The sequence below is a fragment of the Mytilus galloprovincialis genome, chromosome 5 (genome assembly GCF_965363235.1).
Source record: "Mytilus galloprovincialis chromosome 5, xbMytGall1.hap1.1, whole genome shotgun sequence".
Classification (NCBI taxonomy): Eukaryota; Metazoa; Mollusca; class Bivalvia; order Mytilida; family Mytilidae; genus Mytilus; species Mytilus galloprovincialis.
This window is the reverse complement of record NC_134842.1, coordinates 32,769,272-32,895,151: the sequence shown is the minus strand read 5'-3', so window position 1 is coordinate 32,895,151 and position 125,880 is coordinate 32,769,272. Positions and strand designations below refer to the sequence as shown.

General features: G+C 32.0%; 3 protein-coding genes and 1 long non-coding RNA gene across 9 annotated transcripts; 2 read left to right on the top strand and 2 right to left on the bottom strand.

The window, feature by feature from the left end:
• Positions 1-5,037: 5,037 nt before the first annotated feature.
• Positions 5,038-36,630, bottom strand: LOC143075634 (protein phosphatase PTC7 homolog). Its single transcript, XM_076251123.1, has 6 exons — positions 36,264-36,630; positions 28,639-28,818; positions 15,020-15,218; positions 14,256-14,379; positions 12,947-13,076; positions 5,038-11,388 (listed from the first exon to the last, which is right to left on the bottom strand). Exons 1-6 carry the CDS (start codon positions 36,487-36,489, stop codon positions 11,324-11,326), a joined length of 924 nt encoding a protein of 307 aa, XP_076107238.1. The 5' UTR covers positions 36,490-36,630; the 3' UTR covers positions 5,038-11,323.
• Positions 36,631-43,113: 6,483 nt separating this feature from the next.
• LOC143075633 (uncharacterized) lies at positions 43,114-46,151 on the top strand. Of its 5 annotated transcripts, none has more exons than XR_012978376.1 (3): positions 43,114-43,234; positions 45,008-45,145; positions 46,012-46,151. It is a non-coding gene; the product is annotated as an uncharacterized LOC143075633 (long non-coding RNA). The 5 variants fall into 5 exon arrangements; XR_012978375.1 differs by lacking the exon at positions 43,114-43,234 and adding an exon at positions 43,793-43,880; XR_012978378.1 differs by lacking the exon at positions 43,114-43,234 and adding an exon at positions 43,985-44,051.
• A 14,178-nt stretch (positions 46,152-60,329) lies between these two features.
• On the top strand, positions 60,330-80,988 carry LOC143075632 (telomeric repeat-binding factor 1-like). 2 transcript variants are annotated; one of them, XM_076251121.1, is made up of 10 exons: positions 60,330-60,488; positions 62,196-62,425; positions 63,777-63,869; positions 71,320-71,469; positions 73,708-73,766; positions 74,127-74,235; positions 75,106-75,172; positions 77,030-77,060; positions 77,639-77,715; positions 78,445-80,988. In XM_076251121.1, exons 1-10 carry the CDS (start codon positions 60,362-60,364, stop codon positions 78,717-78,719), a joined length of 1,218 nt encoding a protein of 405 aa, XP_076107236.1. In that variant the 5' UTR covers positions 60,330-60,361; the 3' UTR covers positions 78,720-80,988. The 2 variants fall into 2 exon arrangements, with proteins under 2 accessions (XP_076107236.1, XP_076107235.1); XM_076251120.1 differs by having other exon boundaries at positions 63,777-63,902.
• Positions 80,989-84,658: 3,670 nt separating this feature from the next.
• Positions 84,659-125,525, bottom strand: LOC143075631 (transient receptor potential cation channel subfamily M member 8-like). Its single transcript, XM_076251119.1, has 26 exons — positions 125,421-125,525; positions 123,784-124,108; positions 122,924-123,033; positions 122,590-122,678; positions 121,287-121,453; positions 120,542-120,724; positions 119,816-120,019; positions 114,813-114,996; positions 114,115-114,277; positions 111,021-111,165; positions 110,172-110,238; positions 109,410-109,529; positions 108,333-108,463; positions 107,091-107,338; positions 106,498-106,641; positions 105,944-106,085; positions 104,697-104,774; positions 103,060-103,200; positions 102,337-102,468; positions 100,596-100,841; positions 99,034-99,208; positions 98,608-98,761; positions 97,487-97,662; positions 92,773-92,905; positions 91,074-91,248; positions 84,659-88,510 (listed from the first exon to the last, which is right to left on the bottom strand). Exons 2-26 carry the CDS (start codon positions 124,078-124,080, stop codon positions 87,950-87,952), a joined length of 4,365 nt encoding a protein of 1,454 aa, XP_076107234.1. The 5' UTR covers positions 124,081-124,108; positions 125,421-125,525; the 3' UTR covers positions 84,659-87,949.
• Positions 125,526-125,880: the final 355 nt, after the last annotated feature.

Below are 125,880 nucleotides of genomic sequence, written 5' to 3'. Positions count from 1 at the left end.
TGTCTTCGTGTTTTGTCGTGTTTCTTATGCGCCTGTCACAATCTCGGAATATAATGTTTAATGGCATTTAATTTTCTCTGTATATCACAAATGCACTCACCATTGATACCAGACTTAACATTATGTACGCAAGACGCGCGTGTCGTCTACGAAATACTCATAAGTGTACGAAGTAAAAGAGCCGTGAGGATCTGAAACTTTGAAATGCTTGCCAAATGCAGTTAAAGTAATCTATACCTGGAATAGAAAAGACGTTCACTAGCAGGGGTGTACAATTATATACAATAAATTATCGACTGCATGTTGGAACATCAGTCTACCAAACTCAAAACGAGCTGTCAACTAAAGAAAACAAATTTTCATAATTTTACTTCATGTATTTGGTACTGGAATAGGCTCTTATAAAACATTAGATATATTTTAGACGTAGTTTAGAAAAATCAAAATATGTTTCTATTCCGACCATTCTATAGATACTATATTTTTTTCCGATGAGATGAAGTCTTTAAATAGGGTATAATCACTATAGAGTGTAAAATGCTTTTTTTGTTGAGTATACTCAACACTCTTCTTTCAATCTACACAGGGAAGGAAAATACAATTTATGAATTCTATAGATTCTTCCTGTTTTACGATTTCGATAAAATAATAATTGCTTTATCAACAAAAGAGGGACGAAAGATATCAGAGGACAGTCAAACTCATAAATCTAAAATAAACTGACAACGCCATGGCTAATATTTAATGAAAAAGACAAAGACAAACAATAGTACACATGACACAACATAGAAAACTGAATAAAGAATAAGCAACATAAACCCCACAAAAAAACTAGGGGTGATCTCAGGTGATCCGGAAAGGTAATAACTCCAAAGTAGTTTAAGCATAGAAGGGTAAATGTTGCTTTGGTTTAGTATTGGAAGATTCAAATATAATAATAGACCAAGGAAGATAATTCGATATTAAATGTAACTTTTACAATGACAAAATTGATATCTTAAATATCACTGATAAGTTCATAATAATAAATCAACTCAGGGACTTTCTATATTAGTATAGACTAGTATAAAAAGTCCCTGATCAACTGTTGCCAAAACTTTGAATTTTCTAAATATTTACTTAAGTCTCTTCTACCTCAGGGATAGATTACCTTAACTGTATTTGGCAAAAAAAAAACATTTTTGGTCCTCAATGCTCTTCAACTTCATACTTTATTTGGCCTTTTAAACATTTGTTTATTCAAGCGTCAATGATGAGTCTTCTGTAGACGAAACGCGCGTCTGGCGTAAATATATAATTTCAATCCTGGTATCCATGACGAGTTTATTTACAACCACTTGGTTGATGCTACTGCTGGTGGAGTTTTAATTCATTGAGGGTATCACCAACCCAGTAGTCTGCACTTCTATGTTGACTTGAGTTATCATTGATATGTTCATAATAATAAATTAATTGTTGACAAAACTTTGAATTTTTTAAATACTCAGGCTTTCCTACCTGAGGAATAGATTACGTCAGCTGTATTAGGCAAAACTTTTTGGAATTTTTGGTCCTCAATGTTCTTCAACTTCATACTTTATTTGGCCTTTTTAGCATTTTTTTATTCGAGCTTCATTGATGAGTCTTCTGTCTGGCGTTAATATAAAATTTCAATCCTGGTATCTAGTTTATTCAGAACAGGGACTTGATTCATGCAACATGTCCAAATATATATTCTATTTGACAAGCACGGTTATTTATAATTGCTTAAGGTTTATGACCCCTTCTGTAGCCATGTAATTGTGAAATTTTAAAACTGCAATAGTATCAAAACAGCGAAAAAAATGAATAGTTGAGATGGGCCATTGTGTACATATACTAAGGGGGAAACTTAGTGCAAAGCATTATTATTCATTGTTTCATTGCGTTTAATAGAAAAAGGGGATTTTGTGGCAGATAAAACCAAATTTTTGAAGAAAATTCACAGACTTTAATACAGAGAATTTTGTTATAAAATTCAAAACATTGATGACTTACTAGGTTTTTTTTCTATGATGTGCTAGCGTTTATTCTTGACAAAACTTTCTAAACAACCTTCAATTTATAAAATACCTCATGCTCAGTTACGAAAGTCGAGCGCGAGGAGTACTTGAATTAGTCCATATTTATATTTGATTTCACCAATATCAAAATTGATAAACTTGTTTAAAGGAAATCATTGCTAGCACTGCATGCAATAATCCTCTATCTATCAAGCAACGAATTTTTAAATATGAGAGTTCAAATGGAAAGGCTGTGGATTTTCTATAAAATTTCCATGTTTTGCATTGAGTCAACAGAAGGGTACATAATCCTTAACTTGAATATCTGATTGTACATTGCATTGGTAAATTTCTTGAAATGTTCAGGGATATAGTGTTTAAAATGAAATGACCGACTCAATGCACTACTTTTTTATGATAAATTCTGGAAAATTGATAACAATCAAGTAACACACAGAAGTTAATGCAATATTTACTACAAAAACTGAAATCAGTTCCTGGCAATAAATTCATACGGAAAATATTTTAAATTCAGATTGATTAATTTATTAAGCTAAACAGTTTATAAAATAAATGTCCCTGTCTTATAAAAGAAATTGTGAGTTCTATAATTTGGCTAACAAAAATTTTAAAATAAGAATTCAAAATGCATCATTAAAGAAAAACACATCGCCGATTGCCTGGCTTGAGTTTATATTGCTAATATAAGTAAGGATGAATGAATAGGTTCTTGCAGTCTTTGATCTATAGGTTGCATTTCTGTAAATATTGACAATGCAATTTCCCATAAGAACTCCTTTTATGGCTAAAACTGTACCATTTTTACTATGAAGTTTTGTAAAAAATCTTATCCTAGAATTGAAAGTTCATATGCACCACAATTTCTTTCAAAGGTCAAAATATAGGACTGTGCGGCATATTTTCAACGTTTATATGCCCTGAACTTCTCACAGTTTAAACTAACACTATCTTTCTTAAGGATGTACACCTCTGAGGAGCCAAACATTTCTAGAATTAAACTTTTTTTCTTAACTTGATTTTTGGGTTTATAAGACTGTAACAAAATAATTTGTGAAGAAAAATTCATGTGGTGGTGCACTTCTTTTTTTGCTATGGCCCTTTGAAAATGCCCAATTTTGATGATTTTCCCATTTTTCATCAATTTTTACCTATTTTTGGGCTATTATCATGAAAAAAATCACAGTTCCACAATTAGACTTTTTCTCATACTTTCTATAAAGATGAAGTGGACCAATCTGAATAAATTTTACTTACAATAACTATAGGTAGGTGTAAATATAAGAAAGTTTTATCATATTTTGATGCTTTTTTGTGTAAAATTTACCATGCTGTCAATTTTGTATTTTTGTGATTTTTCTCAGTTTTAAGAACAAAATGCATATTATTTCAACTTTTTTGTTATAAATGAATGAAAAAAGACATATCTAAGAAATTTGAAAAGACCAAAATGATTTGGGATGTTCATGATTCTTGTAAAATCATTTTTTGTATCCCTCACCCATTTTCTCAAAAATTTGGCTAAAAATATTGACTTGATTGGTCGTAAAATTTGAAAACTAGATTACGCAAAAACCATTCATTGTAAATACACATTTTTTTCACAGATTTATGTTTGCTTATAATATTTTTAAAATTCATTGATAATTTCCACTTCTATCACATGTTTTGGAAATAATTCAAGAACGAGATTTCAACGAGACTGAACGAGACTGAAAAGTCAGAAGAATACATCCTTAACTACACCTACCTCGAATGAAAGGTACCACAGATTTCAATGTAAACAATATGCACATGTAAATTTACTGGTAACATTTACAAGATATGTCTCTGTGAGATGGAACACAGAGAGCATAACTGGGAACCAGTATGTAAACATAATTAATGTTCTATGAATATTCAAGATCTCCCCAAAAGAGGCGTGGTTTGAGAAACAGCTGTATTTACAAAGTGCAACCTTTAGATACTAGTACTAAATCGTATGATCTGTAATTTTATCGGTTGTGTTTTGTTCCCGGCTGTGACAGTCGCTGGGAGTGTTTTCTTATGCGGTTGGTGTATGCATACAGGAGATGCTTACACATCATTGGTATTCTTTTAGTTTATGCGATTCCTTCAATTAATTTTGTGTGTTAGCTTGATTTGTCATCTGACAGATTTATGTGTATTGAACATCAGTAAACTATTCCACGACTTGTTTTAGCATCCTCTTACATGGAAAACATGCATATTCAAGGTGAACATGTTATTTTGAGATGAATATAAGTTCTGTTTTGAAAATATTCAGATTAACATGCCAGATGGATTTGGAACAGGCCAAGCAAAAGTCCCCATGAAAAAACAACTCTCCCATTAGTTCGTATTTATTTAAATCAGACATTGCAAACAGTCAGGAAATTCAGAATTAAAATGCAGCCATTGAGAGAAAAAAATATATTGCTGCCAACAAGAACCTTTTACTTTAACAGTATTTTTACCAGAAAATCAAGAACAATTGCTCTTGAACATGAATATCTTAATCACCTGACTGGTTCATTATTGACATTATGCAGATTTGGAACCATGAAAAACCCCATAAAATAAGGGTAAATTTCCAAAACGTTTTTTTTCAATTCCTATGTAATGAATACTTAAATTAAAATGTACCAGTAGGTAAATTTCTCAAAAAACCTAATAAGCTAGAACTGAAGTAGCTTATAGTAGATTATTTTCGCAGGGTGTAAATTTTCAGGAATAGAACATAATTACCAAAATAAATTAAAAAAAAAAAATTAAAGTGCACAGACAAAGGTATTGATTAAAGTTTTGAATCCGCCAAAATATTTTGTATACCTTATTCAATGAAAATCATGAAATTTTACACCCTCAAAAATAACCTGCTATACAGTATCCTGTATTGCATGCAAGTATATTATTTAACATATATCATTTACTTAAAGTATTGGTTTCCATTTAACACGATAAAAACACATAAAAACATTGAAAACAACACAAGCAATTATTTATATTTTTTATTTACTTTTCAACAATCCATGTCTATGTTTTACAATATTGGTGTAACAATAACAATTTAACTAGAAACCTTCATTTATAAGTTAGATGTTACAAAACATGTGACATGTTCTATTATCTTGATGGCCACCTTTCTGAATGAAAAAAAAAAAAACATCAGATAAATATCTAAAGTAACTTTAAAATTATTTATATAAATGTCAACCATGATGAACGTCAGTTTGGTTAACCTGTTGTCACTATGGAAGATTGACACCAATCAATCTCCTGTTACTTTGAAACAGGTGCCCTACATGATAAATTTTTAATTTTGAATTAAAAAAAAACATCACAAAAGGATTTATTTTAGCTTATTCATATAAGCCATAAACACAAGTAACAGAGGAGTAAACTGGAGTTAATCTTGGCGATGTAATGGTAATGTGATGTAAAAAAACTAATTTTTTTTTCTAAAAATAGATCTAAATTTAAATGTAGGTTTATTTATTGACACTTGCTGTATCACAAGTCTCACTTTTTATCCAATTGATACAAATTTATTCATAAAATGGTAATGGCCTATGCAAAAGTAAATTATATTTTTAATCTTTTCACAAAGCACATACTTTATATTTTCATCAAACAAAGGTTCAATATTTTGTATCCAATTACCCTCAACATTGTGAGAAGGCTATTGTCAAACAGTCACTTTCGGTTTACTTGGTTTACTTTGGGTGGTCCATTTACTAAGGGAAAACTTGTTATAATTTCTTATTAAGAGCTGACAAATGCTACATGATTGCAGTATTCTTATAAAAAATGGCACAACAATATCTTTAATTATATATAACTAAAATATGGTATTTATAAGAATAACCAAGAGATCTTTCACCTACTCTTCACATATTCCATCCTTCTCGTTCAGTTTACATACACTGATTAAACATTGCATAATACTGTATACTTCATAAATAATGTGAACATGTTACCTTAACAATATATTTCCCAGATAATATACATATACATGTAACTGTTTGATGATATTGAAATCATAGTTTACCTCTAGCTACTGTTGTGTTCTAGATATTTCAGGATCCTCCCTATAGAATTTTGTACATAAAAGGTATTTTAGAAAACTAATATTAATTTCAAGCACTCATTATATTTTCAAAGGGCTGAAATTGTCCTGTAAAATGAAATTTTTAGTGATACCATACAAATCGATATCTGTCAAAATATAATGCCCATTTCTTTCTTATCATTTTTATGAATGAACTTTTAATTAAAAATCTGCCTGTCAGAATTGTTTTTAAATTATGCATGTGGGGATAAACTTTACAGTGATTTTTTTAAATTATTTTGGGGAAAATATTTTTGTATCTAGGAGATATTTTGTTCACAATTCGTACACACTTAAACTAGCTGTTATTAAATTGTATAAACAATATAATTAATATCAACTCACTTTAAAAAATACCTATGTTATTCTAACTATTTGCTTTCACATGAACCATATATCTAACATTCAATCAAAGTAGGATGTTTTGATACAATATTTGAATACAATGATTCATAAAATGCCAAATTTAAAAAAATCAAAAGGTTGTCTGCTACTGATATTCACAATTAACATCTTGTATCATTATACTTCATGTCAAAATGCCAGATTTTGATTGGCTAATACGAGGGTGTTTATTTACTCTATTACCCTTCATGGAGACGCTTGATCAAGTGTGCGCTTTATTAAATAGGACTCTATCCTATGGCAAATACTCAATTACCCTTCACGGAGACGCTTGATCAAGTGTGCGCTTTATTAAATACAGATGGTTATGTACAATATGTTATAGTTTATTACTTTGAATTTGAAATTTAATCGACAATAAAAACAGAAGGTCTCAGTTGACAATGTTTTCTCTGGGTAACAATCTGCTCTATCACCCTCTCAGCTATGTGTTATTATATAATGTTCCCTAAATTAAGAATGAAAGATTAAAATATCAAATTTTAGAAAATACATTGGTATACTACTTGGTTTTACATTCAAGCATTGTAAAAATTGACTTTTTAAACTGTATCTAAAATTTAAAAATAAACAATAACAATTAAATGTTTTTGGGTCATTAAACCATAAAACTGAATTTAACTACACTGCTGTTGTTATTCTCTTTTCTAATATTAATATACAGAAAAGTTCAAAATATAAAACAGATTGTATATATATTATTTAATACACACATATATTTGAGACAGAATATAGAGTCAATTGACATCATACAGAAAAAAATGTAATTTATTTAAACCAGTAATGAGTAACCTTATATATTAAATGTTAGATGATAAGAAATTTAATTGATACTTAGATGCAGGTAAGTGAATTTGTGATGAAATTTTATACAGGATGAATTCAAATGAAATGCTTCTAAATAACTTGTTAAGATCTACATTAAAAATAAACTGAATGATATTAACATCAACAAATTTTAATCAAGCTTATTCCACGAAGAAGTTTTTGTCTTTTTGAAACTTATAATATAAACTTCTGTTTTTCTCAATTAAAGGTTACAAATTTTAACAAAGCTGCTGATCATGATATTAAGGAATGTTCTCTTAGGGCTATTCCATTAAAATATATGTGGGTTGGTAGGAAAGGAAGTCTAATTATTGAATGTGGGTCCTGGGTCTTTTTTAGTACGCTTCTATTACCTTTAAGCAAAAATGTTCTTGGTTTGAGGTATACTTTGAAAGTCCTTTCCTACCCTCCCAAATACATTTTAATGGAAAAGCCTTTATATAAAACTTAACTGAAAAGTAAACAATAACATGCAACTTGACATAAAATTTGTATCTTACTTTTAAAGACATAGAGAAACTTTACAACCTAATTGAAAAAAATAATTCACTTGTTTTCAGAATTCTGTTTTACACATTGACTACAAACATTACACAAACATTTGGGATAATGGCACACACTTTCTAAGTACACAAAATTTCACACAACATTCAAGAAAACACAGGCAAACACACAAAGTGTATCCTATTTATAATACAAATTTATTTTCAACAGAACTTTTACAATGGTAGACTTAAAAAAAAATTCAAAGTCTTAAAAATTTGTATACAGATCTACATGTTCTAGTTTCATGCAAAAAGTAATTAAAACCAGTGAGATCACCCTTTAATATACCAGCTACCTGAAACACGCATTCACAAAAAATATGAAAAAAATGTGTACACTCTCTACAGAAATATCACACTTGAAATAAGAAATATTGTCTAGAAGAAAATAAAAATAAATTAACATATGAAAAAACTAACTTTAAAAATCAACACATTTCATACATTATTAGTTGATTTATAATATATTACCTTTATTTACAAAATGTGCAGTAATCAATACAAAATTTGCAACTAATTATTTTCTAGGCCACTCTTCTCAGATTAAATTAACTTCATCAAATTTTCTAAACTGAAATATGTACAGCTACTTAAAAATATTTACAATATAAGTTCATTGTGAAATGGATGTTAATGTATTCAAGAATAGAATTTGACATGCAGAATAAAAAAAAGAACACGAACAAGTGAAAACAATCTATACCCGAAGATTCTAAATTTATATACATTGTAAACGAATACATGAATGATAAACAAATAGTACAGAATATAACATAAATATTAGTTTTTTTCCCTTGGATACTAGTAAATTTATGTAAACTGTTTTTATTTTAATCAATGAATACAAGTTTAATACTTTCCATAAAAAATGACAAATTTGAACCTTCTATCTAAAACTATCTCTACATTTTAATTATAGATAAAACTTTAAGGTTAACCACAAGAATGTTTCAAAAAAATATTTATAAGTACAAAAACTATAACAGTTGTTAAATAATTTGGTTAACTACTACTTTCTGAATGTGAAACAAGAACTAATATTATTAAAGTTTTTTTTTAAACTGAATTTAACACTTGTGACATGAAATATATCAGAATTGATGCACATAAAACAATTGTAGATATAGTCTTTTATTTTTTTTGCTTTTTTCTCATATTTTCTTATTTTCTTTTTCATTATTATTCATTTGTTATTCTTTTTTGTTCAGAATATCATTGAATGTGAGACAAAAGCTATAAGTATTATAGTTTTTTAAAACTGGTGACCTAAAGTAAACACTGTGAACTGTAATATATTATCAGAATTGATGCACAAAAATTAAATGCACAAATAGTCTATTATTTTTTCTACTCTTTTTTATTATTTTTTCTCATATTTTCTTTTTTTTTCTTTTTCTCATATTTTCTTTTTTGTTCTGACATGTCTGAATGTGAGACAAAAGCTATAAGTATTATAATTTTTTATTTAAAACTGGTGACCTGAAGTAAACACTGTGAACTGTAATATATCAGAATTGATGCACAAAAATCAAATGCACAAATAGTCTTATTTTTTCTTCTTTTTTTTTTTTTTTACATTTTTTTTTCTTTTCTTTTTCTTCTCTATTTTATTTTTAGTATTTTGAGGTTTTAGAACACTACGAAAAAAAATGGTAAGAATCAGTGTTATCAGTTAACCACATTCTATACCCTGGTGAAGATATGATTACAACATGAATATTAAAACAAGATATAAACTGGAATTGTAAATTCCCTGAGATCACTATCTATCAATTAAAGCAAAGTTCTGGATTGTTTATACAAATAAAAGGGGGAGAGGGGTGAAGGTCAATGGGACAGCAACCCAATGGCACAAATAATCAAAAGACGTCTACAGCAACATAAAATCTTAAACAACATATATCTAAACAAAATATCAAGCTTTTAATTTTCCTGGGTCATAAAAAAAAATTTGAACAGAAACTATCAAAACATGTTAAATATTTTGTTACAAATAAAACTTGAGTTTTTAAAGACAAAGCAAAATTGATGCAACTGAGTACAAAGCAAACTCTTTATATCCCTGACAATAATTCCATCAAATAAGAAATTTTTGGAGCATTAGAAATAGTCAGTCCAGAGACTGTATATATCATTATCATGAGAAAAGCATGCTGCAATTCATATTGCCCTTTGGATTCATAGTGTATTGCTGCCTCAACTTTTTTAATCGTTAGTTGAATTATTCATTTGTTTCCGAGTATTTATACCGTGATTGTTGAATAAAAATTGAGGTAATCCTATGAAAAATTTAGTTTTGGTTTTAAGAGTTAAGTGCTGTTCCAATAACAACTTTAGAGTTCAAATACTTTAGTTCTTAAAGAAATATTTGTAATTACTAAGAAACTAAAATATCTAAATAATATCAGATCAGCAAGGGATACAATACCGTTCCCTTTAATTTAAACTGTACAACACTTTTTTAAGGCAAAGTTAGGATAGAACAAGTATTTGATATTTGTACACAAAAAGAAAATGTAATAAAATATGGTAACACAATATTTACAACAACTAAAGCAAAACCAAAATAACAGAGCAACAAAATATTACATAATTACTGGTACTAGTCTACAAAGATCGATATATATATATATATATATATTCTATTAATAAAGACGAGAAATATGAAAGACATGATTTATTGTATTAGCACCCACTCTCTACCAACTATCTACTATGCAACGATCCACGCATTAATAAATGCAATTAGATTGCCAATATACATTACAGAAAACTACAAATATCTGTTTCGGCTACTGCCACAATCTGAATCAATTGGCACTGTTCATTTTCAACAAACTCTCTGGTCTTAAAGACATAAAAACATGTAAGGAGTATCAGGGGTTTCATTATCTTTCATGTTGACTGGTACTTTCCACGTTTCTAGGTGGTACTTTTCAATTTATTTCATGAATATCTTATATAAAAATTTCTACATTTAGGCGGTACATGTCAATAGCATAGGAGGGTAAAAGTACCGGGTACCGCCTCCTAATGAATGGCCTGGAGTATGATCATTGTTCTAATAATACAATTTCCAGTCTTTGGCATTAGCCAATCAATTGTAAAAACTTAGAAATATTATCATCTAAAAAAATATCTTGAAGGTAAAAAAAATCTTTCTGCGCCAATCCTTTGGGAAACTGTTGCATATCATTGTTTCAGATGATGAATAGTTGGAACAGCTCTTTGAAAAAAAAATCTTTCTGTGAAATTTCCTTGGAAATTGTTGCATATTTTATTGATGATGAATGTTTACACAGCTCATAGAACAAAATCTTTCTGTGGCAATCCTTTGGGAAATTGTTGTATATTGTTTTGATGATGACAGATCTACACAGCTTCTAAGACAAGCATTATATACTGTCAGAGAAACTGGTAATTTTGGCTATAACTACAGTGATATCGTCTGGTTTCCCCCCTGTAATAAAAAATAATAGTATATATTATATAGGGAGATTGTAAATTGGGCTATTTTCCTATTTAAATGAATGTGAGAAGGTAGGTAGGAACTTCCAAACCTCTCTACATCATATATATTTTTTGTTGAGTTATTTTACATTCAGATATACAAATATAAATAAGTTTAACATTCTACATTCATCTGCTAGATTCAATTAAAATATCAGTAGATGTTCTTTAAAGGTAATATACATGTACCAATATCATACTTCATCTTACTTCTTACTAATAATTGCTAATATACCTATACAACATGAGCTAGTCTATACATTGTAATCATAGTTTTTTTTATAATATGTTTCCTCCATTGCTTATTTTTTGGACCATGGGCTACTGGGACACTGCAAAGTTTCATCCCTGATAACATACATGTGATTAAATATATGTTCCTCAGCTTCAAATTAATACAAGAGTGCACACGCTGAAATGTCTCGCCTTCTATACTAATCATTGATATTATGTTGATAGTCCTAAGTATAAAGCTAAGCTTTATTACAACTGTCACATAAACTTAAAATTAACAAAGATAACTAAACAAAGACTAATGAACCTTGAAAATGAGGTCAAGGTCAGATGAACCATGCCAGGCAGACATGTACAGCTAACAATGCTTCTATACAACATATATAGTTGACCCACTACTTATAGTTTAAGAAAAATAGACCAAACACAAAAACTTAACACTGCAATGAACCGTTAAAATGAGGTCACGGTCAAATAAAACCTGCGCGACTGACATAAAGATCATAAAATATTTCCATACACCAAATATAGTTGACCTATGGCATATAGTATTAGATAAAAAGACAAAAACTTAAAAACTTAACTTTGACCACTGAACCTAAAAATGAGGTCAAGGTCACATGACATCTACCCGCTAGACATGTACACCTTACAATCATTCCATACAACAAATATAGTAGACCTATTGCATATAGTATGAGAAAAACAGACCAAAACACAAAAATTAAACTATAACCACTGAACCATGAAAATGAGGTCAAGGTCAGATGACACCTGCCAGTTGGACATGTACACCTTACAGTCCTTCCATACACCAAATATACTAGCCCTATTGCTTATAGTATCTGAGATATGGACTTGACCACCAAAACTTAACCTTGTTCACTGATCCATGATATGAGGTCGAGGTCAAGTGAAAACTGTCTGACAGACATGAGGACCTTGCAAGGTACGCACATATCAAATATAGTTATCCTATTACTTATAATAAGAGAGAATTCAACATTACAAATAATTTGAACTTTTTTTTAAGTGGTCACTGAACCATGAAAATGAGGTCAAGGACATTGGACATGTGACTGACGAAAACTTTGTAACATGAAGCATCTATATACAAAGTATGAAGCATCCAGGTCTTCCGCCTTCTAAAATATAAAGCTTTTAAGAAGTGAGCTAATGCCACCGCCGCCGCCGGATCACTATCCCTATGTCAAGCTTTCTGCAACAAAAGTTGTAGGCTCGACAATAAAACCCTGCTTGTTGTTTAAACTTACCAATAAAGTCTATTCCCATGTCAATCGCTGATAAAGCAAATGGTGATAGATAGTTTTCATCAAAAGATAACAAATGTGCTTCTTCTGCTATACAGCTGGCAGTCTGTTGAACACTTTCTGGTTGAGGGTCCTGAAATAATATCATATGATTATGAAAATTAATGCAAGTTAATGTATTAAGCTTTTCTGTTAATAATTTTCTCCATAGAAAGGATGTATGCCAATTCCTTAAATGCATATATATATGCAAAATTTTTGACTTATAAGTGATCCCCCTTTAACTCCTATTACAAATTTTAACATGTAAATTATGCAAAAGTTTCAATGGCAGTAAACCATGACTAAGGAATTTGAGAGGGTAGAGCAAAATGATCTCCGTGTAAATGAGATATGTCAATGCTAATACAACTGTTGTAGTTCCCATTAAACTGACCTTATAACAAACTTCAACAAGTAACTACACAGAAGTCAAATTCAATATCTTATCTAAAATAGAGATTGACTGAGGTAGCCTAACTATATAATCTTCATAGTAATGAGATGTGCAAAAGCTTCCTCAGTCATAATAACCTTCCATCATTACCGAACTGAACAAAGAAATAACACGACGGGTGCCGTATATGGTGCAGGAAATGCTTACCCTTCCGGAGCACCTGATTTCACTCCCGGTTTTTAGTGGAGTTCGTGCTGTTTCTTAATTATTATTTATAACTGTTGATGTAAATGTCCTTTGGTTTTGTGAGTCTTTGTTTACTCCTTGGTTTTGATTGTTATTGTCTTACACAACTTCATACAAAAGTAACATTCACCCATCATAAGTGTTTCCAACAAATAATAATACAAATTGTTGATGCTGCTTCATACCTTACAAATGAAATCTAAGCTTTCCCTTCACTACTTCTTCATAGAAACACAAATTAAAGGGTTTTAAGTTAGGAATTTTGTTAATTTCATTGATATTTTCAGGCAACACTTAAAACTTTTTAAAACTGGTATATCATGAAATAAAACATATAGTCAAATTTATTTTGCTTTAAAAGCTCTGATAAGGGATAAATAAAATAACATGTTAGTACTTTAATTTTCATTCAAAACATGCAAAAACTTGGATTGAATTTCTGTGTTATATATATGATATGCCAAAATATATACATGTATAGTTTGTAAAGCTTTAGACTTCAAGCAATTGGATCAGCTTTATAAGGTTCTTTATTGCCATTTTTCTGATACCTTTTTGACATATTTGAGTTTGTTTTCATTGAGCATATTTTTGAAATAATACCTAAATAATACTTTTGTACAAACCAACCTGTAATTGTGAAATATGCCGTAACAACATATCTTCTGATAAATTGTCAAACAAGCCATCTGTTCCCAACATGATTACGTCCCCTTCTTCTACAGGAAATGATGAACTGTCTGCCATGCTTGGACTAAAAATATTGAATAAAATCTTTTTATCAAATATAAAATGTATGCAAATGTTGATAGTGATTAGTCTACTTGATGTTACATGTTCCAAAACTGCTGTGAAAATTACGTCAGAATAAAAGAAGATGACAGATCTAGATGTGTGTTCACCAATGAGGCAATAAGTTTAACCAAAATACACAATCCCACTTAAAAGAGACATTTACACTTCAACAAAATATCTTGAAACTATTGACATGTTCCTATACCATATATACATACCGGTAATTCTCATCGACAAGAACTGAAAGTCTATTCACAATAAACCAACTTATTCTTACACTTACTATATTTTCACTTAAATGTTATCCAGTCAATTTTCTGGGCAATTTATTTTCACTATCTTCTTTACATCTCCAGACAATAAATACATTTTAATAATTATTCACATAAGGGAAGATTCAAGTTTCACATATTCTTGAACATTTTGAATTTGCATTGTTTTTCTACTTGCCAAATTAATGCATTAATGGTTAACAGTACCAGACAACTAAGGATTTGACACAAACATCAAATTCCTTGTAGAAGGTAACAGATTAAAGCAATAATAACACAGATACTTCAGCTAAAATAATAAAAAAGAGTTCAATCTACACTACATACCTGTCACTTAAGACAAGACCTTGTTGACTGGGAGGGGCTACAGCCAGCTGGAATGGAGTATTAAAATAATGCTGCTGCTCCTCAGACCGATGGACTACTTCTCCATCACGTATAATAAGGAAGCCACTATCACCTAGGTTTGCTGAATATACCCGTCTCTCTTCACGATTTAAGGCAACTATACAGGCTGTACTGCTACCTGCAATTAGAAAGTTCAAACTAAACACAAGCTTGTTCAATCTTAGAGTACAGTAAGTACCTGTCCCAAGTGAAGATCCTGTAAATCAGTCATTTGGGTTGTTATTTGTAACTGTTTGTTTATAAGTTTATAAGTTTTCTTGTTTGACTTCTTTTTACATTTGTCATCTCAAGGCCTTTTTTAACTTGCTATGCTGTATAGGTTTAGCTCATTGCTGAAGGCTATGCATGTATGCTTGGTAACCAGTAGTTGCAAACTTCTAAACTATTTGTTTTTGTGGAAATATTTGGCATTCAAACAACATCTCAAACTTCTTATTTTTATATACTGGATGGTTCATAATTTTCTTCTGTAAAACATTACATCACAGAAGAATTGATACATGTATTACATTTACCAAACTACCATACTAACAACAACAAAGTGAAATGCACACCTGCTTTATATAATTAATTGACATTTTTTAACATTTAAAGATAATATATACATGGAATGTGCTTTTTCATGTGATTAGACTTAACTGCTTATAGATTAGGGAATCTGTACAAAATAAACTTGTGTAATTAATTATGGATACAAATCAAATTTTACATGTTTAATGTCCTACTGTAATGATAGTGTAATCTCAAAATTTATGAAATAAAGTCAATTTCATTCAATGCAATAAACACAACATGAAACATGTGGCCTTCTGCTGTTGTCTGTTCTATGGTCGGGTTGTTGTCTCTTTCACACATTCCCCATATCCATTCTTAATTTTCATTTTTTAAGCACAGTATTTCAACAGGGCCTTCATTGTAATTTTTGGGTCATATGAGAGTTCTAGACTTTATTGTTTCTCTTTTCACTAACTTGTGTACTATCCACTTAAAGAGTCCATACATGTCCAATGTTTTTTTTTAATAGGACAAGGTTAAAAATATGCACAAGAAGGAAAATTTCTAGTCATGAAAAGGTATTTTTTAAATTTTTATTGACGGTTTTAAAATCTTATGGAATAATGTAAAGACTATATCATTACAGTTACATTGAATGCAAAGAAATACAATGATTTTCCATGCTAAAAGAAAACAGACACTTTTACATGTGAAATTCGTCTGATAATATCATACCTCTGTAGTTATACAACAATGGGTGTTGCCAAGACATTGTTAATGAAGTTGAATAAACAAGAAATGCAAATGCTTAGAAAAATGCATAAGTATAATGCCTACACCCTGTAATTATTTTCAGGTTTTTTTTTAAGACAGTTTAGTATTTCCAAATAATATTTACTCCATTTAAAATCTTGTAAAATCAAAGAGCTGAAAGCTCTGAAGAAAAATGACGCCACTGTCTCTAATATTGGGATAGTTTTTATGCAAGTCTTGATTTTCACATACCGTAATTAGTTTAACAATGCAACATGTCTCGTAAGGCCAAAAAAAAATATATGTCTGTTTCCTGCTGCCAAGGCAAAAAAATCAGGGTCGGTAGGTCGGGATTTTTTTTTTTTTTTTTTTTTTTTTTTTATTATTTTTGCACTCCCTGTCAGATTTGCAGATGGTTAAATGTCATGTTTGGTTAGGGTCCTGTACTCTAAAATCATTTAATCTCTTTAAAGAAGCTTTAATTGAATAATCCTCCCAGTGCCGACATTTTTTAAACCTTAATTGTAGCACATTTGTGCTGGGAGCAGCCATTTTGATTGTTTGAGTATAGTAAAATACGGATCTGGATCGGACCGAAAACAAATTTTTTTTCCGGAATTGAATAAAAAGATCTAGGGTCGGGGGCTTTGAGTCAGGGTCGGTCGGGAAACAGGAAACAGACATATATTTTTTTTTGGCCTAAGCATATAATTGATATTCGTATATGTGTGTGTGTGTGAAGTGAAGGTGACAACTGGCTGTTTTCTAAGACAAATGAATAGGTCAAGACTACCTGAATTGTACAAATAAATACCGTAGAAAGGCTTGTATATTTCTCACTGGTACATAGTCTGAATCCGGGTCCGTTCGCTCCCACTCATGTTCGCCCCTTTCACTTTCACACCCTACATGTTCGCACCCAATCTTAATTGGTTTTGTGTTTAATAACTCTGTAAGCAAGTGTTTTCTTATAAGTATAATTGTTGTCATTGTCTTAAAATAAAGTGAGACAGCATTTTTGTTTGTGTTGAATAAATCTTAATCATGTTTTACTTAACATATTGTTGAAAATTATAATAATCCTTTCTAAATAAAGTGGTATTTTGTCAACGTTTTATTTTGTGTTGATCTATGAATAACTCTTAATCATTTTTTGGTTAGTGTATTACTATAACTTTGTTTCATTGACTTCTTTCAAAATGAAGTGAGATTCTGACTATGTTTTTTTCTGTGTGTTGAATAGATTTTAACATGTTTTGGTTATAATAGTGGATTGCTATATTTTGGTTCCTATATTTTATTGTTTCGTTGTTTCAGATCAAAGGGACCAAGCTGTTAAAAACAATTATCTTTTGTGTATTTCCTTTAAAATCTTCAATGTTTTACTCATACCAAGCTATAAATACATTCAGTATTTACACCAAAGCAATTTAAAACAACAATCATGATTTTCCAATTTTTCAACTTGAATTTGAATTAAAATTGGGCGAGAATGAGTAGAGTGCAAACGGACCTTGGGTGCGAACGTGCGAGGTGCGAACGTGTAGGGTGCGAAAGTGTATTGGGCGCGAACAGACCTGATACCACATAGTCTGAACCCCCTTCTCCCACAAAATATTAAGTAATTAATCTTTTTGTTACTGTTATTAAAGGTCTAATGAAACTCAGGTAATTTCAAACATTTGTCAAAGAATTCTAGTCAAACCGGCACCTGGACAAATCAGCACCTGGTTAAATCGACACCTGATATAGTCAATTTGTTACCCATGTTAAATATAAATTTTAACAGTATTTTAAGCAAGAAGAGTAAAAATAAGTAAGGGGTTGCCAGAATTTTTTTCAGTATTTAAGCAAAAAGAGTTAAATACTAACTTTTACATTTTTGGGTGTTCATGTACATTTTGTATATATTTATTTTTCTCAACTTAATGACTTTTTTGGTGTATTTTTAATGATATATATATGAGTAGTCAAAATAATTATTACGTCTGGCAAGGCTTTTTTAATTATATTCTGGGACACCTTTCTATGACTGCAAGGCTATGTTAATTTTTTTTCTGGGACGCCTTCCTACGAACTTCGTAGGAAGACATCACAGAAAAAAAATAAAATAGCCTTGCCAGACGTCATAATTATTAGGACTAATACATGAGATATTGGATATTTTTATGCATTATTTAAACCAGTTGAGCATTTTACAGGATTGTTTGTTTAATGCTTTTTAAACTTTACTGAAAAAAAAACCACCTTAAATTTGCTTATTATTTGGCATGAAAGTTTGATTTATTGAAAGGGACTCATAGTTTTCCATTTTATTTTAATAATTGTCTAATTGTTAAAACAACAGTTTGGGTTACAAGGGCTTCGTTGTTTACCTTTATACACAACAACATAATTTCACTTTGGTTTCGTTGTTTACCTAAATACACAACAACATATTCACTATGTACTTGGTAACAGTTATTAATTAATTGAATAGAAAATATTATAACAAATATTATTGGATGCCGAATTGACGTCAAATAGGTGCCGATTTGACTAGATGCCAATTTAACCAGGTGCCGACTTGACTTGTACGTTTCAATTCCTCTGCGATCGTTTGCGGTATTTTCTTGAGAAAAACCTATTTTCCATCATCAAAGAGAAGAAGGAACTGCTTCAAAATGATTCTGGAACGCTTCATGATTGTTAAAATAAGTTAAATTCACTCAAAAAACAATTTTAAAACTTGCGATGTTTAAACAGGAAGTTTCAAAAGCACGTGTAAAAGAAGAAACTAACCGGTGAGAGTGGAAATCCGTACATAACAGATATCACTATAGTTCGACTTTGAAAGCAAAACAGTTCCATCCTTTTGTAAAACAGTCTTTAATATACCTATCACATTAATGTTTGAAGGGTCTAAAGCTTATTCAAACCATAAAAGTCGGTATGAAACACCAAAACGGAATGAACAATAACCGATTACGTTTTGTAGTTTACAAATTATAAACTGGTTCCCGTCAAACTACAACACTTTGTTCGAGTGTAGTGGAATACAAGCAGAAACCAGTTTGTTTGTAAACTGGTTCCTGGCTGATTACTACACAATGACCTCTCATGCATAATGATAACACAAGCAAATTCCAGTTTGTATAGAAAATAGTAAATACGAAACCCAGCGCGGTAGGCAGAGAAATGTAATGAAGTTCAGGTCGCCAGTAATGGAACAATGACTGCGTCATTTTCCAAAAAACCTATACTATAGAAATAACATTATTTATATCTTCATTATATATATTTATGTTTAAATTATTTTAATATGAGGCGGGCATTACCTGTGAATGGGGACGAAGTCTGTATGATTTATTTTTTTTTGTAACTTTAATATTTGTTAAAAAAAAGAAATGGAAATACCGTAACGTTTCCGATTTTGGTTCTGTTGTTAGGGATTTTACTTGTGAATTTATTTAAGTTATGACGTCATGTTTAATGTAAACAAAGAAGCGCAATGCATCAGGTAACGTTAATTCATATCAAAGACAAAGAATTATTAAAAAAAAATGAAAAATTGGTATTGTGTTCCTTGAGTTCTTATATTTTACTAGACTACTCAAAGTCTCCCGACAACGAGACAGAAGAAGGAAGTAGATTTCTGCTTTCTGCGCAAATCCGAGAATTAAAAAAAAACGACAAAAAAAAAGTATGAACGATTTGAGTTCATTAGTACAATGAAAATTTTAGGAAATCTTCCCGAAATTTTATTTTTTTAATTTTTTTATTAATTTTTCTACCATTGTCTACTGTAATATTTTCTTTAACCAGCTTTAATCAAATTCTACCACCCCCCCTCCTATTCCCATATAATTAGGAAAATGTTTACCTATAATTACTTATGTATTCAATACACCATCATGTACTAGTGTTGATGTTAATTACAGACATAGTAGTAATGTATTACATTAAATTATATAGTATTGTATAAGATGGTATAAGGTCTCAGATGTGTTTCTCACTTCACCACACTAATAAATAGGATTACTTCATACAACCAGACGATGTTACATTGATTTTCAGACTACGGTCATAGCTTACGAAAGATATAAAGGGACACATATAGTCATCTCAATAGTCCAGTGTCTTCAGACTAATAATCAAGGTTTATTAAAAATTACTTTCTATCAAAACTATTAATGTGTTTCATATCAGTCCTTTAACTCTATTAAATATAATAGGGGGAGGGTATCTGAAAGCATTTGAAACACAGCAGTTTTCAAGTCTTGAACGTTGGTGGGTTTTTTTTATGTGAGCCACCTGTGCTAAGAACATCTGTTTTGTCTCTTTTTGTAATTTAAATTCTACCTTCTTGAGAAACAAACCCCTGAAAGATAGCAGTCTTCATTCTAACCACTCAACCTTACTCAAAGTGCCTTCACATACCATCTTCATTCTAACCACTTAACCGTACTCAAAGTGCCTTCACATACCATCTTCATTCTAACCACTTAGCCTTACTCAAAGTGCCTTCACATACCATCTTCATTCTAACCACTTAACCGTACTCAAAGTGCCTTCACATACCATCTTCATTCTAACCACTTAACCGTACTCAAAGTGCCTTCACATACCATCTTCATTCTAACCACTTAACCGTACTCAAAGTGCCTTCACATACCATCTTCATTCTAACCACTTAACCGTACTCAAAGTGCCTTCACATACCATCTTCATTCTAACCACTTAACCGTACTCGAAGTGCCTTCACATACCATCTTCATTCTAACCACTTAGCCTTACTCAAAGTGCCTTCACATACCATCTTCATTCTAACCACTTAGCCTTACTCAAAGTGCCTTCACATAATCAATCAACAGTAAATTACGTTCATTTCACATTTGATTAAATAAATGAGGACCTGACCACAAATTCATTACTTTTCTATTAAGTGTTGTATGTGGTTGAATGAAAACCAAAACAATTCTGTCATTCAAAAGTGATTTCCATTATAGATTGTGAAAACAAGGTTAAAATTTGTAACAGTGACATACAGTCAAGGAAAATGAAGAATTGAGAATCACAATGATTAGAACTCTCATTTCTATTTAAGGAATGACTGTATTATTTTTTCTGTCTATTCAAAATAACATAAAAAATGTGGTGCACACTTTAAAATAACCTGATACATGGATTATTCAGTGTGCACCACATTTTTATATGTTATTTCTTCATAGACACAAAAAATATTAGTCATTCCTTAAATAGAAATGAGAGTTCTAATCATTGTGATTCTCAACCAGTTGCAATATGCACAAAAAAATGTTATAAAAACATCGCAATAATTCATAAACAAGAGTGCACACGCTGAAATGTCTCGCCTTCTATACTAATCATTGATATTATGTTGATAGTCCTAAGTATAAAGCTAAGCTTTATTACAACTGTCACATAAACTTAACATTAACCAAGATAACTAAACAAAGACCAATCAATCTTGAAAATGAGGTCAAGGTCAGATGAACCATGCCAGGCAGACATGTACAGCTAACAATGCTTCTATACAACATATATAGTTGACCCATTACTTATAGTTTAAGAAAAATAGACCGAAACACAAAAACTTAACACTGTGCAATGAACCGTGAAAATAAGGTCATGGTCAAATAAAACCTGTGCGACTGACATAAAGATCATAAAATATTTCCATACACCAAATATAGTTGACCTATGGCATATAGTATTAGAAAAAAAGACCAAAACTCAAAAACTTAACTTTGACCACTGAACCATGAAAATGAGGTCAAGGTCACATGACATCTGCCCGCTAGACATGTACACCTTATAATCATTCCATACAACAAATATAGTAGACCTATTGCATATAGTATGAGAAAAACAGACCAAAACACAAAAATTTAACTATAACCACTGAACCATGAAAATGAGGTCAAGGTCACATGACACCTGCCAGTTGGACATGTACACCTTACAGTCCTTCCATACACCGAATATACTAGCCCTATTGCTTATAGTATCTGAGATATGGACTTGACCACCAAAACTTAACCTTGTTCACTGATCCATGAAATGAGGTCCAGGTCAAGTGAAAACTGTCTGACAGACATGAGGACCTTGCAAGGTACGCACATATCAAATATAGTTATCCTATTACTTATAATAAGAGAGAATTCAACATTACAAAAAATTTGAACTTTTTTTTCAAGTGGTCACTGAACCATGAAAATGAGGTCAAGGACATTGGACCTGTGACTGACGGAAACTTCGTAACATGAAGCATCTATATACAAAGTATGAAGCATCCAGCTCTTCCACCTTCTAAAATATAAAGCTTTTAAGAAGTGAGCTAACGCCGCCGCCGCCGCCGTAGCCGCCGGATCACTATCCCTATGTCGAGCTTTGTGCAACAAAAGTTGCAGGCTCGACAATTAACAGTACTCCTTTGTACAATTACACCTGTAAATTATTTGATAATATCTTACATAAAACATATATAATGAAGTAACTGTTTCATTCAAAATGTAAAAAAATACTGACATGTCTCACATGCTACATGTATTTACATGTTAGATGATGTAACTTTCTCATCAATTCAAAAACTTTCTCACATCTTATAATTACATTTTCATTTAAAAAATAAATGTATTCTGTATCAAAATGACTTAAAACCCATTTAAAACATGCAAAACAAGTTAAGTGAGGATAATTAAATATGTGAATTAATCTATCAAAATAAATAACATTCCAAAAAACTGTTGATAACCACGGAATGTTCACCTGCATTAGACCCATTCTGTAACTTTGTCTTAAATATTCTTTTTAACATACTATGACAGCTGTTGTCTAAGAACATTTATCTATAACATGAGGAAAATCACTTTTCAAGTTTTGGACAAAAAAGGACAATATATAGAGTATGTAGTAAAACATATATACTTTACCCAAGGGATGCAAATAACTTCATAATGCTTTGTAGGGATGAGATGCTGGAATTTGTAACTTTTTCATGATACATTTTATGTGATAAAGTCAAGAATCAAAAGTTACTAATCAAATGTCGATTTTTTCACAGATGCATTTTTATCTACAGTCTTAAATGCATCAGATATTTGTCAAATCTATCTATCTCTACATCATTTTGTACATGAAATATTGCAAGCATGATAGCTATAGATAGGGGATGTATTTTTAGTATATGAAAAGGGCAAATGAAGGGTGGGAACCTCAATAACTCACTTCTACCAAAAATGGTTGAAAGTGGTAGCCCATATCTGAAAGATGAACATCTCAATTTTAACATATAACCAGCACAAAATGAAGTATAATTTAACGTCTCTAAATAATTACATGCAGTACATGTAACATTGTACCATCTTTATATAAATTTGCCTCCTCTTGTTGAAGTCTAGACCTCTAGATATCTTTTGGTTATTTGTGTTGTTGGGTTGCTATTATAAAAAGGTTTGTGTGATCATGTATATCCCCAAAATGGAGCAGCTACATATATAATATATCGCATAATGCATATGAATATAAGATGTGGTACGAATGCCAATGTATATCTCGTGTATATCAACAATTGTTTTCATGTCCTTAATGCCTTAAATAAAAAATTAACATAAAAAGTAAACTGAGGATTCATTTAGCTCAAGGTTATATGAATGTTAGCTATTAGGTACAGTACATCCTATTTAACTACAATGTTATTAAAAGGTCCTTCAAACGTCCCTGAGATGCAAATAATCTTAAACTTCTTCTACAAGTTCAATAGCCAAAAGGTAACATTACCGATCATTGCCAACAATAACTTAACTATTAAATTTAAATCCTTACATCAGATCATGCAGATATTTATATTTCTTAAATTCTTATATCAACGTAAGCTTATCATATAATAGTTCATAACACATTTATTTTTATAAATATCTATATGATGCCAAAAGTTTATTTTGTAGAGCTGTATAGTTCACGGAACATGAACAAAATTAAAAGGTTGAAAATATAAATAAAACCCTGGTCATTAAATTTAAATCTACATCACTACACTTTTGGCAGCCTGACAGATACAGTAATGGAAATGTTGTAATGATATGTAAATTTGCCAAAAAAAGCATCTTTTTAAAATTTCCTGTCTTTTTCTATTTACAATCTATCAAATAATACCTTTTGTCAGTAATTTATAATTCAATACTTTAGATTTTAAATATGACAACATCATCACATTTCATAAATTCATCACGTGTGAAGTAAGAGGTAAACAGTTTAACTGTATGTAGTTGTAATACAAAAATACATGATATACATGTACATGTATGAATTAGGACTGTCTCAATGCAATAGACCACTTTCGAGTTTGTCCATCACGGGAGAAAACTCGTCAATTATGTGAGCCTTTATGACGTCATTTACCAGATCTGCAGATAGAGGGAATCGCCTGTTTCCTGCACTATTAACTTTCACCAAGCGTCTTTGTGATCATCAACATGCAGGATACACTAGAAATAATGGTTGTTCGGTAGGTACCTAATCACAATTCCCTAATGACAGCATTGCTGATGGTCAATTATGATTATTCAATTTGCTGAATAATTCATACAATATTGCATTATAATTTTCTAACCACTCGCTCAACATTGGAACGGAAGTGACGATGCCCCTAAACGCACAAATGACGTTCACTAAAACCAAATTTTTGACGGAAATGCATTGAACTCAAACATTGTCGAAAGTTGTCTATTAACCATTTTCTTAACCTACATGTACCAATTCATAAATTGTCCAATAAGTTTTTTGTATACAAATAGAATGAAACTGACCATTTATAAATTAGTGCTTTTTAGACTTGCATAGAAATTGACAAATTTACATTTTGTATATTAAACATCATTTGAACATTTAGGAAATAGCTATCTCACAAATAATATCTCCTATAAAATTCCTACAAGGTGAGTAAAAGTAGTCCACAATCATGGAATTCTATATGTAACTAAAGAATTTGGATAATCTTAGTTAGAACAAATATAACACATATTTGAGTAGCCAACTATAAAATGGATTACCATATTTTATCAAATACTTATCAAAAATTATGTCACATTGCACTAGTGACCTTACAGCCCGTTTTAGATTAATCAAATAAATATTCTCCATACATGTACGTATGTATGACATTAAAATGTGTGTACAGACACCAAAAGCATGAGGTTATCTTCGTGTTCTTTGATCTTATAAAAAAAATGTCTGATGTAATAAAGTCCACATTATAGGGCACATCAAGTTAAGACATGCATGTATTTTAGATTCTCAGTGTACATGTATCTAAAATTATCTACCATTTACAGGATTTATGAAAATTTTAAATGTATTTAAAAACACATTTACGACTTTTCAACACCATCATTTTCTATTAGTAAAATTTTCACCAATTCAAGTATAGAAACTTTTAAAGAAAAAAATCACATAAAATTTCAATTAGTTGAATGTCTTGAAAAAAAATTCCTTGATTTTAGCATACCAACTTACTCAGTGACTACAATCATGACAATGTTCTATATAAATGTATTTAGGCACCTTGAAATAAAGGCTTATTTGCAGGTTTTAGCAGAAAAAATGATGGAAAGCACATTTGAAGAATAAAATTGCTTTGACATTTCATTTCTCACCATTTAAATTTCGAAACTGGAAAACTCTAGATTCATTAAATTTTCTGTAAAGCGTACGTGTACCTTATTACCATGACAACTTTATTGTGAGAGCCATTTTAGAATTGTTTAATTCCTGTTTTGTTATACATGTACATGTCATGTACTAATGGTGTATTTTCCTTTTTTTAATTTAAGTACAATTTAACCTCTCTGTAACATAAGATATGTGTGCTGATGCATTATTAAAAAGCCATCAATCAATCAACTCGCACTAAATCTGACAGAATATACAGTCTAAACATGGCAGACCTAAAGGTATGTTTTTTGGTGAATTCAGCCATGTCTGTTATTATTTTTTGTTAATCATGTGTTAATTCATGTAATTGATTAGTCAGTGATTTTCCTGGTGTTTAGGGAAAGGGTCCTGGGGCCCATGCAATTGGGAAAAAAATTATGGTTTGGGAAAAATATGATTGGTCTTTACGACGGCGGGCACACGGCGTAAGCCGTGTGCGCCTCGCTAGGGGGGTTTGGGGGCATGCCCCCCTCCCCCCCCCCAAGAAAATTTTGAAAATTAGGTGCAAAATCCTGCATTCTGAGAAGGATTAACTGCATGAATTGCCTACAAAATAAGCTATCTTTTTAAGGAAAAGGATTAAAAATAAAAGTTGAATGTGTCTGAGGACACATTTGCATGCACTCAAGCTTTGTAACTTTACTCTTGAAAGGTAAAATTCAACCTATCCCTTCTGATTCTATTTATAATGATGAGAATCTATAGAAATTCTAAAAAGACACATTTGAAATCTGAAGCATTTATTTTTTAGTTTTATTTAAAATTCCAAGTTTTCCTTCATGTTTATTTTTAAACATGTCAACTAGTTGTTCCAGTTCTGTATCTGAGAGTCGGTCTTTTCCTTCTTTCACTTGTTTCATCAGAAGGAAGTAGAAACGACTTTTTGAATCCAAAAGCTTCCAGCTTCCGGCATTTACTACCGTCCGCCGCCTTTAGCTTCTTTGTGTAATATTTGGAATTATGAGACATGATCTACGTTTATTTTGCTTACATTATGTCTCATTTTTTTGCATTGTCATTGAATTATTCATTCGGATGTTTCAAGCGCAAACGTGACCAGAATATCGTAGATTGCAATGCAATCCAAAAAAGATTGCAAACCAATCATCGTCTTAAGTGAACGATAATGATAATGTGAGCCAAAATTTGTTCCTGTGAAAAAAGTTCCAGTGGAACTAATATCACAGGAAATATGTTCTGGGAGAACTTTTTTCATAGATAATTTCAATATAATTTGTTCCATCTCTGTGAAATAAGTTCCACACTTTACCTGGTGAAATAAGTACCGGGTTGGTGAAATTTGTTCTTTACCTAGTGAAATAGGTTCCAGATTTATGAGATTTGTTCCTTACCTGGTGAAATAAGTTCTGGGTTTGTGAAATTTGTTCCTCACCTGGTAAAATAAGTTCCTAGTCTGTGAAATATGTTCCACTGGTTAAACAGGTTATCTTATATACTGAACATTTGTCATCAATGAGTTTAAAGTTATCATTCAAGTGCATTATAAAATAAGTATAATATATTGATAATATAATAAATGAAAAATGTAAATCATCCAATAAGAATCTTAGTGTGGACTGAAGCAAATGTTTAATTATAAACGTAAAAAATATCAAAATGACAGTCCCACTTTGAGCCAGAAAAGAGTAGGATGAAAAAAAATCTTTCAGAAAAAATTAAAGCAAAAGATGAACATGAACATATGAACAAATTTGAGAAGGACAAAATAACTGATTAATGATTCCAAAAGACACGAAGAAACAAAAGACACACTCTTTTGAAACTGTTCCATGACGAGTACATGTATGACTAGAAACAGGGCCATGACATTTAACAGGAACCTAGGAGGAATACCACATAAAACATAGATAGAAATTATGATAAATTACTATCACTTTATCCTGTAGAACTTTAGTCATGCCTACAATTGCACATGTATCCCATGCCAGCACACTCAGTGCAGCATTTAGCTTGCTTTATAATTTAAGTGTAACAAGAAAATGTTTCGCTGTGCAATATGTTGCAAAGGACTTATTTCAGTGAAAATAGGTTTGAGAAGAGCTTATTCATTGATTTCTTTGAAATATGTACATATTGGTCTTAAACTAATATCACAGGAACTTATTTAAAACTTTTAATATTAACTGGAACAATATTCATGGAGCTATGATATTTGTTCCGGAACTTATTTCATATTTGGTCAAAAAATTAGTTCCGGAACAAATTTTACAATGCTGGAACATATTTTCTGTAATATAAGTTCCGGCGGAACATATTTCCTATGAAATTTGTTCCAGCGGAACAAATTTCACGCCGGAACATATTTTTTGTTACAATAACTCCCGAAATACCCCGAACGCTCAGAGATTTGTCAACAAAATAATACACGATACGGAGATACGACAATAACAAAATCTCGCGACGATGTCCAAATACGATTGGGAATTTTAGAGCTGAAAATTGGGAAAAAAAGAGCATATTTCTCTTTGGGAATGGGGCCGAAATTCGGCCCCAAAATGAGGGTTGGAAAATCACTGTTAGTATTATTCAAAGCAAGTGAAAGAAAGATAACAAACCAATTAATGGAGTCTTTTGTTCCAGTAATTCCTGGTAACTAGCTTCTATAACTTTGACGGGAGAGCTTAAATTTAAACGATCTTCTACCACAACACGTTCACATATATTCATTAATGTTCTAGGAAATGCTGCAGGATCTATCCCATAATTCCTCCAGCCACCAACACCGTCAGCAACACCTAGTAAAGAAAAAAGATAAAATTAGTGTTCTATAAATAGAATTGATAAAGGCAGGCCTGGCATGGTACTACACAGCTGAAAAAATTACAAAAAAATAATTGTAATTTTTCATGATTCAAAAATAGATAGTCAGCTGAAGTCCGTCTCTGGGTGTATGATTTTCTTGCTGTGTTGAAGATCCATTGGTGGCCTTCTGCTGTATTTTTACTCCCTGGTCCGATTGTTGTGTCTTTGACACATTCCCCATTTCCATTCTCAATTCTATTGAAGTCACCAGACATAGTTAATATATTTGCTTTAACAAATGTTTTATCCTACATGAACATGCATCTTTTACAGCAATGGTTTTTAACTGATTTATCAACCATTGTGTCAACATATCAATTAAATTGTAATTTGGGCTTCACCAGCGATACTAAGACTCATATTCCCTGTCAGTGCCCTTCACCCCTTATATTAATTAGCAGCTCAGGAGATTTAAACACTACAGGGAATATGAGTCTACAGGCCCACCGCCCACATACACTGTGAAGATCCAGAACACTTTAACAGCTTAAATTAGTAATAATAAATTTTTGGTACTTTTCTATATTTGTATAATTTAATATAAAGAAATATAAACATGATTAATATCATGAAATTTTTCTCCTCAGACCTGTATCATATTTCATTTACAGGATTTATTTATCAACAGTCATTGACCATTTTAACAAGATGATTTTTTTCCAGCTGTTTGTTTCAATGTGATTTTACATGTAATAACACAATGACCAATGGTTGATGACGTAGTTATAACCATGATAACTGGAAGAAAATGTTTGGTACTATCAATATGTGTCTTGAATCTAGTGATCTTGTTAATCATGTTAATAGGACAGATCTATGCCTCAGCCTAAAGGTGTCAGTTTTCAGAAAACCTTTTAACCCAAAATACATATTTTTTTCCCTTTATATTGATTGAATGCTGCTTATTTAATGCGCCATGACATCTATTTCATGTGCATGTTATGTATTATATATATATTCAGGTCAAAAACCAATTGAATTCCTGAAGTGAAATTGTAAAAATGACGTACATATCAAAAGTGTACACTTTAATATCTACTTAATTGGAATGATGTTATGAACTACGTAATGTACTATGAGTCGATGTCGCCGTTTTTGTGAAAATTGAATTCCTCCGTATTGAAACATTCACACGTTTTTTACCAATATTAAAAGATATGAAATGGGAGCTTTTTTATGTAATTTATGAAAATAAAATTATGTAAGGCCACGGTTTTTTAATTTGTTGGTTTACGGATTTTCTCCATGAAAAAGTCGGGTCGATTGGTCGAGGGAAAAAAAAAGAAAAAAATATCTTTCAAGACATAAAACAGATATGCAAAATAAATGTATATTTCACCTTTCTAATAATATGTTTGTTATGCTTTTTTGTCATATTTCTTAAATTTTAGTTCGATGAAATACTATTGCTCAGCTGTAATAAACATCGCATAACATTGTCTAATAATTTCCCGTAAAAATAAGGGGATGCACGGACAAAGACAAAATTAAATCATAATTTCACAAACAAGAAAAATAGATTCACATAGCTTTTAATCAATTCCAGAAAACTTGGTGAATAATGATCTTCAAGCACGAAAACTGATAAAGAACAAAAATAATGTAAAAACATCGTACGAAAATAAGTTACAACACACGTGTCAAAAACGTTATAGACTCGTCCACTGGAAAAACGAGAATACAATGTATCGGGTAGATCTGTTGTCATGCATTCCCGTTTTTTATCCAAATGGACGATATTTTTTTATTATCTATGAAATAAGAAAATTTCAAATGATTTGTTAATATTCAGTACTTTACTTGATGTCCTAGCTTAAACATTTGGACAAGTCTATTTCTATGAAAAGATGCATCTTACGGACTGGTGACAAATAAGGGAAACAAACTTATTGCGTAATTGGTTTGAATCACAGTTTTCGTTCCTCAAAATTATTTGTGCAAACGACATTTCAAGGTCATTAATAATTGATTTGTCTATTTTTAGAAACATAACCTGGAAGTTTTATTTTTTTTACAACAGAAAGTGTTATCAATTCTGTTAGTGATTAATGCATTTCATTTCATAAAAAAAGGATATTTCAATTATTTTTCAGGGATAATGCATTTGTTAGGGTCGGCAGAAATAACTAGAGGCTCTAAAGAGCCTGTGTCGCTCACCTTGGTCTTGTGCATATTAAATAATGGACACAGATAACATTCATGACAATTGTGTTTTGGTGATAGTGATGTGTTTGTAGATCTTACTTTACTGAACATTCTTGTTGCTACAAATATCTCTGGTCTATAATGAACTTGGCCCAGTAATTACAGTGGAAAATATTTTCTACAAATTTACAAAAATTTATGAAAAATGTTAAAAATTAACTATAAAGGGCAATAACTCCTTAAGGGGTCAATTGACTATTTTGGTCATGTAAACTTATTTGTAGATCTTATTTTGCTGAACGTTATTGCTGTATACAGTTTATCTCTATCTATAATAATATTCAAGATAATAACAAAAACCGGCAAAATTTCCTTAAAATTACCAATTAAGGACAGTAACCTAACAACAGGTTGTCCGATCCATGTGAAAACATCAGGGCAGATAGATCTTGACCTGATAAACAATTAAACCCTGTCAGATTTTCTCTTAATTGTTCGGTTTTTGAGTTATAAGCCAAAAACTGCATTTTACCCCTATGTTCTATTATTAGCCGTGGCAGCCATTTTGGTTGATTGGCCAGGTCACGCCACACATTTTTTAAACAAACTACCCCAATGATGATTGTGGCAAAGCTTAGTTTAATTTGGCCCAGTAGTTTCAGAGAAGAAGATTTTTGTAAAAGATTACTAAGATTTACGAAAAAATGGTTAAAAATTGACTATAAAGGGCAATAACTCCTTCAGGGGTCAACTGACCATTTTGGTCATGCTGACTTATTTGTAAATCTTACTTTGCTGAACATTAATGCTGTTTACCGTTTATCTCTATCTATAATAATATTCAAGATAATAACCAAAAACAGCAAAATTTCCTTAAAATTACCAATTCAGGGGCAGCAACCCAACAACAGGTTATCCGATTCATCTGAAAATTTCAGGACAGGTAGATCTTGACCTGATAAACACTTTTACCGCTGTCAGATTTGCTCAAAATGCTTTGGTTTTTGAGTTATAAGCCAAAAACTGCATTTTACCCCTATGTTCTATTTTTAGCCATGGCGGCCATCTTGGTTGGTTGGCCGGGTCACGCCACACATTTTTTAAACTAGATATCCCAAAGATGATTGTGGCCAAGTATGGATTAATTTGGCCCAGTAGTTTTAGAGGAGAAGATTTTTCTAAAAGATTACTAAGATTTACGAAAAATGGTTAAAAATTGACTATAAAGGTCAATAACTCCTAAAGGGGTCAACTGACCATTTTGGTCATGTTGACTTATTTGTAAATCTTACTTTGCTGAACATTATTGCTGTTTACAGTTTATCTCTATTTATAATAATATTCAAGATAATAGCCAAAAACAGCAAAAATTCCCTAAAATTACCAGTTCAGGGGCAGCAACCCAATAACGGGTTGTCAGATTCATCTGAAAATTTGAGGGCTGATAGATCTTGACCTGATAAACAATTTTACCCCATGTCAGATTTGCTCTAAATGCTTCGGTTTTTATGTTATAAGCCAAAAACTGCATTTTACCCCTATGTTCTATTTTTAGCCATGGCGGCCATCTTGGTTGGTTGGCCGGGTCACGCCACACATTTTTTAAACTAGATACCCCAATGATGATTGTGGCCAAGTTTGGTTTAATTTGGCCCAGTAGTTTCAGAGGAGAAGATTTTTGTAAAAGTTAACGACGACGGACGACGGACGACAGACGACGGACGACGACGGACGCCAAGTGATGGGAAAAGCTCACTTGGCCCTTCGGGCCAGGTGAGCTAAAAATGCATGAAAAGTCAATTTTATTTTTATTCTGGAAATCGGCAAAATCGGGTCAGCGGATCCGTAAACCAACAAATTAAAAAATCCTGGCCTATGGATGCCTTTATAAATATGAATAATATAATATCTAGAACTACATGTATAGAGTCTCAAATCCACTCGTTGTTCCCGACACTATTGCAGTAGGCCATTTAGTATATAACTTATATGTATTCTAGACTTACTTTCCTAAACTGGCTATAGATTTTAAGCGTTTACTTTGCAAAAATTGTAAGAATATAATACAATAAAATTGTACATACATAAAATATAGAAGATAAAAGTTATTCAAATACCTTTACCATGTTTACAAAGAATGGATTACAAACTATGAAAAAAGTGCATGACACATTAATGACGTATTTAATCTTATGACGTGATTCGTTGACCTATCCATCGGATTATGGCTATTCCTAATCTGTGATCCTCAAGTTTATCCTCCTGAGTGAGGGATCATATATAATTTAACCAGAATGTAGAACATGTCAAAGCATACGGCAGAGAAATTTCAAAACCATTGCCTATTTCATGCTGATTTTCACAATTCATTCGACAAAGAGAGTTATGCCCATGTTCCATTAAAATGACATCAGAGAATTTTAATGCATGGAATTAATTTCAATACTTTCTTTTTTTTGCCGCGTTTAATTTTTCTAGGCTTTATATGGCATACGTTTATACAAATTTCAAGGCAAAACAGTTAACATGAATAATAAATCAATCATTATGGGATGTATACAAGAGATACAAGGAAAAATATTTAATATGGCCTAAAAAAAAAAGATATGTGTTTCCGGTAACATCATTTTGAAAAATAGGGTCGGTAGGTCGGAATTCTTTTTTTTTTTTTTTTTTTTTTTTTTTTGACATCGTAAATGAAATCCGGAAAATTATCATGGTTTTTCCAAGTCCGGATCCGTAATTAGTTTCAAAAACCGGAAGTGTGCCATTTGCAATGTTTTTGAAGCACCTGCTGTGCAAATTTCTTGGATTTTAACCTATTTGGAATACCTTTTGACATTAATAAAATGTTTTACTGGCTTTCTATGCAAGTAGAAGCAAGAGAGAAAAAATATTATGTCATCTATCAGAAGCCTGTGTCAAAAACGGGGTCGGTTGATACAATTTTTTTTTTTTTTTGTTTGAAGATCCAATAAAAAAGTTAGGGTCGGGGCTAAAAAACAGGGTCGGTCGGGTTACCGGAAACATTGATCTTTTTTTTCTTGGCCTTAATTGTATCCCAGAGGAACCAGTAATGACGCACCTAAGGTTGTGTTTGTCTCTGCATTTAATCAACCATTTAAAAGAAATAGAAAAACGGAATGGAATAATAGATTGATTACTTGTTAATATATTTCAATCATTAAATAGTAGATATTTGAAATATTAAAAGCAATACAAATCATGTTTGCTAAGATTACAAACGGACTGTCAAAAAATGTTGGGTACCAGTAATGACGCACTGTAAACAAACCAGTAAAAAACACTTGTTCGTGCCTGATAATCGAAAAATTGCTTCAATCTGGATTCTTTAAAGTTAACACTGTTCAACAAATTCTATTTTATTTACAACTTTTTAAATTTTCATACACTTTAAGGCCAGGATTTTTTAATTTGTTGGTTTACGGATCCGCCGACCCGATTTTGCCGATTTCTAGAATAAAAATAAAATTGACTTTTCATGCTTTTTTATTCCCGCCGACCCTAACAAATACATTATCCCTGAAAAATAATTAAAATCTTCTTTTTTTTATGAAATAAAATGCATTAATCACTAACAAAATTGATAACACTTTCTGTTGTGAAAAAATAAAACTTCCAGTTTACGTTTCTAAAAATAGACAAATCAATTATAATTGACCTTGAAATGTCGTTTGCACAAGTAATTTTGCGGAACGAAATCTGTGTTTATAACCAGTTACACAGTAAGTTCGTTTCCCTTATTTGTCATCAGTCCGTAAGATGCATAATATCATAGAAATAGACTTGTCCAAATGTGGAAAGGTGGAAGGCACAAAGTTAAAGTTCTGAATATCAATAAATCATTTAGAATTTTCTTGTTTCATAGATAATAAAAAAATATATCGTCAATTTGGATAAAAAACGGGAATGCATGACACCAGATTAACCCGATATTCTCGTTTTTCCAGTGGACGAGTCTATTACGTTTTTGACACGTGTGTTGAAACTTATTTTTGTACGACGTTTTTTACATTTTTTTCTTTACTCACCAAGCTTTCTGGAATTGATTAAGAGCTACACGAATTTGTTTTTCTTGTTTGTGAAATGACGATTTAATTTCGTCTTTGTCCGTGCACACACCCCTTTTTTACGGGAAATTATTAGACAATGTCACATGCGATATTTATGACAGCTGAGCAAGAATATTTCATCGAACTAAAATTTAAGAAATGATGACAAAATAGCATAACAAACATATTATTAGAAAGGTGAAATATATATTTATTTTGCATATTTTTCTGTCTTGAAAAATATTTTTTTTTCTTTTTTTTTTTCCGACCGACCGACCCGACTTTTTCATGGGGAAAATCCGTAAACCAACAAAATAAAAAACCGTGGCCTAATGATCATGGGGCAAATAGAACAAAATTTTATAATTATTTTTTTTCTTTCAATTTTATCATAAAATTGTATAAAATTTATGAAATTGATATATATATTCCATATATTTGAAAATAAAAAGTAATTGCATTCATAAAACAACAATGACAATAATACATATATCGATGTTTACCTCATACATTGAATGAAAAAAAAATGATAAACCATATAAAATTATATAAGCGACAACCATTTGTTCTACTGTGATTCCCGCTTAAATGTAAAACCATGTCACATGACAGTCATGTGATTTCAAAAACACAAAATGGGGAAGCATGTGGTTACATATTTTTATTGGCCAAAGTGGATGTAGGACTGATAATCATCCAGGGAAGGGTAGAATGTTTTTGGCCTTAATAAAATGGCGGAATTTGCATCATCTTTAATATTTTAAGTAATAATAACATTTCTGGGCAGAGTTTAAGGCATCTTTGTTGTAGTCAGATGACCTTCACCAACATGTTATGTACGGTAAATGTTGATGACGTCACGGCTTTTGTTTAGAAATATAAAACCGAAAAATAAATCGGTGCGTCATTTCTGGTCCGCGTCAAAACAGGTACCAAGACGATATTAATCGTCTGAAATGTCCTGAAAGTCGTCTACACAATGATAGAGGACAAGTGATCAGATTTCCAAATAGGTATCAACATGATCAAGTTTGTTGAGAATTTTTTTTTTTATTTTACCTTGTCATGCTTGTCAGAATCAAATGTAAAAAAGAATTTTTTATGTGACCTTGTCAGGATCAAATGTAAACAATGAACTTGCTTTTCAGTGTAAAGCTTACCTATAACATCATAACTGGTATTTTTAGCTACGAAATATGCGTCGTCACCAAAAGACCAGTTTTTAAAATTTGGTGTTTTAGAAACTGACTTTGAAAAGCCAGAACACCCAGTCACAAATTGCACAGGTCCTTTCACTTTTGCACGAGGTTTGAGTTGAAACTCATTATGAATTCCGGAGACAATCGCACGGGACAGCAGTCGCCATCCCAGTGCAAGTGATTGCATGACACGATAGTCTTCACTTTTACAAAAGTTTTTGTCAAGAATATCACTCCGAGTTGGACTAAAATCACATGGCAAAGTTTAACTCCAGCTGACTCCTTTCATCTTTGTTTAGACCTTGACGTCACGTGTGACCTGTTTGACTTTGTAAAGAAGGGAGATAATTTGTAAACACAAATTCTATGGAACGCCCACTTACCAAACAGAAAATAGCAACAGTAAGGGTTACACTAATGACAGGACGATTGCCCGGATAGTACAAATACAAATACAAATACAAATACAAATACAAATACTTTATTGGCACAAACTCAATTACAATAATTGTCAACGGCCCATACAAATAGTATACGAATAGTAATGATGCAGCAATTAAACAATACTACATAGTATATCATTGGGCACATTCAGTCGAACAATGAAATGTGCAGTTATAAATATCAATATATATAGGTTAATTTGTAAGAATAGACTACTGACATCAGTATATTGTATGTTATAGCTTCAAATTGTTCATATTACTAATTTATAAGGACATTTTTCCTTAATTCAAATGATTGATTAATAAAAGATGATATTAATCTAAGTTTTTTTCTACACTTTTTATTAAGTAGTACATTGTAGTAGTTTGATATATTCATCCTCAGTTTTGGATTGTTTGTCATAATTTTTAAAATAGGACAATTTTGATATAAGAACATTTCTTTGTGATTCATATTTTGTGCAGTGCAAGATAAAATGTTTTTCGTCTTCTATATTTTTATAATGACATAATTTGCACAACCTTTCTTCTTTGTTAACTTGCATGTATCTACCTCTTTCAATTTCAAGATTGTGTGCACTTAGCCTGACATGCATATGCCAGCTAGGACGGTTGATCGGATGAGATATAAATAGTCAGACCTTTTTTGTTATTCGGTAGATTTTTATAATGTTTTGAACTATATTTTATGAAAATCAAACATAAAAGATGAACAAAAAATATTGTTGGGAACAATAAAGACCGGACGGATTTCACGCTCGCCAAAATAAGCTATACATATATGCAATTGTGTTAATATCTCTTTTGTTTTATAACAAAAATGTAAAAAAAAGTTAATCTCTTTTTTTATTATTATTCCTGATGTATTTTATCATTCTGTCACTATTTGCGGGGGATACATTTGAAGGCCCCTTGAAGGTTTTGTAGGGCTGTAAGAGACACCTTGCACGTAAAACCACCATGGGCATTTTGAAAAATTGACAGGTACTGTTTTATTGTAAGTTTTTTTTTTTTTTATCTCAATTTTTTTCTGATTTTCATAAAAAAAAAAAGAAAATTACACTTAAAGTTTCAGAAAAAATTGCAGTATGTTTTTCGAAATTTTTTAATAATGGATTATTAGATATATCCTGTATAATATAAAGGGCAGGTCTATTTTAAAACAGGACAGATATAATCAGGACAGTTATTTTTGATACGTTTTCGTCTGTAAAATCTGCCAGGACAGTTAATTTTTATAAGAAAAAGGCTGACTGAAATTCCGAAAAAAAATACTTATAATTGATTGAATTATTTCCCCAAACCGACCATGAACTGTCTGGCATAATATTTAAGTCGATTATAAAGTCTAAAGAATAATCATTCCAAAAGTCTACAATTCAATATTTATTTCATCTTTCAGAGGTAAAAAAAAACCTGCCAGGACAGTATAGTCTAATTTACAATAGAAAATTTGTGGAAATGCAGATTAGCTCAAAATCAAAATATAATGTTAATTGTTCCGTATTGATAAAACTTTAGTAGGTTTTTCTATATGAATGGGATTTTGAATAAATAAGCATATTCACCTGCAGAAAAAAAAACGTCGTGTGCTTTTATGTCAGTGTAAATGATAACAATAAAATGTTTGACGTTTAGCTTGTTTTGGTAAATAACTGTTTTTAAAATAATTTATAAATACATATTTTTCTCTCTCAGAAAATTGAATTAAACAATTGCTTTCTTTTGTTTCGGTAAATATGTGGTTCAATTGACTTCAAAAAAACTATTGACATCTGGGACTATTATACTAACATATAGTATAAATTGAGGTGACATTCACTTTGGCCGTTGGCCTCAGTCAAGATCAGTTTTTCAAAAGTCAATAAAACTACACATTTACCTCATCAAAAGACAGTCATTGTATAATATCTTCTTCAATAAATGTCTGGTAAGCAAATTTTGGTTCATTAGAAAGTTTATAAAAATACAAGCTTGAAGAAAATGTAAAAAATATATAAGTTTTTATTTCATTATCCCAAATACACAAGCCTGGACGGTAGCCTTTTGCGTCAGATTTTATTTTGAAATTCGCTCAAATTCAATGGATAAATTTGAATACTATCTTCAAAATCCATATATGGCAAGCAAATTTGTGTTCGTTGGAAAGTTTTAATTGTCATACCATTATAGAATTATGAAATATTATGAACTTTTATTCTGTAAACATAAAGAAAATCTGCCGCAGGGCAGTAGCGAACTATATTATTTTTTTTGCATATCTGGCGGAATTCAACATAAAATTGTAATTATGTAGAAGTAGTATCTTTATTGCAATGGTCTTTCATCCTTTTTTTAAAATTATTATTACTGAATCAAATCAATGAAAATCTAAAGCCTCGGTCACACCTTAACGGATAGCTCGAACGGATGGCTAACGGATAACTTTTTTTTCAATCTGTTTATGTCCGTTAGACGTCCGTTCTTATCCGTTAGACGTCCGTCCATATCCGTTGCATGTCCGTTAAGCGTACGTTTTATCTGTCGATGTCCGTTCTCATATGGTCCGGTGGAAATTTTTGAGCATCAGGTTCAAAACTTTGAACGGACGTCCAACGGATGAAATGTTCGTTGAACGTCCGGTAGGCGTCCGTTTTGTACGGTACTCGTCCGTTTCGTTTCCGTTTTATATCCGTTACGTGTCCGTTATACATCCGTTGGAGGTCTGGAAGATAAATACACCAACGGACTTCTACCAGACGGATGTTGAACGAATGAGAAACAGACTTCTACCGGACGTATAACGGATAAAACGGATGATGAACGGATCTGAAACGGATAAATGCCAATTTTAAATTTCGCGTCAGAAATGCCAATTATTGGTACGCCAGATTTCCTAACGTTCATGAATTCTTATTATTCATAATCGATCTAAGAGTAAGGGCACGTCAACACAATCAAGCAGCTCTTACCAAGGTTAGACACTGCCCTTTGGCGGAATTTTGAAGAACAAACCAAAACCAGTTACACAGAAACATTTTGAATATTTATGCGATTTACATGTATTATTATTGTCGCCTTTAATTTTCCCGTATATCTTGTTCATCCGTTTTATCCGGAACGCTTCAGTTAGGTGTCCGTTTTATTCGGGCAGTATATCAACGGACTCCCAACGGATAACAGAGGGGGGGGGGGGGCAAGGGGTTTAACTGTTATGCTGTTATGGGGTTATTTAATTCTTTGTTATCTGTTATTCTGAAAATTTATTTGCTGTTAGCTGTTATTGTCATATTCCTTGTTAGCTGTTATGGGACTATTATATTTTTATTGTTATCTGTTATTGTGAGATTGTATTTATTGTTAACTGTTATTGAAAATTGGAATGTTAGGATTTTGACAGCCAATCTTAAGTTGAAATTGAAGATAATTGAACATTGTGACTTGGTTTGAGAGTTGTCTCATTGGCACTTATACCACATCTTCTTATATCTATTGTGGTCTTTCCACTGATGATATGGAAGTCACGTATTTGCAGGATTCCAGTAACATACACCCCATCATATGTATTTTGACTTTGTACACATTTATTGTACAAATTATAACTAATGTACAAATAACCATAACCATCATTCAAATTGTCAATTTCAGCCCATTTCTATTAAGGAGCTACCATTTGATTTATAGGTAGGGGAGGGGGTGAGTAAAAAAAGGCAGGATGAGACACTTTATGTAAAAAAATGAGGATATTAAACTAAAAAAAATTGCAGGACCAAAAAGAGTGAAAAATAAATAAGCAGGACAGAGATTACAAAAAAAAAAAAAAAAAAAAAAAATGCAGGACACAATTTTTCATCCTAGCCTCCCCCCAAAAATATTTGTTTTTATTAAATATTTTTTTTAACAAACACAGAAATGAGTAATTTTGTTAAGATTTTATGTCGAAAATTATAATTTGTATAATTGTATATTTTTGGTACAAATCATAATAAACTTGTGAACAATATATAAAAGGTGATTCCGTTAAGGTCATATGGACCTAGGCCTATCCTCATCAGGTATCCATAGCCATATGATTTCTTTTTTGTGATATTGTTCGAATTTGAGTTTTATGTATATATGGCCGGGGATAATGTTCTTTGTACTCCCAAGTGTACATGTATATCAAATTCAAATCAATAATTAAAATAACAAAAAGGAAAACATGTGGCCAAGGATACCTGATAAGGATTATATTTAAAATGTATATATATGTCTCTGTTAAAGCCTATAGCTAGGTCCATACAGCCAGTTATATAATAAGATCTACTGTATTGGTCCTAGACCGGTCTGATTTTAAGATTTCATTTACTGTTATCTGTTATTATCCCTTTTCAATTCCTTGTTATCTGTTTTAAGTTAAATCAATTTACTGTTTTGCAGTTATTGGGACCCCCTTGCCCCTCCATATATATATAATTCATGTCTCTGCCGTAATTTACAGAAACTTAAAGTCGAAAAAACAACCATTGGAGGAATATATACCACCCAAGAAAGAAGAAAAACTAAAAAGGATGGAGGGCGGAAATCGATCTTATTCTAAACAAAGTATACAAATCTTTGGGACACATTTTCAGTGGCGGCTCCAGCCATTTTCAAAAAGCGGTTCCAAACCCAGGAGATATTTTGGAGGGTTCCAACAATATGTCCCCATTCAATTGTATTGATCGTCTCAACTTGGAAAAGGGTTCCAATCCCGGGACCCCCCCGGATGGATAGCCACAAACCCCCGGATCCCCCCGAAATCCGCCACTGAATTGTTGTATTTTTGTATTTAAAGAACATAAATCATTCAAGTAATTAAGATTACTATACAAATCCTTGATTTGGACAAGAAAAATCTTCAATAGATTTTTTCATGATTAAAACTATGTTTTTATATGAAATATAACAATGGAATTTTAAGAAGGAAAACACTTAAATTTTGACCTTAGACTGGTTAACCTCGACTATTTTCATTTTTTTTTTCAAATCTAATTTAAAAATGAGTAAGTTACTTAAGTTTCATTTGGGCAATCACTAATGATATATATCATCATTATTATGTCATTTCCATGTATGTTACAAAATCATATGATTAAAGTATACTGAATCAACACGCTAAAGGAATTAACACTCAAATATCAAGCAGGTAATTATAGTAATTGAAATATATTAAAATCTCCAAAATATATAACACCCAAGAACACCCTACAACACGAGGATACGAGGTAGGTCGGAAAATCGAGTTATTCTAAACAATGTATAGTGAAACTGTCTGCGTCGATATGGTAAATCTCCTACTATACATGCATTATCCACTATATATATGCAACTTTATGGTGAGATGCATGGTCTGTGAAATACAAACAATTTACCCAGAGGAACTTACTTTAAAGAAGCTAACATAAACAACAGTAGTTGTCCTTATCATATCAATTTCTAAATGGAAATTTCGTACTAAATTTTACGACAAAAGAGACGACGAGTGTTCATTCCCTATTGTTAATTTTCCCTTTTTTAGACGGCGATGCTCCTTTGGATCCATCATGTGGTGTTTATATATCACGACTCGTTCGTTATGCCTGTCTGCGAGGAGATGTCGTAGCTTTTAACGAACGGTATACATGCTTCATTGGTAATTTACTATATTCTATCATAGGTACAAAGATTTGATTAGTGTTTTTTTTTTTGCTTTATTAATTAAAAACGGCATTTCACCTCCTAAATTTTACTGTAATATTGTACTAAAAGCGCGGAAAACCGATAAGTATGGGTTATCTAACCAATGTTGTAATTAGATCTTTTAATATAGCTAGTTTTCATTGGCACATATATCGATTTTGTCATCAGCAAATTATAACATAGATAAATGTGTACTCTTTCAAACGTTTTTTTTTTTTTTACATTTTTAAATAAACATCCACGTTCATTTTCTATATACTTATTTATTTAAAAAGGTTAATCCTTAAGTGTCCTACTGCCTGTCAATATTTTAGAATTGCACGGCCATGTTTTCTTTGACTTCTATGACGTAATAACCCTAAATCTCTTGGATGTGTTTTGGTTGATTTTATAATTATAGTCTCTGGTCCATGCCAAAATTGTTTTTCAGTGGCCTTTAACTAACTTCCAGTAACAGCGAGTACTCTCAAATCGTACATTTGTGTTAATTTGACCTGTTGATACTATATGTAATGCATTTTGGATTTTGTAGAAAATGAGGAAAAGTTGGTTTACTTTTTTATATATCTTGTCTCACTTTTTTTTCTTTTTTTTTTTTCCACATTTGATAAGTGTTTGGTATAACGATGAGTTTTTACTTCTGTTCTTTCACTATATGAACAACAATATTATTTATTTTATAATATATATTTCAGAACTCCATTGTATACCTTACTACATGAAATTATTGAATTCCGTTCCATCGTTTGCCTCCACGTTTTAGCAACACCCTGTGTACTAATAAATTTTTATAAATACTTCAGCCAGGTAAGTTTAATAATTATAACATAAATAAGATATCGCGTTTCACATATGTGTTGCTTATTGCAGATACAATGGGCAGGATTCTACAATTCCCGTTTTGCGATCCATGCAGCTGAAGTTAAGTCAAGTTACGTTTTCGACTCGGTCTCGGTCATGCATGCAGCACAGGGCCAGCACAGTGTTATAAAAAAGAACTATAGTCTTTATAATTAAAATTATATACTATATGACTTAATTTATTTCCAGTAGGATACATTTTAATCAATTAGATCTTAGTTTGGACCACGAATGAACATTAGTCTTTTTAATGTTTATGTTTTGTTTAGTATAGATCTCAGTTTAGGATAAATGACCATAAATGCAAGGTATGGTAGCCAATACGTGTCATTCTTGACTATAACAATCTTAGTTTTCATACAAGATGTGGTCTGTTCTACTGTCCAATAGTTTTTATAATGTTAACGAAACACACAAAATCATTAAGAACACGAAATTTGAAACTGTTAATAAATCTAGGTAAACTATAGTCACAGTATATAACCGATGACATATTCATATTACCTTGATAATTATTTGTTCGTTCGTTCAACATGTTCTAATATAGACTGTATAACTGAGGAACCCTCAAAGTACAAAAGCATAGGAACAGGTAATGATCGAACACCATAAAAACCGTCAATACAAACAATAAAAAAACACGCAATTAAAATGACTAAAACTAGATATAAATAATTTTTAAAAAAATGTTTACGATAGAATGATCAAGAATGGCATGAATGGGGAAGTAAATTAACAATCAGTGTTAAGCTAAATTAATAGAGTAGGAACATATATTAGTATTCAAATAATGGAATTTTAGAATCAGCGGATGATTAAAATATCGTCTTATTGTACTTGTATGCTTGCAGATCGGAGCTGAAACCGACTCTACTCTTCGTTTTGAGGATATGTAAAAAATTGTCTAAAAAAGTGTACATTGATCGGAATTGAAGCTGCATGCCGGGAGTTTAACCCATACTATTTGTTTCTGTCAGTGGTCGGCACGGCATGGGTCGTTTTAATACGTACACCCATTCTTATATAATTATTAGTCGAACAAATATTCTGTATCATCTCTGCCGAAAGGAACGAGGAACAAGCCTATAAGAACAAGCATTCCAGTGTAAATAATATCACTAAATACATGATTTTGCACTTGGATTTTACATAACGAAAGAACTTCTATTTCATAACAACCAAATAAACCTTCCCATGAGCGGGGTTTTACCTCTCAATCTCCGTGTTGACAGACTCGTAATAACTGTAGTCACACTACTTAAAATTTAGAATGGAAATGGGGAATGTGCCAAAGAGACAACAACCCGACCATAGAGCAGACAACAGCAGAAGGTCACCAACAGGTCTTCAATGCAACGAGAAATTCTCGCACCCGGAGGCGTCCTTCAGCTGGCCCCTAAACAAATATATACTGGTTCAGTGATAATGAACCCCATACTAAACTCCAAATTGTACACAAGAAACTAAAGTTAAAATAATACAAGACTTACAAAGGCCAGAGGCTCCTTATCTTTATATTTCTCATCAAGTATTAAAGAAAGGAGGAACGGGTACCTATATTATGATATTGCCTTCTTGTACACCAAATGATTGATTCTTATACTCTTTACTGAATTACAAATTATGTTTTGTGTCTTAAGAAAAGTATTTTACCTCGAATGATCTAGTACATGGATATAAGTAGTGTGTAATGTAATGAAACTTTAAAAATGTTTGCAGCCTTGAAGAAATACAGCTATGGGTGTTGTGGCCATTCTGGAGAAGGCTGTATTGGTAGGATTGATATCTCTATTTATGATGGCATCACTTTGCAAACTTTTCCCATCAAAGTTTCCACAAGAAGTAGGAGCTGACATGGTAAGATTAAATATCAGTTGTGAAGAAAACTGGAAATTTTTTTAAACAAATATTGGTTCCGGAATATTTAACTTTAGCTGCCAAAGCTCGCACAAGTCAATATGACGATGATGTGAACTGGAAATTAAGAACATGTTTGCATTCACTATATATCGCATCAAAAATACCACTTTTGTATAAAATGGGTCTCATTGGGGTCTAAGCGTAACGATGGATTGACGATTTTTTGTAAACGTGATAAATGAAAGTCAAATTATGCATGTATTCTTCCAAACATAGGCTATTCAAGTTCAGATTTGGGAATAAAATTGGGAATGGAAATGGGGAATGTGTCAAAGAGACAACAGCCCTACTATAGAGCAGACAACACCCGAAGGCCCCAGTACCAATGGTCTCCCGCACCCGAAGGAGTCCTTGACATAACCCCTAAACAAATATGTATACTAGTTCAGTGATAATTGACGTCATACTAAACTCTGAATTAAACACAAGAAACTAAAATTAAAAATCAAACAAGACTTACAAAGGTCAGAGGCTCCTGACTTTGGACAATCGCAAATCTATTACAAAAAGATTCAGATAGAATTATATAACTTCGTAATAGAATTATACTAGTTAATATGTGAATGTTATATTTCTGTTCTATCAAACTGTCATAGTTCGAACAAGTCAGTAAGTTAGCGATCAGTCAACTTTATTTGTGTGGAAGCTTTTTAAAAGTCTTTCCTGATGAGAACAGACGACAATGACGATGTTGATGATAACGACGACGATGATGACGATGCCAATGACGAACCTGACGGCAACGATGCTGACGATGATGAATTTATTTTTTATGTCACATTTTATATTTTATTTCATTTTAGAATCGGAAGTTCCAACAGTATTGTCATGTTTGTGTAACCATTTTGTTTGGATATCAGCCAAATCCAATGACATACAAATTGGTGACAGGAATAATAGAATTAGCTGGAGCCCTTGCCCTAATCCTCAAGGATACTAGAAAGGTCGGATGTGTTCTGCTTATCATTACAATGGCGGGAGCAGTTCAAACACTCATTTGTTTAAAAGAATACAAAGAAAGTATATTCCCAAGTTGTGTGTTTTTCGCATTGTGCTTTCTGTATCATATTTCTGGCAGGACAGTGTCCCTTGAAAAGTCAAAAACAGAATAGCAGTGTAGACTGGATAATATTGAAGAGTGTGTACGAATACAAAATATATTGTTATTGTATCATGGCATGATTGGTTTAAGGTTGTACATATATGTTGTATAGATTGTAGAACACATGTTTTCGTGGATACATGTTCTATGTACAGTACGGCAAGATTAAGGACATGGACACGATCCCCTTGAGAAAGGTCATTGATTGGATTTTTTAAGGGCCACCTCTGGTTCAATCGTATAACAGTGTATACATTTTGATATTGAGATTGTTTTATTTATCCTGACGGAATGAGTTAGTTTTACAAGAAAAGATGTTTTGTTTAATTGCAATTTAAATTTTCCGATTGTTCTTTTCCAGAAGCTCCATATTGCTTTTATCATGTCTCCCCTTTTTTGTTCCTATACCCAACATATATTTTTTTCAATATCAGTCAAAATATATGCTAGCCATGCTTTCAGTTATGAATTAAGAACTTTCAAAAATAGTAATGAAGTATTTGCCATTGAACATTAAGCCAACGAAATCAAATTTAACATTTTTATCCAATGTGTAACTTTTTTTATATCATATAGATACTTAAAATATATGCTCTAGCTTTTGATTTTGTATAACCTCATGCAGAGGATAATTATTGAAAACATTGCGTTACTCATAACATTCCGTTCGAGGACAGAATCAAAGACTTTAATAAAATACTCTCTATGTGAAAAAGGTTGTGTTTGTATATGATTTTTATTTTTTTATGAGGTTTTAATTACCTCTGCTTCTGGTTAATTTTACGATTTAATCTGATTTGAATAATAAATATTTATCAAAAGTGTTGTCTGTTTATATTACCTGATTGTGTTACGACTTCCTGTAAAAAAATGTCAGGATCGTAATGGTTCTACAATACCTGTACCTCCAGGCCAAACTGTTTCGTGTTTTTTTACAGAATTTATTTCATCTCATCGGACAGTTGTCAACAGGGCCGTAACTACATTGAGGCAAATGAGGCAAATGCTTCATGTTGGAAATTTCATAAACAAAAACTGAAACAAAAGATTGTCTTCATATCAAATTGTTTTCACGGAAAGTGTCTTGCAAGAAGCAAGTTCTCTCCACTCTCTGGTGTCGCCCCTGCATGTTTTTCTTAATTCATATTTCTATTTTATTATTTGTTTTCAGAGTTGATCTGGGTTTGTCTTTTGGTGTGTCTTTTGTTAATTTATTGTCCTACTTTATGACTATAGTCTGATCATTGATTTTCATTTGTAAAAATATAGTTTTGCACTGATGCATGTCCACCGATGTCCAGACATTGTGCGAGAAAATATTTTAAGAATATACGATGCTACTGGACACAGAAAAAAATGATCGTTTCTACATGGAGAAATGAACTTGATATCAAATAATACAAAACTGGTTCTGTTTCTGTAGATAAAACTATAGTGCGTAACAAGATTTTGTGAGGAAGACGAAATTGACCTTAAAACGATCGTTTTGACTTTTTTTGCTCCAAAAATAGGTAGATCGGACATATTTTGACTTTATTTAATGACTACCTTAGTTTGAAATTAATTGTAATTAGCATGTTCCTATGAGCTAGATTGAAAAATGTTGTTTTTTTGTAAGATAAATAATAGTTTTACCTGGCGTAGCCGTGTGTAAAGTGTATTTTGGCATTTCTCTCCGAAAAATGACTTGTTTATTGGAATAAAACGTCCTATTTGTAAACTTTTTCTGTTTTTCTCTGCAATTGACTATTAAAAATAATCTATCTACTGCATTGTACTGTGTATTTGGAAAATTTTGTGAAAATAGGAGAATTAGCAATTCTTACCTTTCATACCTATACTTTCATTGATAAAACATAACACGGACTCATCCAGTGTCTAGTTTGAAGGTCATTTTAGTTACTGTCACATTCATGCACGTTCTGATTTAATAAATAGTCATGTATGTAAAGCATTAACAGTTTGAAGGTAAACTAACTTAACCCAATCAAATTGCGTAATATTCAATAACAATGACTGGTCCACATTATAATAAGTAATAGGGGTAAACAATCTAATTAAAAACCGATCTCTCATCGCTCCTGTTTCTGATATGTCGCGTGGAACGGGAGCGATGAGAGATCGGTTTTTAATTAGATTGCGACATATCAGAAAACGGGAGCGATGAGAGATCGGTTTTTAATTAGATTGAGGGGTAAACTGGGTAGGGAGAAAATGTAACATATTCAAAATTTATTTTTTTTACAATAACGAATAAAAATTTGTCAACCAAGTTTTGCCATAATTTCATAAACATGTCGTTCTGTATTAGTAAAGTTTTTGGATCTTTCTAGGGCCGTAACTACATTGAGGCAAATGAGGCAAATGCCTCATGCTGGAAATTTAAAAAAAAAAAAAAAAAAAAAAAAAAAAAAAAAATAAAAAAAAAAAGATTGTTTTTATATCAAATTGTTTTCACGGAAAGTGTCTTGCAAGAAGCAAGACTAGTTCTCTTCACTCCCTGATGTCGCCCCTGCAATTTTTTCGTGATCTATGTTTCTATTTTACTTTTGGTTTATTGTTTGTACTTCTGTGTCTAGGGGTTGTCTTTTGTTCTTTTATTGTCCTACTTTATGACTATAGTCTGAGTGTTGTTTTTCATTTGTAAACGTGTATACTGTTGCATGTCCACCGATGTCCAGATATTGTGTGGGAAAATATTTTAAGAATATGCTCTCGTTTTTTATATAGATTAGACCGTTGGTTTTCCCGTTTGAATGGTTTTACACTAGTAATTTTGGGGCCCTTTATAGCTTTTTGTTCGGTGTGAGCCAAGGCTCCGTGTTGAAGGCCGTACATTGACTTATAATGGTTTACTTTTATAAATTGTTATTTGGATGGAGAGTTGTCTCACTGGCACTCACACCACATCTTCCTATAAATATCTACGATGCTATACTGGACACAGAAAAAATTGTCGTTTCTGCATGGATAATTGAACTTGATATCAAAGGGGGGGGGGGCAAGGAGGGTCCCAATAACTGCAAAACAGTAAATTGATTTGGCTTAAAACAGATAACAAGGAATTGAAAAGGGATAATAACAGATAACAGTAAACGAAATCTTAAAATCAGACCGGTCTAGGACCAATACAGTAGATCTTATTATATAACAGGCTGTATGGACCTAGCTATAGGCTTTAACAGAGACATATATATACATCTTAAATATAATCCTTATCAGGTATCCTTGGCCACATGTTTTCCTTTTTGTTATTTTAATTATTGATTTGAATTTGATATACATGTACACTTGGGAGTACAAAGAACATTATCCCCGGCCATATATACATAAAACTCAAATTCGAATAATATCACAAAAAAGAAATCATATGGCTATGGATACCTGATGAGGATAGGCCTAGGTCCATATGACCTTAACAGAATCACCTTTTATATATTGTTCACAAGTTTATTATGATTTGTACCAAAAATATACAATTATACAAATTATAATTTTCGACATAAAATCTTAACAAAATTACTCATTTCTGTGTTTGTTAAAGAAATATTTAATAAAAACAAATATTTTTGGGGGGAGGCTAGGATGAAAAATTGTGTCCTGCATTTTTTTTTTTTTTTTTTTTTGTAATCTCTGTCCTGCTTATTTATTTTTCACTCTTTTTGGTCCTGCAATTTGTTTTAGTTTAATATCCTCATTTTTTTTACATAAAGTGTCTCATCCTGCCTTTTTTTACTCCCCCCCTCCCCTACCTATAAATCAAATGGTAGCTCCTTAATAGAAATGGGCTGAAATTGACAATTTGAATGATGGTTATGGTTATTTGTACATTAGTTATAATTTGTACAATAAATGTGTACAAAGTCAAAATACATATGATGGGGTGTATGTTACTGGAATCCTGCAAATACGTGACTTCCATATCACCAGTGGAAATACCACAATAGATATAAGAAGATGTGGTATAAGTGCCAATGAGACAACTCTCAAACCAAGTCACAATGTTCAATTATCTTCAATTTCAACTTAAGATTGGCTGTCAAAATCCTAACATTCCAATTTTCAATAACAGTTAACAATAAATACAATCTCACAATAACCTGAGATAACAATAAAAATAATAGTCCCATAACAGCTAACAAGGAATATGACAATAACAGCTAACAGCAAATAAATTTTCAGAATAACAGATAACAAAGAATTAAATAACCCCATAACAGCATAACAGTTAAACCCCTTGCCCCCCTCATATATATATATATATATATATATATCGGATGCATGTGTATGTTGGTTTTTTTAAATTTTTGGATACAAAATTATTTTTTTAGTAATGGTTCGTCATCATCCACAGAGACATATAGTATTATGTGTCTCTGTCATCCCTGAACATATTTTACAATAGCCGTACAAAAAAAAAAACAACAACATGCACTTACATTTGTGAGTTTAGAATTAAACTACTATGATGGAGCACGTGTTGTTGGACAAGAAGGACGCACCTTGAGAAGCTCTCGAGAAATTCACAGATTTTTCACAGACAGATATTTTATCTATCTAAGTGTATAGCACCCCTCACTTAATTCATTCACCAAAGTTTTAGTCCTTCTTTTTCCACTGTTAATTCAATCCCAGTTGTACATTATCCCATTTTATTTGAAATTTTTCTGCCACTACCCAGTAGCCGTGCTCCCGCCATTGGCCGCCATTGTGGTTTGTGTGTGTTTTTTTGTTTTGTTTGGGACTTTTGACAATCCAATTGTGTCTTATTGTATTAAACTATTGTGTATATATAATAACTAATTTCCATATAAATTAATTATTTAAATTTTCCGCATATTTTTTTTTTTTTTTTCATAAATTTGTTGTTCATGTCGTTGAGTAAAATTATCAAATTATGCAACAAGAGCCTAGAATCACCTCAAGGTCGGAGAACACACAGACCCGTTATTTTAGCAGATAGCAAAGGTACCAAACTTCAGAGCCAGTTTGTACACTCACAACAAAGCAACATAACTTGGTGGTGTCAAAGAGGCAGGACCATACAACAATCCATAGCCTGGCTCAAAGCAAACCTTGATACAGAGATTCAACTTATCGGTGACATTTGGCTTTTCGTCTGGATTGGTACATGCAACCTTACCTCCATTGACAAAAACACCAGATATATTTCACTCTCCTTTTTCAACAACGCAGAAATTATTCAGCAAATAATTCAAGGTTACAAAGAAATCATCAATCTCCTGGCAAAATACCCAAACTGTAGAGTAACCTTCCTAGAAACACCATTTTATTCTATCATCAATTGGAACACCAAACAACACCACAAAGATTCATCTGTATTCTCTGAACAAGAGCACACTTTAGAACAACAAGTGATCGCTCTCAACAAAGAAATAAAAGCAATCAACACCTCTCTTCATTCACATTCTCCAGACTTCAATTACGATCTATACAGAACTTCAAAATACAAATCCTCAAAGCATAAAGGCTCAACAAAACAAAGAAAATTCTTTAATATTGCTCTGTACCCGAACGGCATCCATCCAGATCCAGCACTAGCAAAAGCCTGGCTGCGAAAAATTCTGCAACAAATTTTCATTAACTGCTGGTCGTCTCAGTGATTTATATTTACACTCATAGCCTACTTCTCGAGATTACAATTTAATTGAACATTAAAAAATGTTTCACTACTGTAGTTCAAATTTATATTTAGTTGTGTTGATCTTTGATTATTATATATTTTCTTTTTTGTGTCTCTCAGATTTAGTTAAGAAACATATTTTGGGGTACTACATACATTTTGGGGTACTACATACATTTTGAGTATCTACTAGTTAGTTAAATCTCTGATTATTTAAATAAACACTGAAGGCATTATTTTTTTTTTAATTCTGAGGTGTTTGAATTAAATATATTTTGTTGAATACTTTTATTATCTGTCGTATTTCATTTAAACACTTTTCATATATTAATCTTCAGTCTTAGATCAAAGCCCCAAGCCTAGCAACCAACATTTATCATTTTATATTTTAAATTAGTTTGTGTACATTTTCATATCTTTATACTGTTCTGTTATTCAGGCTTACCATTATTTCCACATTGTAATATCTTTTATTGCTGTATTAGTATCACATTTTCTTAGAAATTGTATAACCCTCTTTTTTTTTACAGTAGGTCGAGACGCATTTTTACTGACTAATTTTCTTTTTAAATTTCTTTTTTTATTATATTTATTTTTATTATATAACCACTACAACTTATAATTCTTATTTAGTTTTATCTATTTGGACAAAGCTTATCAGGTTCATTTGTTTCATGGTTTAAAATAAAAGGGTGCTCTTTGGCACTTCCACATTGTCCTTACTATCATTTCTTAAACCAGAAATAATTCAAATAGTTAAATAGATAAATTTTTGTGACTATCTTATTTTATTTTTTATTATTTTTTTTGTTTTTTTTGTTTTTTTTGTTTTTTTTTTGTTTACTTTTAATCGATCGGTTATACATTCTATATTTTCATAATCTGACGGGTTAACTGTTTTTACAAGCGAGAACAATTACTAGAGTGTTCTTGTTATTTTGTTTTTCATTGTATCTTTTTGCTTATTTTTTTAGGTTTTTGGGTTTTTTTTTCAGTAGCTGTTCACTTTCCAGTGTGGTTGTGTAATCTCTCCTCAAACTCGCATACAGTTTAATTGGGTCAGTGTGGTTTTTCCGCGCTATACCTTACCGTTTTTATTATAAGCAAAAACCTCTGTCTTGGTCAGTGTGGTTTTCCCGCGCTATACCGAAACAGGGGTTTCAAGTTCCGTCCATCTAGGATTGGTAAGTGTGGTTTTTCCGCGCTAGACCGACCTAGTGGACATTCATATTTCATCTCACCTCCTCGGCTGAAATCCCTCTTCTGGTTTGGTTGCACGATCACATTGGAGAGTTTGGTACAGTGCTGAATTATACCTGTTTTCCTCTCTGTCCTCACTACAGTCACGGCAGCATGTTGCGAAAGATGGAAACCAGAACGTCTAAGAAATCTCAATCTACAGGAAACCTTCTTTCTAAAGAAATCTTAACTGCACATGTAAACAATAGAAACTACACGTTGAACAGACCAAAGGCCTTAGAAACCAAAACTTTAAAATGTAAACAGAAACATTTACACTATGAAATGAAAGCTGGAAAAAATTTTGTTATTGAATTCAGCACTGGGGCCTATGAGCTTATTAAAGCAAAAATTCTGCAATTAATTAAATCTCCAGAGTTCAACCTTAGTTTTGTAGTAGTCGAACAGCATGGAGTAGAACTTTCTAACCTGAACATTGACTCTTGCTACAAAATTTTCAACCGCAAGGCAAATAATCAACCAGGAAATCTTCTCAAATTTACAATGAATATTTATCATATAACAAAGAAGATGACCGTTAATGGCGGCAGGGTTGATATCTTCATCAACGACATCTTTGACAAAATCTGTGCAGAGATTCAGAATCACTATACAGAATTGAACATCTGCAACAAAACCATACACTCGCAATTAAGTATCATCAAAGACTCTTTATCTAACATCATACAGAAGGACTTAAAAAGAAACCAGATGAAAGCATTAAAAACAACAGAAGATCAACTCTCTACAGTAGACCTGAATACTAGCGGACTACAACTAGCCGAAAAGGAGGATGGTGAAATATGCCCAAACTGTGAACAAGCTGTCCAGACGGAAGGAATCGCCTGTGACTCTTGCAATAACTGGTTCCACTACAAATGCGTTGGCCTAACAGAGGACCACATCAACTCCTTTCAACAACTAGAATATCACTGTGACCAATGTAATGACGATCTGCTCTATGTAGGAGCTACATTTATTCCACAAACTGATGAAAACAATCAAGAGTTACTAATTAATACCTCCAGTTCTGAACCTGCTATAAGCTCTCACGAAACACAGGATCATCCCAAGGACATATGTATGGACTCGCCAGCTCAGAAATCATCTCTGGAATCCCCCACAGGTACTTACTTAAATCCCTGTATTACTAGCTGCCACAATCAGTCGGCAAACAACTCAGAAAAAGAAGATACCATGGTAAAGTCTGTTCTGACTCTTACTTCTGGCGACTCAACTTCCTCAAATAGAAACCCCATTACAGATAGGGGCAAATCAGCAAAGAGAAACATCTCACCTACTTCTAGGTCATCAAACAATCAACGAAAATCAAAGGTTAAATCTTCTGATTTAGAGCATGACCAAACACTGATAACACAGAGAACAAGAATTCTTGATCTAGAAAACGAAGTAAATCAACTCCTCACCGTTCTTCAGACATTTAAAGATCACATTAAACACCAACGTGATCTGGCTGAAACTTGTCCCTCACATCAAAACTCCAACCACAGTTTTAGGATTGATGCTAATCCTCATTTCAACCCAAGGCACAGGAACGATACAAATTCTCCATGGTCACCTCAGCACTTAGATACCTATTACAAGCAAGAGCTACTGGAAAACAGATTGCGCATTTTGGAGAATCAAACTGCTCAAAATATGAGCATCAACACTGCTCTAATTACTCAGCTATCTCTTCAGAATAGACCTATGGGCCACTATCATCCTTCTTTTCAGCACAATCTGCACCAATCGCATTATCCTCCTCAGCAACCAGTACCTCTCTTACCTCAGTGGAACATGCATCCAGCCTACAGCCAAACTCAGTTCTCCAACCATCCAGGCTTTATGCGATATCAACCTCAACCTCAATTTCAGACCAACTCGCATCTAGCAACAGGATACCCAGGTATCCCTCAACAAAATCCGTTGCCACCAACTTATGCCTTCTCATCCCAGCAAGTACCGGACTTTCACGGGAACAGGGCACCTCACATGCCAACACCTTTTATTCCTCTGCCACATATATACCACACTAATGCATTTAGAACTGATCCAGGCTCTCAACATCAAGTTTCTCATCTTCAACAAAGCTCAGGTCGGCACAACCTCAATCACAAGGTTTTCAACCAGAATTCAACGAGACCTGCTCCTATCTCAAACCTACAGGCAAGAATGGCTAAAAACATACCACAGGCGGTATCAATGGAAACTGGTCAAAGAGGCTGGACAAACAGGAGATACCAACAAAAGAACCAGCAACCCTTTCAACCTTCTTCAAACACAAACATAGGAAGAATGTCAAAGCCACAAAATGAGTCTATCACTACTAGCTTTTCTTCAACTCCAATTGATTCAGAAATAGTCAACTATTTAAATCTAGAAATACACAAAGAACATGCTGACATCATTTTGGATCCTCCTCATAGCAACCAATTCATTACCACAGCTGAAACTCATCATCAGCCAATAGAACATTCGCAAAAATCTCAGGTGTCTAACCATCAAACAACTTACCAAATATCTGCCACAGACAATATTCAATCCCCAAATAGAACAGGGATCATCAAGTCAAATTCCCCTTTTCGGAACAACTGCCTCCAGGAGAAACCTCCAGAACAAAAGGAAAGTCTGGAATTACTAGTAGAACCGAGAACATCAGACTAACTACATGTAATATTGAAGGGATAAAATCCAATACATCCTTTCTGCACTCACTTCTCGACAACTCCCATATCATATGCCTCCAAGAACACTTCCTCTGGGATTGTCAGTCTAACTTCCTTAATAATCTCTTACCTGAATGGGAAAACCATACCAGATGTCATGACTCCAACGAACCACTAGATGGATTCAAACTTCCTAGAGGTCAAGCAGGAGTTTCCATTCTCTGGCCAAAAATTTGGAACAATCAGATTAAAAAACTTCCAGATGGAAACGAAAGAATTGTCGCTATTGGAATATCTGCTTAATTAATACTTACATGCCAACAAGGGAAACCGATTCACAGTATGAATATGGAGACTGTTTGGATATAATCCACTCAATTATAGAGAAATATCAATCAACTCACCAAGTAATTGTCTGCGGAGGTCTAAATGGTACTCTTTCTACTAGTAGGAATAACAAACATGACCAGCTTTTGAAACAATCTGGAAATGAACTTATCTACTGTCGGAAATTATGGTGAACAAAAAACATTCTTCCACCATTCAGGGCAATCTTCTTCTCAAATTGACTACATACTGACCAACAACAGGGATATTTATTGTAATCATGAGATCTGGGAAAATACATCATCTAATGTCTCCTCTCATGTACCTGTCTCAATGATCACCAATATTGCTGTCCCTCTGCTTGAAAAATTCTCTGATCAAAATAAAAAGACTGTTCAAAGACTGAAATGGAATGAGATTGATGAACAACTGTACCGCGGGATACTATCTCAGAAAAACTAACTGACATAAGGGGAGACAAAACAACCTCAGAGAACATTAAAACTCTGACATCTACATGTATTCTGTTAAAAGCTTCGCATCTGGCAGTCCCAACAAAAATAACCAAGCTAAAAGGTCCAAAATGGAAAGCCTTACCGAAAGTCAGGAAACATCTCAAAACCTGCAAACAACTATATTCTAAATGGAAAGCTCTGGGCAAACCAGAAAATCATCAAAGCAAACAAGATCTCAAAATTGAAAACAAGAAAGTCCGCAGTCAACAGAGACAAGAACATGCAACTGACAGGAGAAAGCTATACGAGCAAATTATGGACAATCCTTCATCTGAACTCTTCTTCAAACTCATTAATAGAAATAAATCAAAGTCTAAAACAAAAACATCTGGCTTGGAAATTGACGGTAAATTTGACTTCTCTTCCCAAAATCAAAGCCGAGCTTTCGCAAACTACTACGAAGATCTCAGCCTTCCAAAAGAGAACTCATATGACAATGCATATCTGGAACTCTGCCAAATAAGACAGAAAATAGTTGAGGAAACTTTCAGTCAGAATTTGCCATCAATTGAACCATACACAGAAAAGGAAGTAAAACAAGCAATTGAGTACTTAAACACGGGAAAATCAGCGGACGAACATGGAATCTGTGCAGAACATCTTAAATATGCTCAACATACCGTGTAACCAGTGCTGACAAAAATTTTCAATAAAATCTTGCAGGAAAGAAAAGTCCCAGTAGACTTCAAATCAGGAATCTTGACGCCAGTCTTAAAGAAGGAAAAAAATCCATCTCTGGTTAATAGTTACCGTGGCATCACTGTGACTCCAGTACTTTCTAAAATACACGAATTCTGCATTCTTGGCAAACTCTTTATCAACTCCAGTACTGACTTACAATTTGGATTTACTGCAGGTCTTTGGCCACTCTTCGCAAGTCGAATAAACTCCGAGTGTAAATGTGAAATAAGCAGTGCATTATCCTTATATCTAGCAACTGTTGACGTCCAATCAGCTTTTGATGTCGTCCAACATACCATTCTTCTTGACAAGCTTCTCGACCGTGGAACACACCCTGATAATTATATGGTTACCAATTAAAGACTTCTACAGCGGTCTTACCTCCAAAGTCAAATGGCAGGGAGAATTCAGTGACAACTTTAACATCCAACAAGGAATTAGACAAGGGGTATTCTATCAACCCACCTATATAAAATATTTGTTGAAGATCTTCTTAAAGAACTGGAAGAAAACTCCTTAGGCTTTATATTAGGCACAATATACTGTGGTGCACCAACGTGTGCTGATGATGTAGCACTACTGAGCTCAAATCCAGATGAACTTCAGGTGATGATTAACATTCTACAGAGATATGCAAATCAACATCAGTATACTATTCACCCGACTAAATTCAAAATTATCCACTATAAATCATCAAAAAATCCCGAGCCTTACTCCTGGAACATGTCAGGAAAGGTAATTTCTGCTTCTGAAGAAACGGTACATATTGGTATAAAACGAACAGCTAGAAAGGAATGTGATATCAACATAGAGGATCGCATCAAATCTGCAAGAAGAACCAAGTATTCTTTAATGAACTCAGGTCTACATGGAACCAACGGCTTGAATCCCAAAATCTCCGTTACAATATATATACAAAAGCTATGTATTGCCTAGACTCCTGTATGGCTTGGAAGTCCTCACTCTTACCAAAGCTCAAATGGAACTACTGGAAAAGTTTCACAAAGAAACTCTCAGATCAATTCAATCATTCTCTAAAAGAACGGCTATTCCTGTCATTTATTTACTATTGGGTGTCCTACCGGTAGAAGGAGAGAAGAAAGAAACTGACACTCTTACATGCAATTCTGGCCTGTGACAACTCTAAATTAAAGGAAATTCTTAAAAGACAAAATGTAATATCCGTCAATTCCAAAAAATTAATCCTAAAAGCTTCTTTCATCAATCAATTTTACTGCTACAACAATACAACCTGCCAAACATTATTAACTGCCTTCAAAAGTTGTATGGAAAAAACCCTGAGATCCACAATCAACAAATACTGGACCTATGAACTACAAGAAACGGCAAAGTCAAAATCCTCATTGAGTTTACTTAACACAACCATCTTAGAGATAGGTATTGTCCACCCAGTCTGGGAATTTGCATCACAGAGCTTATTAGATGTACGGAAAAGCATGATCAAAGCTCGTATGCTCACTTGGTACAGGCCGACAAATACAAATTTAGCCAATACAAGATAAATGCAACATGCCTGCTGTGTCATAGGGAGGACGAAGATTTAACGCACGTCTTAACATTCTGTCCAGCTTTAAGGGAAACTCGTATGAAGTATTTCCTTCCTCTCAAAGTCCTGGTCACAAATTAAACTGGTCCGCCGTTCTATCTACAGCTTCGCACCGAAGGAACGGGTTGGAGCTATTGTCACATTGGCATTAATTGGACGAGTCTTACAAATTCAACGATTCGCTAATAAAATTGGCCAATTAAAGTGATAGGAAATTGACCTTAAATGTTAATACTGCGATGCCGCAAAATAAACAAGTATCTGTTAATTAACCCCATGGTAGTAGCGCAGATAAATGACCAACGAGCGTGTTAACATGTTCTTGACAAACTGAGTCGGTATCTTTTGTTCCTTTAAGAACTCAGTAGGGTAATAAATGTGCTATTTTTTCTTTGATTTGCTATCAGTATAATACATAATCATTAAACATAGCCCATGATGTACTAGTCTCGTCGAATTATTAAATCCCGTGGTCAGAATTCTGACCACGGGATTTAGGCCATACCTGTTGTCAGTGTAGCGATAAGTGAACACAACAGGGGTCCAGTTTAGTCACAAATATCATAGGCTGCAAAGGATGGGAACAACTCTTTAACATCAACCAAAACATTGTAGCACTTTTGCTTGATTTTTCAGTGTTCAACAATCTGCAAAACCTCAGTAAAACCCAGAAGATGAATGTCGAGTCACTGACCAGAGACTTCTGAACATCAAACATTACAAAATACATATCTGCCGCTTATGTAACAGCTTCTAAAGAATTTAGAAATCAAGTGAAATTCAAATGGAAGTATGTGAATTCAAGGAATGAATATTATAGACAATGCACTTTTAGTGACTTTTCGTACTTAATCAAGTATTTATTTTTTACTTGTGTTGGATAAGATGATTTTTAGATTTTATGTCTCCAAACATGTACATTTTTTAATCCTCTGTGAATATTTTCCATCCCCAATTGATTGGTATTTTTATCTCTTAACCTTTCCACCATATGTACAGAGCACGTCTACTGGACCTTTTTTACACTATTTTATTTTATCGGTTATTTTTACCTTTGTCTTTTTTTTTTCTTTCTAACCCATATTTTAATTAACTTTTAAAAATATAAAATAAATCTTTGATTTACCCACTCCTGTAAATACTCCTGATTACCCAGTACGGGGTGTTCCTTAGATAGGAAGCTCATACACAAGAAAGAAAATACATCGATTTAGTACTAATACCATTGTTTTAAACATGATTTTATATGAAATGATATAGGAATTTGGGATAATATTTGAACTGAAGCTAAGCAATTTATTTCAGTCTAAATAAAATTAACAAGACCTAGTACTAGGAGATGTTTACTTACCTTCTAATCCGGATTTGATTCTTCGTCATACGCAGTTGGCTCTGGATTTACAATAAAGATGGCGGGAACATTAGAAGCGGAAAGAGTTAATAGTTGGATTTTAGATTATTCATACCAACGTGCTTGGAAGGAATTCTCAAGTACAAACAACATAGACTTACAGACAACTAGAGATTTTATTCAATGTACTAAATGATATAGAAATTGAATTAAGGTTCACCATATGTATGTATGTATGTTCTGGTAAATGCCTCCGATATCCGAAGAACCCCTCGAAAGCTGCGAGGGTACAGTGGCATCCATGTACACTCCCTAACGGGATTAATGGAGATGTGTCACTAACGTATATTTATACGACAACTATTTTTTCAAGGACAACCAATCCCCACCCAATTCAACACAAAGGGAGTGCTAGGACACCGGGAAGTCTGTTATTGTGGTGGAGGAAGCCGAAGTACTCGGAGAGAACCACCGGGCCACTCGGTGGAAACAGACAAACCAGAGAGATATCAGAAGGTTGATCTCCAGGTCAAAGTAGGGACACTTTGACCAACCGAGGCCCCCAACGTACCCATTCTAGTTTAAACTCCGGTCTGGGTACCAGAGATGTGTGTGAGAGGGTGAAAATTACCCTTCTAATGTACTGAGATTTTTAGCACCCCGAGTGAGAATCGAACTCGGGACCTTCAGCACTGTAACCATCGGTCTTAACCACTAGACAAATATGGCAATGTTTACAACCTCTTTTAGTCATGTTAGTCTTTACTTGAAGTTGATCTTTCAAACTATTATTCTTTCCAAAATACACAATGCTTTTATATATCTAGTGGAACTAGGCCTTCCAAATATCTGACTGAACCATTTTTTCTTTACTCAAATTGTGTAACCTAATTGTAAACACAGCCATTTTTGTGCATTGAATTTGTTATACTTAGTTGTTTATTTAATTTAATTTTAATGGATGGTAACCTTTCTCTGATTCTTATGATCCATAATAACAGACTTCCCGGTGTCCTACACGCTCCCTTGGGCGGTGTTGGGTGGGGTTTGTTCTGATGGTGGGATAATTTTGTAAAGGACACATCTAGATCTCCATTCTTAGGGAGTGTACATGGATCCGCTGTACCCTTGCAGTCAATCAAGGGGTGCGTCTAAATTGGCGGAATCTCGAAGTACATACATACATACATCATGTACATATGGTCATGATCATGATATAAACAAAGTTGCAGCTAATAATTTACAATGCACTTGTAATTTAAACAGCATTTATGCACCCATGCAAATGATGCATGTATTTACATGTGGCAAGATCGTGTGATTAAAATTGAGACTAGAAACAGGGAAAGTGTCTAAGACAAAGAGACAACAACCAGACCAAAGAGCAAAACAGCCTGGGGCCAACAATAGGTTTTTAGCACAGTGAGAAAATCTTAGAAAGATTTCAATCCTCCCACCTGCAAAACCTGTACAATTCTACCTAATGTTGAATAAACAAATAGATAGCAATACACACTATTAACATGATTAAACTTGGTTTAAAAGAAATCTAATTGTCCAATGTTAGAATAGGTAACAGAAGAAAATTGCACAAAATGACAAGATCAATATAAATCAACAAAGGACTACTACATTGTAGTTGTTACTGACATGCCAGCTTCAGATCTGAAAGGCTCAGTCTACACCTGAAGGGTCACCATATTTACCTGAAAAAATATCTTGCAGAACCTAGAGCTACTGTTCCATTATGAGCCAATTTATACATGAGTGCTAAATATTAACCCGAAACTTGATTATTTATATGTTTATATTAACAAAAGGTTTAAGAAATTTTTTTTTTAGGTAATTAAGGTTAGAGAAATAAGCAATTTGACCTTGTAATTTACTTGCAGGGATAGTAACCCAGCCATGCATGATTACCACAGAGAGAAAACAGAAAGTTCAGATTTTGTTGTTTTTATGTCGATTATCTGATGGCAGTGACCATACAACTCGTTATAGTGTCAACAGTGATATAACAGCATTAGAAGAAGCTCTAAAGAATATTGATAGTATTGAACCACTCGTGGGGAAAAAACATGCCAATTGTTTAGAGTCCATGAGAACCTCTGTCAAGAAACAGGTGAAGGTCAAATAAATACAAGATGAATAAATCTGAAATTGCATGGTTACCACAAGTACAGCACTGTAATTCTGGGGAGAACAAATTATTTAGGTGTTTGTGAAACAATATACTGGCCTGTACATCTCAAAAATAGATTTTTTTTAGGGTACAATGCATTCTTCAATGGTCATGATGGTACACCAGTTTTATATGAATTATTATTTTACTGTAAATTCAGAAATTATTGTGTGCATTTATTATTGCGATTTTGTCATTTTAGACTTAAATGCGATTTTAATTTTTACGATTTTGAGAAAAATCCTGTTAAATTCATATAAAATATTTCAAAATGCGAGTTTTAATTATTGCGTTTACAACTCAGTCGCATTTTTCGCAATAATAAAAACCTCGCATTAATTTCTGAATTTACAGTACTACATCTGATTTGTAAAATTGTTTTGTGAGTATTCTGTCATATAAGTATAACAGAATAGACAACACATGTGACAATTATACACAGTCAGCACGGTTAGCCACTAGTCCGATGCCCCAGACTAGTAAAATTTCATTCGGACTAGTAAGTTTTTACAAAACTTTGCATGGCCCAATAAGAAAAATGTCAGAATATTGATCTTCGGACTAGTAGTTGAAAAAGTTTTTGGTGCAGACTGTATACATGGCTTTCAATCAAACAAAAAAATATAAATGTGGCAGACAATTTGATCTGAAAAAGAGGGCATTCAAAGCTTATAGATTAAATATAAACTGATAACGAAATGAAAAAGAAAAAGACAGAAACAAAAGTACACAAGACACAACATAGAAAAATAAAGACTAAGCAACACTAACCCATCATAATTTACTGGGGGTGATCTCAGATGCTCTTGAAGGATAAGCATATCTTGCTCCACATGTGGCATCCGTCTTGTTGCTCATGTTATTGCAAACCAGGTAATTCATTAGGTCACATTTGTTAAAAGGGAACAGGATTGAAGTTACGACATTAGACACATATCTTATATAATTTGTGAAATAACCAATTGTGATGGCGTCCAAAAAATTTACAACTTTTTAGGGATTATTTAAACTTCACCATTCGGAACTCTTAGCTTCCTTGAAAATATATATACAGAACATTATACTTCTTTAACATCTGTTATGAATGATCAAAACGTTTGAACAATTTTATAACTTGAAAGTCAGTTATAGAGTACAATTTAATAGTAGGTACTAATATTAACTTGTTAGATTTTACCTTTTTATCAGTGCAAGAATTGAGTTGGTTGCCAAGATTGTCAAAGACCCTGTTTGCATATATACAAGGCATACATAATAGCCTTGATATTTACTTTATTATATATTATTTCAGGCTGTTTTAGTGTGTTGCAGAGCTGATGATTTTGAAGCAGGGAAAGATGTCTTTAAAAGGCTATGGAAGAAACCTTCATCTAAAGAGGAAAAGGTACTAAATAAATTGGAAAAGCAAGTTGATAAGGTAGGAATAAAGGTTGACCAAATTACAGGCCTCTTCAAAAATGTTGCTGTTTGTCCATAATCAGCAAATAAGATACAAGGGAGGTGAAGCATCATTTGTTGTCAAATGTGCATTGACGTCTGTGATAAAATTAATATGGAAATTTGTACGATATTTTTCTTTGTTTTAACAAAGTTCTGACCCGATAGTTTTGCAAATGAAAAATTCACAATTTGCATTTAGATAGCATTAGATGATACCTTTTCTCAAATCTGTACGAGTCGAGTTAAAAAATGACTATAAAGGGTAATAACTCCTGTTGATTTTTTGGAAAGTTTGCTATAGCTTGCTATAGCTACTTTCCATAGGCGTCGGCCTCAACTTCCAGTGAGACAGACTATCGCAATGTTCTGCTCCAAGATAATGTAGTACTAGTGTTCGAATTCTGGTTCTTGGTTATTTTGAGTTGCTACTCTTTTGAAAAGATTACAGCTTGAATAAAAAAGGAATAAATGTTTACCGACAATTCAGATGAATTTAACTTCATTTTGCAAATAAGTATCACAAAACTACTTTGCGGATCGGCCATTGGCTGAAGAAAATCAAAAGAAATCTACGCGAGGCAGCGTTTCATTCATGAATATTTCATGAATGAACATTTTCCCACACTATTTTTTTACTATGTATGATATTTACAACTGTTTATTATTGAATATGTAAAAGCCCGAGAATATCGAAAGAGTCCGGTATGCGAGAACAAGTTGATATTTGACCAAGTTGTCGGATAATTGACAAGTGATAATGGTTTGATTTATTTAACAATACACAGGTGATAGAATATAAAATAATCGATAATTATATGGCTTATGTCTCACGCCAAGAAATGTAAATAAGGTAAATACCGGCTTTAATCATTGTGTTAATAGAAAAGTGCATTGTTTTTGTCAAAACTGACATCGATCTGAAAGTTTTGATGCCAAACATCAGGAACATATATATTATTATGTTAGATATACTGTTCCCAGCAAACATCATTTGAAAACTTCTGTTATTTGAATACTAAATGTTTCACATTCCAATGTGGATATGAGGACCTTCACTTGTTCAGCATGCTCAAGTGCATCAAACTGACAACAGACATCAGAAAAAACGTTTTAATGACAATAAGTATCATAGCATCAGTATAATTTAAAAGCAACCGAGTCATCATCTACTTCTTAGAATATTATAGTTCAGTGTATCAAGACGGAGATCAAGCTAAAGACAAGTGCTGTAAAAAATTATTTAATAACATTTGTCACGGGCCATGTACATTGTACTAGCAAACTGACTTTCTTAGTGCTTAACAATGCAGTAGCGGATCCAGAACTTTTTATCCTCACACTTCCTGGGGCAGTAAAATTCTTTAAGATTGACCTACATGTATAATTAACAATGTGTCGTCCTAAGACTGATACAATGATTACTAGTATATCAAATAAATGGCTCAAAACAAAAAATTCAAAAAACATTGCCTCAATGGTGATTACACAGCAGAAACTAAAACGTGTTGTAGGGTTATAAGCACCTCAGATCAACATTGTATGAATCTAGTGTATATAAACTTTTTATTCCTGAGGTCATACTACTATTGTTATTCCCCCACCATAATGAGTTGTATCCTTGTTTTTTATGCAGTTAAGCTGCATTATGCGAGCACCCTAGATTTGTGTTCTACCCAATAAATGCTGAAATACTTGCCATTGTTATTATCTAGCTCGCTATTATGTTATATATAACTAATTGGACACTTGTTTAATACTTTTTATTCTGGATTACAAAAAATATGACCAGAAAAAACTTAAATGATCGTCGATTTATCCAAAAGTTTTAAAGTTACACATAGGAAGTAGTGCTTATTAAGAATCATTGTGTAGTTCATTATGACTTGTGCTTTTAGCTAAGATGTCAAAGAACAATTGTACGAAATATTTAATCGCCGAAAATCTCTTAAGACAAGTAGTTTAGATTTCCCAAATGACAAAAGTCGTAGGAATATTGTTTGTCATCAATACGTAGTACAACTACGTCAGTAGTCTATTATATAATAAGTTCAACTGTTCATGCTGTTGGCGGCAATGTCAAATTAGAAAAAGAAATTTCCGTAGCTTTTCAATTTGGAGGCAGGTGTGTAAATAAGCGGTGGTCCGAGATCCGCGACCTTCCACTTTTGCAAGCGGAATTTCGAATAGGATAGTTGGTTTCTAGCCACGCCCGACGTAGTCACCTTCCACTTGAAAGAAAATAAGAAATTACTATGCAAACCTTTTTACCATGTTCACCAAAGTCTCCAATTAAACGAGCTAAAAACTTATTTTTATCATTATTATTCATGACAGCGATGTTCATTTTGTTCAACCGCTAGCTTTATACAGAAAATCACCGACAAATATTGTATAAATTCGAGTTTTTAAAAATCATATCTGATTGACAAAAACAACATTGTAAACACATAACAATGGCGGCCGTGAAGACAAAATTTTACAATATCGGATCCGATTCCGGAAGCGGATAAGGGTAAAATTCCGGGTTAGGCGATCATTTACAAAATAAATCCAAGCAGGTGAAAAAATACATCTATGCATGGTAAATGAATATAAACACTGGAATTGTAAACCAAAAGATATATGTAAAAGAAAGAAAAAGCAGAAAAATATTTTATTCAGAAACTCAAAATTACTTTTTGACAAATTTTAATTTAAAAATCCAATACAAAGTGACAGCTGAAAACAGTATATCTAACAATATACATGTTCATGGTCACAGTCTAAATTTTCTTTATAAATAATAAATGATGATAATGCATGTGAGATGCTTTTAAAGTGTAAACATATTACTGCAATTTCGAAGGGTTATTTGTTTTTCTCAATTTTGAAGGATCAATTAAAGCTGAGACTACTATAGTAGTCTCAGATTAAAGTAGCGGAAAGTTTCTTTCTTTATTTTCACAAATAATGCAACTATATTATATATACCTTAATGTAAGTAAATCATATGATATATAGGTGGCATTCTTTGTCCCCACCCCTAAACCATATGAGGGGCAGATCCAGGATTTTAGGTTAGGACGGGCGCAAACTTAAATTTTTGCCGAGCAGAGCGAGGCTAAAAAAAATTTGAGGTAAAATTATCGGAATATTCTTTATTAAGCTGAGAACAACACATGCTTTGCAAATTTAAGGGGTGTAATCAAATGAAATATAGGAAGAGTCGCTGGGGGTCACCCCACCCCTCCTGTTTTAGAATTTAAAAAAATGTTCGAGATCCCCACCCCTAAACGATATATATTCATGTATGGGACAATATAACAAATCAGATGAAATATAGGGGGAGTCCCTTGGGTCACCCCATCCCCCTCCTGTTTGAGAATTTAAAACCCGTTGAGATCGCCACCCCTTAACCGTATATATTCATGTACGGGACAATATAACAATTCAAATGAAAGATAGGGGAGTCCCTGAGGTCACTGTTCACCCTCCTGTTTGAGAACTTGGAAATGGTCAAGATCCTTACCTCTAAACCATATATATAACAATAAAATTATAAATAATATAACAAATCAAATGAAATATAGGGGAAGTCCCTGTGGTCACCCCAACCCTCCTGTTTGAGAACTTGGAAACGGTCGAGATCCCCACACCAAAACAATATATATTCATGTATGGGCCAATATAACTAATAAATGAAATATAGGGGGAGTCCCTGGGGTCACCCTACCCCTCCTGTTTGAGAACTTGGAAACCAATGAGATCCCCACCCCTAAACCATATATATTCATGTTTGGGACGATATAGCAAATAAAATGAAATGTAGGGGAAGTCCCTAGGGTCATCCTACCCCCAGTGGCGGATCCAGAAATTTTCAAAAGTGGGGCCCGCTCCAGTCACGCTTCAGTGATTCCCTATATAAACAATCAATTTTTTTCCCAAAAAGGGGGGCCGGGCCCCTGCCCCCCTAAATCCTCTGCTGACCCCTACCTGTTTGAGAACTTGAAAGCCGTTGAGATCCCCACCCCTAAATTATATATATTCATATGTATGGGACAAAATAACAAATCATTTACATTTACTATTGGCAGGTCAGTCAGACCTCACCTTTGATCCCTGTTGTAGTGAACATTTGTCTGATTCGTGTCTCATAACTTTTGTACTATAGAACACACACTCAGTTTTCTTTCCAGGGAAACTAGTCCATTCATACTATTACATGTTTATACTAAGTCAAATTGAACTTCTAGCAGTCAAATAAAACCAAGGTTAACTACCAAGTAGAACAACTGCAATCATTGGGAACTTGTACCACTGCAGACTCACCATAAAAAATATACATTGATATATGCATTGCTTTTGAAACCTTGATAACATATAGAGTAGACTATTTGCAATAAATCATTAGATAAACATGAATGTACTATATATGAATGTTTAATGTTGAGGCAACATTGCCACGGTTTTCATAATTACGGTTGCCTTGGTTTTTGGTTAACTGCCTTCAGCGCTTACAGCGCTTTGATTTCTATAAGTATGTACGTCCCTTACTTGTACGTACATCCATACATCCCAAACTTGATTTCTGTTTTCTTTCTTTAGTTTTCCTGAACCAAATTTTATGAAACTTATACGCAATGCTTATAACCACAAACCACAAGTCAAGCTTGAATTTTGTTGGCGTCACTTTTACCATTCTAGTTGTAAAGGGGTGAAATTTTCAGTTTACCCTATCAAGTATATATACCCTTATATATAAGTTTGACTTGTAGCTTTCTTCGGTTATACATTTATCAGGTGAAATTAAAACAGTCTTAAAATTTAGAAGTATAAACAAGAATGTGTCCATAGTACACGCATGCCCCATCTGCACTATCATTTTCTATGTTCAGTGGACTGTGAAAATGGAGTAAAAACTGTAATTTGGCATTTAATTTAGAAAGATTAAATCATAGGGAACTTCTGTAATACTAAAATAACGAGGTCCAATTTGTCAGCAGTAATTAATATTACCAATAATTGATAAGATCCAGGTTGACGGATTCAAACAGAAAGATTTTGAAAGCAGAGAAAACTGTGCATCTTATATACTGCATGACTTTATCAGATGACAATCCCAATACTAAAATAAGGCTTACGCATAGTTATATACTTTAATTCAGTCACAGACCCAAGATATCACGGGTGTGTTCTAGTGTGTACTAAGTTTCAAATTGATTGGACTTCAACTTAATCAAAAACTACCTCGACCAAAAACTTTAACCTGAATGGGACAGACAGATGAATGGACGGACGGACGGACGCACAGACCAGAAAACATAATGCCCATAAATGGGGCCTAAAAAGTGTATTTTGGAAATTGCTGGCAAGACAATAGTTTAGTTTGAAAAATCAAAACTGTGATTAAATACATATTTGAAATAATACACGTCTATAACCTACATGACCTATTTAAAATAATACACATATATAGTTGCAAACTTTCCAGAGGTGCTATCCAGCACTTTGATTTAACAATTTCAATTATATATTAAAACAAATATTTCTAAATTTAGATACAAAACATATGAAAAAGAAAATTCTGTACAAAAAAGGACATGGACAACATGATTTAGAAAGAAAGGAAAGTCTTATTTTTGCTTGATTTATCATTATGATCTAGAAAGGATCTCTTATCAGACTTATTTGTACGACATGATAATTGATTTGGTTAGGCAAATAAGAAAATCAACTAACTCTCCAAAATGGTGATCAAGGGAAATAACTCACAATCCAATTTATTCATATTCCAAAACCTATCTATTCCTTTGAAAAATCATGATGGTTGCTGGTGATTTGGAGTGACCAAACGCTGATTTACAAACCTGAAATATGTTTAATATATCGATTGATTATACATTGAGATTTTCAGTGAATTGTCTGCAAATTGACAGCCTTTACAGTAAAAAGATCTGGTTACTTTTAACGGAACTACCTGGTGTTGCATTTATTATGCCCCACCTACGATAGTAGAGGGGCATTATGTTTTCTGGTCTGTGGCTCCGTCCGTCTGTCCGTCCGTCTGTGGTTCCGTTCGTCCGTCCAGGTTAAAGTTTTTGGTCAAGGTAGTTTTTGATGAAGCTGAAGTCCAATCAACTTGAAACTTAGTACACTTGTTGCTTATGAGATGATCTTTCTAATTTTTAAGCCAAATTAGACTTTTGACCCCAATTTCACGGTCCACTGAACATAGAAAATGAAAGTGGGAGTTTCAGGTTAAAGTTTTTGGTCAAGGTAGTTTTTGATGAAGCTGAAGTCCAATCAACTTGAAACTTAGTACACTTGTTGCTTATGATATGATCTTTCTAATTTTAATGCCAAATTAGATAATTACCCAATTTCACAGTCCATGGAACATGGAAAAGGATAGTGCGAGTGGGGCATCCGTGTACTTTGGACACATTCTTGTTTTTTATGTATTTTGGATGATCATCAAGCACCAGATGCTAACCATCAATAGTAAAAAATTTGATTTGCCTTAAAATTATGCATAAAATTTAATAATTATGTGAATTTGGTTTAATGAAAATAAAACAGGAACATATTCTTATTAACCCTTTCACCGATTGCTGCCCAGACAGAAGCTACTCTGAGACGATGGCTTCCCTGGCTACTATTACTCAAGTGGGAGATCTTCATAATAAATGTCAATAAAAACTTGTTTGTAGTTATTTGTGTATTTATTTCATTCACTAACACCATGTTCACAGTTTTGTTCATGTTTTGATAATTTATTCTTCATAAAATATTCAAATTTTAAAATTTTCGGCATTATCTAGGTGAAATTCTCAAAATTCTGCTCTAAGACCCCAAATCGTAATTTTTTAACCCAAAACGGCAAAATTTTCAAAAATTTTATGAGGCTGCACAAATTCCTCGCACTGAACGATGTCCATTCCAAGTGTTTTGTACATAAAACGACATTTTATGTCAAAAAAGTATACTAGTTTGGCTTCAATTCTTCCATATTCTTTCAAAAAAAATGTTTCCTCATTTCAAATTCTCGTAAATTCCGTAAATTTCGTCTGATTTTGACACGGTTTTCAACAAACGGAAGCGCCATGTTTACACTTTCATCCGGGTATTCATCAAAGAAAGATAACTCATGTTTTCACTGTTTTGAGCGGGAAATATAAAAGAGGTATTCCGATCCCGGTAAAACGGGACTCATCGTCAGCTGTCTGAAGCGTGAATCCCGGTAAACCGGGACTCATCGGCGAAAGGGTTAAAATATGAATATCACTTCAAGTTTGTATGCATTTCTGAAAAATGTTGACTTGTTTTTCACTGTTAAGGTGTGTGTACAACATGTACATGATAAACAGTAGGTTACTACATATAAGAATAGTTTCCATGATGTCTTATCGTTTCAGAATGCAGTGGAAAATTTACAGAAAGTTATAGCTTCCAATGACAAGGATCATTCCTATATTAAGTTTAATACCTATGAAAGATTTCTGAAGAAATCTGTGGAATACTTATCAGACATCCATGACAGCTTCAGCATACCATACTTACTGCAGGTATTTAGAAAACACATATAATGACAGCTTTAGTATACCATACTACTGCAGGTATTTAGAAAACACATATAATTACAGCTTCAGCATACCATACTTATTGCAGGTATTTAGAAAACACACATAATGACAGCTTCAACATACCATTCTTACTGCAGGTATTTACCAAACACATAAAATGACAGCTTCAGCATACCATACTTACTGCAGGTATTTACAAAACACATATAATAACAGCTTCAGCATACCATACTTACTGCAGGTATTTACAAAACACATATTTTTATGTCCCCTCTGTAGTGTCTATCATTACAACCTTTAGTGTACCTTAAACAAATGTTATGAAACTTAAACAGAATGCTTATTACCACAAAACTTAGATCATTTTATATAACCATTCTAGAGTTATGCCCCTTTACAAATGGAAAAATTGCTTCTGTTCTCTCACTTAAGGTTGACACAACCAAATGTTGTGAAACTTATACACACTGCTTATTACCACAAAACAAAGACCAAGTTTAAATTTTGGTGATGTAAATGTAACCATTCTAGAGTTATGCCCCTTTACAAATGGAAAAGCTGCTTAATTTTTCATTTCTGTTCTCTAACTTTAAGTTTACACAATCAAATGTTATGAAACTTGTACACAATGCTTATTACCACAAAATAAAGATCAAATTTATTTGGTGGAATCACTTTTTGTATTCTTGAGTTATGCCCCATTACAAATGGAAAAAAATCGTCTCTGTATCTAACCAAAGTTTGCCTCAACGAAATGTTATGAAACTTATACACAATACTTATTACCACAAACCTCAGATCAAGTACAAATTTGGGTAGTTTCACTTTTATTGTTCTTCAGTTAAGTCCCTTTAAAACTTTATATGATATGCAAGCAGGGGATCATCCGAGTCCCATGAACACATTCCCCTTTTTTCTTATGTTTTCCAGAAATATTTTTTGGTTAAAATGTCAACCTTTAAACAGCTTGTTATTGTTAGAACCATTATTTGTAATACATAGAAAAATGGAAAGGATAAAAGATTGATTTTTATCTCTACTGTCAGGACTATATTTGAATTTGTCATGCATTAAGCTCTTTGTTTAACCTAAGTTTGACTTACACACCATCTGGCTACCCACAATGCACACTTCAAGTATTTATTCGACATATTAAAGAAGCACAATTGAATGTTCCCATTATAAACTTTTTAGAATAAAAAAAAAACCCTGCCTATTTATTCTGTTTTTATTGCATGACATACATAGTTTATGAAAACATTCTGACCTGTTTGTCCTGACTGACAAAATATGGTGAGGTCCATCCTTATAACATTTTTTACTGGTCTAATTGTCTGACTTTTACTGTTGACAAAAAGTAGGTTGCAATATAATTTGTTTGATCTAATCCTGAGTCTAATCCTGAGACTGGTGTTTCTGCTTCCACCTTATATGTTTTCATTGGAATTTGTAATTTTTCGAATGAACCAGTTGAAACAATAAATGACCACCAAATTTTTTGAAGGACCAGCACTGTTGGTCCATGATCTAACAAAATACAAAAAAGCTTTGTGAACTCTGGTAAATTGGTAAACCCATATTTAATTTGACTGTTTGATGAGATTGACACATTTTCTGTATTCAACCTTTTTTTTCTTGACAATGTGCCAAACCTGAATATTTGTATTTCTGGACAGATGAACATACATCATATCAACTGTTGCTATAAGCCACTGAGTACTAGACCCATTCTGCCATTCCATTAATATTTATGAACATTTTTTTTATTTAACTTCATCAGAAACGCTCAAAGCCAAATAATTCAAAGCCAAGGATGTATAAGAACAGAAATGGTGGAAGACCTAAATGACAAAAAAAGGACATATTTTGTTTATTTATTTATACCTGTTTCTCGTTTTATATATAGATTTGAATAGTTTTACACTAGTAATTTAGAGGCCTTTTATAGCTTGTTGTTCGATGTGAGCCAAGGCTCTGTGTTGAAGGCCGTATATTGACCTATAATTGTTTACTTTTATAAATTGTTATTTGGATGGAGAGTTGTCTCATTTGCACTCATACCACATCTTCCTATATCTATATAAGAGTACTAACCAAATCCTTCAAAGGTCAACTTTGCAAACATTTTTTTCTTTACACATGCTATACATATTTCAGGTGTGCAAATAATAATTGATAATATTTACATACTTCTTCATCTATAATTACATATTTTTCCAGCAAGCTGAGTCTTATGAGAAGAATAGCCATATGAAGGATTTAATGAAAGGAACAATCAAGTAAGATTAATGTATTTCACTGTACATTTTATCCCCGCTCTGCAATAAAACATAGGTTTGCTGTTTGGCAGCGTTAGCATCATCAACACTGAATAATTTGTGATTGTTATATAAAAATTCAAAAGTAACATTTTTTCCTAGTTTCGGTTGTACAACTTGTTAATGGTAAAAGGTGGAAGTAAGTCATATCATAGTGGTTGAAATTTTAATGAAAATCAACAACATAACATTATTTGATTTGGAATATATGTCGTTCTTGAAAAATTAGAAGCAGCCTTGAATTATAAAAGAGTCAATTCACCTAGAAATTATTGAAATTAAGAATTATAGTTAATATTTAATACTGTTTTGTATTTGTAGATTTAGTAATACAGAAATTCAGCATTATATGACAAGTAATGACATCAAGACTCTGACACCAAAAGCTCAGCAGAATCTGGAAACTAAGTTACAAAGGATAAGAGAGACTGTAAGTTATCTATAGATTATCGTTGATTTTCTGGCATGAGCTGGTAAGGCCAAATGAAATATATGCGTGGTTCCAGTAACCCTACCTACCCTACTTTTTAGTCTCTAAAATAGCCTACCCTAAAGATTTTTTGGCCATTTTTCATTAAGCACTGTTAAAGTCAGAGTGTTGCTCCCATAGACTCCATGTAAAAATAAAACATAAAATAAAAAAAAATCCCTCCCTACCTACCCTATTTTTTTTTAAAGATTTAACTGGAACCACACATACTATTTTATTTGGCCAAAGGCGAAAGCGAGAAGAGCAATCAAGTTGATATCCAATAATAATCTGTTTACCGCTATTTTACCTATGACAAAGTTGTCAATTTTATGTCAATTTCATTAGCAAAACCATGTGCCTTGCGATAATTTTCCATCTCAAGCGAGTAGCATGATATGAAAAATTATCACTAAAAAAGATCAAAGGAAAAATGCACAAAATAGCAATAATGTTTTGTAAATTTTGTAGATTCATTATTATTTGTGGGTACCAATTTTTGTGAATATCATCAGTACTAGTGAAACCATGAAATTAAAGGTTCAACACAAATTTAATGTTGGGTTGTATGGAAACTTTGGCAAAATCAAATTTCCATTAAACTTCAAGATTTCCTCATTACATGAAATTGGTACCCATGAAAATGAATGAATCCTCAGTAATGGTACAGGCCTTGCAAATCCATTTGGAATTAAATTCAGGTAATTGAAATTTATTTAAAAGAGATTTTTGTCTTTTGGAAAAAAAATAAAATGTATATATAGCAAAGCCATAACATTTGAAATGAGTAATGTGTAGTTTATTTGGAGCACAATTGTGTTTTATTTTCAGAAGCAAATTCAGGAAAGTGAGATAGAAGAAATGGAAATCAGTGTAAATAATAACAACACAGAATCAGGTTAGTGGATCCCATTTTCTGTCGGTTTGAAATTTAGTGGGTATGGCATTTAATGAGATGCATAGAAAAATGGATGATTCTGATTTACATTAGTCACATGTTTCTTGAAAATCTTCTTGAAATATGTATGAGACCTCAAAAATATTAGATTTTGAAGAACTTAAAAACAAAAAAAGCATCTAAACAGAGAACAGTCAAACCAGTATTGTACAGATTGTCATGACATACACATGATACATGTATCTTACTTAATTGACAGATTTCTAACTTGAAATTCGCTATTATGTTTTGAGGTTGAAGAATTGATGAATATGGGTATATTTTCTTTTATAAACACAGGTGTATCTGTGCATTTGCTGTGTTAGAGATCAATTGATTGTGATTTGAGTCATTGGTCAAATACAGATCAAAATATAGTCATTTAATCAAAATGCAAGGCAGAGGATGCTATAAGAAAACAGAGATGCTTGTTCAGGCCTTTTTCCCAACAAAGACTTATGAATTTTTCATGATGATTTAATGACATCATTTTCTTTTGGCAAACATGGGCATGTATACATTTCAAATGTACTGGTACACTTGTACAAATGGAAAAGTCTTTAAGCATGGCTGGACCTATATACATAAAAAAAATATATACATTACCATTATTATTATACCCCCGCTTTAAAAAAGGGGGGTATACTGTTTTACCTCTGTCTGTCAGTCCGTCCGTCCGTCCATCAGTCCGTCCGTCAGTCAGTCCGTCCCACAAAACTTTCGTCACATTTTTCTCAGGAACTACACATCCACCCTTTCTGTAATTTGGTATCAACATTTATATATGTCAGCCATACCGTGTGATGCGTTTTCAGATTCATCACTTGACAACTTCCTGTTTACCGAACACTTGTATGATTTTACACATGATAGCCAAATTGAAAATTTTCGTCACATTTTTCTCAGGAACTACAATACAAGGATTTCTGAAATTTGGTTTCAGAATTTATATAAGTCAGCTTTACCGTGTGATGCGTTTTCAGATTCATCACTCGACAACTTCCTGTTTACCGAACACTTGTATGATTTGTGATGCGTTTTCAGATTCATCACTTGACAACTTCCTGTTTACCGAACACTTGTATGATTTTACACATGATAGCCAAATTGAAAATTTTCGTCACATTTTTCTCAGGAACTACAATACAAGGATTTCTGAAATTTGGTTTCAGGATTTATATAAGTCAGCTTTACCGTGTGATGCGTTTTCAGATTCATCACTCGACAACTTCCTGTTTACCGAACACTTGTATGATTTTACACATGATAGCCAAGTTGAAAATTTTCGTCACATTTTTCTCAGGAACTACAATACAAGGATTTCTGAAATTTGGTTTCAGGATTTATATAAGTCAGCTTTACTGTGTGATGCGTTTTCAGATTCATCACTCGACAACTTCCTGTTTACCGAACACTTGCATATTTTTACACTATTAATATTATCCACTTGCGGCGGGGGTATCATCAGTGAGCAGTAGCTCGCAGTTTCACTTGTTTACCCATGTCCATCTTTACATTCATCTCAAAATCAGTTTACATTCTCTTACTTGACTTTATGAAACTTATACAAAATGCTTATTGCAACACAACAATTTTGAATTTGGGTTGGTTGCTTTACCATCTTGATTTATGTCCCTTTATAACATTATATGCAAACATGTACACATTCTCCATTTATTTATAAAAAAATCACATCTATTTTCTGGTCTGAAAATACATTTTTTCCAAAGAGAATCTTTATTCCTGTATAGATTTCAGTAAAACTTGTCTTTTTAATCTTATAATGATATATTTAAGTATAATATTTATTTGTTTCAGATGAGACAGAACCTGAAGAAAATACTTCCAGGTTTGTACAATTTTTATTAGCTTGACCTCTACACCACAATTTGTAGTACGACCACACATTTTCATGTACACTAAGTTTTAAAGAGGACAACTCAATCTAGGTAATCTTAATAAAAATTGAACTTCAGACCAAAAGACAAGGGTGTGTAGCCTACATTAATGACCAAAACCAACCACATGGCATGCTATAAATGATTCTCAGGATAAAAAGGATGTTAAAAAATTCAAAAGAAAACTTGAATTGTACTTATTACATTTGAAGAAGGAACAAATAAGACAGAGGACCAAAAGACAAGCACTGGACTACAGTTTCCAGGTTGTGGACAGACACGTTAAATCTCTGTAAAGTCTCAAACTGGTCCCTAACCACAGTGTTGTACAGAACAAACTGTTTGGAAAGTTGAAATTGACTTGTGGTATAAGTACTGAACACAATTAACTAAATGACAAAGTATAATAAGTACTGATGAATTTTTTTTTGCAGTTACTAAAGCTTGTTCAAACAACTTTTAGAGACCATGTTAAATATTTAGAATGACATCAAGTTCCCATAAGTTGATTTTATTTTAAATCTTTCAGACTAAGAAAGAGGAGAAGTGGTCGACAGACTAGTACACCAAAGAAGTTTGATAATGGAATCAGTGACGATGAGAGTGGTAAGTAAAAGATAGTTCACAATGTTTAACATGGGCATACTTAGTATATTCAATCAAAAACTACTTGCTCTTAATTATTGCATTAAACTTTATATGCCCACTAAGGAGCATTGTGTTGTTCAGTCTGTGCATCCGTTTGTTTTTTCGTTCGTCTATTTGTTCATCAGTTCGTTAGTTCATCCATTTAACTCCACCTTTTATATATTGTTTGCAGATATCAATCTTAGTTACAATGCTTGAGCAAACATGTATACAAACAAAGCAATCAAGTCAACCAAACCTTTAACTTGCTAGCATTATGATAAAGCTGTAAAAGTATTAAAATCTGGGTATCATTTCCTTGCTCTATTTTGTCATGGGGACTTAAATAATAAATGATATAACAATAAGATTTCACTTTCTGACTCTATGACTCACCATGGTAAAAAAATACTTATGGCTTGCCTTCAAAATTTCTTTGTGAAAACCCCGTTATTTTTGGAAAATGAATTTTTATGACTGATTTCTGAAAATTTAGATCTACAAATGTCATGAGACTTTTTAACCAAGTGGCATACATGTGCATTTTTTCCATTGTAGTAAAAGAGCATCCAACAACTGTTTGAAAAACAAAATATTAAAGAAATGATTGAATGAACAAATAATTTCCATGTCTAATATCCTTTTTTGTGTAATAATATAAGATGACCTGGCTCACAATATCCACGATTCTTTGCTTTTTCTTTGCAGGCAGTGAAAAAATATCACCTCTGCGGAAACGTCTTGGACTGGAAGCTGAATCCTCCATTTTAAATCCCAGGAAAGGGCAAAGAATTCCATGGAATTATAGTGAATCAAGAGACTTCTATAAACAAGTAAAAAAGCATGGCGTAGGAAACTGGTCTAAAATAAGGGACGAATTACATACATTTAGAACCAATGTACAACTTAAAGATAGATGGCGATGTATCTTAAATAATGAATCATTGATTGCAAAATTGTATAAAGAATGTGGAAAAATGTGAATAGTTTTGATTGTTAGACCATTGCAAGTAATGCTTAGTTTATCAAGCATCTCCTCCTGGTCTGTTAAACTTCCTTTTCACAGATGAGATAATGAGATAGTTAGTTGATTGGTGTTCAATTGTTGTCAACTCTGCTTAACAGTCAATAAATAGAATTTTGACACAGCCTTTTCAAGAAATTCTGATCTTGCTTGATCAGACAAAATTATTATGAATTAATTACGGTAGATAATTTGATTATATCTTGTTCAAGAATGATTTCTTGTAAAAAAAAAATGAGAAGTAAACTGGAAAATTTTTGCGGTCTTATTTTCACGATTTACCAAAAAAATCTAGATTAGCATCATTTGGAATTATCGATGTCCCTGTGCCCTATTTAAGATCTTTTTATAAATTATTTAGAAATGTACAGTTTTAATACATGTATTTAAATCTAGTGATAAAACCAAATGGCAAGCCTAATATTTTTAAATCTTCATGTGTTTGGATTTCCGTAAAATTGAAATATTTGCAGTCTTTTAATTTCCTGTTTCAACTTTTACCACTTAAACATGTTAGATAGTGGTATTAAAACTGCTGCCAAAATTTCCCTGTTAACTGTAGTATTAACTCAAGATTTTTTTCGAGTCTTCAACTTAAGTTGAAAAAACGAGACATAGCGATCCTAAATTGCGTCGGTGTCATTGCCGGCGGCGGCGTCCACAAATATTCACTCTGTGGTTAAAGTTTTTAAAATTTTGATAACTTTCTTAAACTATACTGGATTTCTACCAAATTTGGACAGAAGCTTGTTTATGATCATAAGATAGTATCCAGCAGTAAATTTGGTAAAAATAAAATTCTTTTTTTTCCCCTAATTCTACTTATAAATGGACTTTTTCTGCCAGCAAACATTACATTCACTCTGGTTAAAGTTTTTAAAATTTTAATAACTAACTTAAACTATCCTGGGTTTGTACTAAACTTTGACAGAAGCTTGTTTATGTTTATAAGAAAGTATCCAGAAGTAAATTTTGTTAAAATAAAATTCTGTTTTTCCGTATTTTACTTATAAATGGACTTTTTTTTTCTACTGGGAAACATTACATTCACTCTGTGGTTAATTATTAAACATGTAAGTTAATCTTTAAAATAACTTTGAGAAATTGTTTAAATATATTGACATAACTTCAGTTTCAAATAAAAAAAAACTGTATGATTTTAGGTTTTGGAGTATTGGGACTTTATTGTACAATATTGTAGGATCTCTGAATATGTGTATTTTAGTTTGTAGTACACACCTTGTATTTTCCCATTTAGCGAAAATTATACCGGTACACAGCAAAAATTTAACTTGCCAATTGCTTATACAGAAAAAAAATGGATATACGGTATATCCAATTTACAATAAGTCTGATATAAACAATTAACAATGAATATACTCGATGAAGTATATGAGAATTTTATGTGTATTCTAGTCTAGACACCATCTTATTTACTATCAGACTGCTGATAGTCACATAACCTGATATAAACATAAAACATAACTATAAATAGATGGTGACCTTGTGCAATTGGATTTTTTAAGGTATGTTTGATTTCATGTTGTAGGTTAAAAAAAAATATTATTGTTTTTACCTGTATAAGATTTATTTTTAATGGATCACATCAGTCAACAAAATGGTTTACTTTTGTTTCACTTTAAATGTTGACATTCTTTTCCTTTTAATGGCCTTAAACAATTAATTCATGCGCAACCAATCTCTAAATTGAAGGTCACATGAATATTGATTGAAACAAACAAAATCATATTCATATATATGTATCTCGTAGCTAGTGCCCCTTTTATAATTTTCCACAATTCACCAATGTAGAAATTAATATCAAAATCCTTTTAGCCTAACTACATTTTGAATAATCACAACTATATTTTTATGTTGTGAAATGGACTTTTTTATGTATGTTTTTGTTAAAATTATGTTTTATGATCAGACTCTAGTTTTATGAAAAAACATTCATTTAATTGTTGATAATGCATTTTTTTTGTAATGTATGTTTTAATATTATTATTGTAGGTTATAATTAAAAATTCTTCTAAGCAGTCAAAAGCAAAATGATTATATCATGATCATAAAACATAAGGTTTTTTTCCTTCTCTAAAGGTCCCAATTTATACATGTTATATACAAGTAATTGTCTAGTAACATATACATGTGATTTATTAACAATGTTTCATTTATTACAGTTATTCAAATCATGTATTGAAATTGAAAATAAAACTCAAAAGATTTGTTGTGTCTAAAGTGCTTCTCTAGATTTACCTTTATTGGGAACACTCGGCCGCAATCCCAAAATTTAATAATTCAAGGATGTCCTAAAATTCAATGTATGAGAAATATAACCGAATGGGGCCAAAAAAGAATAGCTTAATCCATCTGATGTAAACTTTGTATGAGGAGTTGGAGCCTTAGTTTCACCTGTTAATGTTTTTTAGTTGGTGTGTCATACAATGCACACATGAGGCTCCATTAAGATCCTCCTTTAGGTTTCAAGGTCTGAGTTAATCGTTGCCTCAGATCACCAGGTCAATTTGAAGGAAACTAAACAGTTATCCTTATATTGTGGATTCATAATTATTCATTGGATACCAATATTTGTTGGTTTTGTGGGTACAGGTGAACCACAAATTAAAATGTTCAAGGAATTACAAATTTCTATAAAGTAAACCATCACATTAAAAAACCATCACCTAATGGACTTACGAAAAGGCAGCAAAAAGAACATGAAAAAGTTAGTACAACAAAAGCACATAACTGAAAAAGTATAGAGATTATAAAAGAGAAAGGCTGAACTTGAAAAGAAACCCTTTTTAAGAATTCTTCCAGTTACTGAAAGATGGCTCCTGTTACATTGCTTTGGCTCCTATACTTGAGTGTGAACTCACATTACTATAAGACGTGTCACAGTACTTTTCTATCCCAAATTCATGTATTTGGTTTTGATGTTATATTGGTTATTCTCAACGGATTTTGTCTAATGCTTAGTCCGTTGCTGTGTGTGTTACATTTTAATGTTGTCGTTGTTCTCCTCTTATATTTAATGCGTTTCCCTCAGTTTTAGTTTTTTACCCCGATTTTATTTTTTGTTCATAGATTAACAAGTTTTGAACAGCGGTATACAACTGTTGCCTTTATTTTTGGCCTTCATTTAGTGAAATCATGCTGTCCAACAAAAATATATATGATTATCCTTTGGAGTAGATTTCATTGAGCAACTTTTGAAAGTAAGACACGAATTTAACATAGTCGGGAGTTCAAATGCAGAAAAAAAAAGAAACATCAAATAGTGTTGCAACTATGAATTAGCTATTTGACGTTAACCCATAAACATGACTGAAATATTTTAGGTACATGTATTTAAAAGTGAATTTCAACTTGTGCATTACTTTTTTGTATTGTTTAAGTAGCTAGAAGATCTGAATGTTTCATACTTTGTATGATGTCAAGAAGTTTTTGTCCGGCATATGTTTTTTTTTTCAGGTTACCTCATTTTTATGGTTCATCAACTTGTTGAAGAAAATATGTTTTTTTTTTTGTCTTGTTAAGTTCTCACTAATTATGAGAAATAGGATAACTATATTTGGTATATGAGATCCTTTAAAAGTCTACATGTCTGTCAGACAATGTTCACCTGACCTCGGCATCACTTCATTAATCAGTGATCATAGTTAAGTTCTGGAGTTCAAGTACCTATCAAAGATACTATAATTAGAAGGTGGACTGTATTTGGTGTATAAAATGATTGCAAGGAGTACATGTTTCACCTGAAGGTCACCAATTTTTTTATGGTTCGTTGGACTATGTTAAGTTATGGTAAGGTGGGCGAGAACTTTAATTAGTGTTTGATTGTATGGTGTATATGTTGGTCTGACTGCCTGGTGTGCTTCAAAAGTCAGTATATTGTTTTATGGTTAATATATACAAGAAGATGTGGTATGTGTGCCAATGAGTCAACTCTCCATCCAAGTTACAATTTGTTAAAGAAAAACCATTATAGATCAAAGTAGGTTCTTCAACACTGAGCCTTGGCTCACACAAAACAGCAATCTTTAAAGGGCGCTACTTCAACATCGAGTCTTTGCTCACACAAAACAGAAATCTATAAAGGGCCCTACTTCAACATCAAGTCTTTGCTCACACCAAACAGCAATCTTTAAAGGGCACTACTTCAACATCGAGTCTTTGCTCACACCAAACAGAAATCTATAAAGGGCCCTACTTCAACATCAAGTCTTTGCTCACACCAAACAGCAATCTTTAAAGGGCCCTACTTCAACATCTAGTCTTTGCTCACACAAAACAGCAATCTATAAAGGGCCCTACTTCAACATCGAGTCTTTGATCACACAAAACAGCAATCTTTAAAGGGCCCTACTTCAACATCAAGTCTTTGCTCACACAAAACAGCAATCTTTAAAGGGCCCTACTTCAACATCAAGTCTTTGCTCACACAAAACAGCAATCTATAAAGGGCCCTACTTAAAAACAGAGCCTTGGCTCACACCTAAAAGCAATCTATAATGGGCCCTACTTCAACACGGAGCCTTGGCTCTCACCTAACAACAATCTATAAAGGGCCATACTTAAAAACAGAGCCTTGGCTCACACCTAAAAGCAATCTATAATGGGCCCTACTTCAACACGGAGCCTTGGCTCTCACCTAACAACAATCTATAAAGGGCCATACTTAAAAACAGAGCCTTGGCTCACACCTAAAAGCAATCTATAATGGGCCCTACTTCAACACGGAGCTTTGGCTCACACCAAACAACAATCTATATAAAGTGCCCTCAAAATTACTATTGTATTACCATACAAACAGGAAACCAACAGCCTAATCTATATAAAAAACAAAAAACGAGAAACACTTATGAGCACCTAAACAAGCAACAACTACTGAACATCAGATTCCTGACTTAGGACAGGTGCAAACATTGCAGTGGTATTAAGTCTATTTCTCAGATACTATAAGCTAAAGGGTAGCTATATTGAGTGTATGAAATGATTAAATAGGGTAAACATATCTGTCTTACATCATTTTCATGGTTCAAAAAGTCGAAAACTATATAAGCAATAGATAAACTGTATTTGGTGTATGGAATGGTGTAAAGTATACTTATTGGTCTTGTAGGGTTCACCTGGCTGCTTCTACAATTACACACAACACTGATAATGTTAGTTTTATGCAATACTTGTTGTATAAGCATTTTCTCTAAGGCTTTCAGCATGACATTTCATTTTGTTCAGAAATTATGTGTAAATGGACATTTTCAGTCAAATGAAATGAAATGAAATGAAATGAGTATGCAAGACATATGTACATGTATTACTATCTGGCGGCCAAGGCGTAAATTATTTTTAAAAAACATTTAATATTATGTTTCAGAAAATAAAAGACCTATATGCTCCATTCCTTGTATGCAGATACCTTATGTTACGAAATTTCTGTCTGTCATGTGTCCCTAACCTCATTTTCATGGTTCAGCAACTGCTTGAAAAAATTGAATTTATTTGTCTTGTGAATTTCTCACTTGTTATAATGTAGGATAATTACATTTGGTAAACAGGTTCCTTGCTATGTCTACATGTCTGTCAGACCGGGTTCACTTGACCTCAACCTCATTTCATGGATCAGTGATCAAGGTTAAAGTTATATAATTACCTCCGTTTCTCAAATTCCTTATTCTTATGGTTAGTTGGTCATTACAATGTTCAGTTTTAGATGTTTGGTCTGTTCTTCAAGTACAGGTACTATAACCAAAAGGTGAACTTTTTGGTGTTTTGAATTATGGAAGATATATAATGTATCAAATTTTGTGACATTCTGGCAAACATGACAAAAACATGGACAGAAGTAGTACTGACTTAAATTCTTATGCAGAAATGATCAAGAGACTCAAATTATTTACTACATTTTATTATTGGACGGATCATGTGTTAAACAAAACGGAGCAATGTATAATTTACAAAATAAATAAAATAAATTCTTTATACAACAATTTACTCTAAAAGTTGATATGAAAGATGATAAGCGAATGTCAAAGTAACAAAAATCACAACCAGATTGATCACAATAAAAATTATGGAATATCATATGTAAAAATAAAGTTTTAAAAAAACAGAAAAGTTGTGCGTATGTATAAAATGTAAAACTTTTTAGTTGGGTAAAAAAATGCCTCATATACTCCATGCAAAATGACATGCAGTATGCAGCTAACTGAGTACTCTAACAAATGGTTCTAGATAGAATATGTCTGATATGGACACCTAAGGGAGTTAACTCTTAAAAATCAGATGAGTTATATAATTCCAACCAAATTATTCCTGAAAATTGTGAAGTTCAAATTTCTAGTAAAAGCCAAATCTATTTTAGTCAAAGTGTTTGATAAGGGATAAATTGTTCATATATAAACCCAAGGATTCATTATCATTTGAAGGATATTATTTTTCAATGATTTTAGGATATAGATATACACAAACTTAAATCTTCAACAGAGTACAAAATTTTCTAAAGGCTTGTACACTGGGAAAGTCACAAAAACAAATATCCTCCAAGTACCCAAGTATTTGAATTTATTCTTCTAAACTTCTTTTTCAAAACAAGTATACATTTATTACAAAACACAAGGAAAGTGGTGTAATGTCAAAGAATGATTAAAAAGTATCTACTGTGTCTTTCCCCTTCTTAATCACTAAAACACTAAACATTTGCAATTTGAATAAAAAAATAAATGCCATCACAAATGATCAAAAGTATATATACATGTTGAAAAAGTTGATTCTGTCATTTAGAAATAGAATGAAACATAGGATTTGATCACTTAAATGTATCACATAATGTTTATCTCATGAATAGAAATAATAGGACGGTGACAGTGATAAGAGAGGAATATCCTCTATACCAATAAACTCATACCCTCCTATTACAAAAATCATATAAAGCAATAAATATAAATGTTTTAAAAAATATGGATCATATAAAAAAATAAAATCTGAAGGACGAAATTGTACACCTTTTTGTATGTTTTTAGGGGGAAACATACTCAATACGAAACATGTAAAGGCAATAAACACATGAAAGTATAAAAAAAAACATGGAAAGACAATATAAACATTCCTGGATAAAATTTTCATTGGTGAATAAATCACTTTGGCACAATCAGGCATACAAAACAGAACATTCCTGAGGTTGCCTAGCCTACAAAATACAAAACAGAGCTTTGTTCAATTGTCCAGATTATCAACACTTTCTATCCTTATAACATTTGTAACTAGTGATTATCAAATGGTAAAGTTTTATCTGACAACTTAAGATCATTACTAAATCATAAAAAAGTATTTAACTTTGTAGAACATTTACACTTTCAAAATGGATTATAGTAAAGGTGAGATTTTGAGTAGCATATTTCGTTCATTTTGTTGGTTTCACCTATAAGAAATCCTCCCAAAAAGTAAAAAAATCTCACATATTTTCTTTAAACTATGTGCTATTTGGGAAATACATTACAATTACACTAAATTAGATCAAAACCATTATTTCAAAGTTAAGTTAAAGTTTAAAATATCAGAACTGTCTAATACAACTGATTCACAAATCTCTGAAGAGGGTTGTAAAAGGGGATATGAACAGGTCAAACAAGAAATAAAATGGCAGGTTAAACAATTTCAAAAACCTTGCCCATTGCTTTTTCACTAATTAAAGTGAAACAAAGTAAATAATAAGCTTTAAGCAAAAAATTGCAAACACATTGCTCGAAAATAGTCCTTTACCATATTCTCTAAATCACAGCCTCTCTAAGTAAAAGAGTTAATAAAAAAATAAGTGAAAAAGAAAAACATGATGAAAAAAGATTTAACAAAGATAAAACAATAAATGCATATTAGTAAAATGAAAGAGATATGTAATAAATGCAAATGAGACAACAACCTAAGAGGTCAACATCTGACCTTCAACAATATAAAAATCATCAGTATACTATATTTCCGCTTCAGAATGAATGTAATTCATAATTCGTTTGACTCAAGTTTACAAAAATATATACAATTTTTTTTAACATAACTAGCCTAGGTTATATTGGTTTCTTGCACTATAAAGTAATGCTTGTCCTATTGTATACTGTGTGTGTTTCAATAAGCCACTTCCAGTTATTGCTCCCATATTGAAAAGGGGCAGGTTTTTTGGAAGGAAGAGGAATTCAAATTAGTAAGAAAACCTATGCATGTTTCCAAGTAACTGTACTGTTTCAATGATGTTTCCCATATTTTTTCGAAGCATTTTCACCTTCATTATGAAAATCTGTCACCTATTCAATATGGCTGCAATAACCATGAAAAGGCCTATTAAATATATGTAACTATCATATTTCCTGATTATAAAATTTTCTTCAATTCCAATAGATAATTTAGGGCAAAGTTAAGAAACTGAATAATAAGAATCTCCAACCCAGACTTTTATATGAATATGTGCCTAGAGAACACTTTCTTTTGTCCATGTTAAAAAACATGAAATTAGCATACAAATTAAAAATCTAATATCATAATGAACATGTGAACTAAGTGAAGAAAACTTCATGGTAAAGGACAGTCTATCATAACAAAAAACTTAAGGTAAATATAATAAGGATTTTTTTAATACCCTAATTTTTATCAAACTACAAGAAAAATATTTTATCCTTCTTACCTAATGAAAATCTAAAATCCTTATACCACTGCAAAAAACTACCATATTTGTGAGTTGTATATAAATATTGTTACAAATTATGTTCAATATTGTCTAAAAATTGTGTTTAAAAAACTACAACTACATTATACACTAACCCTCATTTCATTCATTCATACATATACACAAAAAAAAGGCCATTAGATATAAATATTACTTAGGCTACTGCCCATGTCTCTTAAAATGGAGCATTGTATATCAAAATGATAAATAAATGTTATTTATAAGTTGTCAAAAAATGATGAGTATGAAAACTTGAACAAATAACACTGTTCTTTTAGTATATTTGCCAAAAAATTAGGTAAAATGAAAAAATAAGTTTTAACAATCAACAATAATTTCAATGAATAAATAGGTAGGAAAAATATCACATTTTTTGTGAATGGTTGCTTAACCATAACAAAGTATTGAAACTGTGTGTAACAACACAATGACCATACTATAGCCACTTTCAGAAATAAAGTTTGGCACCATTAATTTGAATCACTGTCATTTGTACGCGACCTTTTCTTTCTCATCTTTTGGCGTATTTTTGATCCTCTGTATTTAAGATCTTCTTCAGAGAAAGAATCTTGTGGTCGACTTCTACTCCTTCTTTTCTTTTTGACTTTATTAAAATTGTTCAAATCAGAATTATCATCAGAGTCATGTTGGATGTTCATACGAAGCGATCTTGATGGTTTCTCGTCATCGCTATCAGAATCCATTGTCCAATTTTTTGTTGGTGATTTGCGTCTTGGAGCAATAGGTAACAAGGAAGGAGCCATAGAATATTCTTCTTCTGATTGGTTGTCTTCCCAAAAATCAGCAACTTTTTTCTCTGCTTCTGGTTTTTGTATGTCTTTATCTATGTTTAGCAATTTGTCTTCGTCAACTTTAGCCTTAAACAATTTGTCCTCAACTTCTCTAGCCTTAAACAACATGTCTTCCTCATCTTTAGCCTTCAACAACTTTTCATCATCATCTTTCACCTTCTTCTTTTTCTTCTTTTTGTGTTTTCTTTCTTTTTTGTCTTCTTCTTCTTTCTCTGTTGGCTATATGAAAAAATATTGACATTTTAATCAAGGATTTCTACATTTAGATCATATTTCTGATTTTTTGGGTTTTTAAGGCCACTTTTAAGCACCGCTTTTGGGCTGTCTGTTTTTATTGGTGGACAAAACCCCTGACCTTTGATAGAAAAACTGACAAGCCTAGTCAATTTAGATTGGAGTCGACTGCACCCACACGAGCAGGGTTGGAAATCACAACCAGACTTGGGGTAATTGTAATTGTAATCGTTAATCAGCTGTAATTGATTACAATTTTTCAAGTAATCAGTGTAATCATTAATCAACCAAAAATCTGATTACATGTAATTTAATTTAATCAATTACTTTTCAAATACCCTGTAATCATGATTACTTTTTGATTACATTCTGATTACAATGAAAAAAATCTAAAATTGTGTTTTTGGTCATTAAATGAACCTCTTTGTTATTCATATTTGATAAATTTTAAACATGATAAAAATGGTTTGGTTACTTTAAACATGTCTACTTCAGTAAAAAAATAAACTGTTACAGTATTGAAAAGTCACCATTAGCCTTAGCAGAGACATATAATACAATTATTTACCTTCAATCTTGGTAAGAGATATTGTACATACAGGTATATTCATTGTTTTATAATGATCTTCATATTAATATTTGATAATAACTGTTATATCATCAAGTAATACTTTTCTTTAACCCTGAATTATAATCTATTGTTAATTTTTGTGATTTTTGTCAACTTTGAATTGACAGGTAGGAGACTAATTAAGGTTTGTTTTTATTGCAATTACCAATTGAGTATAGCTGTAGGGAAATATATATGATAAAAGATAAATCAGACATGAAAATTTATCTAATTAGCACAAACTAAATTAAAAGTTGGACAAATATGTTGTTTAAATTTTTTTGTATTTGGCCTGGCCATGTAAAATGTAATGATTTTTAGCATGTTTAGTACTAACATAGTGTTTACAATTTAATTAAACATTTCTATTAAAATTTAACATAGTTTTAACTGGTAACTTTATTTAATCCATATTTAAACTTCCATAAACTGCAACTTGGAATACATATAAATTATGAAAGAGGTCAGAAGACAAACAAAAAAACTCTTGATTATGATATATCTGTATTAAATTTAATTCAAAATAATTCAGAGATGATTGGTGATAAAGTGTAATGTATATATATGTAGTGAAATTTGGTGTTTATTTAAATAGATGAAGTTTAATTTGAAGTTATCATTTTATAATTGAACCAAATGAAATACTTTCTCAAAAATGCTATAGTTATATTGAACGTTTATTCATTCACATCATTCAAAATGTTTTGTTTTTAAATTCATTGTAATCAGATGTAATCATGATTACTTTGCTAATGTAATCATTAATTTAATCAGATACTTTCAGAAATGATGTAATCATTAATTTAATTTAATCGTACAAATGACGAAGTAATTGTAATTTAATCAATTACATTGAAAGTAATCGGACCCATCTCTGATCACAACCTCAGTGTTGACTGGCTAAAGATTACAGTAGTAACTATTTAGACCACTCAGTCAACTCATTTCATTTATATACTCCAAAAAAGTGTATATTTTGGGTGGGTTAAAATCATGTGATATTTATTATACTTCTACAGATAGTGTCAATATACATGTAACATATGTGGAAAAAACAATCTTACATGAAAATCAGTTTAATTGAGGTCTGGTGCTGGAATGTCAGTAACTGCTAGTCTGCTAGTAGTCCTTTGTAAATTTATGCATCACTGTCATTTTGTTTAGTTTCTTTTGTTACCTATTCTGAAATCTGACTCAGACTTCTTTTAAACTGAGTTTACTGTGTGTATTGCTGTGTTTTTGATTTTTCTATTTTGGCAAGAGGTATAGGGGTGGGTTGAGATCAAACATTTTAAACCTGCCACATTTTGGTGCCTGTCCCAATTCAGGAACCTATGGGCTTTGTTAGTCTTGTATGATTTTTAATTCCAATTCATTTATATATTTTGGGGGTTAAGTATAATGTCTATTATCACTTAACTAGTACACGTTTTTCTTCAGGGTTTAGGGGCCAGCTGAAGCACGCCTACAGGTGTGGAATTTTCTTGCTGTGTTGAATACCAATTGGTGGACTACGGCTGTTTTCTGCTCATTGGACGGGTTGTTGTCTCTTTGACATATTCTCCATTTCGGCCTTCTTTTACTTTAAGGGTCCCTATACTTTACAGGTAGGGTGCATTCATATCTATGTTAAGGTTAGGGAATGTTCTAGGTTAGGGTTAGGTTTTAGGGTTAAGATTAATGTTAGGGTTAAGCATGGGTTAGGGATAGGTTTTGGGTTAAGGATAGTACAGCTCTATAAGGGTTGGGACCCCTAAAGTAAAAGAAGGCCCCTAATTTCATTCTCAATTTGATGTAATAATAGCTAAACAGCGGATTACAGTGCACTCATTATTATTGGTTGAGCACCAAATTTCATGTATCTTTTTAGAAACAGGTGGATCACAAATAAAGGAACCCACAGTAACTAATGACAAAACATGTATTAGAAATGATTACCAAATTCTCCTTTATAGATCCTGTTTTGGATAACTGTCTGCGAAGAGTTGTCTCCCCTACTGTCTTTGGTCTGTATAAAGTTTCAAATCCTGCCTTTGAATTTTCTCTGTCTACTGTTGCAGCTGGATCATCATCTAAAAAGTCCTCTTTTATCATCTTGTACAACTCATCAATTCTGTAAAAATAAAGTCAATGAAATTTAATATCACATAGTTTTAACACATAAAACCTCCTCGAATGACACCTATCCAATTAGACTTATCACCAGATTTGCACTTACATGATAGGTGGCACACGTGGAGCAGGATCTGGTAACCCTTCCTGATGACCTGCGTCAGAGACACCTATTTGTGTGGCTTAGTTTTAAGTTTTCTATGTTGTGTACTTTTTTTTGTCTTTTACATAGATATAAGAGGATGAAGTATGAGTGCCAATGAAACAACTCTCTATCCAAGTCAAATTTTGTAAAAAGTAAACCATTATAGGTCAAAGTGTGGCCTTCAACAACGAGCCTTGGCTCACATCGTTTTTCTTTTTTTGTCATGGAATTGTTGGTTTGCTCTCAACTTCTGAGTTTGACTATTCCTTTAGTATATGTTGTTTCTCTTTTAATTCACATCAATTAAAGAGCTCCAAACCCACATTTCATAATAATTTAATTTTGGATGTAACACTTCTTCTGATTGGCTGACGTTATTTTGTTATCAGCCCATAGACCTAATTTAGTCATGTGACCGTGACGTCGTCAACGTTTTTTCATGGTTTTCTATGGTTTGAAATGGAATTTAGAATTAAATTATAAGAAATGACTGTAATATTTTTTCTGTCTATTCGAAATAACATAAAAAATGTGGTGTACACTTAAAATAACCCGCTACACTGTTAAATAACCCGCTACGCGTGTTATTCAGTGTGCTCCATATTTTTTATGTTATTTCTTCATAGACAGAAAAAATATTACAGTCATTCCTTAAATAATTAATTTAAAATTTCAATCATTTATAGTTTTTGAAAATCAAAGCAATAATTTAGTCTCAAATCGTTCAAAGAATTTCTCCTAATTTTTTACAGATTTAATTTAAAGCCAATCCTTTAATGTATTTTATTTCCCATATGTGAATTATGGACCACCTTTGTATCTCTTACACTTTGACCATGTGTAAATAATGTGTTGGATTTAGTTTGCTCAACAATGCCTTCAATTTTCTGTCTTCACATCAGAAGGGAGAAAGGTAAAATTGACAAAAATAGATTTTGCTATGTTTGTTGTTTCTTATCTTAATCAAGTCATTGTTTTTTTTTTCTCTCATTTGAATTGTTTAACATGTTGTCATGTCCAATACTTTGATAGATTACTTTATAATGTAGCACGTGGTTTGGTCATTGTTGTATATCTAAATTTTCAATAAACTAGTAGAAGGATAGAAATTAAAGTTTTCCATATGATATTAACCAATACTGCAGATTCATTTATTTTATTTTCGTGGGTACTAATTTTCGTAGATTAAGGAAAACTTGCATGTCCGTGGATGTTTAATCTCTTGGTTTTGCCAAGATCTGTGTACAATCCTATAGTAAATATGTCATTGGTTGAACATTCAATTTTGTGATTCACCTGTACCAACAAAATCCACAAAAATTGGTATCCAACAAATAATAAAGAAACCCCAGTATACAATAGTAAGTTTGGTCAACTAACCTTTTCTGCATACTAAGGATACTAATATCTGTAGAACTTTTAGCATCAGCTTTCTTTTTCCTCAAGTAGTTAGATAATTGTTCTTTCTCAAACAGCTGTAAATATTCTAAATGGCGAGAACCATATTGGCGACCTAAAAATAAAATGGGAAAATGTAAACACTGAAATAACTGTCTTCTTATAGCCAGACTATAATCATGAGCCACTCTCATCACTTGGTGTCTGTTGTCTGTTTTATAACACAACAATCTTCTCCTTATAAACTTCCAGGCTGAATGCAACCAAAATTGGCTATTAATATCCTTGAGTACAATTATGAAAATATCAGAATGTGAGTTCTTAGTATTGCAATTCTCTAGCTACCAGTCCCTTTATTCACAATAATAAAAAAACTCATAATGATTGAATTTACAGTAATATGAACAGATTTTTATAAATGATTATAAATGATCAGACATATGCTACAAATGATATCTAATGACAAACTAAAGTAAAAAATGTGTTTGAATAAAAATCCTTATTGAATATTCAAACAGACAATAATTCAATTTAAAACTGATTTTAGTTTCTTGTGTATATTTCAGAATTTAGTATGACATCTATCATTCTAGTTTAGGTGCCAGCTGAAGCACGCCTCCGGGTGTGGGAGTTTCTCGCTGCATTAAAGACCCAATGGTGGCCTTCCACTGTTGTCTGTTCTTTGGTCGGTAGTTATCTCTTTGACGCATTCCCCATTTTTGTTCTCAATTTTAATATTTATAACCATTTTATTAGATATCAAATCACCAATTGTAATATTGATTCATGAAAAATAAATCAAAATCGAAGAGCACTCAACACTGACAAACTGTGTTAGTTACTTTCATTTCTAGGCAGTTCAATATTAATATTAATCAGCAAAAAGTTATCTAGTATTTCTAGTCTAGAATACATAAATCATGTTCTTCCAACAATAAGTGCTCACTAATACCATTAAATATCATCAAAGAGTCATGATTTGTCTAGCACTGTTATCTACCTGTATAGACGACTTTTGACTTCATGCACTTGTCACAGAGTCATGAGATACAATTAAATGACCAACTAACAAGGTCATACAGGCAGAGGGAAGATTGATAAAAAAAAAAACATTTTTAACTATCACTAAACATAGAATATCAAGTGTTACAGCTTTGGTATATGAATGTATAGATTATGAACCTAGTAGCCAACACATGATGTTATATTTCATATTACCAGAAATCAGCTTACCGTCTGAAAATTGAAAACAAAATATCAGACCTATACTAGCTTTTGAACACTTTTAAAAATCAAATAACAAAAAGCAACCAGATGCTCCACAGGGCACAGCTTTATACGACCACAGAGTACAAACCCTGAACAGTTGGGGCAAGTATGGACACAACATTCAAGCTTGATACAGCTCTAAATTTTGATTTGTGATTAAATAGTTGACACAACATAGGTTTCTGACACAGAATGAATGTGGTCTAAGAACTTTCACTTAAAAATTTTAAATTAGACATTTACCTATTATGGTCCAATATCCAAAATCTAAATAATAGATTCAGCATATCAAAGAACCCCAAGAATTCAATTTTTGATGAAATCAAATAAAGTTCAATTTTGGACCCTTTAGACCAATTTGATAACTAGGCCCAAATATCAAAAATCTAAATACATGGTTAGATTCAGCATATATCAAAGAACCGCATATATTCAATTTTTGTTGAAATCAAACAAAGTTTAATTTAGGACCCCAATTTGGACAACTTGAAAACTGGCCCTATAATCAAAAATCTAAATACATGTTTAGATTCAGCATATCAAAGAACCCCAAGAATTTAATTTTTGTTGATATCAAACAAAGTTCAATTTTGGACCATGATTTGGACCAACTTGAAAACTGGCCCCATAAGCAAAAATCTTAATACATGTTTAGATTCAGCATATTAAAGAACCCCAAGGATTCAATTTTTGTTGAAATCAAACAAAGTTTAATTTTGGACCCGGATTTGGACCTACTTGAAAACTGGGCCCATAATAAAAAATCTAAGTACATGTTTAGATTCAGCACATCAAACAACCCAAAGAATTCAATTTTTGTTAAAATCAAACACAGTTTAATTTTGGACCCTTTGGACCTTAATGTAGTCCAATTTGAAAACAGGACCAAAACTTCAGATTCTACATACACAGTTAGATTCGGCATATCAAAGAACCCCAATTATTCAATTTTTGATGAAATCAAACAAAGTCTAATTTTGGACCCTTTGGACCCCTAATTCCAAAACTGTTGGGACCAAAACTCCCAAAATCAATCCCAACCTTCCTTTTGTGTTCTTGTGTTTAAATGTTATAGATTTTTATTTACTTATACTAAAGTTATTGTGCGAAAACCAAGAAAAATGCTTATTTGGGCCCTTTTTTGACCCCTAATTCCTAAACTGTTGGGACCAAAACTCCCAAAATCAATTCCAACCTTCCTTGTGTTTAAATTTCATAGATTTCTATTTACTTAAACTAAGGTTATAGTGCAATAAACAGCTGTGCCATGAGCGCATGATACGCCCGACGTCTTGTGTGAAAGTTTTATGCAATAGCCATAAATAGATTCTGATAAATTTTAAAGCAATAACCATATATTGTTTTTGAGACATGGCGGGAAATGTGAAACCCCCCACCCTGTTTTTTTTTTTACAAAAAACTAAATATCACTAAAATAAAATTTTGAATCAAAACCAAAAAGTATACAGATCTTTAGATTAATATAACAAAGAAGTGTGCAAAGTTTTAAGTAATAATCATTAATTATTTTTGAGATACGGCACGACATGTTAAAAAACCCTCCCCTGTATAACAAAATACTCAATAACTCAAAAATAAAATTTTGAGTCATCACCAAAAAGTATACAGATCTTTAGATTAATATAACAAAGAATTGTGTAAAATTTAAAAATCATAAGAAACGAGTGACCAGTGAAAAATAATGTTCTTCCAATTCTTGAACCAATGCATACAAACATCATAAACTTAGTGCACAAATTTATCATTTTTTCGTGTAAATTTCGTATAATCGTTAATTTTTTTTCAATCGGTCAGTGTTGTTGTGAAAATATGGCAGGTAATTAAACTTCGTGTTTTGAAGCCGAAGTTTAACGATTGTCACCTGTTTGTCAACAATTGACAAAAAATCAACAAAAAAGCATGGAAATTCAGATAATAGTTTATTTTAAGGACATCCATGCATATTGTGATCACCGGATTTTTACGAGATTGGTCACACTGAGGTCACTTTGCATACGGAAAATATATCGGGGGAATTGCTTCCTGGAAGGAAGCAATTAAAATAAAGTAAACTTCTTCTAAATATGAATAAATTAAAGAATTTTCTTCAGAAAAAAGTATATGTACATAAGTTTGATAATGAAAACTATCAATTGAGTTGTAAAAAAACGCATGCATTATTTTTTTTGATTTGAGGTTTCTTATGACTTTAAGCAATAATCATAAATTGTTTTTGAGATACGGCACAACATGTAAAAAAAAAAAAACCCTCCCCCTTTTTTACAAAATACTCAATAACTCAAAAATGAAATTTTGAATCATCACCAAAAAGTTAACAGATCTTTAGATTAATATAACAAAGACATGTGTAAAGTTTTAGGCAATAATCATATATAGTTTTTGAGATATGGTGCGACAAGTAAAAAAATCCATCCCCCTTTTTTTCAAAATATTCAATAACTCAAAAATGAAAATTTGAATCTTCACCAAAAAGTATACAGATATTAAGGTTAATATAACTAAAAAGTGTATAAAGTTTGAAGCCATAATCAAGAATCGTTTTTGAGATACGGTGCGACATGTGAAAAAAAACACATCCCTGTTTTAGTTACAATCTTATTTTCACCAAAAAGTATACAGATCATTTGACCATCATAAGAAACAACTATATAAAGTTTAATGAAATTTGGATAAGTCGTTCTCAAGTTACGGTGCGAAATGTTTACGCCGGACAGACAGACGGACGGACACCGGACATTTATATACCATAATACGTCCCGTCAAAATAAAACCCGTATAAAAACCAATGTGTCTTCAGACAACGACTTCGCCAATGTCATACCAATATACGACCGTATAAAAATTCATAATTCTTACAAGTAAATGCACACTATTGATCGTGTTTTATTTTCATTTCCTCATGTGTTTTAATTTTTCAGTTTGTTGCATGTATTGTAGTAACTATGATAAATATCATAGACAAATTTTGAACTTCACTGACTTATACTTAGTTCTTTTTTCGAATTTTTAGAATTGGACACCATTTATATTTTTTTTAAGTTATAGGAATGGAAAACAAATACTAATCTGTTACAAATGAAAATGGAAGTATGTTGTTTGTTACATACGGTTTAAATGCTAGCTAAATGAATTATTCATTCTGACAAAAGCTTGCGTTTTATTCATTCTGAAATCTGGATTTGGTCAACACTTGTTTTGAATCCAACCACCTTTAACTTTTATTTTTAATTTGTAACACAATTATAATTATTTTCACTCTTTTAACCAACATAAAAAATATAGCTGTGTCTAACCCTTTTTTACCCCCTGAAATAGTGCCCTCAGCACAAGATTGTACAATATATGTGAATTAAATATTTTACTTTTCCATAACTGCCTTCTATTATCAACTATACTTCATAAATACCTTTAGCTTTCCTGCAGCAGGTATGTCTGAAGAACCATTTAACGACAAGATAGATATGTATAAAAATACTGAGTGGTGGTACCAGGGAAGCTTTTGTATCAAATTCCATCACCAGCATATACATCTGATACTTCCAAATTCTGTTCGAATTAACCTCAACTTCTTGGAAAACATTACTGAAAGGTAACAAAGTGTAAAATCTTAAAACTTGATCATATGGTTCTTCTAAATTCTGTAAGAATGTATACTGGTGATTCTGTTGATTTTATGGGTACCAGTTTTTTTCATGAATATTCAATTTCATATATATGGTTTAATCAAAGTCTGCCTACATGTCTATAAAAAATCTGTACATTTAATATCATGGTTCACCTTTAGAAAAAAAAATCCAAGAAAATTAGTATCCCACTTTTACTAATGAATCAACATTATTACTGAAATGTAAAAATGTAAATTGTATGAAAATATGAAAATGTAAGACTCTATCAAGTCTATCTGATACAAATAAATTCCAGACCTAAATTCTATTTCAGGGAAAACAGGACTGAACAGTTTCAAAAAGTAAAATAACTTTATTTCCATCTCCTGAAATACATTAGGACCATATTCCATTAAAATGTATGTGGGAGGATAGGAAGGGAAGTTTAAATATTAAATGTGGGTTGTGGATCTTTTTTCAGTATGCATCTGTTACCATCATCCAAAATTATCTAAAAAGGGTTCTTGGTTATAGACATATTTTGAAAGTCCCTTCTTACACTTCCACATACATTTTGATGGAAGTGTCCTTACTGAAATGCAAATTGCTGCAAAATAAGTCATGTTAAAGTGTCTGGAATCACTCAATGGTGGTGGAAAGGATGTTTTGAACGATATAAGAAAACTAAGTTGTATGCTCCAGATCATGAATATTTAGAACTTCATCTAGAATTTTTTAAAGGTTTTAAAAGTACTGGTGAGCTAATAAAAAGAGCACAGGTCTTCAAGATACAACAAGAAAGGGGCATTGAAAGTCAGATAAAAGGAGGGCACTGTTCCCTTTTCAACCAGTCTTCTCTGGAACTGACAATACAAAATAACAATAGAAACATGTACCCAAAAATCACTAAATTGAGTTTTACCTGAAAATGGCTATCAGTAAATTAAGCAACAGTACATTTCCAATCATCAAATAGGCTGCTAAGAATACAGGAACTAGCCAGTGATATGTTCTACAGAATGAAACATCAGGAACACCACCAGTGGTATTAAGTTGTGCCCTACAACCTTCGTCATCTACAAAACAGAAAGTTGTGTTCTTTATAAGTGACGACATTAGGCATGGTCACCTTTATTCAGGCATCTCAATTGAAATATCAGAATCTAAGAAAATTCAACGTCACAATCAAAATTCAACAAATCATTTGCTGAGAACAGATATTTCACTAGTGATGAGAAATATTTTTCGCACACTGCTGAAGAAATATGAAAATAACACCTCCAATACATGTTCTAGAAACATGTATTTGTACATTATGAATCTACTCAATAAATATATTATAAACTACCATCTATTTCTTCTAAAAACAGCTCTCCATAAAACTGCCAGTATGGAAAGTAAATAACATCTCTAAGTATCTTCCAATCAGATTGTCTCTGAAGATGCATTAATCCTTGACTAGCTATCCCGTAAGATACCAAGAATATAGTCAACACTAAAATAAACATCACTAATTCCAACATCTGAAAAATAATAAACAAGGGTAAAACTTAATGCCCCCTCCACTATGTCATAGAAATACAGTTACTATTAAAATTTTACATTAATTGAAAAACATAACTCAAATCAAGAAGAATGTGTCTGATGAGGAAATGAATGCTGCCAGGTTCCCTCCTTTCCAAACTCAAGCTTGCTTATATTACATAATAATACTTTTTAGAGCATATTATGTTTCTGCTAGTTTTTAAATTCTAGTTCAAAGCATTGTGTCAAGAGTTTTATAAAATATGGATGAGGCAAACTTCAGTAAGAGTGCAGAAGCGTCAACATTTGATCATTTTCCAAGCTACGAAGGTGCATATAATTGTAGAAAGGTTAGTGACTTGTTGTTCTTGTTAAACCATATATTATTACTAACAATTTACCAGTAAACAAATAATGGTTAAGCTAATACTAGCATGTTTAATTTATATTTTTATGCTTTGGTTTGTCAAATATATTTTATTGGTTTGTTAGTCAACATGGTTGAAATTATTCAATTTTCATGGTTTTGTTAATCACAGCATGCTTGGAATTACTGTAAATTTAGAAATGATTGTGTGCATTTATAATTTCAATTATTTACGAAAGGTACAAAGATGTGAGATTAACAACTACCATTTTGAGAAAATCAAATTACACAGATATGTATCAGATATTAGAATGTGCATACTTATATTATTGCATTACTCACCCAGTCACATTATTTGTAATCATAAAAACTTTGCAATAATTTCTGAATTTACAGTATTTGTTTTTGTTTTGCTAGTCACAGCATATGTTTTGCTAGACTTTTTGACATATCATGCTTGGATATATTCATTTTTGCCCTATTTTGTCGCATTATAAAATTGAGAATGGAAACGGGGAATGTGTAAAATAGACAACAATTGACCAAAGAGCAGAAATCAGCCCAAGGTCACCAATGGGTCCTTAAGACAGTGAGAAAATCCCCCTATGTTTGTGTGTTTTATTTGCAGTTTGTTTAGTTATACCATGCTTGTATAATTTTTTAACATCAAACTATCTTTAAGTAATGAAGGATAATATTCTAGTTCTATAAATAACCAATGATATTAAGTTGTGAACAAAATAAGACTGTTTGATGACCTCTATATTTCTTTTGGTTATTTTTGTCGTTTGGTTGCTGTCCTAATGATCTCCTTTTATTCAAATCAGTGTTGGTTCCAAGGTATCTAAAGGGCGGGCCTACCTTTGATCACCATAAAAAATGAAAAATCTCATATTTTTTTTGTTTTATATATTTTTAGTATAAAATTGTCAAAAATTGTATATCCAATTCTTAAGGATCATGCCCACTTTCCAAGATTCTTGATCTGCATCTGCATATCCTCATAAAATGTAACATACCATTTTTTTAATCATCACCATTTTAGGTCCTAATCTGCTATTCACAGTATAAACTTCTAAAACTCTTATGTAAAATACAACAGCATTGATACAAAATATAGACTTGGCTTCCATAGCTTTACTTCCTTCGAAATGCATGACAAATGCTATTACAGCTAATACACAGTTCCCAATGTCTAGAAACTTTAACAGTCCAAACCAGTCTCTGATGGTACCCTTGAGTGTTGGGGATGGAAATGCCAGACACTAAAACAAACAAAAAATCTCTAAATGTTAATAAATGCTATGTATAGAATATTTACTAGTTTTACATGCTAACATGGCACTATTGGTTTCATGTTGTGCTAGTGACCTTATGGCCATTAGCACACTGTGTAATGAATTTATCTTACTGACTATCTTAACATGTGGTATTCAGACTAGTGCACTATCAAAGTGATGAAGTCTTCAATATTGGTCTATACAAATCAAATGCAAACAATAACAACTTGTTAGCTTTAAATGTGATTGATGAATTTATTTCTATCATTTCTCATCAATGTCTTTGTCTGTTGAAACTTATTAGATATTCCTCAGCATCATGTTATTTTTATAAAGGGACATAATACAACAACTAACCCTGTGTTGATATAAACCCTGCCTACTGACCCTATATGAAATATGCACGGTCTCCACAAAGTTACTTTTGACCTAGAAATGTATAGGACTGGTAAAATAAATGCCAGTCTTCTATTGAAATGTAAATGTCATCTAAACTAATTCTGAACTTATCCTCATAATTAAATTCTATACAATATATATTGTTTAATTTGATAAAATATCATTATAGAATAACTAATCGAAGAATTCAAATAGAGAAAGATATTCAACGAGTGACCAAACAACAAATTAATTCACAAATGCGCGATTGTTGTTTGGTCATGAGTTGAATATTTTTCAATATTTGAATTCTTTAATTAGTTATTCTTTTTATTACATTGGCAAATGGCTTTTTTTATGAAATTAATTTAGAAAATGTAAGGAACTATATTTTTTCCCTACGCATTCACAATTTGTTTTGATCCAACGTTATCAACGTCTTGACAACGCTTGTTGTTGTATGACGTCAAAGAGTGAAATAACCACGTTTATTTCACATGTGAAATTATCAGTTTTTATTTAATTGGGAAATTAATATAATTTATTGCAATCAATGTAATAATTTCGTTTAAATGTGGATGGCTGAAGAAAATTTGATTTTAATGGTAAATTCATTGTAACATGTTTTATTAAATCATCACAAACAGAATTTTCTACTATATATATGTTCCTGCCCATAGGAGTATTTGGACCATACATGTATGTTCATGACCCTATGTGTATGGTTGGACCATATGAATATATACTTGTTTGGTTATTAACGGGAAGGTCATATGAGTAATTGGACCATATAGGTATTTTTTTTCAATTATGTATAAAAAATATTTCAAAATTACAATTAACTTCATCTATAAAAAACAATGATGGTTACATGAAATGTATTAGTTTTATCATTCAAAGTTTACCCAAAACGACATAAGTTACAAGTTGAAACCCTCTGTTTTTCACATCTTAAATAAATCTAGGTGTATCTGTTATCTGTCCTCTATTGTCAATTATTAGACGTTTTATCTTTTTGTCAGATAGTTAACCAGATTATTTCTTGTTTAACAGTTCATTAAGATATTTTTGAAGTCAACATTTTTTATTTGAAGCTACTTACAGTATATACATTGTCTATTATGAATGTAAATATCCAAATAATACACACAACTTCTATAGGTGTGACATAAGCTGTCCGAAACTCCACTAATACAAAATATGTAAATAGCACCAGAAATACCAAATACATCAGCTGAAAAACAAATATAAAATATGTAAATAACAACTCATACAACATTCCATAAAAATAATACAAAATATGTAAATTACATCTCAAACAAAGGAACTTAACATAAAAAAAAAATACAAAAAATATGTTAATAACATCTCCAACATCAAAATTTATAAACTGAAACACAAATACAAAATAGTTGTAAATAGAATAGATAACATTAAAATAACATAAACTGAAAACCAATTGATAAAAAAAAGGTAAATCCCACCAGAAACTTCAAATACATCAACTGAAAAACATATACAAAAATTTCTAAGTTAATCAATAACTGCACATACTTCATCTGAAATACCAATTAAAAATATTTTAAAATTAAATGAACATTTGAGGTGGTACCTGTATATAACATTATGTCTGGAAAAAAATAAAAGGATGTTTCTCAAAATTCTTATATGTAGTGAAAATATTATAACAAATATCCACTATTTTTGACACTTGCAATAAATGTTTAGTAGTAAATTAAACCTATAAATTGAGTTTTGATAAATATTGCGTTTAAATAATAAAAAAAAAATACTGGGTTTATTTCATGTAATTACATAAACTTACGGAGTGGTAAGTAAACTTTGCTATTGGTGAAGTAAGAAACGTCAGGAACTTATAAGTAGGTGACATCTTGTTGTCTCCAAGTTTGTCTATATCCAGAAGTGGTGTTGCTGCCAGGAAGGGGAACAAACTCACCAGAAATACCTGTATAATTGATAAATGATCACATTAAAAACCTAATAAAAAATACTTAAACATAGAAAGATACAGTAAATTTTCGTATTTACTGGGTTTGTTTATTCTGTAATTTCAATAGATAAATTTTTTGCACGGTAGTAAAATAAGCGCATTAATCATAAGTTACCCTTTACATTTAGATACTGTTAATTCAGAAATTATTGCCATAGATATAAGAAGATGTGGTATGAAAGCCAATGAGACAACTCTCCATCCAAATAACAATTTGTAAAAGTTAATATTATAGGTTAAAGTACAGACTTCAATGCAAAAAGATGAGACGAAATAAGGCTATTTTGCATTAAAAAATTCACAAGTGATTTTCCTTCATCAAATATCTGCTATCACATTTATAAGATTACCAATTTTTGCCAGTGGTTAAGGATTGGTGACATAATTCATGTGGATAGTAGCAATAGAGCACAGAAATTATTATACATTTTCTGTATATAATGTAATGTATCATGTTCTTTGGATGATTGCATTAAGGATTCATAAAAAAATTGTAAGTCAATTTCAAACAAGAGGCTGTCACAACGACAGCAAACCGGATTTATTAACATTTATTTGTGTCCTGGCAATATCACAAGAACCATTACTGATGAATGGTGAAAATGAAAATCGTCAATATCAAATTTGACCTCCATTTTGTCATCAGTATCAACATATTAAAATTTGAAAAGCTTAGATTGAATGGTTCATGAGTAAATGCAGCAACGTGAATGGAAACGCCATTTTACAATCTTTCAAGAACCATAACTCCTGAACGGTAAAAGTCAAAATCGTCATTATTGAACTTGACCTCTATTTTGTCATCAGTAACAACATATAAAAATTTCAAAAGCTTTGGTTGAATGGTTCATGAGAAACTGCACGGACACGACTGGAAACGCCATTTTTCAATCTTTCAAGAACCATAACTCCTGAACGGTGAAAGTCAAAATCGTCATTATTTAACTTGACCTCTATTTTGTCATCAGTTACAACATATTAAAATTTGGGAAGCTTTGGTAGAACAGTTCATGCGTAAATGCATGGACACAACTGGAAACTCCATTTTTCAATCTTTCAAGAACCATAACTCCTGAACGGTAAAGGTCAAAATCGTCATTATTGAACTTGACCTCCATTTTGTCATCAGTAACAACATATTAAAATTTGGGAAGCTTTGGTAGAACAGTTCATGCGTAAATGCACGGACACGACTGAAAACTCCATTTTTCAATCTTTCAAGAACCATAACTCCTGAACGGTCAAAATCGCCATTATTGAACTTGACCTTCATTTAGTTGTCAGTAACAACATATTAAAATTTTAAAAGCTTTGGCTGAACGGTTCATGAATAAATGCACGGACAACATTTGATTGCCGCCCGCCCGACCGCCCGACTGCCCGCCGTACATCCCCAAATCAATAACCGACATTTTTGTCACAAAAATCCGTTTAAACATGTTTAGAATTACCTTTTGCCAGGATGACCCTATTCCCCTCTTCCATGTTGAACTGATAGAATTCTGGCAAACAACTGATGCCAAAAAAGTCTGAAAAATTAGAATAAAAAATTTTAAGAAAGAAATAATGTAAATTGTCTCAATGAAACTTTGCAACCTTAGAGGCACATGAATAAATGTCATGTGGAGTCAATGACTTTGACACAATAACATAACGGTACAAAATTAATAGGCACTACTGAAGTAATGTTTGGCTTAACATGCTTATAAGTAAAATGGTAGCTGTAACATAATTTTTTTATATAAACTCTAATTTGTTGATTGTCTGAATTTGGTCCAGATTGGGTAAATTCTATAGCACTAGTCATTGATAAATCTTTATGAAGTCATTTGCTATGTTCTCATGACCTACCAAATTAGTCTCTATGACTAGTTTGTACTGACTTGAGCAACATAACAGGACTTGTGGTCATAAAACATTCGAGCACGATTTTTGTACTCAGAATCAAGAATCAACCAATCAAAATACTGTAATTGTGTTTAGAGCATAATTTTTGTGCTCCGAGCACTAAGCAAAGTTTTATGACTTCAACCCCAGGTGTCACATGTGGAGCAGAATCTGCTGACCTTTCCTGAGCACTTGAGATCACCCCTGGTTTTTGGTGGGGTTTGTGTTGCTCAGTCTATATTTTTCTATGTTGTTATTTTGTGTACTCTTGTTTGTCTCCTGGTCTTTTTCTTTTTGTTTTGCCATGGCATTGCCAGTTTGTCTCCTGGTCTTTTTCTTTTTGTTTTGCCATGGCATTGCCAGTTTGTTTCAGTTTGAATGTCTTTTTGGTCTCTGTCGACTCTTTTTAACTTTTGTATGCATTTAAATAATTTTAGAAATAATTTATACATCTAAAGGGTTTTTGAACTGGAAATCAACCTAAAGTACATTGTAAGAACATGTTTTGGATGCATATATGTGAGAAAAATTAAACATTCTTAGGATCATTGGGATCCAGTTTGCAATTAATAATTTGTTAACAATAGAAATTTTGTCACATTCCACATTCCCATTAAAATGGCATAAATATAAAACCCCATATATATGAAAGATGCTAAGTTGGAACTCAATCTGTGTTGAGTAGTTTGGTCATGTACAAAAAAAAGAATTATTAATGTAATGTTTATATTAACACACCCCATCAGTATAGAACTTTGACTACATGATTATCCAAGGTTGTACTTGCTAACGACATAGTTATTTCTCTTACCTGATTATCAGCAGAGGCGGCCATCTGCATACTTGTCATATTACTCCATGTAGGGGACCTCCTCTCAGCAATCATCATTGCTTTAATAGGATCTCTAGAATGACATTCGTCTAGCACGTCTGATGCTAATTCATCAAACTCTCTGCAAGAAAATAAAAATATGAGAATTGTTAACTTGTGTGCTAAGTGAAACAGAGTAAAGCAAAACTTACAGAGACAAGACAATAATTGATAAATCTGTTTTGGTATATATTTTGTTGTTAAAAAGTGAAGTGTTAAATTTTCATGAGATGATCACATTAGAGCTAATTTCGTAATGCTTGTAGAGTAAGACTTTGTTTGGCTTGTTTGGTTTGTATGAACATTAACGAATGGAGGAACAGACTATTGTAGGTGGGGCATAATTATCTTAGGTGGAGCATAAAAAAAAAAAGACAGGCAGGGTATAAAAATGTATAATTTAAAAAAAAAATGATTTTATATACCCTTACTGACATTGTTCTATTTTCCATGTCAATTAGAAAATGTAAAGAATAGGACTTCTATCTACTCACTCTTTATATGCTAAGACTTTATTTTTGACAGACAACTCATTTCTGTGTATATATTTGGCTAAGGAGAAATGTATTCTGGAAGCTGCTACTGTACTTGTCACTGGTTCACCTCCCATCTTTAATGCAAAATTGGCCATCTGCTGTCTGAAAATAATACAAAACCTATGAAATATCTCTGACATTCACTGCAAAAATAACCTAAAACAAACAAAACTCTACTCATTCTGACATGAGTCTGTTAATTATCAGCCTTTGCATTTTTTGGGGTTGGAAAAGACATTAGTCCTTAAGACTGATTCATATTGCTGCTTGCTTATCACCTAGTGGCATATATCTTAGGACTTTAACTCAGTTCCTTGATTCAATGTTTCCATTTTTTCAAATGAAAACAATTGAAAGATGAATAAAAATCTGCTTACTTAAAGATTTGTTCCATCTGTATGTTATTCAAATAGTAAAATTCAAATTCTAAGTTAAAATAAAATGGTGATACTTTTACTTAGGATTTTCTACACCTGAAAAAGATTGTTTTACTGGACACATGTATTGGCAAAACTATTTGGATGTTTATATATAAATCTATAAAACCTTACCTAAGCAGCAGTGTTGACCAGATGAGCAATTGTTTGTATGGATATTTAAATTGTCCAGGTTCATACTCATTTTCCTCGTCCTCATTAGCTTCCATATCTTTTTCATATAAGTCATAACCAAACTTGTCCATCAAAGTAACCATAATGGCTGACAATTTCTTCACAGTCATACCCTTAGGCTCCTCCATGCCAAGTTTAGAAATAACTTTTTTTAAAGGCATATTTTTTATATCTATTTCTTTCAATGCCTAAAAAACAATAAAATTACAAATGTTTACTAACTATATATTACTACAAACATTTAAAAAGAAAACTATTTATTAAAGTACCATATGAAAGATTTTGTCATTAGGTTACAGCTAATTTCCTAATGCATGTAAAGCAAGACTATGATAAGTTTGCTTGATTTGTTTTGTAAATTGTCCAATTGTAATTGGGATAACGTCCAATCAAATTTAAATGTAATATATATATATACAGACTTAACTATGTCTATATATATAGCTTGAAGATATCAATATTAATAACAATGCTTGAATTAGCGTTTATCCAACAGAGCCAGGGTTTACTCTAAGGCATTAGGAAAATAGCTATAATCCAAATTTAGGTTAAGATATTTTTTGTAGATAATAGTCATCAAATTTTTAGGACAAATTTATTGCCAGTTATATCCCATTCAATATTTGTAGACAGAATCACCAAACAGGATGTAGCTATATAGTTGTCTGACAAAAAATACACAAGACTTTTCTGTTCAGTAGTATTGGATAAAAAAGGAACAAAAACATTTGTTGGGAGAACAACAAACAGACAAACTGTATATAATCACATATTAATATTTCAAACACAAACAAAAAGGCATATGCCAAAAAAGTATTCTATGGATATCTTTTTCAGAGTTCATGTGAATTTTCATTCCTAACTCATTTCCTGTTAAATTAACAATTTGATTTTTGATTTTTAGTGTTTAAACGCCTCTTTTAAGCACCGCATTTATGCTATTACATGGTGGCCAGTTTTTATTGGTAGAGGAAGCAAGAGTGCCCGGAAAAAACTACGACCTTCGATAGGCAAACTAACAATCCTAGTCAATTAAGATTGAAGTTGAGTGCACCTCTATGAGCGTGGTTTAAACTCACAACCTCAGTGTTGAATGGCTAGTGATTACAGCAGTAACGACTTAGACCACTCAGCCACCTTAAAATTAACAAAATTGTTTTTATAATCAGAATAAAATATTACCAAGTCATAAAGTTCCAACAATCTATTCGTCGTAAGGTATTCTCTCATTACAACTCCTTGATTCAAAATAATCTGTACGAACTTTACATTATCAGTTAGTATGGCAGTCTGCATAGCCTCATCAAAACTTCCTACAAAATATTTACATAAAATCTGACAATGGCACTGAGCATTGCTGAGTCCAAAGCATCATCAATAATGTCTACACAATGTTATATAATCATAAATATAAGTACAAAAATGTATTTTCTAATAGTTTAATTGTTAATAGTTTGAAAGGAAACATATGAGGTTCCTAAATATCAAGTGAATTTAAAGAAAGTCATGATGATTGTGATGATGTTTTATTAGTAAAAATGAAATAAGTGAGAATAGTTTTCGATTTTTTCCTATTTTGTCCACTTTTATTCTTTTCTTGACATTTCTACAAGTACACTTAACGCTATAAAACCAGGTTTAATCCACCATTTTCTACATTTGAAAATGCCTGTACCAAGTCAGCAATATGACAGTTCTTGTCCATTCGTTTTTGATGCGTTTTGTTATTTTATTTTGCCATGTGGTTATGGACTTTCCGAATTGATTTTCCTCTAAGTTCAGTATTTTTGTGATTTTACTTTTTACTTGTCAGAATGGACACTCATATTACCAATGTTATTTCAACTGATCGGGCGGAGCTTTCGTTTTAATTTGAAGTTGTTGGTGAAAAGGATAATTGCCGTTATAATTTTAACTGATTTCTAATCACCTATCAATGTCATCAAAGGAATTTACAAAAGAATGACTGTACACTTCATTGATGAGTTTATTCTAAAACACCTATCTATAGATGGACTGGTTTATTATGAGCGAACCGGTTAAACTCCGCCCAGTCAAGTGAAATAAATCGAGTAATACCACAACAACATGTTATTTCTATGATGGATTTGCTGAGGAAATTTATCTTTGAGTAGATGTGAAAATTCTATGGTGGAGTTATATTAGCATATTTGTCTAGCATCCATTCACAAATGAGTTGGTCAATATTTTTGAATACTTTTCCAATAGTCAATTGTTCTCTAAACATGTTTAACAAACCTCTACTCCACAAAGCATCTTCTCTGAATATTTCTTCCTGTGCAATGTCAGCCCTGTCCCATTTGAGTGCCAGTTTTAATCTTTCCAGTCTCTGTTTTTCTGTTACTTCACCAGCTTTAGCTGTAATAGAATTTTAATGGTGCAAGATTGCTATAGACAGATGTAACATAACAGAATTGATGAATGTTCACCAAGACTTGTTTTTGTTTGTTTTTTGTGACTTCAATGGCACTCATATCACATCTGCTTATATCAATGAATAAAATTTCATTCTAGATACTTTCTCTTTACAAATCACATATGTTTCATAGTAAATGAAATATCCAGTTATTCAAAATTTTTAGTTTCTTTCTACAGTAGACTGGTCTTAAAATGATTTGAGTATTATCTGAGGCAAAACTCTGTTTTTATTCATATCCCAGACATTGCAAGAAATCACCATATTTATATATATATATTTAACTTGAAATCACAATAATAAGATGACATTAGTGTATTGACTAACAGTATATGGCCCTTTGTCATCCTTATGTAGCATAATAAACAGCAACTAAAATTGACTATGTGGTACAAGCTTAGCTCATTGTTGAAGGCTGCAGAGTGACATATAGTTGTTACTTTCTATATCATTTGGTCTCTTATGGAGAGTTGCCTAATTGGCAATCATACCCAATATTCTTTTTATATACTTTATGCACGTTTTTGGGATGTATTCATCCATTAAATTAGTCAATTCATTTATCAAATGTAGAAAATAAATACCTTTCAGTAAAATCTTCAGAATTTCATTATCAAGTTCTTCGTGTTTGTTGATATGAAATATACTGATCTGAAATAAAATAATGCACTCTTACAAACTAATATGCAAATAAGTCAAATATTTATATGTCTGACAACTAGTAATTTGATTTTTAACATGTTTTAAACCAACGATCTACTCCAAAACACAATCAAATAATTAGTTTAGGACACATACATTCTCTAGATTTTGCCATTTCAGCCATTTCTATCCAAGAATAAGAACATTTCCCATAAACCACTATAGTCACAATCAGGGAATATATTTAAAGAGATAATAACAAATTGCCATCAGAGTTATATAAAAAGTAAAATTTAACTTAAAATAACAAACTCTGAGGAAAATTCTATACGAAAAGTCCATAGTCAAATTGAAAAACACATCAAGCCAATGGATAACTGTCATATTCCTGATTTTCTTATGTAGAAAAGGATGGTATAAAACAGAGACTATAAACAACTTGGTGTGATTAAAGTTAATACATAATACAAATGGTCTTTTATTATGTTGGGTAATACTAATGAAACAGCATTTTGACAATATAAAGTAGAAACAAGAATGTGTCCATGGTACACGTATGAATTAAGGAATATGTGTACTAAGTTTCAAGTTGATCGTACTCCAATTTCATCAAAAACTATAACCTAAAGCGGGACAGACGGACGAACGGACGGACACACAGACCAGAAAACATAATATCCCTCTACTATCGTAGGTGGGGCATAAAAAATCTAGGTCACCAGGAAACACAGATTTAAGAGTAAGTTATGTTTCTTTTAGAAAAAAGAACAGAGAAAAGACCAAAGTCTTACCATATCTTTCTTTGCAATACAACTTTTGACACTTTCAAACACATTGTTGATCCCATCCTCAGCCTTCTGTTTAGCTTTAGGATCATCCTTGTCTGCCGGCTTCAATTCAAAGTACGCCTTCTTTATCAACTTACGAATCTTGGTCCTGATTAAAACATAACAATAAATAATATATATGTTGAATTCAGATCTATGACTAGTTTCTAAATGATGTCATAATTTGAAATCTACGATCAAATTGAGCCCAATTGTTAGAATTTTGATTCAAAATTATATTTTTTTTCAATCTGGAATCAAGATGTTGTATTTTATTAAGATAACTTGTACTTCATGCAATTTGGTTGTTTTTATAAGTTCCAATTATTTTTAGTTAATGTACAGTAGACTCTCGTTATCTCGAAGTCAGTAGGACCAGAGAATTATTTGGAGATACACGTAGATCGACTCAAACAAAAACCGGAAGTTTGACAGACCAAGGGACACAACTCTTGCTTAGCTTGGTAAAGCTAAAATAAATCCAGATGAATATGGAAAGGGTTTTATGAGTATTGCCCAGCCCAGTGGGAAATACTGGGAAAACCCGGGTTTTACTGGGTTTTACTGGGTAATACTGGGCAATACTGGGTAATATAAAATACTGGCCTGAATTTTTAAGAGGATTCAGTGATCAAACTCAATTGCAATACATTTAAGATACTAGTATATATATTTATAAACACATTTTGATTTATAAATTAGTTTACTTGTTTGAGAGTGATAATACAAGTGTATATATACATTTTGAAAAAGTACTATCCTTGTAACTATGAGACAAGTAAACATGTAGGCACACATTACACAAATATTAATGGAAAAGGCCTTTATCAATAATTCTCTTCTGAAAGTCTATTAAATCACCCTCTCGTCTAGATTGGTCAAACTGTTAACATAAATTCAAAGAATTCATTTTTCAAATGTATATATCTTACATGTACATTAAGAATTAAGTTGAAAATGTAAGAAAAATTACTTTTGCATAATTTATATGTACACTGTACATCACTAATTAATAAGTAATTATTCAGATTAGGACATTGATATGTTTATATAACAATATTCAGCCTTTTCATTTCTGTAAGGGTTAATGACTTGACCCTGTAGGGTGTTTATTTAGCAATATGATTGCATAGACATTTAAATTTATAATTCACATAAACACTGCTATAAAATGCATTGTTTTTCAATTTTGGATAGTTGAAACAATACATGGAAATTAACAAGGTATTAATAATCCTAAAATATTCAAATTTTGTATACTGCCTACATAGAAGTAGTGGAGAAAAGAATGAAATTGAATTTTCAATCTTCTAGAAACATGACTCTCAATGGTTATCTGTATAAAATGTATATATTTAGCCATAATACTATGAAATTGCAACAAGACTTTACTATTTTGTGTTAAAATAAGCTTAAAAAGTCTTATTGCCCAGTATTGCCCAGTATTACCCATTTCTGGGAGTATTGCCCAACCCGGGAAAACCCAGGAATTCCCGCCCGGGTTTTCCCAGGTGGGTAATACTTTGCCAACCCTGGTAATTTCCAATCGATCTTGAGAGTTATTTAGGTCGTTAAAAGTTGACAAAATTGTTTATTCTTGATACAAGAGATTTTAGAAAATTTTGATTTCTCTTCATTTTGTTTCATCTCACTCTTTCTTTTCAATAGAAAATACAACAAGATAAAAGACGCTGATTGAGTAGTTTTTAGGTGATCATCAACGGAAGTTTTAATCCTTACTTTATACACACCCATGCTCATTAGTGTAAATCACGATTAATTGTTTTGTAAACATTTTAAATACTTTGTCATGAACATTAACAAAGTATCACTAATTATTTATGAAAATACTATAAAAGATAATCTCAGGTAAACACTCGTGGAAATAGCATGTCATAAATCAATTACAGTAGTCAGTGAACAGAAATTTAATTACACGTGTATTGTCAGATTAACTCTTCAATCCATTTAAATCCTGGAGGTCATGTTTTGACATTTTTGTATTAGTTTCGAGGTAAATAATGAATTTTGAATGCTTTTGTTAACCTTGGGACCGTAAATTTAGGTCGACTCAAGCAAAATTTCGACTCATCCAATTTTGACTCATCAGGAGTCAAATTACATACATTTATATGGAACAATTTCGGGACCATGTGAAAACTTCAACTCATCCGAAATTTCGAGTCAACCAAGTACGAGACAACGAGAGTTAACTGTACTTTTATTTGTACACTTACCGGTAGTATGCATCACAAAGTTAAAGAATTTTGACAAAAAAAACGTGTTTTCCAATAGATTTTTGTAGACTCTTGTTCTTTAATACAAAATAAGTGTTATTTTTTATAACATAAACTTATTAACATATTTTCTATCAAAGATGAGGAAATTGTTGTTGCCTTCTTAACCTAAATGTTGCTGTAGTATTGGCTTAAGGAATTAAATAACAAGCTTGTACAAAATACAAATATAATCCATTGAATGACGATTGCGTCAGGTTTAGAGGCAAGAATTCCATGCATATAGATATAGAAAGATGTGGTGTGAGTGCCAATTAGACAACTCTCAATCCAAATAACAATTTAAAAAAAGTCAACCATTATAGGTCAATGTACGGCCTTCAACACGGAGCCTTGGCTCACACTGAACAACAAGCTATAAAGGGCCCCAAAATTACTAGTGTAAAACCATTCAAACGGGAAAACCAACGGTCTAATCTATATAAAAAAACGAGAAACGAGAAACACGTATAAATTACATAAACAAAAGACAACTACTGTACATCAGATTGCATGTTTAGAACCCTAACAAGATAAGGGACGACATCAAAAGATCGATGTAGGATAAAAAACTTAAATCGAATAGTTTGGGGGTGGGGGGTCAACATTGCTGCAAGTTTTGTTAATCTAAAATCGATTTTACATATATCCATATAGGTAAATCAATTTTTCCCAAATTAAGTTAAGAAGGGGGTAGGGGGGTCAGCGAAAAAACTATGTGAATTAAGTTTTTTATCCTACATTGAACTTTTGATGTCGTCCCTAATGAGAGATTTATTTACCCCCTTTCTGGATTGGTGTAAGCATACACCAGTATGTCAGCAGCTCTACCAGTACCCTCACACAAGATAACAGGAATATGTTGTCCCAGAGAGGTTTTAGCATCCTCTATAGCATCCCGACCTCCTTCTACTACAATCAATACAACTGGTATCCCCTCTCCTCCTGTTGAAAAAATACAAAGCATAGGCAAAAAATTCAACAGTCTTCACAAGAAAATGTCTGTACCATTTAGATTAAGAAAGATCACAAATAATTTATTTATTGTAAAACTGTTAACTGTAAGCTTTGTTTGCTTTTTCTTTAAAGTCCACAGTCATTGATGAATAATTGCAGCATGTCAAATTATATCACAAAAATAAGGTATGTTATGAATATGATACACAGCAACAACAAATAATCATTGAATTACAGGCTCCTGACTTAGGACAGGCACATACAAAATGTGGGGGCTTTAAACATAAGGTTGTTTGGTGTAAAGTTTTTTCCAAACTGAACAGTTTTGTTATAAGCCATAAAATAGATATCACCCTAAACATGTCATCCATAGCCTTTTATCTATAACTGTACAGCATCAGTTTTGCTCATTGTTGAAGACTATACAGTGACCAGTATTTTTTTTACATTGTACTGTAATGGGTTCCTCTTTGGCAATCATATCACAAATCCCAAACTGACAACATTCAACATTTATTCTTACCATGTTCTATTGGATCAGACAGTTTCTTTTCAAATCTAGCTCTAAATTTAGCCACACCCCTGTACAAGTTTCTGTATCCATCATCAACAAAGATGAAATGTGTATGATCTGAATTCAGCGGCACTGGTTTTGCATGTTCTATAACATTACTGGTTTTGTATTCAGCTATTTTATCAAACTTTCCCTGAAACATATAAGTTACAACACATATGTAATAAGGGGCCTTGAAGGCATATAGGTATAAGTTATTCACCTACTGTCGTGACTAGCCTGTCAGCATAACTTTTGTTAGGGGGTCACTGTTTGGTCCAAATCTTAACTGACTAAGATTGCCAGTTTTCAATTGCAGATATTACTGATTTTTATCAATGTTAATTCATCTGATCTATTAAAATGTACCTTTTCAAAATTTTATTACTGTCATTTAAAAATATCAATAATTCCCCCAAAGTATTTTAGGGATCATTTCATATTCAATTTACTTATATCATTCAACCAACAATTGACTATGGCTGTCACAAATCTTGGTTAATGACACAGTCCATGTGGAACCAAAGTTCTTTTCTTGGATTGGCATTTACTATCAAGCCAGAGATGTATACTTTTAAAATAGTATTTGTTCATCAATAATAGCTAATTTATGTAAATTTGAACACAGGAAAAAAAGTACAAATGTAGTAATGTAAAAGGACAACTGTATGTTAATTTCTTATTCACTATTTTCAAATTCAAATATGATAACAGAAAATCAAAATAATAACTTCTAAGCTACAATGTATTCTCCAAGAAATTAACTAATATAATAATCTTTCGTTTTTATTTTTGTAAACTTAAAAAAATTATTTGAATTTTTGAAGCAACTATCAAATATGCAATAGAAGCAAGAAGAAAAAAACAACTTTAATATCCTTCTAAAGCAAAATCCTACCAATGACCACAAGCTACTATTAAATGAGCTTTCTGTGACAAGATTTGATATAAGATGTTAATAGGAGACAAATTCTACATGGGCATATAATAATGGAAACCATGTCATGATCATATTATAACATTGTATAGAATTTACTAAAAATTTTGAGCTGAAGAATGCTAGAGGGTGAGGGATTTTCTTACTGTGTTGAATACTCATTGGTGGTCTTGTGATGTTTCTTCTCTTTGGTTGGGTTGTTGTCTCTTTGACACATTCCCTATTTCCATTCTCAATTTTGTTATAGGTGTCATACTACTAAATGATAATGGGATATAACTTAATATCAACTTGAGTAATTTAATTTAAAAATTGATCAATGACCTTACAAATAGCAAATGAAAATGTTGCAATATCGTCTCAGGATACAATTTTGTGTATCACCTTTTGTATCACACTCATGGCTGTGATATGAGAAATATCTCCTTTTGTAGACGAAACGAGCGTCTGGCGTCTATACTAAATTTAGTCCTGGTATCTATATGAGTTTATTCATGCTAAAAATTGAAAACAACATGCCAAAACCATAAGAGAAATTATCTTACCATTTTGACTTTCACCTGATTGTCCTAGTAATAAACATATGTATCATTTAGAAATTTTAGAGACTATTGATTTCCCCTCTTAGATCTGTTAAAGTGGCTATTTTTACTTAGAATATTGGCAAGTCCTGTTTGTGTTTGTCTTAAATATTTGACTACATGAATTATTATAATAGCATCATATTTAAACTTTTGTTTTGTTACTTCTTACAAACCCTCAATTTTAAACCCTCAGTTATGGAAAACTGAAAAATAAAGTATTTCTGACAGAAATTTTATTCGTTCTTCTTTAGAACCGATTTTTTTCGTGGATTGAGAAAAAATAGAACTTTTGTGAATATTTGATTTCATAGATTTATCAAAGAGTCCATGACAGCTTATAACAAGAATGTGTCCTCAGTACACGAATGCCCCACTCACACTATCATTTTCTATGTTCAGTGGACCGTGAAACTGGGGTAAAATCTCTAAATTTGGCATTAAAATTAGAAAGATTATATCATAGGGAACATGTGTACCAAGTTTGAAGTCGATTGGACTTCAACTTCATCAAAAACTACCTCGACCAAAAACTTTAACCTGAAGCGGGACAGACGGACGAACGAACGAACGGACGAACGAATGGACGGACGGACGGACGAACGGACGCACAGACCAGAAAACATAATGCCCCTCTACTATCGTAGGTGGGGCATAAAAATAAGAATGTGTCCGAAGTACATGGATGCCCTACTCGCACTACCATTTTCCATGTTCAATGGACCGTGAAATTGGGTAAAAAATCTAATTTGGCATTAAAATTAGAAAGACCATACCACAGGGAACATGTGTACTAAGTTACAAGTTGATTGGACTTCAATTTCATCAAAAACTACCTTGACCAAAAACTTTAACCTGAAACGTGCACGTTCATTTTCTATGTTCAGTGGACCGTGAAATTGTGATCAAAAGTCTAATTTGTCTTTAAAATTAGAAAGATCTTATCATGAGGAACATGTGTACTAAGTTTCAAGTTGATTGGACTTCAGCTTCATCAAAAACTACCTTGACCAAAAACTTTAACCTGAAGTGGGAAAGACGGACGCACAGACAAACGCACAGACCAGAAAACATAATGCCCCTCTACTATTGTAGGTGGGGCATACAAATAATACTTTGTTGAACATTTTAGTTCTTGGTTTACCTAGTTTGTTTATATACCCACATGCACATTATCAATGAAAACTGTCAATCCACAAATGCTAATGAATCCACAGTTAGAGGAATAATATCAAATACCAATTCAAAAAATATGCTGAACAATAGTGAAAATATATCTGTATTAGTAGTATAATTCTGAGATAATTATGTTACAAAACATCTAGAAATCAATTTAACAAACAAAAATTAATAATGGAAATTATTCATTTGTTTTATATTATTAGAATAAAAGACTTAATACACTAAAAAGCAGTGTCATTATTATTAATACAAAGGTGAAAAATGTGAAAATTTTTTGCACAATTTTAACTAATTTAAGTATTTTTTATGTTTTTTTTAAAACTACATCTTGGATTTGCCCCTGTTCAAGGCACACCACAACTCAGATATTCTTAGAAACACATCCTTGATGTGTCCAATTCGTCAAAAAAAAGGATACTCTTACAAACCAAGGGAAGTTTGAAAAATAAAGGAATTTTATATGAGTTGTGGTTTGCCTTTATTCATTATTTTGCATGTGTATGTTAATGATTTTTTAAAAGTCGTGAACCAGATAAATTTGAAGAAGTCTAATCAAGATATTTCTTCTTTATTCTTCCCTCCATTATCTGGAGTACCACTATTTTTTTAGTGTTATATGGTTTAGTAACAATTATAGTAAGCAACTGTGTGCGATGTGCAGGAAACAATTTAAAGTAAGAAATGTTCGGTGCACAAATCAGTATAATTATTTTTGCCTATAACTCAATTGTTCAACTTAAAGATACTGGTATAAAGGATATCAACACTGCCTGGCATACTGACGACCAAGCTAAAACTCACAATACCTGATTGTCACATCCAATTGTAAATTAAGGATTCTATCCCAGCAACATGCTCAATGTAAAAAATGAAGAATGTATACAAGTACCATTAAAGTAATTAATTATGTAGTTCACTATAAAATGTGCAGTGATCTTTTCCATCACCATTTTATATACATTTGGACTGTCCATTTAAGGCACCCATGCTATTCAATAATGCACTATACTATATATGTACAACACGTCAAATGTCTATACACTGGAATTTACTAAAATCTAGATGCATCTCATGTGCCACCAAGATATCAATGTAACTATCCCAATCTGTTACACAGAATATAGGTTCTTACTTTCTACTGTTTATTCTATGCCAATAAGCACATCTTTGTAGGTACTTTTCATAAGTAGCCTGGCACTGCACCAGTGGACTTATTAGTCCTACTTCAATAAAACAACACATAAAATTGAATTAGGAACATAAAATATATTAACGTTCAAAGACTTACTTTATACTGAATGGGTAGAAAGGCGGCCCATTTCCATTAAATGAACTATTCAGTAACACTATTAAAAAGGGACTACTACATATAATAATGAAGGCATGTTTGGGTTATTGAGACGAGCAAAATTTTGATTGGACTCCAGGAGGGTAACCCCCTTAGGTCACAAGGTGTATTTTTAGAATTACGTGGGCAGACATTTCAGTCTGGACTTTTTTGTATAGAACATTTCCGTCAAAGGACATTTCTTTTTCAAGACATTTCAACCAGCTGAATAAAAACATTTTTCTAAAAATAAAGTGTTGTACTTATTGTCATTGTTATAGAATTTAGTATTGAAAGAAGAAGATTAGACTTTTCTTTCTAATTAAGCTCTGACATAAAATAAGCAAGATTTAAACTTCTTTGTTAACAAAGGCTGCAGTATTTTCATTTTAAAGCAAATTTGTTTTAAACATGGAATGCTACCAGCAAATATATGAAGCCTCACACATATATCTCATATACCCCAAATACAAGGTATGTCCTCTCTTTTCATTACCTAGTCTATTTTGGCTGACCCTGTGTGTTTTCCTAAAACAATATCATAATTCTAAGATTAAATATAACTATGAGAAAATCATCTAATCAGAAAAAAAACTTCAATGCAAATGCAAGCAATCCATGCATGTATTCCTTTTCAAATTTGAAGCTATTTCTACTGTCAACATTCAATAACAGACAACATATATTCCTTTTGAATACTGTTGATTCATTTTTATTCATTTGATACCAATTTTCGTGGATTTTGTGGGTACAGGTTAAACAGGAAATTAAATGTTCAACAAATAACAAATTTTCTATAGGCTTTGTATTCAGACCTCAGCAAAACCACGAAATTAAATATCCACGAACATACAAGTTTACCTTTATCCACGAAAAATTGGTACCCACGAAAAATAAATCAATCAACAGTGTATTTTAAATGTGATAAATCAACTATAAAATTTACCTGTACATTAATATTATGATCTGTCAAGACATGTCTATTTTTAACATATCCCCATGGAGCTATTCCAATACAACGTAGAACATGGGCAAATCTGTCTTTATACCATTCGAATGACTGGCCTTCTCTCACTGCTAATCCTACTTCCTTCATTACTCCCATATTGAATCCTGATGTTATCAGCCAAGCATTTGTAGTCTGAGAAGCCTGTAAAATAATAAAAATTTGTAAGGGTTTCACGGAACCCAGTGTCTTGCCTACTTTGCTGTTAGTTGCAGGCTCAGCCTAAATTGTGAAAAAAATAATAAAATGTTTCCTCTAAATGCTATCATTTGGTTGTAAGAAGCTTCTGTTCAAGTTTGGTAAAAATCCAGGATAGTTTATGAATCTAATAAATGTTTCAAAACTTTAACTGCAGACTGTATGTTATGTTAACTGGAAGAAAAATAAGTCAATTTATAAGTAATATACGGAAAAAACAGGAAATAAATTTGTACAGAATTTTCCTTCTAGATTATACCTTTTAAATTGACCATAACCAAGCTTCTGTCAAAGTTTGGTACAAATCCAGAATAGCTTAAGAAAGTTATTAAAATTTGAAAAGCTATTAATATATATCCTTGGTCCTTTGTTGTTACACAAAATAAGGTTGATTTTCATATTGCACAAAAGTGACTAAATCCCTCAAAATCATAGCTTAAACCCTGACAAACAGACCACTATACTTACTTTAATTAGACCAGACTGGAATGTTTCCCTCATTTTACCATTCAGCTTGAAGTTTTTAGCACCACCAACAACAGATATAATCAGACTAGGCGTATTTGGCTCCATTATTCTCCAGTGGTCCTTCATAAGCTTAATAGCCAGGCCAACTGAATCTGGTTGTTCTTCATCTTTTAAACGTAAGTACTGGAACAAATATTCAATGGATTTATTAAGAAATGGTGTCTTTTGTTATTGCACAGAAACTGTTGGTAGCCTCCTACCCATGTGCTATACCATTCAATAATCAAATTTTTTTTCAGAAAACCCAATCAAAAATGTATTTTGCAACATACCTTTTTCAGGTTTTCTTGCACCATTTGATTATCATGAACAAAAAGTTGCCCTACCTGTTGTCCTAAGCAAAATTCCAAGTATGGGAATACAGGTAATAGGTATCTGACAGATACAAAAAGTGCTTACATCTTGTACATATGCATGTTACTGGTCATTATTGCCAAATTGTATGATCAAACATGGAATCAATCATTTTAAAAATATTGGCAAAATGCGTACGGTAATATAAATATTTAGTTTATAACAAATATTTTATTTTGTTTTGAAGTTACTGATAAAAAGTGCATTTGAAAATACTGAACCAAGATGTTTTTTTTTGTTCCCTAGTAATGTGGCGTTGCTATCATGTTACCAATTATACCACATCTTTTTTAACTTCTTTTTAAGAATTGAATTTTCCTGGTTAAAGTACCTTTGCAGGTTTCATGCCACCAACTTGTTCCATACCAGTAAATTTGATTTTGCCAAAAGACGTTGTATTTTTTACTTTTATAGCCTGATCAGCTTTCCATTCCAAGGGAGGGAACTTTTCAGGAGGTTTAGATCCAAGGTTGTTGGGATTAATAAAAGGCTTTAAATCTGTAAAACATGATAAATGACATTAACAATCTTCTAAGCATGTATGGTATAATCAATATCTATGTTTTTTTATTTAGCATTATTTTTCAGTTTTACTGAAATAGTTCAGTGATGCTTTTGGTTGTTAAAATCAGAATATCCTTTTTTTAATGTATGAGGTACTCAACCATTCACCCCATACACTAAATACCTAAATATCTATAAACTTCTATAAAAATTTGCTTTTTTCTTTGATACAAGACATGTTAGATTGGAAAGTCATGAATTTTTTAATGTAGCAACTAACACTCCATTTGTTTGTTAGAAAATATGTATTTATTAACTATCGATAGCACATGGGTTTGTTGTTATATTGGGAACATGTGTTTATGTTTACAATAATATTTAAATTATTTTAGCATAACAATAAGTCACCTTAACAAAGTTAAGAGTTTAAAGTTCTTTGTATGATAGCACGGACTGGTCATTCGTGGTAAAAGTTAACATTGAAAATACATTTTCATAACTTGACCATTTGAAGCTCAGTCTTAGTGCAGTGAAATTCCCCCCCCCCTCCCCCCCCCCCTGTGTACATGTTTTGTATAAGCTTATAATATTGTAAATGCATTATGTTTTTTCTGCAGATGTTAAAAAGAACATTACGAAAATATGGTTTTGTGATATAAAATTTTCTATTTCATTATTTTTCATTGTAGATATGTTTGTAAGACATGTATGCTGCAGTGGTCTTAGTGTGCTGGCAAAGTGATTTGAGGAGAGTTGAATTATTTGATAATAAAACTTTGCTGCACTCGTCTAGGCCACCTGTTTCCCATAGATATGTGTTTGAGTTTTTGTTCATAAATACTTTATTTGCGTTTGAGGGCTTGAATAAGAAATAATTTCTTATTACCGGTATGTTTGAAATCCATTTAATGAATTACAATGGATGATTAAAAGTTATTCATAGTTGGTACTGTTTTAAATACATAATCATTAATGTTCCATTCCTGTGTTCCTAAATATCTATTCATGTGTTTATAAATACCATTTACTGTGTTTATAAAGATTTGTTCAAAAAGATTAATATTAAAACTGTAGGTTACTATATTTAGTAGTAAAAAAAATGTACAAGTCCTTATACATGTTAAACATACCAGCTGGAATTAGGTTTCCAAAGTTACGTTTTCCTACTGGTGTAAATTCATTTGGAACATGGTTTTTCAAAATTTCTCCACAGTGACATCTGAAAAATAAAATAAATTCAGATTTAAATAAAATTAAAATATTTTTAATCTGGTCAAGCATTGGTTCTTTTGTCATATTTTTTTGTATTTTCTATCAGATTGTTGAAAGAATTTGTTGTTTGTCATAATTTTAATGAAAATATATAAATGATAATTTTGTGCACATTTATACCAATTACATGTACATACTTCAATTATATTAATGATAATTTTGTGCACATTTATACCAATTACATGTACATACTTCAATGCCTCTGTCTTCTCTATTTTTTGTTGATTTGGTGCAGGAACAAATTGTTGACATTCTAACTGCTTGAAGTTTTGTCTGATGAACGCAATATGGTCCAACTTTTGCTTAAAAGACAAAAATAGTTTTCTTCTTAAATTATTCAAAAACTTGATAAATAATATAAAGAGCCAAACCCCTATCACATGTTAAATACAGCTATAAAATGACCATTTCATAAAAAAAAACACATTCTAGCACCTGGCCTTATCTTTGTAAAAAAACAACAATAAAAAAAACAAATACAATGAGAGATCCCGAAATTTTCATAAGTGGGGGCCCACTGACTGCCTAAGAGGGGCCTGCTCTAGTCATGCTTCAATGATCGATTCCCTATATAATAAACATAATTATTTCCACAAAAATCAATTATTTCCATAGACTTGTGACACAAACAAAGGGCACACTCCATAATGTCATGATACGCAAAATAGTTTTACAAAAAAAAAAAACGGCTTTTGTTTATCTTTTGAATAGAATAAGTTAGGTATGTCATTATGTCAGTCTGTCCAAAGAATAGAAAATTAATTCCAAAGAAATCAAAATTTTGAGTAAATGTCTCAAATTTAGACCCTCTTTAAACTCTAAAAGTAGCACACAATGGTATTCCTTTTATAACATATCTTAATTAACTAAGTAAAACATAACTTGTATGCAATTTATCTTTGTAAAAAATCACTGTAGAATCAAAATGTATCCGATGCATTTAAACATGTTTGTAGGGCCCCAACTCTCTCAGTTTACATGGTTCCTCTATGACACAGACCCAAAGTTTCTGTATATTCTGTGATTTCATCATGTTCATACATGTTAACTACCTTCTCAAAACTTTTGTCCTCCTGATCAGAATTCATCATTTTACTGAGTGGTACCCTTCCCATTAGAGGTACTTTCTTCCTCATGTCTGAAAATCTAACATCCTCTAATGTAAGTCTCTCTTGTGTTCTAGCTCTGCGCTCATCAATTTGATCTCTTGTCATCATCAGCCGTGAATTTGTTCCACCTCCTGTGTCAAACTGTGATGGAGAGCTGAAGTCCTCCATTCCAAATGCCTGTAAGTTCCTGCCAGTAGGGTGTATCTTTGATTCCATCAGTTTATTTCCAATCCCTGCCATCTTGAGTCTGCTTAGTTTTTGTATTCACCTAAAACAAAATTTACCATAAGAATAGCAAAAATCTTGCTACACAATAGAGGCATTAAAAACATCATTCACCCACCCCTTAAGTCTTAAGATAATCAGTGTATAAGATTCAAACTTTCTCCAATTTAGGCCTAAATTAATATATTCTTTGTTTCCCCAATCCTGACCCTGCCAAGCCAGGTGTGGGAAGGTTACGGCAGGGAAATATATTTTTTTTTACAAAGCTCGAGCAATATCAGTCAATTCGACAAGCCTGAAAAACAGAAATGAATAAAATAATATTTGTCTTAAGGTTTGACAATAAAATTTTATGAATCACACCATTTTATCAGCTTAGGTCGGGATTGGGGAAACGAACAATATTTTATTCTAGGACCTAGAAGAAATCAAAAGTCTGTTTTATATGGTATTCAGCAGGCATTGCACATTTCAAGTCATCATCATGCATGAAATTTATTGTGATGTGTCTTGTGAAACACAACCAAAGGAATTTAATATAACAATTATCATGTTTATTAAAATCTTAATTATATTATAAAGATTTTCAAAATCAATACATATGTTTTTAATGGTACGAATTCAGTCATTGACAGTGAAAGGAGTTGACTGTTTATAGTGACCAGTACAAGTTTGCAATGGTACAAGTTAACTTGCTTCCTGGAAAAATAAGGACCATTTATACATGTTATATGTTTCCTTTGTGTTTGGTATGTGTCTAAAAGTATTAGGCCACAAGACTTGCTTTTGTTTTGCCTCTCTCTTTCTCTTTTGACAGTATTAATATAATAGTATTGAGAGGGGATAGAACCTTTATCGGGTCTCCAGGATCGGTGTTTTTAAGCTCGGGATTTCATGATTGACCCTTTTGGGATCAGGGAAACCTTTCTTTTCGAAATTTCTGGACGTCATGATTTACTTTATTTAAATTCAGGACCTCAGGATTTCGTTTTTAAGTCTGGGATTTCAGGATCAGGAACCCTCCTATCCCCTCTTACATGGAGCATTGTCAGGTACATTTTGTATTTAAGCCTAACCACATATAAAAATAAATCATTGAATGCTTAACTTTGTATACATGTATTGATTGAGCACATACTAGTTGTAAAGTATACCAACTTGATATGTACAGTGTAAGTGGAGTCCACAGTGTTCGCCTGTCTGTTCATACTTTGCATTAGCTGATTTCATCATGTGAACACAAATATAAATTATCGGACTTGTTATTGTTTTAGCCTTCTGTAGGGATAAAAAATGAATGAAATGTTCTAGAGTTGATTAAATACTTAGGGAAGCTGTAAGATTGAATTCATTACCTGGCACAAGATTACATCTTAGGTCATTTTACTAAGAAAGGGTAGACAAGATCATGAAGATGATAAACACGGCATGAAGAGACAACCGGAAGTTTACAGTGCTGCTAGGCGCTGCTAAATCAATACAGGGGAGATAACTCTAAAAGTCTTATAGAAAGATTAATCCAATAATCAGTATTTTTTATAATATTTTTTTTACAATGTTATTAAACCTTCGAATTAAGACAACTTATAAATTTTATAAAGAAAATGATTTTAAATCTAGATCATTTTAAAACCAAGAGACTCACCTAAAATATCAACTAATGGCAAGCTGCAGTGGACAAAAAGAGCTATTTTCTAATATCAAAAAATCATTTTCCAATATTATAAAATCATTTTCTAATGTTAAAAAATCATTTTTTAATATTAGAAAAGAAAGAAAAAAAATTCTTTATATTAGAAAATGATTTTTTAATAT

Coding starts and splice junctions, on each gene's coding strand:
- LOC143075634 (XM_076251123.1), bottom strand. CDS start 36,489: ATGCAATCACTTGCACTGGGATGGCGACTGCTGTCCCGTGCGATTGTC. Junction 14,380..15,019: donor GGTCTTGTCTTAAGTGACAG/GTATGTAGTGTA, acceptor CAATATTTTTAG/TCCAAGCATGGCAGACAGTT. Junction 11,389..12,946: donor CATGGGAATAGACTTTATTG/GTAAGTTTAAAC, acceptor TTTTTATTACAG/GGGGGAAACCAGACGATATC.
- LOC143075632 (XM_076251120.1), top strand. CDS start 60,362: ATGGCGGGAACATTAGAAGCGGAAAGAGTTAATAGTTGGATTTTAGAT. Junction 62,426..63,776: donor GAACCTCTGTCAAGAAACAG/GTGAAGGTCAAA, acceptor ATATTATTTCAG/GCTGTTTTAGTGTGTTGCAG. Junction 77,061..77,638: donor CCTGAAGAAAATACTTCCAG/GTTTGTACAATT, acceptor TAAATCTTTCAG/ACTAAGAAAGAGGAGAAGTG.
- LOC143075631 (XM_076251119.1), bottom strand. CDS start 124,080: ATGGCAGGGATTGGAAATAAACTGATGGAATCAAAGATACACCCTACT. Junction 110,239..111,020: donor GTATTGCAAAGAAAGATATG/GTAAGACTTTGG, acceptor ATTTTATTTCAG/ATCAGTATATTTCATATCAA. Junction 102,469..103,059: donor CAAAGTTTACTTACCACTCC/GTAAGTTTATGT, acceptor TTTGTTTTTCAG/CTGATGTATTTGGTATTTCT.